The 119,310-nt window shown below is 51.1% G+C and overlaps 9 protein-coding genes and 1 long non-coding RNA gene across 10 annotated transcripts; 7 read left to right on the top strand and 3 right to left on the bottom strand.

Annotated features, from left to right (window-relative positions):
- The first annotated feature begins 7,267 nt into the window (after positions 1-7,267).
- On the top strand, positions 7,268-8,941 carry EFCAB8 (EF-hand calcium binding domain 8). The gene is made up of 2 exons (XM_084538510.1): positions 7,268-7,502; positions 8,789-8,941. The coding sequence occupies exons 1-2, from the start codon at positions 7,369-7,371 to the stop codon at positions 8,916-8,918; spliced, it is 264 nt and encodes an 87-aa protein (XP_084394636.1). The 5' UTR covers positions 7,268-7,368; the 3' UTR covers positions 8,919-8,941.
- A 7,962-nt stretch (positions 8,942-16,903) lies between these two features.
- LOC311445693 lies at positions 16,904-19,248 on the top strand. The gene is made up of 3 exons (XR_014698585.1): positions 16,904-17,030; positions 17,630-17,741; positions 18,893-19,248. It is a non-coding gene; the product is annotated as an uncharacterized lncRNA (long non-coding RNA).
- An 11,207-nt stretch (positions 19,249-30,455) lies between these two features.
- LOC311445854 (BPI fold-containing family B member 4-like) lies at positions 30,456-46,210 on the top strand. Its single transcript, XM_084538377.1, has 17 exons — positions 30,456-30,575; positions 31,038-31,240; positions 36,223-36,348; positions 37,047-37,161; positions 37,680-37,784; positions 38,048-38,203; positions 39,505-39,568; positions 39,919-39,982; positions 40,304-40,395; positions 41,387-41,560; positions 42,092-42,145; positions 42,358-42,525; positions 42,606-42,673; positions 43,975-44,017; positions 44,658-44,721; positions 45,029-45,105; positions 45,693-46,210. Exons 3-17 carry the CDS (start codon positions 36,237-36,239, stop codon positions 45,714-45,716), a joined length of 1,380 nt encoding a protein of 459 aa, XP_084394503.1. The 5' UTR covers positions 30,456-30,575; positions 31,038-31,240; positions 36,223-36,236; the 3' UTR covers positions 45,717-46,210.
- Positions 46,211-47,584: 1,374 nt separating this feature from the next.
- On the bottom strand, positions 47,585-53,041 carry LOC311445692 (protein TENP-like; the record flags this gene model as incomplete). Its single annotated transcript, XM_084538046.1, has 15 exons — positions 47,585-47,913; positions 48,202-48,278; positions 48,373-48,436; positions 48,766-48,811; positions 49,277-49,344; positions 49,546-49,710; positions 49,791-49,832; positions 50,201-50,377; positions 50,523-50,614; positions 50,999-51,059; positions 51,332-51,377; positions 51,876-52,010; positions 52,089-52,193; positions 52,511-52,601; positions 52,828-53,041. The coding sequence occupies 15 exons, from the start codon at positions 53,039-53,041 to the stop codon at positions 47,845-47,847; spliced, it is 1,452 nt and encodes a 483-aa protein (XP_084394172.1). The 3' UTR covers positions 47,585-47,844.
- Positions 53,042-56,209: 3,168 nt separating this feature from the next.
- BPIFB6 (BPI fold containing family B member 6) lies at positions 56,210-63,422 on the top strand (the record flags this gene model as incomplete). Its single annotated transcript, XM_084538509.1, has 15 exons — positions 56,210-56,336; positions 56,939-57,038; positions 57,644-57,748; positions 57,862-58,008; positions 58,543-58,606; positions 58,986-59,046; positions 59,180-59,271; positions 59,831-60,007; positions 60,570-60,623; positions 60,937-61,107; positions 61,313-61,380; positions 61,707-61,752; positions 62,479-62,542; positions 63,215-63,291; positions 63,384-63,422. The coding sequence occupies 15 exons, from the start codon at positions 56,210-56,212 to the stop codon at positions 63,420-63,422; spliced, it is 1,392 nt and encodes a 463-aa protein (XP_084394635.1).
- Positions 63,423-67,864: 4,442 nt separating this feature from the next.
- On the top strand, positions 67,865-74,104 carry LOC311445918 (BPI fold-containing family B member 3-like; the record flags this gene model as incomplete). The annotated part of the gene is made up of 16 exons (XM_084538508.1): positions 67,865-67,976; positions 68,275-68,802; positions 69,013-69,133; positions 69,468-69,572; positions 69,682-69,822; positions 70,171-70,234; positions 70,606-70,666; positions 71,049-71,140; positions 71,723-71,905; positions 71,997-72,050; positions 72,169-72,339; positions 72,708-72,775; positions 73,037-73,079; positions 73,324-73,387; positions 73,501-73,577; positions 73,746-74,104. 16 exons carry the CDS (start codon positions 67,865-67,867, stop codon positions 73,782-73,784), a joined length of 1,923 nt encoding a protein of 640 aa, XP_084394634.1. The 3' UTR covers positions 73,785-74,104.
- Positions 74,105-76,532: 2,428 nt separating this feature from the next.
- LOC311445917 (BPI fold-containing family B member 4-like) lies at positions 76,533-83,667 on the top strand (the record flags this gene model as incomplete). Its single annotated transcript, XM_084538507.1, has 16 exons — positions 76,533-76,641; positions 77,089-77,343; positions 77,455-77,671; positions 78,227-78,331; positions 78,433-78,576; positions 79,208-79,268; positions 79,881-79,941; positions 80,351-80,442; positions 80,786-80,998; positions 81,244-81,297; positions 81,745-81,915; positions 82,016-82,083; positions 82,220-82,262; positions 82,989-83,052; positions 83,385-83,461; positions 83,536-83,667. The coding sequence occupies 16 exons, from the start codon at positions 76,533-76,535 to the stop codon at positions 83,557-83,559; spliced, it is 1,758 nt and encodes a 585-aa protein (XP_084394633.1). The 3' UTR covers positions 83,560-83,667.
- A 3,832-nt stretch (positions 83,668-87,499) lies between these two features.
- Positions 87,500-93,404, top strand: LOC311445869 (BPI fold-containing family B member 4-like). Its single transcript, XM_084538402.1, has 9 exons — positions 87,500-87,968; positions 88,612-88,716; positions 89,266-89,412; positions 90,140-90,203; positions 90,731-90,791; positions 91,441-91,532; positions 91,796-91,838; positions 92,365-92,419; positions 92,616-93,404. Exons 2-8 carry the CDS (start codon positions 88,619-88,621, stop codon positions 92,394-92,396), a joined length of 537 nt encoding a protein of 178 aa, XP_084394528.1. The 5' UTR covers positions 87,500-87,968; positions 88,612-88,618; the 3' UTR covers positions 92,397-92,419; positions 92,616-93,404.
- A 7,651-nt stretch (positions 93,405-101,055) lies between these two features.
- Positions 101,056-108,213, bottom strand: CDK5RAP1 (CDK5RAP1 mitochondrial tRNA methylthiotransferase). Its single transcript, XM_084537871.1, has 13 exons — positions 107,925-108,213; positions 107,389-107,492; positions 106,920-106,954; positions 106,066-106,166; positions 105,670-105,880; positions 104,721-104,841; positions 104,204-104,434; positions 103,852-103,949; positions 103,684-103,739; positions 103,437-103,567; positions 103,170-103,319; positions 102,344-102,484; positions 101,056-102,195 (listed from the first exon to the last, which is right to left on the bottom strand). The coding sequence occupies exons 1-13, from the start codon at positions 108,145-108,147 to the stop codon at positions 102,121-102,123; spliced, it is 1,677 nt and encodes a 558-aa protein (XP_084393997.1). The 5' UTR covers positions 108,148-108,213; the 3' UTR covers positions 101,056-102,120.
- Positions 108,214-108,469: 256 nt separating this feature from the next.
- On the bottom strand, positions 108,470-117,365 carry LOC311445586 (bactericidal permeability-increasing protein-like). Its single transcript, XM_084537870.1, has 15 exons — positions 117,208-117,365; positions 116,197-116,311; positions 115,611-115,739; positions 115,121-115,276; positions 114,713-114,776; positions 112,719-112,782; positions 112,208-112,299; positions 111,884-112,060; positions 111,638-111,697; positions 111,247-111,414; positions 110,781-110,848; positions 110,606-110,654; positions 110,214-110,277; positions 109,600-109,676; positions 108,470-109,086 (listed from the first exon to the last, which is right to left on the bottom strand). The coding sequence occupies exons 1-15, from the start codon at positions 117,320-117,322 to the stop codon at positions 109,033-109,035; spliced, it is 1,452 nt and encodes a 483-aa protein (XP_084393996.1). The 5' UTR covers positions 117,323-117,365; the 3' UTR covers positions 108,470-109,032.
- Positions 117,366-119,310: the final 1,945 nt, after the last annotated feature.

Genomic DNA, 119,310 nt, shown 5'->3' with positions numbered 1-119,310 from the left:
GGAAGTGCAGACATAGAACAGGGTGTTTGATGCACATAAAATCTTCTTTACCATTACTTGTTTGCTTTGAGGTCAGAAGCATGCTTTTATCAACTCCAAATACTCTGTTATGCCAGCAGCTCAAAGCAAAAGATGGTGATAGCATGTGACTGAATTTGGAGGTGGCTTCTGGGGTGTCTGCGTTCTTGCAGTCCAGTTGCACACTGGAACATGGTTTCTTAAAGTCTCTTTTTAATGAGATTGCGTGTTTGGGGCTATGAGGCAACCAGGTCATCAGATGGGATGCATTAGGTCAGTTTTGAACTCTGCTGTTGCAAGCAATTGCTGCTAAAAGCAAGCAAATATTCTTTTATGCTGAGAGAAAGATGAGTCAGAAAAACTGTCAGTGCGCTTTGTGAGACAATGTGTGGACCTGTTGGATGTGCATTGTGAAACTAAATTAACATTGCAGTCTTGTAAGTAAAATGTTGGTAAGATTTAAAATTGCTTAAATAAGTTCTGTGCTACCAAGATGAGTTAGAATGGGGCCAAGCTTGTGGTCAACTTAAATGACTGCATCACAGATATCTTGGCATAATCTGTTTTTAGTGTCCTTTTTGGGAAGCAAATGACAATGAAACCAACTCAAACCCATAGATTTAATATAGCTACTCTGTTACACTGGTACAGTATATGCTGTTAAATAGTAAATGCTCACCTACTGGAACAATTCAGATAGCATCCAACCTTTCTTAGTATCTTGGTTTTATCAGATATTTGAAAAATGAACAGAATGGAAGAACCAAAAGCTCACATCTCCTTTCTGTATGTCTTACTTGCAGGTGGGCTTGTGAATATTTTTTAACTCTTATTGTTCAATTTTTTCAATCTTCCTGGTTTGCAATGACAATTCTTACTGTAACTGTTAAAAGCCTTCAAATAAAGGCCAAAAACTTACTCACTGTTGTATCATATCACTGTTTAGCGTGACTGTTGGAGCACTTGGTGATCTTGTAGTCTGTCTAGTCAAATGTCCATTCTCAAGAACATCCATGTTCTTCAGGAGTGGGATTTTTTCTTAAAATACCCTTCCAAGGGTAAGGCTGGAATCTACTTCTCACGAGGTATTTTTAGCAAGTCAGTTTGTAAACCTAGTGGAAGACATACAGGGGATAGTAGCATGGGCTTAGCAGCATTGCTGGGATAACTTGTGTGTCGAGAACTAAATCAAGGGTAGTGGCTTCTTGGCAAAGCATGGGTTGAGCTAAAAGACTTCATGCTTGAGTGTTAGGTCAAGTAAATCTCTTTCAGAGTTGAGCAAGTATAAAATAGTGTAAACTGATTTAAGATGGAAAAAGAATATAGCTCTAAAGTAAAACTTCCCCTTTGTAGGGCAGCAAATAAGTGGGGGTTTGGTGTCTGCAACCTCGTGAATAACTGGAAGAATGTACTAAACTATTACAGGGGCTGCAAGCTACTCAGGCTGCTGGTGGATGTAAGAGAATGCATTAGGGAACCTGTGTGTTGTTGGCAGGACAGCTGAAGAACTTTCTGGTCTTTTGATGCAGAGAAAACAAGGAGATAAAGTTGTTGTGTATCTAGTTCTGGCTAACTGGAATATGAAACTGCAAACTGTTTGGATGAGAGCGTACAGTGGCGTAGCTGACAATGCTTAGAACACAGGGATACAACCATGGTTTGGCAGAAAAGGGATCTCAGTGAACTCGGTAAGTAAGAGCTCCTGGGATGAGATTTTGTGACTTGGTTGTCAATTCCTTGCAGAAAGTGTATTTGGGTAGTTAATAAGCTTAGAATTAGAGGAAGGAAGTGTGCTAAACTAATGTGACTAGAGAACATTGAGGGGTATGTATGGAAGTAGAAATTAGAGAAGGTTGCATTTGTAAAAGGACCAAGAGTGAATAAAATCATGCCATGAAATGGTAGGAAAAAAATGGGAAGGAATCTGATGTGGGAGAACACCTTTAAGGAAAGAGTAGTGGAATATTCTGGGGTTAAAGAGGAATAATCAGTACACAAATACTGGACTGTCAGTACGTGGTTAGGAAGCAGTACTGCAGGAGAGGGGCTAGAGTTTTAATACAAGCAATGCTCATCCAAAGACACAAAACAAGTATTTTCTTTTTTGAGTAACGCCTGTTAAACTGAATGATTTGACCATCAGAAAGGAAATGGTATTTCTGAAAATACGCATGCTTAAACCCTCATTAAGACAGACAATCTGTCTTCTAAGAAACTGTCTTTCTCTTCAGTTTTGTTCCTTCTCTATTAAACTTCAACCTGAACATTTTCTAAGGTAAAAATAAAAGTTTACAGAAGGCAATTCCAGCTTTGAAGGCACAAAGGCCAATCTCTGTTTAAAAAAAAATAAAATAAAATAAATTCTTTCTCCGCACAGCTGGCTAGCTTTTTGAACTGCAGCCTTTATATACATACTTCAGGAAAATTACATATAAGTGTATATATAAACATGCAAAACATGTATGTATACGTCAATTAAAATTTTTTGGCTAACCTATCAGATCTTTGGGAAACAAGACCTGATGTGGTTCTTGTTTTTTCTTCTGAGAGATGTTTTGCAGACATTTTTCTCTTGAAAGTAATTTTGTAAAATGGTTGTCTGCCAATCTTCTGATAGTGCTCTGACTCTGATCTTGTCCCCAGGGGACGCATAAGGCTGAATGGACGTTCAGAAAGCATTAAATCTCATGGGGCTGCCTGGATATAAATCTCAATGTATTCAAAGCTCTGCAGGTTGATATTTATGAAGTGATAAGCGGATGAAGTTAAAAGGGGGGGGGGGACGGACAGTGAAGGCGGGTGCATTTTCAAAACCTGAATACAAAACCATATTTATTGGCTTTTCTCCAAAAAGGGCTTTCTGAGAGAAGGAGGAGGGGGAAAATGGAGAGGTTTGAGACAGTTGCTGTGTGGCTCTGCAGCAGCCCTACGTAAAGGTAGAGCAGGGTGAAGAGGTGGAGCAGTCACCCTGGGGACTGTCCCCGTGACCCCAGGAGCAGTGACACATCCCATGACTACTTAGCATTACGTGAAAGTGCTTTTACAGAACAGCTGGAGAGGAATCACTTCATCCGTCAGGACCAGATGGGGCAAGGTTGGTGCATCCTTGACAAATAGGTCCTGAGACATTCCCCCTTTCTTGCTGTTCTCTTGCATCCTTTGTTTTTTGTCTATTATGAAATAAGAGACCTCGCTGATGGCTTCACAGGCAGGTTCCCAGTGGATGTGGGAGCAAATGAAATAAACGTGTGCTGCTACAAGGGTGAGTAGCACCAGGAGAAGTGACAACTTTCTCTGATACAGTGCTGAGAGATGAGACAAGCACCCGGTGGCAGATCGTTTTCTCCTTTCTCAGATAAGGCTGTTCTTCTGGAGCCTCCTCAAAGTCCCAGTCACAGCAGATCCTTACTAAATACTTGGGTGGGTAGGCAGAGCTTGGCTCTCGGTGTAACAAAGGAATGAGATCTTCCCTCTTACTGCAGTTTTATTAAGGTTAGTTCAAGTCCTGGGGGCCTGGGAGGCTGGGTGGGGGTGATTAGCACGTGTGGGGCTTGGTGCTGCCATGGCTACCTTGATAGTATTATTTGAGCTGGCTAATCTTAAACTAGCATGGGTGTGAGCTGCAATAAAGGCATTGTCATGGAGAGCGTGTTCATAAAGGTTATTTCCATTCATCCACGCACGTTTGCTCCTGTTTAATGATCACTTTGTCTTCAAAACCAGCACAATGTGAATGAGCAGCCGTGGTGCAGATAAATAGAGGGCAGAAAGCCTGAAAACGTAATTCTGATGGGCTAAGTGAAAAAACTGCAGCAGGTCACTTGGTGCTTTGAAGACACTTTGGAACTTTTGATCACTGCTTTGGGTATTTTATATAACTACTTACCCATAATATTAATAAACATTAATATTTTAAGTTATATTTTTATAACTATAAAAATTGTGCGAAATATATTGAAATCAATGAAATCAATATTTTGTAATATCTTCCAGCCTAATCTCCAGGAAAAGGGGATGCTTTCAGGGTCCTGAAGAGAGACAGTGGAGATAAGTTTTCTTCTGTACTGGGAGTTTCCTGCAGTTCTCTCTGCTCTGAAATATGTGCATCCAGCTACCCCTACCTTTGAAACTGTTCTGAGCGGAAAATATCCAAGTTTACATAATATTTCTGCAGAGGAGACTTTATTTTCAGTACTGAGCAAATCTATGCTTTTACTATTTTCACTCTGCTGTTTGGGCAAACGAGCCACAAGATGCCACTGTTTCAGCTGCTGCAGCAGGGTGGCTGGACAGCCACCTACGTCAGCTGTGCCCACAAGGGCTGGGAGCTCTCTCTGTCTTGATAACTTTGTCAGCTCCACCACAGCTATGGATTGAAGCCTGTGCTACTAAAGATGGATTAGAATTTGTTATAAAGCATTGTCAAAATTAAATCATAACACTCGCATTATCCTAAATGTCTCCTAGCTAGCCCTGATCTCACAGTGCTGTTATCTTCACAGTCTGCTTACACTAGCAAGAGGTGTAAGCTTGGTTAACTTGGGCGGTAAAGGTTTTGAAGCAGAGAGTTTCTTATAGCTCTAGATAATACGCCAGAACTAGTAATCTTGTAAGAGTGTTCCAGTGTATTTGCTCTGCTCCAGCTTTTCCTCCCTTTCTGCAGGACACGGTTATCAGAATCTCTGTGCAGAATAGATGCGTGCATCTCTGTGCATGTATTAATGATCCAACTTAAAAAGGATGCATACTAGACATGTCTGGGTGCATGAAAGTTTTAAACTATTTGCAAAGTTTAGACTTCTAGTAAATATATTTGCTGATTTGGAAGCTAGAAATCTGCTGCAGGGTTCTTTTTGGGATCACCTTTAATACAGTGTTTTTATAGCATGCTCTCCTTGTGATCTTTTTGCTCAGAAATGAATTATCTGATTTAGTCCAGGTTGTCAATCTGTGATGCTTATTTCCACAGGTTTGGATATGAATGAGTTCTGCACTGCAATGAAAGAAATTATCTATAATATGAACAATAAAGACTTTGATATGTTATGAAGACTGACATTGATTGTGATGCTTCATAGCCTGGGTAATGACACTGTCCTCTGTGATGAAAGATGAGGGTTAAGGAATAGCAGATGCAAAAGTAATTTCCTGATTTATTTAAAAGAAAAATCGAACATCATTTATTACTGGTGGTAGGGTAGTGTTTATTTTCATAGTTATCTACTGTAATTCTCACTCTGTCAACACCACAGAACCTGAGATAATTAATTCTGCTCTTCTTTTGTTGCTGTGCAAATTAGATCAGTGTCTGTCTTGTAGGAAGAGTATCTGGACTATGTGCTACAGGAATTCAGAAGCAATGCTACCATGTTGGAAAACAAATCACACCTGCTTTCTAAGATGCCCAGCAACGTAATCCCATTGTAAGATATTTTTGAGGAGCAATCCTACATTAAGAGCTGCTTGTATTTATCTTCCACTTAATGGCTCTCCTGTGAAGCCATGAAAAATGTCTACTACTTAAGCATTCATTTTACATCAAATGGAAAACGTGAACATCTTCCCAGATGAAATTGGCCTAATAAACCAGTCCCTCATTTAAGAACAGTGTCTATTATAAGATAATAGATTTGCTGATGAATGACTCCTGGAGATGGGTTCTCTTGGGTTTAATCAGTCTGGTTTGGCTACTGTATGTAAAACTATGAATTTAGTAGGTTGTGCAAGATTGTGCCTGTTACCAAGACAAACCAGGATATAAGATATTGCAGCTATTCTCCTTCATGAGGTTTAGATTTACAAAGGTGAAATGGCCTATTTAGGAAGATTAAAAGAACTGAGGTCGATCTAACCTAGAGAGAAGACTGCACTGGGGATGGAGGAAGAGACTTAAGCCTGTATGCATAAGGCTGTTGCAAAGAAAAGAATCTGATTTTGTCCGTGGTGAAAAAGGACAAATTCATGGAATTAAACTTAAAGTATTCATATTTAACAGACCTTTATTTCCTGTTCTAATACCAAAGGCCGAGCAGAATGTGACCTAAGAAGAGTGGAAAGGTTTCACAAACGTTTAGCTGAGAGGTAAAGATCCTGATTCCACTGCAGGCAGGGGCTGGGTTAGGTCCCCCCGGCCCTGAGGTTTTTCTACTTCTCTTGAATCTATGACTCAAAAGACAATTGGTTCTGATTTTTTAGGAGTTGTAGAGGTCTTCACTGAGGTGAAGTACATGTATGATGTGCTTCTTGTGTATGCTTGCCTGTTAATCTAAGCAGAGTATCCTTTTTCCTGCTCCATTTCAAAGCCATCTTTCTTCTTAGCCTTGCAACTTTCCATCCAGAGAGAGCTTTTGGGGTGAAACCCTGGAGATCTGAAAGTTAGCAAATTTGGGTTCTCTTTTGGGTTTAATCAATCTGGTTTGACTGCTGTACATAAACCCCTGAATTTAGTAGATTATGCCCAGCAATGGGGAGGTTTTCTGCTCCCCCCCCTCCAGAGTGCTGCGAGGTGGTGGAAGTGTGCAGGACTTGATGGTTGAAGATATCTGTGAAAATTACTTTTTCTCCATATTGCTGCTTCTCTCCTGAAAAATTTTTAGGGAGCCTAAGAGGGGAAACAATCAAATTTAGTATAAGGAATATTTTAAATTGGTTTCCCAGGAGAGTCTGTTTAAACAGAAGCATCTGGTCTTGGCTCAAATTGCTGCCTGCTAAGTCAACTTCTAGATTGAGTGCAAGTTAATGAATCAGGGCTGAGCGCTGGAGAGGTGCAATTAGACCCTTGATTCCTGTTTCTTTCCATCTTGTCATTAGTGAGCTTCAAATGAACGTTCTTGTAGAGTTTTCTTGAACTTCTTAGTTTTCTCTAAAGGCTGTTGCAGATGAAAAGTATCTGACTTGCAGCTTCTCTGGGGTGGAGTTCATCCTGGAGCAGAGGCGCAAGGAAGCCCATTTGTCCCTTGGAGTGACAATGAAGGTGACAGAGCAGCAGGCAGTGGCACTGGGTTTGCCTGTGTTCTGGAACTGCTTTCTTTGCAGCTTGGCTACACTCACCAGGGAGTGCATTGTGCGGGGGTCACTGGTGTGGTGGGTCTGAGCAATGCCAGCCTGCTGGCGATAGGAGCTATTGATGAAACCATTGGTAAAGTACAAAAATTACTATGGGTTCTGGGATTGTGCACACTGTCTTCACCTTGGAAGTCAAAGGAAATTAATCCTTTGTTTGTGGTGAGGATGTTGCCAGCATATTTAGTACTGTGCATGCTTGTGAATCGCTGTCTGCATGGCTGTGCATGCCTTCGGTTAGAAGCATGCGAAGACACGGTACCACCAGCGTGTCATTAGCCCTGTGACATGGGATCTCCCCACAGATCTGGCACAGAATTCCTCGGTATCAGTGGCAACAAATGTGATGGGATCTTTCGCCTTGTTGAAGGGGACAGCTGTGCCACGGCCTTGGATTACTGGCAGGATGCTTCTCCAGGCGGGTGAATGACTTATTTACAGCAGGACTTCGGATCAGAGGCCTGTGCCTCCCTTCTGCAAGAGAGGTTCCTGAGGGGAAAAAAGCACTGCTCATGAGCTCTGGTTGCATTCCTTGGGGTGTAAAGTGACGCTTGCTGCCTGTGGGATCTCTGCTCCTAGAGATGATGCTGCTCAGTGCCAGAGGTGGGAGCTGTCAGTGCGTGGGCTCTGAGCTCCGTGCTGGCCTGAGTGGCTGCAGTGTGCAGCAGCCTCCCCGTGCCAAACCCCAGGTAATCACCAGTGTGTTCCTTGTGGGCTACTTCAGGTTCTTGTTGCTTGTTCATCTTTTGCAAGAATAAGGCATTTTTATTCCCGCTACTAAAACGTATTGAGGCAAAAAGTGACGTTTGATTGTCACTTCAGGTATATATTTTTCAACCGTTTGTAACTTTCCTTTAGGCCTTCAAGCAATGTGTTTATTGGGTGTTTCTGTTAAGTGTAACCCTGCCAGGAGACCTGACACATCTCTCCAAGATCTCTGTACTTGGAAGAGACAAACCCAGACTCTTTTCTTGTAAGGCAGTGCAGTAAATTGTTGTTGTCGCTGCGTGTCTCAAAGGGGCAGTGAATCTTAGGTATAAAATTGTTCTCGAGTATTTTTATTGCTCGTAAGCCACCAGCGTAACATAAATATTAATAACCGTGGGTCAGTGGCACTCCAACTTCTCTCCCTCCTTCCTCCTTCCCATATGAAACGGGAGAGGTACTTTTGCTGCTGCCTCCACACCTTGCGGTCACTGGGACCAGGTGGGTGCCCTGAGCATCTCTGCTGGCAGCCCCCTGGGGCCGTCTGCTCCCAGAGCTGTGACTTTGGCATGATCCCGCTGTGCACAGCACCCTCTGCTCACTGGATTGCAGAGGGAGGAATCCCTTGGGGGGAATGTTACTGCTCTTGTTGCAGTTAAGCTGCTCTTGTGAATTTTATGTGGTGTAAATGATGAACACCTGGTTTTCTCTTCATCCTGGACTACTATTATGTGTGGAAATGCTGTGTCTCCACCATTCCCTTCTGGCTTTCTTTTGTGGCATTCTCTTTTCTCCACCTTCTGCGGCTGGTCCCCTCTACTCTCTTCTGTTTTCTGCTTGCCCTCAGACTTGCAATTTGCCTTCTATATTCCACTTGGCTCCTTTTTTGAAGAACCAGAAACAGGGACTAGACTAATCCGATGCCCCTATCCCTTCTCTCATAAAAGCAAGGCATTTGCTCAGAAACACACTGAGGCTCAAAGCACAATGTCATCGCCTGAAATCTTTCTCTATTCCAGGCACTTCTGGGGAACTGGTGCCACCAGATAAAGTTCATTCCTGAGCTCAAGCTTGTTGCCTCCTGCTCAGCGGCTGATAAGAGACACGATGCTTACTTGGCTTCCATGAAATAACAGAGGCAAACTCCAGTAAGACAGGTCTCTGTCTGTTCTGTAACTCATCCATTGCACAATGGTATCAGGCAATGCTGCTGCCATTCCAGCATTGCCTTCCCTCCAGGTAAAACCTACTAGTACCAAAACGTCAGGTTGTGGGAAATGTGAATTGCTGAGAAAATGTGGAAGAGGCTCACTTTTATTCTATTTTTTGTCCTGTCAATAAATGAAGCTTTTGAAAGTTGTTTTAGGTTGTGTGAGTTTAGTTCCTGTGGTGGGAGAGCGACTCAGTGACTGGGTACAGGATCAGTGCCCCTAGGAAGCGTTGCCCACTTCCCTTGAATTGGAAGGGGATCGCTTGGAGGCAGAGCGGATTGGGCTGAGCTGGTGTGTTCCTAGAGGACAGGAGCCATCCAGAATGGGTATGGCTGGGCTCTCTCTGCCTGGGTGAGTGGAGTGGGAAGGAGCCCAGGCAAGGGGCAGCCAGTTTAGCAGCTGGAGGTCTCGTTGCATGCTTGCGTGAGTTGGGTATCTTCTTCCCAAGTCGTTCATTTCCCACAATTTTTCAGTTTCTTTTCTTGCAAATATTCCTCAAGCCCCTTCCCCCCCACTTGAATTTCCCTTTTTTTTTTTTCCCCCATCTCCCCTGTTTTGTTTACACTCACTGACTGTGTCTCTTTATATCCCTCTCGCTCATATGCCTGTTTCTCACTTTTTCCCTGCATTCTCCCATCCCCCTTCTCTGCTTTCATACTGCATTAAGTCTGGCAGCAATCCACCATCTCCTGAAAGCTAATGGGGTACAACAGAAAGCCCCATAGTTGCTATTTAGCATGCTGGCAATTGTCCAAACGCGTTTCTGTATCTGATGTGCTATAAAGTCGGGAGACATCTGACAATGTTTTTTATCTACAGCTGTATGACTTATGTGATTTTCCTTGGCCTCGGTAATCGCTCTTTCCTCTCTGTTTTACCTATACAGGTTACTCTCTGCTCTTCTACAAAGCAAGCTCAATAAACGTCTGCTTGGAAACCGAGGGGCTCTGTAACCGTGGTTTCGCCTGTCCAAGCAACTCAGCAATAACAAAAGATGTGAATGTTAAATTACCACTTTCAGGGGTCTAAAATCCCAGTTGCTGGCACCCGAACTTTTAAACTTCTCTGCTTTTTGTGCTGGTGGGTATGATAACATTGGGTCTTCTGTGACTGTCACGATTTATCAAAATGTAAGTTTAGCTGTGTCTTACTGAAGAAAATAGATCTTTCTCTCACATGTTCTCTTGCATTTGGATAGATGAACTTGAAGGACATGATGCAGTGATTTGCCCCTCATTTGGGCTTGTTTCTTTCTAGAAAATGTAATTTCTCTGTGCTTTTAACAAACTCGCACTCTTTAAACTCAGAGTTTCTGGTTGTCCCTCCCGGTGTACAGGAGTCACTTCTGATGGTGGTGTGACATTCTGCCACTGTTTAAAAAAAAAGCTGGTTTTAATACGTTAAATGGTTTTAATATTTTTTCTGCTTCTGGGTGTAGCAGAAGAGGACTACCGCCAGGTGGTACTGTTGGGCTTTCGTTTGTGTTGTAAACAGCCTAGGCTTTTGTGTACAGTTTTCACTGAAGATTTATACGGCAGGATTAACCTGGGTCATCTCTGCGGATTTTTTTTTTTTTTGTTTCGTTATTCACACACAAGCTTTGTATACGAAGGAATTTCGCCCTGTGAGTGGCTTGCAAATTTTTGACTACTTCCCAAATACTCAGAATTTGGCATACTGTTGATTTAATTTGTTTCTTTTGAGGCTTGCTGCTCCTGTTAATCCATATATCTGCTTCTCTTCAAACTAATTTATTTATTTATTTATTTATTAAAGCAACTGACCAAGCCTGGGTCATGCTGCAGGGCCAGAACTGCTCCTCAGATCCCTCCCTCATGTGCGTTTCATGGCAAAGGGATGGAGAAGGCCAGTCCAAGAGAGGCTCCTTCTAGAAATGCCTGTTCTGCTTGCAAAGCAGCTTTCTGTAGTGCAAGGAGATAACTTCTTTCCAATAATTCCACCCTGGAATTCTCCTCCTTTGCGTAGATTCTTTCAGACAGACATACAGACTGTCCTACGCAGCCTTTGCTAGGAATCTGCAATGTGTTTCAAATGACCTGCTGTAATTTTCATGCATGGCTGTGTATTTGCACTGCTCGTACACCATCAGTGATTGCTTTAGAGAAAGGCATCCCCTGTTCTAATGGTTCTCCAGAGATGAATGTTATAGGCAAGATAGTAAAATTTTTTTTCACCATTCTGTAGCTGAAATTATGCATGCTTACAATGTCTATTATTTCTCATACTTGCTGTTTTATTGGTAATATGGAGACTTGTGTCTTAATCAGCCAGTTGATGCTGGTCTGCATTAATGGCACAGCAGTTCTAGTAGTAGGCTAAAATTGTGACATTTGATAGAAATTTCTGAAGACTGATATATAAAGCCTATATTATGTCAGAGTCCTCTTGTAACCTTCAAAATAATTAAGTAGCATTCATGCAATTAGAAATTTTCTGCCTTTTGCTTCCTCACCCCTCCCCACCCCCGATGTTTATTGCATGTTAATACAATTTTGCTGTGCTGTACTTGATAGATCACTTTGCAAACCATTCTTGGTAGGAATATATTGACGGACTCTTCTGTTTGTGATGCCTGTTACAGCACAGTAAGAGGCTTCTTCATGTGCATTGCCTTCCCAGTGAAAGAGGGGCATTGGTGGGAGGAGAGGGACACTTCTCAATGTACCCGCAAGGAGATGATAATTTAGAAAGATTGCATGATAAAGTATTTCAGTATATGCTAGGCTTTAATAGCAGCCTCATTACTAATACAGCACTGCAGATTTCCTTAAGGCATTGTTTCCTTTCTCCTTTAAAGTTGTCACAGAGCTTCCAATTCCAACAAACGACATTTAGGGATCTCCTAATCCAGTTATCTTGCCACTACATTTGTCTGACAGCTATCAGATCCTGTTTTCATCAAGAGCTAGTAGTGAGTTTGTTCTTGTTTATACATTTGTGTAATGAATAGTTCTGAAGTCACAGATTATGATGAGTTGGTGCATAACTGATAAGATCTCACAGTGATGGAGTGCTCACTGTCTTCTTGAGGACAGCTTGTGCAAGTCCTAGCCTCACAATCCATCTGGGATGCAAATGCATTCCTTTAAACATGCCTGAAACTGTGCAAGTTGCATGTCTTTTGGTGTTGGAAAGATGAGCTCATCTCAGGAGAAATCATTGCATTTCTAATGGCATAGGCATATCTGAGACCTGATCATATGCAGGTAGCTGCTCCCTCTCTCTGTGCACAATGACATTATGAACTTGCTCTGAGTGGTTCGTTTGGTTATTACAGGCACAGAAATTATCTGTTGTCTGGGTCATAAATTATGCTTTTGTTTACATTAAAAAAAAAAAAACTGGAAAAAAGGGGGATGGAAAAAGAAATTCTGTTTGTTTCTCATCAGTGCTAGTAATTGTCACATGGATCTGGACTTTGTTATGTTGTACTTCATTACTGCTCTGCAGGCTTGTCTCCCTTGAGGTTTTCCTGAACTGGGACCCTGACGAATATTTGCAGGGTGGGGTATAATGGCTTTGGAGAAGTGCCCACTAGAACCTAGTTGAAGAGTGGTGGAGAAGTTATCCGAATAAAAACAATATGCACGTTAACAGTACTCCAGCAGCAGAGGGGGAAAAAAAAAGTGGAATTAGCTGGACCATGTTTCTAAGAATTGGTTTCTAGTAGACTGGAACATGAACTAAATCTACTGACTTGCACGTCATAGCATAAGCAGTTTGATGCGGAACAAATCTTTTGACACATTAATGGAAGAAATTTAGCAGATTAAAACTCTGACTTGCTCGCTGCTCTGATTTGCCTGCTGGTACACAGAACCTCTTCCAGCTTCCAGATGGCACCGCCAGCGCCTGACCAGGATGGCTGTATACTTTACAAATGCATAAAATGTTATTTACCACAGGTTTCTCAAAGAAGTATTATTATTATCATTATTAATATTATTATTTTTGGGTGGGTGGGGGGAGATTTCATGTACTTGGTATTCTAATGAATATTGTTTGGATGTGGAGCTGATCCTGTGCTAAGCTGATGACTTTGTCCTGTTCTCAGTGGAGCTGTTACAAGTTGTCTCTAGTGGAAACTGCATTAGCCATCCTGCCAGGCGTGTCTCTAAACGAGTCATTTGGCTTTTCCAAGTGCTTCTAGCAGTGGATACTGCTGTGCCCTTGGTGCTTATTATTGGAGCCAACGGATTGTATTCAATGCAGCATGATGTAAGAAAGATGGTAGGAAGCATCAATAGAGGCTTTCATGGTGAAACGTGACTTGCTTCCAGTGGCCAGACATTTATGGAGGATCAAGAGGAATTCGTGAAAAGTATGCAAAGGGAACAGAAAGTTTTTGTGCAAGCTATGAGTGAGGTTGATGAGAGGAAAACATGCTGGGTGGGCTCATACAGCTGATCAGTAATGGTGCCTCAGAGTGCTAAAGAGACTTCTGCTCCCTGCGTTTAGTTTTGCAAGGACTTGGCATCTGTGTCACTTGTAATGAAACAAAGGAGAAGAGACTGCTCAAGCAAAAGGGCATCAGCAATCATCTGTACATCGTCTCGTAGCTTTCTTGCTTCTCTCTCTGCCTCTCTTGGTCAGCAGCATAGCTTTCTCATTTGGGCCATTTTATACCTCAGTAAAGTTGCTGTAGAGTCTGTCTTCACAAGACATTTTCTTATGCTTAATCTTGAAAGAAATAATGCCCTTCAAAAAGTGCTGTCAGAGAGTTCAAACATGCAGAATGTACTTCAGATACAAGTGGACTGTAATGGTCTGTGGGATATGATTTGAAGTACAAGAGCTTTGGGCATGTGATGGCGCTTCTGACATTTGCAGACAGCCCAACCAGCACAAGAAGGTGAACATTTCAAGATGTGTCCCCATTATCCCAGAACCAGGGAGCTGCTGCTAAATCTGAAGTTTTAGTAAAAACTAAATGAGCAAAACTGTCAGGAAGATCTCCGGGATGAAGCAGCAGCTGTACAAATGGTTGGAAGTGTCAGGCCTGCTCTGCAGCCTCCCCACTGCTCAGAGGAGGGAGAGCAGGCAGTGTGCAGGTTGCTCTCTGTCCTTCCTCTCTTCCAGGTGATTTTGCTAAAGAAACATGAGAAAAACCTTGCCACAACTTTCCTGATCATCAGTTCTGAGGATGGCTGCATTTGTGCTTCATCAGTGGGTAAGGAAGGAGGGATGCTGTGTGAACCCTGAGCAGCGTGCTGTGTCTGCAGGTGCCAGTGCTTGGGATCCTGTTGGCTGGGCAATGCTCTCATCTCACCCACTCATTAAGGTGACTGAGCATCTCTCCATGAAGAACTAAGCTAAAATGAACCAAACTAGCCACCTGTGCTGTGTGCAGAAACATGGCCCAGCAGGGTCCTGGCCCTGCACCAGGTGATCCAAACAAGGCTGCTCTCAGCTGACGCACACCACGTCTGAGAGGTGTAGATTTTGGTCTAACAGTTGCTGTGAACTATTGAACCTTACAAGTTGTTTACTGTTATTGCTGTCCATTACCCCCTAAGGTATGAAAGTCCTTTTCTTTTGATCACTTTCTTGGAGTTCCTTAAAGTCACAGTGACAGTTCCTACAGAAATAATTTAGGTAGTGGAGAAGATGTAAAGGTTAAGCTGACAAGAACCTCCATAAATTGTTGAGCTCATCCTCAGTGAGAATCTCGGTGAATTAATTTTATTTTCTCTGTTCAGCAGATTGTGAATGGTTGGATTTCATCCCTGGTCCCTTCAGAGCTTCTGAGCAATTGGAGGGTCATTTGAAGAGCATTTCTCACATCCTGTATATAAAAAATAAGGCCTATGGTTACTTCAGCAGCAACTGCAGAGTAGGATGGCGAGGTCTGTCAGGGAGATGCACAGGTACAGCCACATGGGACAGTCACCGCTAATATCAGCTGGATGTTTGTGCAGTGGGACCTTGGTTCTGTGGCAGAACGATCTCATCCGTCTGCCACACCTAGTGTTTTGTTAGCTGCTGCAGCTGGTTTTGTAGGTAACTTGTGATTTTGTTATGCTCCATGTGCTCCTATCTGAAAGCGTGAGAGGATGCCCAGCCTGTACAAAAGAGATTCATTCTTGGAAGCATTTCTAGTCTGTGGTCAGCTGTGGGCGAGCAGGGAGAAGGACCTGACTTCAGGTGCAGCCCCAGCAATGCCCAGGGAGCTCACACAGTGCCAGCAGCAGCAGGGCTGAAATGGGGCAACTGCAGGATCAGCCCCTGGCTTGGGCAGCTCCCTGACATGCCTTACGGTAGGTTCCTACTCGTGTAGATCTTCAAAATAAATAAACACACATGCACACAAAAAACCCTGTTTGTTTATTTTTAAATCCCATTGTTCCTCAAAGTGCTTCTTATTTTAATCTCTGGTTTTTCTCTCCTAAGACATAGGCCTGTTGCTTTCTGATCTGGTGCAGATGGGTCCAGCCACATTTTAGGGTCAGACTCTTAAATTTTTAGAGTTATCACAGCTACAAATTAATTTCAGCCTGGCCAAAATACAATTAAAAGTGTATAAAAATAATTAAAAGGGCTTATGTGCAGGTGGAGCAGGGTCCATAGGGATGTCCTTGCTGGTGCCAAAGTGGGTGTGCATGCTGCAGCATCATTAGAGCCACCGCAGCCTTCCCCTGCCTTGCCTGGGTTTTCGGATGCCCGGTGTGGGTGTGATGGCCTCCCAGAAGCCTGTGAAAGCAGAGGGGTTCCTTGAAATAGACTATTTAAAAATGGAAACAATGGAAACAAAGCTCATAGCAACCTGCTGAGGCAGTTCTCTAAGCTGACAAACAGTGTAGGCGTGTTGCAGCCTCCTTTTTCCATGAATGAAATCTGTTGGCAGGTACAGGACTGCTGGAAAGAGCAGGGATGTGACAGCAAGAAAAAGACTCAAAAGCTTTATTTTTATCAACGGCTGAAATATCTCCTTTGCAGTCCTCTCTCTGGCCCTGGTCTTCCTTTTTGGTCTGCCATGGCTCCATCCTCTGCCCCTGACTGGGGAGCAGAATGGGGCCACAAGCTCTGAGAGATGAGAGCCACGGGGGGGGGCTTGGTGAAATGGGAGGGAACTGGGCACACCAGCTTATGCAGGGGAGCTGCTGGTGGAGCACAAATGCATCATTCATACAGGCTCAGAGTCCTTCCTCTGAACACTCGGTCCTGAAAGCCCTGTCTGGAGGGAAATGGAGCTGTTGCTCCACTAAAATGTGCACGATGAGAGGTAATAAGGGTGGTTGGGCAGACCCCTGGCAGGAGGGACAGCTGAGAGGCTGATATCCCTTCTGTGGCAGCACCCTGGCTGCCAGGGATGCCTTCACGTTCATGCACATTATTTGGTAATTATGCTTAGTAGACCATGGGGGACAGTTAGGAAAGCTTAAACATGTGGCAGCTTCCACGACATCATCACCGTGAGCACCAGCAAGGCTGGGATTGCAGCCCTGGGAAGAGTTAGCACAGAGCAGTTGCAAGCAGCCTCCCCAGGGCAGAGAGCTGGGAGCTAGCAAAGAAGAGGGTCCCCTCCTGCGGCAGGAGAAGCTTTGTGCTGAGGGTGATCCTGCAGGCCACCTTTTCTCTCATGTTTTCAGGAGACTGGAGCACTGGTGGGGTCCCTGCGGAGCCAGCAGCTCCTGCTGTGCCTCAGGAACCCAGGGCAGAACAGTCACTAATTATTGAGGGGAGATTCCTGCGACTGGTGCAGGCTGGAGCTGGCAGGGAGGAGGAGGAAGGGCTGTGGGATGTGGTGCTACACCAGCTGCATGGGATGTGTGTGAAGAGTTCATGCTGCTGACTGGAGCGTGCTTGTTTTCACATTTTATTTAGGAAGGGAAGGGGGAAGGTAGGCAGCGTGGGGCTGCTGGCTTGGGCTTTGGTTTGCTGGTGCAGCCAGAGGGGTTTGAGGGGAGCTCGGCGGGGGTGTGTGTGGCTGGAGGGGCTCTGAGACATCAGTGATGAGGCTGCCTCTGAGCATCCCAGCATGGAGAACCGAGCATGTTTTGCTGATCATTACAGGTGAGTGTAAAGCAATAGGGCAAGGTCCTTATTTTTGAATGTTAGCTGTGTTTATTATGAATATTGTGTACCAAATGATCTTTACTTCATTGTTTGGGGAATTGAGAGCCGTAACAGCACACGGTGAAACATTGCACAGACGAGCTTTGCGGATTGTGTTTTCCAAGGCACACCAGAGCACTTTGTTGGATGGCTGCCCTGTGAATTGCTGTCGCCAGGGCTGTGTCTCGTGGTGGATGGCAGGGGGAAGGACCTCTGGCTGCTACCCTGTGTAAGGAAGCGTTCCCTGCGCAGAGCAGTGTGTGCAAAATAGAGATTCACATTACTTACAAGTATGCTTCAAATAGCAGCTCAAAATTGCCTTGGAAACCATTTCAGAGCCTGAAATTGCTGATGTGGGGTGGATTATTCTAGAGAAAAAGTGAAAAGAAGTTACAGTATCTTAGATATTTGTGGAGTTTTCTCCTTACTTCTCTGGGTAGCCGGGTATGCTTGTCCTTCTGTCTGAACTGTTAGTGATATGTGACCTGCAAGCTTTGCATTTAGAAAAGGTAGCAAAGGGAAAATTCTGTCTGTACTGATGTGAGTGTTGCTGGCAGGGTAAGACTGAAGATGCTGAAGGTTTTAGGCTTTCTTCTATGCGGTCTGCTGATGTCACCACAAAATTCAAATGCAGAAGGCAATGTCGTCTCTCAAGAAGCATATGAGAGGGTGAGTAAAACCTCTCCAGTTTCATCCCAGCCATTCTGCACACTCTATAAGCATTTGTGTCTGTTTCCTCACTGCTGTCTGTATGTTCTGTTAAAGCCCTCAGTCATTCAAAATGCCTTCTGTTTTGGAAAACTAAGCTAGTCTTGACTGTAGCCTCCCACCTCCTGAGCCCTGCTGAGTTTTGAAAACCTCAGTTTTTCCATCTCTCCCCCAGTATCAGCTATTTCTGAGCTGGAGTCCACTTGAATTAAACCCAGAAACGTCTCCCCCCACCCCTAATAAACTGAGAAAGCTCTTTGCTCCCTTGAGTGCACCTGCATGCTTCTGGGCATCTAACTTCTACTGCAAGCAGCTTCTGCTGAACGTGCAGCACCTGCACAGTGCTTCATTTGGATGCTGCCCCAAGTGAGAGGCGAAGTGAGAAAATGACAGCTCAGATGCTCTTCCTACAGTTACAGGTCAGCATCCAGGGCACTAGCCTTATAATGGCAGCACCTTTCTTTACAGCTTGTAAAGATTCAAGGAATAGCCTTTGAAATGAGCAAATTCACATCTGCAGATTTAAAGGTGGACTCAGCACCTATCAAAGGGTTTGACAAACAGAATGAAGGCTTCTGCATGATTCTTTGTCCTGAGAGGCCCACCTGTAGACTAGGCAGTGTAAGAATTATAGCAACAACGGTGGCTGCAGGAGGAACATGGGTGGTAGCTAAAGGTGTGTGAAGTACACCCATTGCAGCTTGCCTACAGGATCAACAGGGTAACTGAGGGGGAGAGAGGCTTTTGCAAATTACTTTAAGCTGAGGCCCAATCTACAAGGGATTATCTGAAGAGAAATGACAAGACAGAATGACACCAAAAGCATTCATTTTTTTGTCTATTGTTTGACAAGAAAAGATGCAGGCTTGGACCTTGCAGAAGCCAGCCTCACTTCTCTCCATCCTCTCTCTGCATTTCACTTCCTGCCAGGCCTACTTAAGGACAGTTCCTCCTATTCTGCGCATTTAACTGTTTTTTTTTTTTTTTTTTTTTTTTTTTTTTGTATTATTGTTCATGTTTGTAAAAGCGTATAAAGAGATCTGCAGGAGATGCTTTGCTAGATGCTCTGATACTAAATTCATCTTTTCATTTTTTCTTGTCTCATTTCACAGGTTGTACATCATGGATCTTACAATTCTTCCAGTAAAGTGCATCCCTGGAGTTGGGGTCAAGGTGTTTTTCCCTGCTCTTCTCGGTATCTTTGGTACTTAGTGAGTGTTGGCTGTGAAGGCTCTTGTGGAGTGTGAATTTCTTTGAGCAGCATATGAAAAGTATAATGGAGACTTCTGCGTGGGCAAAAGGAGGGAGGGAGAAGAAATGAAAATTTTTGTAAAGAAATGTTGCAGAAATAAAATGTTATTTCCAGGTTCCTTGTTGAAATCTGTGCAGAGTCCCCAAAAATGGTAGATGATGAAGGGCCAAGAAGTGAGGGGCAGCTGCAGCGTGGTGCTGCTGGCAGACTGCTCGCCAGAGAGCAGAGCTGTTGGTGGTGGGGGCTGCAGGTGTTCCACCAGCAGTGGCTTGCACAGATGCCAGCTCACCAAGATGCTGTCCTACCACGTCTGCTTCACAGCCTTTCATTAGGTGTGAACCATTTTATATTTCAGAGTAATTTACAACCATATATTTTGCTAAGAGGCTTCAGCTATGCCCTCGTAGAGGGGGAGAGTGCCCTTACTTAGGTTAATGCAGAGCTCCCACCTGGACAGGGTGATGCAGCAGATGTGGGAGCTGGGATCTGGCAGTCGCAGTCTGTGCTGCTGCATGGAGACCTGGGCTTAATGCTCGTGCTGTCAGTGCAAAGCAGAGGCTGCCTGATGTAGCTTCTCAACTGCAGGCTGCCTGCTCCAGACCCTGCCATGGCGGGTGCTCAGGAATGAGCCTTTTGAACCAGTCTTCTGGTTGCAGACTTGGCTGGCCCAGAGACAGCTGTGAAATGAAGCCTGCTGAGGTTTGCATTGCTTCCTCTTCACACGAGAGGAACACGGTGCATTTGCTTGCTAAGACTGCCCTCTCCTGAGGCAGCAGCTTGGAGGCAGCACTTAAAAACAAGAAACTAGGTTCAAATCATCTCCTGATGATCAGCACTCTCATTTTTCTCACTGCTTTTGTCTGACAATGGTTTGTTTTGTTTCATAATAGTTTCATTTTGTTTGCAGCAATATTGACGTAAGCATAGAAGCCACAATAAGAAACAACATCCTGTTTGAGTTAAAAAAAAAAAAAGAAAGAAAGAAAAACAAAAACAAAACAACAACAAACAACCAAACAAAAACTCAACAAGGCACAGCTCATTTCTGATTATGTTCCCTAGAGCCACATGAGAGAGAGAAAAATGAGAGCTTTTCTCACTCAGCTCCTCCAGGTGTAGGCAGGGAGTGTGTATTTTGTGAGGCTCTTTTACAAAGCTGCTCTGCTGAAGCAGAGCAGAACCACGTTTTTCTCTTCCTGACCATGAGTGGAGATGTCGGCTCTCCAGGGCTGCAGCAAATGGCTCCCTGCAGGAGCAGGGAGTGAACAGTAGCTTCGTTACCCCTTCAAGCCTTCTGAGCAGTGTGCACCATCCTTCCGTGACCCATCTCCGCAGGAGGAGATCAGCTGCTCAGTTCTGCAGTGCTAACGAATAATGGCATCTCTGAAACGATGTGTGACAGCACGGGGGGATTCTGCCACCTCTAAAGGGAAAAGCAATCCAGACCTGTTTTTTCCCTGACTTATGCTTAGATCTCTGTGCCTGGAATGGAATAACTTTCTCTTGTGTTTCAGACAGCTAAAATACTTTCAAGTTGCTTTTCCATTGGATGTAGGAGATTGCTGCACTATGTAAGTGATGTTCCTGAGATACAGAGAGGGTCTGTATCTCAAGATGTGTGCAGTTTGTAAAGTATTTTATTTTTGGAGAAGCTATGTTGATTGGGAGTTGAGCCTGCTCTTTTAAATTAGACTGAGACATTCTTAAAAAAAAGAAAAAAGTATCTCATATATACCAAGCAAACTTGTTCTGACACCTTGTTAAGTTAATTTAGGTGGTTTAATACAGTTCGGCAGCAGCTTCAAATCACAGTCTTCCATCTGATCTGATACATTGATTGTACTGGTGTTTTGTTTGTAAACCTCCTTCTGTTTCTGTGCAGCTGTAATTGCATTTGAGAAAGGGAAAATTATATATGTGCCCAAACCACCCAAAGTGCATAATTGCTCTGTTGAAATACCTCTAGAGGTAAGTGCAAGCTGAGATCATTACTGAGACTGAAGTTTCTCAACTCTTTTCTTGGTGTTTTCTGGGCTGTTTTAGAGCTTCTTCCTCCTGCAATACGAATCAGAAACAACTGGCAGAAACACTGCTGTTCCGTTCAGCTGCCAGGATCCACTTGGATTCATGGAGAATGGCTCTGCTGCTCTTACTGGCATCATTTCCTCATTGAGATCTATGTAATTACAGGCTTTCTCTGATAGTAAATGTGTGGTACCATCTTTGTTTTCAGACAATATGAGGCCAGCAATGGGAAGAGGATTCCCCTTCCATCTCTGCCAGCCAGCCCTGAGGTGATGCCGGCAACGAAAGGCAAAATCGAAACCACTGGGGAGAAAACGTTTACCAGTATTCTCTCCTGAGTGGTCTCTGGGAGACCCGAGACCACCCCTTTCACCCATGATACAGTGAGTGCTGTGACTGCACAGGCTGCTTGGCTTTCCGTTGCGTGGCTCTTGACACAGGATTTTGGACCAGTGCAGAAAGCTGCTCCTAAGTACCTGCTTCTGCCTCCTGGTTTTATTGGACCAGCAGCATTCCAATGCTTATTGCTTCTCCATTAAACTTGTGTTTCCAGGCACTAAATTATTTGCATAAAGTCTCTGATTTTCTGGAGTTGCAGCTTTGAACACCTGTGCAGCTGCTGCAGAGTTCAGGGAGTATATTGCAAAGCTATCTATTCTAATTTAGGTTTCTATATATTCCTCAATTGCCTTGAAAGGGCTTGGAAGCAGCTGCTGAAAAGCCATAGAAAACCTGATTGAGGAAGAAAAACAGACTTGGTTGTATGATAAACACACAGGCTCCTTCCATCCCCACTGATAAGAACAAAAAACACTGCAAGGGGAGGTTGGTTGGGTACTGGTGGGACATCGTGGCAGTCCTGTTACCAGCATGGCCTCGAAAGCTCCACGTGGCTGTGGGAAGTGGTGTCTCCCCACCCTGCCCCTCAGAGAGGAGGCAGACTGTGTGCAAATCTTTAATCTTGGTCTCTGAGACAAGCTGGCAGTGACAGCTGACGTTTGGCTTTATGTCAAACAGCTCACAGAGGCTCATGCTGCAGAGATGGCCCTCAGCAATGCTGCTGTGTCTGAGGTGAGCCCAGCTTAAATCCATGGGGGTCGTTTCCCTGCTGCATCCCAAACCTCATCATTTAACCTACTGCCAAGCAGGCCTCGATTCCCCCAGCACCAATTCCTCTGGGGCTGGCATGGGGGACGCCCAAACAGCTTCCACACCAGTTCCTGCTAGCATGGCAGTGAAGTGCAAAACCTTCCAGTAGAGATCCACTTCCTACTTGATGACAAGGCGTAGGATTTCAGCAATGCATTTTTTTGGTTTTCTTGTGAAGTCATTTCTGCTTTTCAGATCAAACTTCAAGAACCCTTGAGAGCTTTTGTTCTGGAAGTTATAATAAATGAAATCAATTCTAAGTCCACAGGGATGTTTTCTTCCCTGATGTCTTGTTAGTCAAATCCAAAGTATATAAGCCAAGAGTAGTGTGTGTGTGTTTTTTTCCCCCTCCTTTCTGTTTGATTTATTTATTTATTTTTGTTTGTTTGTTTGTTTTTCCCTCTGGAGCAATTTAAGAGTCTGTTCTTCCCTGAATCAATTGCATATTCTACATGTGTTAATTCATAAAAGGCAAGCTGGGTCTTAGGAATCTTGTATATAAACAACCATGAGCTTGGGTCTTAGACTATGATGTTTATATGCTAAAGCAATGTGTATATATATTGTACAAAGCTGTAGGTGTCTGGGGGACTGAACAGTAAAATCCAAAAGTCCTAATGCGTGTTTCTGCATACACCTGACTTAGGTTTGTTTATCTCCAGATGCACGCACCAAATCCATCTGTTCCTTCACATCGTAATAAAATAATTATAGTAAAAATCAAGTAAAGGCTGCATGTTGTCACTGGAGAAGTTTTCCTGTATTGTAAATGAACTTAATCTTTCACAAATACAAAATATTTTTTTAAAATATCTGTGCTAAACCTCTTTGCCTCTCATCCTGGTTCTGGGCAAACCTCAATGAGGAGATCAGGCAGGCCAAGTGTGATCTCTGTGCATGTTTATTCAGCGTGCCCAAAGCTGGAAAAATTGCAGTGCTGAGGATGCCAGGCCTGGCACCCCACACAGGTGAGCCCCCTGGGATACAGGGCAAGTCTCCTCTCCCACTGGTGCCTTTCCTACTGACTCTGAGTGTGCAGAGGCTTTTCTGACCACCTTGCCTTTTAGGATACCTTTCCAGGGGAAATTGTGCAGAGCCAAAGACCTCTGAGGAGGGTCTCCTGCCCCTAAGCTGCTGCTGGCCCACTGTGCTGCCAGCAGGATTTGTGGGCAGGTGCTGCTGTCCTCGGACGTGTCCTGCATGTTGCAGCCGGGCCGTGCCTCGGGGGAGTCTCTCCTGGCTGATTTTGCCTCTGTACAGTGCGAGTGCCCTAGTGTGAGCTCTGCCACTTGTGCAAGGACCTAGAATTAAACAGGACAACACCCCTCCAAGGCTAGAAATAGTGTTTTGGAAATACCCATTTCTTGAGGGCTTTAAATCAAATTCTGGCTAGACATAGCTGCTCTGATTTAAGGCTTGCCTGGGTGTATCAGGACAAGGTGGATCCATCTGGTTGTGCTCCAGCACAGCCACCTGCCCAGACTAGACCAGCACCAGCCAGACTCAGAAGTCTTTACTTGCATTTACGTGGGCCTTGAAAGGTTTCTTAAATTCCATGAAGTTAATACAATGGAAAATGGATTTTTTCTGCCCACCTAAGCAAGCCTTTAGTGATTAATGCTGTAAAGTAAAAACAACAGCAACAAATTCAGTTTTACAATGTGCTGTGTATTCCAGGTCTATGAGGAATGCTTGCTTTGTAAAACAATTTTTTCCTCCTCCCAATGCACTTACAAAAAATATTTTATTTCCATAAAATCCCCTTGTCTCCATAAGCTGTGTGTTGATACTAATAGGATGCATAGCTTCGTAATTCTTTGTCTCTTCTTGCGTTGGTATAAGGCTAAGCCCTGTCACAGAGCAGATATGTTTTACTAGCAAAGACACTTAGCAGAAGAGAGGGTTCACCCTTTGTTTGCAAAATTAGTTGAGAATTTTTCGTCTGTTCATCTCCTAGTCCTGCATTGTGTGCTGTAACTACAGCACAAAAAAGAAAATCTGATGTACAGGATGAGTTGCTTGCTGTCGTGTCTCTCATGCTGTACAGAAGAGAGGCCATCATGAATATATTTTAATTAATGTGATTATTTATTCTAAATCTTTGATTATTTTAATTGGGGGAGTGGAGGAGGAGATCCTGCATCTACATATGAGTTACAGATATAGAAATAAGGAGATACAGATAGGAAATATGGAGGATCTAAACAGTCTCTGTGTTAAAAGAATGCATTCTACTTAGTGCTGCTTTTCCAAATCAGTGTCATCTTTGGTGATGTGCTTTGGGAAAGTCTGGAACATTAATTATTGCTCTTGCTTTCTGTTGATCGCTGGAAATAGATGCCTACACTTTACCAGCACTTTCCTTGTGGTCTTTTTTCCCAGCAGCAGGTTCATAGCTGCAACACCTCCCCATCCATCTTGCTGGGTGGGAAGGAAGAATCCCAGCTTGGCCCACTCTGTTCTGACCCCGTGGCTCTCTGGCTCGTGGTCTGTGCTCGGCGTGGATGCTGGCTGGCATGCTTGACTCAGTGCGACGGGAGTCAGCTTTCGGGATCTCATCCCTTGTTGCCGGGGCTAAATGCACAGCTAAAGGTTTTCTTTGAATGAGAAATTTCAGAGGGCCTGCTCCCAGCCACAGCAAAGCGTGCTGCTACTTGGAAATAAAGGTACACTGTGAGTCAGGATATTCTTCCTGCTCGTGAAGCTATCCAGAAACTGCAGACACGGATTATATGACTTGAATGCTATGCTATTTATGATGTGTGTTCAGTCACCTAAATCACATTGGTACTGTTTGAGCTTTGCCTGGATAATTGATTCAAATGTAAATTGAATGAATAAATCCTTTACAGCTAAAATATGCTCCCTTTTTATCTTGATTCTTTTTCTTCTTTCTGTTGAATGGCATAGAAAATAGGTAGTTATAATCTCATAAATAGATTTTTGACTACTTTTCTAGGAGGGCAGGTAAAATGAGGTCTGTATGATCTATTTTGAAATGCTTTACTCTTTTGTTTGTTGAATTGCTAACTTGCTTATATCTTGGCGTCTGTACTTCTGGTCAATAATCTGCTTGTGCAATGTTTGCGCCGCTCTTCAGTGGCAAGGCCAGGTGGTTATTTATTTCTCTAAGTGCATATTAGTCAAGGGCAAAGTATCGGAGAAATCTCTTTATTTTTGCCATGGAGTGGAATATTGTTGTGAAATGTGTGCCCTGCTGGCATCAAAGGTTTATTTGGTTTGGGAATCTACACAGAGGGACTTGAACTGGCATCAGGACAAGCCTTTGTGAGTGTTTTGTGAAAGTTTTAAGCTATTTTTTCTGTAAGGCTTCACTGATGTTGCGTTAGAGACAGGGCTAACGTTAACTACAAGCCAACAAAAGAATGTCGTTTAAGCTTCTCTCCCAGCCTGGTTATATTTAATCAGCAGTTCCACAGATGGTAATTCTTGGAGCCAGTGTCTTTTCAATAAAGTCCAGTGGGCCCCTCACTCTCTTACCCCAGCATTTCAATGATGGCATTTCTACTCCCAGATCAAGCATTTAGCTAGAGAGCAGAACCAGGCGCTTGGCATTCCTTGGGCTATAAATATTTGGGCATTTTTTTCATGTCTCGGGGCAGGAATCCTAGTGCTGCGTAGCATCCCTGTGCCCAGCTGGGCACTCGCTGCCTTGCTGGGGTTTCACTCTGCACTTGTCAGCTCTTCCCTTTGCTCTGGTCCCCACGTCAGGTATTAAAAGGATTAAAATGCCTAGGATGGATCATCTCTGCCCGTACAAGACTCGATTCCTGCTGACAGCTATCACTCACAGGCCCTTCAGAGGAAGGTACCAGCACTCTGCAGCTCAGGTGGAAAAGCCCACCGCCTGCCCTCGCCTTTCTGGGTTTGGGAAGCCTCTGGGAGCAGGAGCCTGGTGTGGAGGTGGAGCCCATCGCACTACCCTTGAAACGTGCAGCCGGTCACTGTGTGCTTCTGTCCTCTGTGTCTGTGTAAATGTCCAGGCTGCTTTTGAATCTAATTAGCTTCTTGGCTTTGGAGATGTCCTTTGGCAGAATATCCCGTATTTGAATCACCCATGTGGAAAAGCATTTCCTCCTGCCAATTCTCTAAAAGCCCCAAATCCCTGCTTTAGCTGTTTGTGCCGCAATCCTGTTTGCTGGAGGTGTTTTTTGTGTGTGATTTCTTTTTCTGAATTTTACTTCCGTCTCTTCTTCCCTCTCTCCTTTGGTGCCAGACACTGTTTGCTCTGGGGGAACTGGTGCAGCAGCCCAGTGTACTGGGGGTGAGAGTGCCCTGTCCCCCGTGTGACCGTGCTGCTGGGAGAGCTGCTGCTACCGCTTCCTAAAGCAGAGCAAGGTTCATTGGTGCCCTCCACCCTGTCCTTGCCTTCCATCCACCGGTGTACCGGAGGCCTTCAAACCCCCTGGCTTCTTGCTGGACTGAAAAGGACTGATTTGCTTCTGTGTTTGTATAACAGAGGCTTGTTTGTGCCTTGTATCATCACAGCCAGATGTTGAGTATCAATATTTATAGGCTTTGCTATACAGCTTCTTGTGTGTATGTTTATGGGGGAAAAATTGCAGATAAAATGGTTCATGCCCAAACTTGCTACTGTCCAGAAACTGAATTTCTCTCTTCCTATCTCTGCACTGAGCCAGTTATGAATAGAAGATTTTGTGACTGGCTTCAGAGCCTGGCTCTGGCTATTTAGAAAACATCCATTCAATAAATCATATGGGGAGCAGCTGCCGCTCTCTGCTGAGCCAAGACACATCAGATAAAATATTGCTCATTTATTTGGTTTGGTAGAAATAAAGTTGCTGTAGTGGAACATCATTACAGGCTGTTCTTAATTCACCTCAGGGCTATTTCTAATAGCAGCACACAATTCTCCTGTGATAGTGTGAGTGAATGAGATGGGTGTTTTGATGTCAAGCTGAATGTAAGAAAGGTTTTAGGAATCAAAGCTCTGAAAAAGAAATAACTAGTGTTTGTGCTCTGATACTGGAAGAGGTCCCTGTTTTATTATTAACACTATAGCTATTGAAAGTCCTGACACTTGCTCCTTGGAGATTTGAAGCAATTCAATACATGAAATACCGTTTCAGCTCAGCCTTTTACAAGTCACTGTGTTTTGGTAAAGCCGAAGGTGGCCTTGATAGCTAATGGAGACACCCAGGGCTGGCATTAAGTTAATAATGCCTGATTTTCAGCTGTGTGGCAACCAGAAAGTCTGCTTCTGCCCAGCTCTTGGGTTACAGCTGCCAGCTGCTTTCATCCAAGGAAAATGGTTTATGAAAGGCTGTCCAAAACATTTGAATTTAGGCTCACTGCTTTGCATAAACGTCATCAGCATAATATCCAGCAATGAGGCCATGGTGTCTGCAGACATGTTGCCCACTGATCTGACAAGATGCTAGAGGCTGTTACTTAAAAAAAACTAAAAGTGAAGGGGTAGGAAGACAATGGAGAGTGTTGCAATGTAGGGTTGGGTGCACATTTTCTTTGACAAGGAACAGGCATCTAATCAGGATCCTGCTTTTCTCCTTGGAAAATTGGTCTTCAAAATGTCTTGTCTTGTCTCCCCTTTGCGTCATTGCTTGGCTAAAACAAGTGAGAATTGTGTGGATCTGAAGACATTACCATATCGCAGGCAAGACAGACAGCTGCTGTGATTTTGTTTGTGTTAGATCTTTAAATGTCCAATCACCTGTGTAAGACACTGGCATTTTATGCTCATTTTGGGTGTGCTGTGCTGCGGCAGAGAGCCATGTATTCTGCTTTTCCACAGAGGCGTTTCTTTGCCCTTGCTTGTCTTAATTATTCTCTATAAAACAGAGGTAACTGGCGGAAAACGTATGGTTGCTCCAGCTTATGGAAAAGCAGCTCGTGTTGCTGAGAGTGATAAAGCTCACAATGCAACAGAAGCGCCTGGATTCCTCACTGCTGAATTGCGTTTTCGTTGACAAAACAGATGCTCTTTGTTGGAGCTGAGGTACAGGCACTGCCCTCGCTGCCGGCGTGATTTAGTGGAGGCAGTGCTGTGACCCTGAAGCCCTGCGTATTTAATCATGAGCCTCTTAAGCATTGGCTCTGAAGGGTGCAGTGGCGCAGGCACGCAGAGAACTCGGGGCGAGTGACAAGATGCTTGTGGTTCCTGGGCAGAAATGAGCAGCAGGCGAAAACGATTTATAATTTGCTGGTCTTATCGGAGTCCGAGCATGAACAGCATTGCTATGTTTTCCATGCAGCAGTACTGCTGATGGCTGTGGTCATATTAAACATGCTCCCTCTCCTGACAGCCCAGATAGCCTCTACTTAACAATAACTTCTGCTGCAAAAGAAAAAAGTGTATGCTGAAATAGCAAAGATCGGGGAGCGGAGCTCTCTTGCTAACTGCTAGAGATGACCTTGATTCTGTGTGTGAGGGCTGCGAAGTATCATAATTCAATGAGAGTATTTATTCTGAGCTATGCTGCACAAGCTGAAAGAATCTCAGGACCTCATTTTTGTTTGAATAATTTTATATGGCAAATAGGGGAGTCAGATTTTTTTTTCATTCAGGCACTCTGCTCCAAGTGAACCTCCAGAGTGCTCATCTCCTGTACATAAAAGTTTCCCAGAATACTGGTGATGAAGCTGTTTAGTTCAGCTCTATTTCCACGGTATCGGTGACTTTGTTAAACAGAAGTTCCCTGCAGACGGCTGTTGCTTTGATGCTAGTTGGTGTACGGCACATTAAAAAATCCTTAACTTGGTTTCTAAAGTCTCACTAAAAACCCTACTGGGACTTTGATGTTGAGAAGATTCCACTCAAAGTACCCAAACTCTCTGAAGCTCACCCGGCCTTATCTCGGAGGCAGACCAGCAAGTGGTTGCCTCAGGCAATAAAACACCAGTGGCAGCAAAAACGTATAGTGATTATTTATGGTCTGAGCATCTGCAGTCAGGAGAGGCTGCTGGAAATTACCAGAGCCTGGCGATGCCTTGAAGAATCCAGTTCTTTGTTTTGGAGACAATATTAACTGCTGCATGTTGTGGTTCAGCCATTTCATTCTCTGGTCCAGCTGAAATGTCTCAGCAGAGCACTGTGCAATTTCACTCACAAATTACAGTCGTAAGCTTTGGTGCCCCCATAGTTTAAAAAGGGTCTCTTTTGCTAAACGACGGCGTGCTAAAAGCAACCGTGGAACCCTATTAAGGTTTTAATTAGACAGCAGCAAGCTTTTAGCCACAGCACCTTTCTCACTGCCGTGCAGCTGAGCAGCACAGAGCTGCCACTCGGTGTCGTGGGGCTGCTCGTGTGCAGCTGGCAGGATGCGGCCGTGTGTCCCTGCAGGTAGGAGCACTGTGCCCTGGCTGCGGGGCTCGTTAGTGGCTGGTGTTATTGCAGCAGTCTGTGCTGCTCCAGCACTACCCAAGTCTTGCTGTTACTATGAGAGTGAGTGAAATTGGCCTGGAACCAAATTTTTTTTTTTTTTTTTTTTTAACTTCACTCAACAGTGTGAAATAAGAAGGCCTGGTGTGTGCCTCGCTCCCATGTGCTGTATTTATTTTCTAGGGCGATACTCAGTTCTTTGCAATGTCAGATACTGCATCAAATTATTTTTCGGAGTTAAGGGGGAATTAAATGTTCTCTTTTTTTTTTTTGCCTATATTGCGTTTTTGTGCACAGGAATCAATTTGACCCTACTGTGAGTTGTTTTAAGAGCTCTATCTTGTGCGTGCCTTTGAAATAATTTTCTGCATACCACTGCCAACCGCCTCCCGTCCAGTTCCAGCTCTCACAGGGTGGACATCAGGGCCTTGGGCTCCCTGCCGTGGCTCTACACTGAGCCCCTGAACCCATCTGCTCCCAAAGGGCTGGCGGGGAGGTCGCTCACAAGTGGCCCATGGGGGTCCCTGCCCTGGGTCCCCCCCCACAACAGCCACTCCCTGCTGCCAGCCCCGCTGTGAAGTGCCTGGTGCCTGGCCCCATCCTGCACCTCCCCAGCGTGCCCCAGGCTCTCACAGAATCACAGGATCATACAGTGGTTTGGGTTGGAAGGGACCTTAAAGACCATCTAATTCCAACCCCCTGCCATGTGCGGGGACCCCTCCCACCAAACTAGGTTGCCCAAAGCCCCATCCAGCCTGGCCTTGGGCACTGCCAGGGATGGGGCACCCATAGCTCCTCTGGGCAGCTTCCACCAGGGCCTCAGCACCCCCTGAGGGAAGACTTCCCTCCTCTGCGCCTCCTTGTTGCCTCCTTTCTGTCCTGAGCAGGTGTTGTGAGTCTTCTGCCCTGTGAAGAACCCATGAACCAAGTGACACTGGCCTGGCTATGCAAGGAAATATCATGCAAATTCAACCTCAGCCTTACTCAGGTAATTAACTCATCAGCAAGGCTCAGCACCAGGTTTGTTTAACATAAACTGGCTTTCCTGTTTCAGCAGCTTCTTTACAGCACTTGCTGTCTCCCTAGAAATAGGCATTTATTTACATACCACTGACTCCAAACACTTGATTAGTGGTAGGGGCTGTAATTTATCCCCAGAGGAACGTCTGGACAAAGTGTGGTGCTAATTCTGCCAACTGTGCCGAAGATGTGTCCAAACCCACCACGTCAAGTCTCTATTAAAGCTGAGAATAAGACAGAAAGCCTGAAGTCTTTACTTACAGAAGATATGTGAGTGTAATATAAGGCTGCTGCTAATTCTTCCCCAGGATTAATAGGGACCATCAAGGACAAATTCTCTCAATATTGCTTTTCTTTTTGTAAACTGAATCTTCCCCAAACCTGAGGCGAGATAGAAACATGACTTTGTGTCTGTGGTGCTCTCTTTCAGTCAAATGGAAATAGCTGTCTTTATTTAAAAACTCTCTTGGCACCACAGTGCTGACACTTTCTAAGAGAATGGAACGGACAGAAATCCATTTTCCAGGCTGGAAGGAAAGCAAAAAATAAATTGGAAGAATGAAGAGTGAGGAGGAATTGAGGTGTCCTCAGTGCTCGCAGCGTGAGTGATTGGAAGTGATGGTGGGAAGGCAGGTAAGTGTTCGTTTGTTTAAAATATAGGACTAGATTTGACTTTAAGGCGCGCTGCATCACTGAGAAAGCCGTGCTGCAGTGCTTCTGCTGGAGCCTATGGGCACGGGCAGCTCCTGTGTGTGCCCTCTGCTGGGGAGCCCTGCCCGTGGCCACGCTCATCCTGCGTGGGGCTGGGTGGAAAAGGGTGCCCGGGAGGAGCCTGCAGATGCCAGCCCTGAGGATGCTGAGATGTGAGATGTCCACCTGGAAAGGTGCTGAGGGCAGCACGTAGGCTTCAGCATGGTCTCCTCTGGTGATGGACACTGCCAAAAATTTTACAAGACTTGGTGAAATAAGGCCAGCCGTGGGTGGTGTCAGTAGCTGGGGAGGGCTCAGCTGGAGTGAGCTTGGTGCTGCCTAGCACAGCAGCCGGGCTCTGCAGTGTGGCTGTGCTCAGGGCCTCTTTGTGGATTTTTCTCCCTCATGGGGCCTGATTTGCCCCACGGGTCCTTTGGGAGGTGTTGCTGTCAGCAAGGCTCTGTGGGGCTCTGATGCCTTGTTAGGGCCTGAATGTGTGGCTGCAAAGCTGCCCATAACGCTCTGCCCCCATCAGTGTGCTGCAGCTCGTCACGTAGCACCTGGCTAATGAAGCTTGTCCCTTTTTGGTGGCTGATAACGTTCAGCCTATTTTCCTTTGGTTCACATCTTGGAAGAAGAAAGTTTCCTGTCTATAAAATTCCCTGAGACGTTGTTTTGATGTTATCTCATCTCGGTGTTTTTGCCGTGTGCCCTGCTGCTCGTGCTCAGCCTCATGGGTGCACCCAGACATCAGTGCTGCTGCTCTCGCTCCTGGCAGGCAGCTCCCAGAGCTGCTGCCTATCAGGCTCCCTTTTGTTTCTCCTGCCATGCTCTCTGCGTGGTCCTTCCCTTGGATTGTTTCTGTTTCTTGAGTTCCACATGTAGGAAACTGCAAGGGTGAGTGATCAGACATGAGTGGATCTGGAAAGGATGCTTCTGACGTCTGCCCACGCATGACATGCGGCAAGCCCCCCGTGCAGGCACTAAGCAGGGGATCGCTGCCTGTCCTGGGTCAGCGTGAGCCCAGGATTGATCTGGCAAGGCTCAGTGCCTTGTGAAGAGTGATTGGTATTAATTAGGCTGCTCTGCTCCTGTGGAGTGCCGACAATAGGAGCTGCTAAACCAAGTGTGAATCTGGCTGTGGGGCTCTGGCAGTCCTGGGCTGGAGTCCCGTCCCCTGACTGGAGGTGCCCGATCCCCTCTGCTCTTACAAGGTCTCTCCAGCTCCTTTCCAGGAGTTTTCAGTTCCTGTTCTGCCAGATCTCATTGCTAGAAATTAGCTTTTGAGCCTGCCTTTAGGAGGATCAATTCATCTCAAACCAAGCAAGAAAACAGATGAGTTCAAAAAGACAGAAGACGTCCTGTCATCCAGAATGTTTCACTAACGCAGCTGTCCCGGTTAGAGTAATCCTGTGCATTACACCGCATTGGGGAGCTCACGGAGAGGTTGTCTCCTGCTGTTCCTCTGAGCAATTTCATAAATAGGATTGGGGAAAAAAAAAATCCACTGCACAAGGCTGCTTGCAATGAGGCAGAGTGAATAAAGCATCAAATAACATTTCTGCATGAGTTCATTTCCTGGTTTCTGGACTGAACTGCCACTGACCGTTGCACTGGCCAAGGTGGTGGGCCTGCTGTGGTGCAAATCCTGCAGGATTGCCATCACTGCTGTATTCCCCTGTAAAAGTGAAAGGTGGGGAGAATGATTCATATAGGTGAACTTCAGCGATTCTGAAACCAGGCTGGAAATTCACAGCCTGGGTGCAGTCAGCGTTTAAAACTTTTTTTTTTTCCTATTCCTTTCCCAGACTTTGTTCTAGCAGCCTAATTCAGTTTGTTTGCTGTGTCATTTTCCTACCTTAGTGCTTTCTTCCTTTCTGCAGCGCTGTTCTCTTTAGCTGGCTGCTTTATTTTGTTGACATCAGAGAAGTTATTTTCCATTGACCTTTGAACTGAGCGATTTCATTAATGCTCAGAGCATCCATTTGGAAGCAGCCGCTCACTGGGAAGTGTCCCTGCAAGAGAACAGGTTGAACATTTGTTCAAGGCAGCTCTGTCATGGGGTGTAACTCTTGTTACTAGATTTTGTTTTTTCACCTCAAGAGAGAGGACTCATTTTATGTGTATTCTTAATAAGGACTTTCTATTTGCCTGTTAAAGGAGTTTTATGGGCTGAGGTCACTCTTTCTTTTTATTCACCACATAACAATAAAGAAAGTTTGTGTTCCTGTAGCCTGTAAACCTCTAGAATGCATCAAAAATACCACTTTGTCGTAAAAATGTGGTAGTGTTTTTCAAACTGTGGTGGAAATTTTTTTTTTTTTTTTAATGTTGCTCAACATTTTTATTTTGAGACGGTTTAGTGGAGGGCTGTTAGCGTTAGGTTGGAGGTTGGACTCGATGACCTTGAGGTCTCTTCCAACCTAGAAAATTCTGTGATTCTGTGATTCTGTGATGTTTGCAGTTCTCTCAATTTCTCCTTAAGCATCTGTGACTCTTAATGCTAGAGAAAACAATATCAGCAAATTTAATCACATTTAATAAAAAATATTAGTTTAATATCTCTCTGCTGAAGTACCTGCTGCTGTTTAAGCTGCTGCCTCTGAGCTGTACACTCGGGGCAGACCTGAATGCCGGAGGCTGCCCATCTTTCCATTTTGGATGTTAGATTTTCCATAAGTTACCCAACATTTGTGTTGTGATAATCTCTTTTAGCATTTCTTGCAATGCTTCATTTTAATATATATTCCCTTGTCGCTGCATATCTGAACTTAGCCTTCCTGTAAGTGATATCTAAATCACTGCTGCAAGGAAAGAATGAAATATAGGTAAGTGAGAGAGAAGCAAGGGATGTGACTGAACAAGAAAAACTTACACAGCAAGAAGGAATATCAGCGGCTGCTATAAAACGTACTGCTTCACTTACAGCTTGTGCTTGCTGCTGGTGCCACAATGTGTGTGTGTCAGACAGGATGGCAGATGTCTGCCTCTTGCTGTAGCAATAACTGCAGATTACCTGGTTTGTGCACGCGGTCACAACACACGTGTGCAGCAGTTCAGGTGCCCACGGCACACGCAGCCATGTGTTGGAGCCATTCGGATGGGCCCTGCTCAGCACCTGCATGCCAGCACCGCCGCGGCCTCCTGCACGATTCACTCGGGGTGTTTGCGGTGACCACCCTGCCTTGGAAGCCTGAACGAGGCTCTTCAAAAGGGAACAAAACCCACAGAAGCACCGATTTTTGTCCCAGGCAGTGGAAGCACGTTACGGCAGGCAGCAGAGTTGGCTGTAACGTCGGCACGCGTCTGTTCCTGCGCCAGCCTCGTGCGCAAGCCCAGGCCGCTCGCCTCCCGTCTGTGCCAGGCGATGCTATCTGCCGCCTTTGTTCCGCCGTCCCCGGGCCGTCCCGCAGCCCCTCACTGCCCGGGCCGTGTCTGGTTGTGCCTGCTGCGCACAGCCGAGCAGAGCCGAGCCGAACAAAGCGCCCCGATAAGATCTGCCTGGGCCTGCACAATGGAAACTCCCGCAGCGCCCAGCCCAGGCCCACCTCCCTCAGGCCGAAGCTTTGCTTTGAAATGCACGTTGCTGCTGCTCTCAGCTCCTTCAGCTAGCATAAGCGTTACTTGTTCAAAATGATATTTATTTTTGGCTTTATACATTTCAATACAACTTTATTTTTTTTACAGCCAATTCATGTCACTCTTTACAGAAGCAATTGAAATCAATTTGAAGCTTGGTCTTAACAAAGCCAATGTTTATCAGGTTTCTCCAAGTTACTTTTTGTGGAGAAAATCTTTGTCTAATGTTGCATTTGAAATGGGAATGAGCATTATAAATCCTGCAGCTTCTTGGGGACTGGGAGGAGCAGATTTTGTCCCACCATCAGCCTCCCCAAAGCCACGCAGCAGCAGCAGCAGCTCCCAGCCCTGCCTGGGCCAACGGCCCCGAGCAGCACTCTGCCAAACCCGGCAATTCCGTAATTCTCACGACTTCCTAAAATGTTTCCTCAAAGCATGGTGATCCCACTGGGGCCACCATTACCAGGCATCCTTTTTAAGACAGACTGGGGGGAAAAAAAGTGGCTCCCAAACAAGTGACCTGGGCCAGGAATGGAAGCAGCCGCTGGTGAAGTCAGGAGTGACGTGGTTGGGTATTAATCAACAGAGGTGGCAGCTGGGTGTTGCTTGCAAAGAGCAAGAGTTAGAGGGGTGCTTGCTCACGAGATGCAAAGGCCATGAGGAGAAGGTGTGTCTGGGAGGCTGCAAATTTTATATAAGGGCGGCTGCATCCACTGCACTTGCAGGAAAAAAGAGGAAGACCGGAGGAGCCTCGGCTGCAAGGAGAGCTGGGGCTGACCAAGCACAGCTCCTGCTCCTGGTGGTGGGTGCAGGTAGTGGGGGATGCGGGGCGTGGGGGGCACATGCTTGTGGGGCCATCACTGTCACCCAGCTCTGCTGAGGACTTTGCTGAGCACCAGGCTGCTAATCATTTGCATCACTCTGTCCTGTCATTATTAAATTGCAATTTTATAGTTATTTTTATCACTTCAGCTTTGGTTTGTTGCTTTTGAAAGTTAGAAGGAACAGGACTAATCCTCAGTTGCTTCCCTTGGCAAAGATCCTACCAAAGAGCGTGCAACTTCATCTAACGGGTGCAGGAATAATTACTGCTTGCGCAGCGGAGCAGGGAGCTACCAGGAAGAACAGTTTGGCTCCTTGTGTGAGTGCGCAGAGTATTTGGGGCAAGTCACAGGGGCAAATGAAGGGCTTTTGTTGATCCCACTGGAAATCTGCCCACATGTGAGCTCGGGCAGGTTCCTGTCGAGGAGGGAGCTCCCGCTTAGTCCTTACCCTCGTAAAGACCTTGGGTTGCTTCTTGGGGGCTTCTTCCTCACCATTTGCTCTGCTGCCTCCTGTGCCAGTAGGAGACTCTCCGGAGATGAAGTTGTTGAAGCTTTTTGGAATTGTCTTTTTCTGTGGCCTGCTCTCGCCGTCCTGGGGAGTCTTGTCCGGTTTGTCCTGCGCCGTCAGCCCAGTGGCAATGCAGAAAGGTAATCAGAACAACGTGGGTCGTGCTTGCTTTGAAAGCTGTGTGGGGCCTTAACATTTCTTAAAACCTCTCGACTGTCTTCATCATTATTTTATAGTGGCAGGCTTTGCTAGAGTCTCTGACAGCCATCACTGGGTTCGCGGGGTAGGGAAATCTTCCCTCTCCAGAACTGGGACATGTTTCTGCACCAAACGGCCATGCCGAATTTTAGGATTCTGGATTCTTTCCTCTCTTTGTTTTAGTTTCTCATTTCTCATCAGAACATATTTGTCAAATAACTGCTGTGAAGCTTAGCAACCTTCTTAATAATTGCAGTGCCCCAGCAAAAAAAAGGCAGATAGTTTCATGTTGCTTCTGTTACAAAGACAAACCAAACCAGCACCCTTCAGAAATGGGCAACAAGTGTCTGGAGCAGGGCTCCTGCTGCGTGCAGCAGCAGTCACTGCTGCTGGTGCACAGCCGTCCTGTGGTCTTAAAGTCAGGAGTGCTCCGTATTGCTACCTCTCCAGGTTAATCCACTACAGGCAGTTCTGCTTTAGTCTGTCTTATAAAATGTCTTCCCCATTGCATTGACACTGGTAATGACTTAATGAGGGTTTCTGGGGAGAGGTGGGGTGTTATGTGGTGTCTTTGCCAAGATGGAGCTGGCTGAGCGGTTGTTGCCTCAGGTGCCAGCCCTCATGCAGAGATGTTTTCCAGTGCTCTCGGATGCCGTAATTCAGAACGGGCTTCTCCAGAAGCACCTGCAGGGCCTTGTGCTCCCAAACATCATGGGTGATGGGGGTCTGCTGAACTCTCCCACCAGCATCACGGGGTAAGTGGAGAGACAAGGCTTCTCCGCGAGTACGCCTTGACCAGCCGCAATGAAGCAGCAAAAGCTGAGAGCCGTGGCTGGCATGACTGGCCCAAGCTGCTATCCTCAGTTTATTTTGATGCTGAAATTCTGGCACAACAGGATTTTTCTGTGTCACGTGAAAGTGGGTGGTGAAGTGCGGTGCAGGCTGTGCAGCCAGATGCGGGATGATGGTTCGGATGCCGCTGTTGATATCCGAGGTGCTTGACAGCACTTAGTGAGGAAGGAGGGCACCCCAGAGAGGAAAACTTGATCTCTGTCCAAAGCTGCCTTCCATCCCAGTCTGAGCCTAGGCTGCCCTCTTAAGCCTCAGCTGCACGTTGTGTCTCGTGTGGGAGAAGCAAGAGAAGCCAGCAGATCCTGGTGCCTCTGGCTGGAGGTGCCCATGGTGATGTGGGCACTGGGGTTGCTCACCATGCAGCTGCCCAGCTATTACAGGACTTTTTAAACTTTGTGACCACTTTTGTTGTTGTTTGCAGACTGCACCTTGTCCGGGTTCGGCTCCCCAAGCTGTCAGTGGCGTTGCTGCCTGGGATCGGGGTCCAGCTGGCCATCGCTGCAAGGCTTGATCTCAGCGGCAACTGGTGAGAGCGCTGCTTTGGGGTGGTGGTGGGAAAAACCTGCCCACAGGCTTCCCGGTGCTTGCCATTCTGCATCCTTTATGGATTCCTAGGGGTCTCTTACCTATAATAAAGGCACAGAGCGGAACAGGCACCAAGGGATGTCTTGTGGCCTTTGTAATGAATCGCAGGAGATGGAGGTGCAGCTTGTTGCTGCTGGCTTTGCTGAGTTTCTCTTGTTAGCTGAACAGATTTCATCTCTCAGCCTCTCATCTGCTTTTTTTCAGCTTGGTTGGCCTTCTCTCAGAACTAATTGATATCTCAGTGGATGTGACCATTACTGCAAACATTAAATGCACAAATTTCGAATTGGGCGCAGTCCAGGTCATCATTGATGACTGCTTCTGCATTCTTGGTGCTGTAAAGATCAAGCTCCTTTCTGGGTAAGTGCCTGTGGATTTATGTTTTCCACTGCCTGTACAGCCCTGCTCTTTATCCAGTGATCTGGACAGTCTGCCAGGACACAGCCAGCGCTGAGCTGACAGAGCCAGTCCTCAGGGAAGGAATTTCTTTCCCATTGCCAAAGCCAGTCGCTTCAATGGAACATACAAAGAAAATTGGTTGTTGGAAAATGAGGGTTGATATGCCCTGTTTGCCCCTGGAAATGTTAAGATCTGAAGTATGAGGCACAGAATCTCTTCCAATGCACTTTCTTTAGACCTAACTAGTGAACTGACATTGAAGAGAGAGGAAAAACCGGGCAGGGAGAGTGTTCCAGGAGAGCAGCACCATTTGCTTGTCTTGCTTTTATACTCTGCCTTTGGCTGCCATCACAGAAAGATGTTGGCCATGTGGGCCTTTGGGCTGACCTCTGCGGGTATGTGTAAGTGCAGGCAAATGCCCCATCTCCTGCTCAGTCTCATTAAATTCTTGGCAGAAGGAATTTGCTTACTTCCTGTACTGATGAATGCACTATTTAAATTGGTCGTTGGAAAATATTTTCTTTAGTTGGTTTTGGATTACTCACTTTTGAGGTTCAGTGAATTTCTCCTAATTAATTTTTGCATCATTATTTTTTGCATTATGCATTACATTTCAATCAGTGCAGCAGCTGGTTGTGCAGCAGTTGTGTAAGAGGAGCACAAACCACCCACTCCGGGGTTCATTTTTTAGGTTTTAGCAGGATTAAAGTGATGGTGTACTGGAAATGAGCTACTGTGGAGCAAGGGTGAGCATGTACACGTGCAGTTGACTTCATGACAGTTTGTCAGGTGTGTCTGTGGGCAGAACTCAGGCATAGCAGTGTGATGCATTATGAATCCTGCTGTCTGCAGCTTGCAGAGTGTGTGGCTGCGTGTTCTAACTCAGTAGTCCAGAAATATATTGATTATCACACTAAATGTCTGCACTGCCTGCAGGCAGCATGTAACCCAGAGTGTTCTATTTAGCAGCAGTGTTGAAATGTTTCACAGCAGTTTTCTCCTCTTGTTATTCCACATGTAAATTGTTTGTTTCCCATAACCAACACAGAAATATTTCACAATAACTCCACCTTCCCTTAACTACAACACTGGTTTAAATGCCAGAGGGAGACAACCAAGCTCAGGATACATTGTGAGAAACTCGCTTTCTTACAATGTTTTCTGCACACCCCAAGTGCTGAAGCCTTCACTTCTCACAAGTTAGCTCAATTCTCCCCTCTCATTCATTCTCTCTCTCTCTTTTTTTTTTTTCCCCTTTCCAGATTACTGTCCCTATCAGTAAATGACATAGTGCTGAACCAGCTGACAGCAACCCTGCCCGGTTTGGTAAGCCTGAAGACTGCCATCCTTTCACAGCTGAAATGCAGAAATATCAAGAACAACATGTTAAAAAGTCACCGCCGTGTGCTGCAGGCAGCCTGCTGCTGCTGGCGTGCTTCTGCCCGCAGCACGATGCCTGCCACGTTCCCCAGGTCGAAGCAATCTGCTTGGTGGGGCAACGCAGCTCCAGGGCTTCTCCACTCCCTGAGTCCTTCTTGACGCCCCAGCTGCCACCTCATGGCCACACAGCACAGCTTCCCTGGGGCACAGCTAAAAGCCCGGGGGTCCGTGCAGGAGGGCTGCCTGCAGGAGGCTGGCTGAGCCCTGAGCTGTCCCATTCCTGCTTTCTGTTGCAGCTGTGTCCGGTAATCGATATTATCGTCAACCTGGTGAACATCCAGTTCTTGGGCACGCTCAACGGTATGTTCCCTGTGGAGCTGTGGCTTCCTTGTGTCCTGTGTGCTATGGCCGGGGACACGTGTGTTCCCCTGCTGTTTCTGATGCACTGGGGAAGGTCAAGCTGCCCACTGCAGGCGTGATTTACCTTACTATCTTTGGTGTGCTTTTTTGTCTATTTTCTAAACTCAGGCCCCACAAAGCTGAATCTGGGGATGTTTTTCCCATTGTAGTAGCGGTGTTTTTACTGCTTGTGGGGGTGAGCTCTGCTTGGGACCTGGGGGTCGGGAGGGGTTTGTGGTGCTGCTTCTCTCCTGGTGTTTAATGATCCTTTTCTCCTTGAAGCGGTGATCCCGGTCGGCACGGTGGGAACGATTCACTACCAGTTGGCCAGCCTCCCGTTTACATCTGGCTTGTTCCTCGGGCTGGATTTAGATGTAAGTTGATGTTCGGCAACAAGACCCTGCAGGTGTGGTTGCAGCGTGGGGTCTTCCAGCACCGCACGCCCAGAGCCTGTGGGAGCTGCTGTCATCCTTCTGCACAGCCAGATGGAAGAGCTGGGCTAGTGACTTGTTCCGAGAGTGCTGGCTAAATGTTAGGCAAATGATAGGCAAACCCATCACTAAGTGACTGTGTGCTTCTCTTGGATCCCTCTTTTGCTCCCTTGGCAAACCTCCCCAGTTCTGCCCGTGTGTCTGTGGTTTGCAGCCATTTGCAGACTGGGTGCTTCTGCTTTTTGCCTTTGCTGTGTAGTCATTATGGTGGATGAATGCTAAGCCAAGCTAATGGATGTAGTTTTTACTGCTGTTTCACTGGAAAAAGACCCCCAAACCAAAGACTGCTTTCAAACAGGAGAGCTTAAATAAATGCTAGTGAGGAACACCTGGCACATACGTGGTAAGGAACAGCAAGGGCTGAATAACAAACGCTCCAGTTGGTATGACAGCAGTGCTCCTTTACTGCTTTAGTGCAGACACAGCACCGGGGTTAGTCTTGCTCCCTCAGGGATGGTCAGAGTTGGTCTCCTCAGCAAACAGTGGTGCTGGTGCGAGCTTCTTGCAGTCGGAGTGATGGCTTTCGCTTGGCTGAGCGCTGGGGGAATGCAGTGCTGTGACCGTACTGCTGGCAGTGCCTGTGCTGCACGGCTCGTGGTCGGAGATCGGAAGGATGAAATGGAGCAGCGAGCTGCGACATGGACACTTTGTGCTCATTACCAGGGGTCTCAGTTATGCACTCTGGGCTTCATCAGCTCCTTTCATGTATTAAACATTGAGAGAATGGCTCTGTGCGCGATGATCTCCAGCAGCTGCTGACAGGGGGTGTCTGTTTCAGCCTGCCCAAAGCTGCAGTCTCCTTCCTGAGGGCCTGGGCAGGCCGCGGGGCTCTGGAGGACCAGGTCAGTGTTTAACATTGGTGCCACCTCTGCAGGGTGCGGTGCAGCAGGTGGGAGGCAGCATCATCCCCCACGACTCGTCCGCCTCCGCCTTGCCCCCGCTGCTGGACAGGCTGCTGGTCCTGGGGCTGCGCCAGAGCTTTCTCAATGCCATCCTGTCCCTCCTGATCCAGGTCCAGCCGCAGACGTTCACCTGCACGCCAGAAGCCGTGAGTGCTGCAGTGCCATGTTTGTGCCAGGGGAAGGGGCTGGCAATGCGTGCCCACCTGCCCTTGGCTCTGCCTGGGGAGCAGCTGCGTGTGCCTGAGCAGGGTGTGAGGCTCTGCTGGCACTGGGCATGCAGAGTCCCAGAGCTACGACTTTGTACAGGCAATGCAATTCTCTGGGTGTACGTGTTTTCTGTACCTCCCAGCTGTGCTCCATGCGGAAATGTTAGGGGCCTGCATGCGGAAAGATGCTGAAAGCCTCCAGGCTGCATCTCCTCCTGCTGCTGGTTGTGCCACCTGCATGAGGGACTGGCAGTGCCTGGGAGCTGGGGAGGGCTGGAGGGGGCTGTGGGCAGTGGGTGCTGCTGTAGCATAGGTGTGTGTGCAACTGGGGGCCAGTGAGGGGCTGGGGGCTCGGGACTGTCCCCAGGAACATGAACAAACCATCAGGGAGCAGGGGCATGGGGCAGAGGGGTGGGCAGTGCTGGAACCCACTGGCGCCCACCTGGGCTGTGTGTGCTTCTCTTCCCACAGTTCTCAGGTGCCAAGCAACTGCAAGATGCTGTCCTGACCCTCTTTCCCTCTGGGGTGAGTGACTTAGGCTGCCATGAGTGCTTGCATAAGCCTTGCTGGGTCTGAGGCCACCTACACGATGCACCTGGGTGTGCCAGGGTGCTGCCTCAGGTCCTTTGCTCCTCATCCTGGTGGCACAGAGCATGCATGGAGCTGGGGGAAGGAGCTGGTGCTCTGCAGCACAGCTTGGTGCTGGGCAGCCACCTCCATGTGCCCCCTCCCCACAGTGCTCCATCTGCTCCGTGAACTCTCCTCTGAGCATCAGGATAGAGTTGTTTGGGAAGCCACTCATCCTCTTGGAGAACAACAAAGCCACTGTCGAGCTCTCGGTGATGATCCAGGTGTTCATTAAGCGCCTGGATGGATCCATCCTCAGCCTGCTGCTCCTGAAGGCTGTAAGTGGCGTGTGAAGAGCTGGGGCTGGTGAGATGCACAGCCGTGTCCATGGGCTGATCTTCTCGCTGTCTGCTTGCAGGACCTCGGCCTGAATGTCCACGTGTCGATCTCTGGGAGCAGCCTGATGCTGGCCTTGTCCCTGGGCAGGTAGCCTGTCCCCACCGTGGCCGTGCAGGAGGCTGGTGGCATTGCTGGCTGTGGTGCCCAGCCCAGGGCTTTTGGCCCTGCTACCAAGCTCCGGCTCTCCTTTGGGGTGGGAAGGAAGGTGCCAGATGGTGGAAGGGTTTCGGGTCCCGGGGATGTACCAGTGGTACCAGTGTGTCCTGCTGGGGCACACCAAGGGCAGATGTGATGGGAGTGTGGCACAACCACGTCTGATAAAGGCAGGCAGTGCAGCCCTGTGAAAGTCTCTCCATGGCAAAGTTAGCTCAGGAGCCACTGACTCGAGGAGTTTTCCAATGTCTGTGGGTCCTGGATTTCCCAAATCTGAGAATTTGATGGCAAGAGATGCGCAGTGCCGGCTCTCAGGAAACTTTGCAGCAGTGGGAGAGTTTGAGGAGACTGGAGGAAAAGTCTGTGGCCGTTTTATCACAAGGAGAAGTGAGGTAGCCTGAAAAACCGTGAGACTGTCAGTTTGACTTTGGTCCTGGGCAGCACTTCCAAGTGCCTGATGTTGGACATGAGTGATAAAGGAGTGAAGGAAAGTGCTATCATTAATGCCAGTCAAGGTATGATTAAAGACTGGAAAGCATTTCTTATAGCAAGAGGTTTGAAGAATTCAAGCCATTTACCTTGTCAAAGAGTTAGATTTAGAAGCAACATTGGCATAGCTTGTATGCAGTGATACAGAGAATAGAAATGCATCACAGGCTTTTAATTCAATAGACAAAGATATAACAAGATTCAATGGAAGCAGAATAGAGAAATTCAAAGTGGAAATAAAGCACAGGTTTTAGCTATGGAGATAGCTTTGTGATTGAAATGATAGATTAGGAACTCCAGCAAATTCTCCAGAGCTCATGATCTTTAAATTTGGACTGGATGCTTTTTCTAGAAGCTCTGCTCTCAGCTAAACAGGAGCTGGCTCCTCCTGTAAGGTGAATAACTGCCTGAGCACAGGAGAGAGAAGGAGAAGCCAGGAGGTAGTGTGTGCCCTCTTGCAGTGCTGCTTCATTCAGGGAAAAGAAAATTAGGTTAAGATTTTAATGTTGATTTACTGCTTTTATTTTGTTATTTTCTTTTGCTCTCTTACAAGTAAGTGCCTGTTTTTTAAGCGAGAACACTGTAATCTCTTTAGGAATGCCCTGATGATGCTCATAGGGGTCACTTGCCCATGGGCAGGGTAATGCTGCACCAGAGATTGCGGGGGTCTGGGTAGGGGTCTGGGGTCCGCGAGCTCTGGCCGGTGACCTGCTGTCTGATGTGCTGTTTGCTTTCTGCTTCCACAGCACTTCCCTCTCCTTGGAGTCCTCTGACGTTGGCATCAGTGACGTAAGTCTCTCCTACCAGCCTGCTGCTTCCCACGTGGATGCAGCACTGGGGAGGGAGGGAGGGAGGCGCGATGCCGCCGTGTCCCAGCTGCCATGGGCCTAAGCTGTTAGCTGTAGTTCTGGAGGTTGTAGCAAGTCTTCTCTCATTTTATTTTATTTTATTTTATTTTATTTTATTTTATTTTATTTTATTTTTATTTTTATTTTATTTTATTTTATTTTATTTTATTTTATTTTATTTTATTTTATTTTATTTTATTTTATTTTATTTTATTTTATTTTTATTTTTATTTTATTTTATTTTATTTTATTTTATTTTATTTTATTTTATTTTATTTTATTGTCTTCTGTCTCTTCTACTAAGGCAAATGTAGTCTGAAATCTCCATTTATTTACCTCTGCCTGGGCAAAGCTTACACTGAGCTCCAGCAGTTTTACCTGTCGAAGGTTTCCTAAGTGAGGCACCAACTACAAATTGAGGAAGAAAAGTAAATTGTTTTAATGAAAAGAGGGCCTGTACGTTCTCTTGCTGTGTTAGTGGGAAGTGATTTCCCATCCCGAGGCCTGGCTGCCTTCGTGAGCTGAGCTGTGCGTGCTGCTGCCGCGTGCGCTGCTCACGGTGCTGCCCCTCTCTGCTTCAGATCTCGAGCCTGAAGCCCCACTGCAATCAGCTGCTGGCGGAAACGTTGCTGCCTCTTATCAATGGTAAGGCAAATGGGCCAGCTGTAAATCCGGGAGTGCTTTGGCTAAGTTCTGGGGATGGGGAGAGGGGTGGTGTTCATGTGGGAAAGCTGCGGAGCAGAGCTGGCGTGGCTGCAGGTCTGCAGTCCCCAGGCTGGGGCTGTGGTTAAACCTCCCAGCCTGCTTCTACCTGCACCCAGCCCCGCTCTGGTCCTAAGGGCCCTGGCAGGCATTGCTGGTGAAGATCAGCAGCAAAACATTGCCCAGTCCTGCCCAGAGCAGTGCTGTGCCCCTGGCCAGGTGCCTGGTAAGGCTCTGTCTGTCTCCGCAGGCTGTCTGGGCGTCGGGATCCCTCTGCCAAACGTGCTGGGCATTCCGCTGATAAAAGTGGATATTCAGATACTGGTGGTGAGTGCCTGCAATGGCTCTTTCCTCTGGCGGGCACTGGTGCAGGTCACTGGGGTTTTTTCTGGCATGTGGCTCCTGCAATGGGACCCTGCCAGCAGTGTGCCAGTGTGCAAAGGCACACTGTGGGGGCAGAAAGGTTTTTTTGGTCTGACCTCCTTCAGGACAGAAAATGCTGCTGAGTGCTTCATGCCCAGGGGTGCTACCAAGCTGGGAACAACATGAGCTGTGTCCAGCCTCTCTGGGTAGATCCTGGTTCCCCAGTTTGGGCTGTCTGTCCCTTCTGGAGAGCTCTGTGTGAGCAGCTCTGATGTGGGGCACTGGGTCTGGCAAGCCCTTTGGAGCAGCACCATTCAAAGTGCCTTGGGTTGCACCAAATTCCAGCTTGGTGCATCCTGGTGACATCCCAGAGCAACTCAGGTGTTCTCTGGCACTTTCCAAAGGATGCTGAGTACTCCCTGCTACAAGTGTAACTCAAGGAGTTTTGCAGCAGGGTTTTCAATTTGCTGTGCTGCTGACAAGCTGCTGTGCGCCAGCATCCCTTGAGGTCAGGGAATAATGTGAACGTGTCGCTTCTTGCACTTCTCCAGGGCCTGCTGGTGATCCTTGTGTGAGCTGGAGAGGAGAGGGCGTGGAGAGCTCTTTCTGATTGTAGCCTTGGGCAGAAAGAGGGAGAAGGACCAGCGAGGATGAAGCTTCGAGACTGGCATTATCTTCTTTCCTTTTCTAAACGTGCTTCGAGATTCTTGGTAACATTTAAGGCACTTTATGTTTAACTGGCTCGTGTGAGTATTAAGATACTTGTATAAGCCAAAACCAGATAGGCAGCTCTGTGTAAAAATATTTATTTAGAGAAATTAATGTGACTTAGAGGTCACAGTTATACCAATTGCATGTGAAGCTGCAGTTGAATTGTTAAATTCCTTGAAAATTTGTTCTGTGAGAAAGTTGTTCTCAGTGTAATGGAAAAGTGAACTTGTTGCATGTGGCTCTCTACTTAAAAGTCACCATCCATGTGCAGAAGCGGATGAAGTGCTGAGCAGGAGCTCAGGATACATTTGTCACTGATTCTTTTAGTAATAAACATTCTGACTTCTAGTGCTCGGAAGGCGGTTCTTGTTTCTGCTGCTTCTTGGGGAGAGCACCTCTCCTGCCTCCTGCTGGGGGACTGAGCTCCTCTCTGATGACTGGTATTTCAGGTTTGGGCTTGAAAATTTCCCAGATTTTCCCAAAACTCCTGGGAAAAACACTCTTGGATTTTCAGTGGCTACTCCTGGCTGGGTTACCTATTGATCAGATGCTACTCCCCGACCCCCAGCACGACCCGGGTCTGGGGCTGAGCCTGCTGCTGCAGGTGGGACATGCGCGGCCAGGAGCGGGGCTGCAGCTCCCTTGCCCCAGCCACCACGGCCAGAGCAGTGCAGTAAATCCCCCGGCCAGAACCTCTGCTGCCAAACAAATAAATTCTTTTACTGCTGTAGCATATTCCTCTTGGGAAACTGGGTTAAGATATATTAGTCAAAGACTAATGGTTGCAGCTCTACCAGCAAACTTTTATTAGGAACTGTTCCTGCTATTGCCAACTTCAGGCGTTAAAATCATTAGTCAGGTCCCCAGGACGGGCATATAAACCTTCATTAAAAAAAATTTTTTGTTTTTTTACTCCCTTCAATAAATCAGCCTGGCTTGTTTTGTTTCCTTTCCTATTTCTAAGTCTCTGAAATATGAGATTTTCAAGTGCTTTTCAGCAGCTCCAAAGGCTAGAAATGATGGGGACGGTAGTTGCATATGAAAGCAGATGCATGTGTAATTAATACAGCTTCACGGGCTGGGTGTTAAGTGCAGTATCGCCCTCCAAGCACACTGCAAGAGCAACAGCAGAAGCCAGGAAGCTGCCCGTGGTGCCTGCAGGGGACCCCCAGCTCACTCTTGGCTTGCTGCAGGAGCTCAGTCCCCACATGCAGCTGCTTTGGGTGCTGAGGCTGTGCCAGATTTTCCTCCCTTGGGCACATTTGGGCCCTGTGGGCAGTGGGGAAAAGCTGGCACTGCCGTGGTGCTGGACCCCAACGGGCACGCTGCTGTGTGGCCATGCTTCATCCACCCGCTCTGCGACCAGCTTTGTCAGAGGCATGTTTTCAAAAATGTGACTGGCTTCAAGTCTAATATTAGAAACCTTTGTACAGATGTGATTTTTTTTCCCTTCTTTCTGGCCGAGTGAAAACTCACCAGCTGTTTTGTTCCCATAGTAACGCTGGAAATGGAGGAAAAGCCATGAAATGTCTCTTGTGGGTAGGGGCGATAGTGTTCTGCAGCTGAGAGGCTCGGGGCTGCCTCACGTCCTTATAAATTAGTGAGATTTTGATGCTCCCTTAGTTAAATGTAAGGTCTGGACATCTGTACTGGTACTCAGCAAGATGAAATTCATCTATCTTTCAGTACAAGTCATTGAGGGGAAAAAAAAGTCAATAGTCATACAGGAAAATGCAATATTAAAGAGAAATGTTTAATTAAAGCATGGAACATTGTTACAATCCATCCTCCTTGTGCAACAAAAAAATAGACTGGAAGAGAAAGCCACTAGCAAAACGCCATTATTATCCTACACTTGAGAAAATGTTGTTTCAGTAAAGAAAGAAGATTTTAAACATTTCATGCAGTGAGAAAACACGACACATCCTTTCAGAGTCAGTGGGGTGGCTTTGCCCCTGTTTTCCTCCAGGTGAAGCTAACGGCACACCAGGTTCAGGCCATGGCCCCCTGCTCACCGTGTCTCGCCTGCAGCTTGAGGTTGCACAGGAGCAAGACGTAATCCTAGACACAGGTGAGGGAGACCTCAGTGCTGCACCCAGCGCTCCCTGCAGCCTGCCCCTGATCCTTCTAACGAGCATTTTTTGCTCGTGTTAGCATGGCTAGAGAGGGATGCCTATGTAAAGCAATGAAGCTCGGTTCTGTGGGTTAGCAGGACAGGAGAAGCAGGCGCAGATTTATTTTAGTGCCAGGAGGTAAGCGTCACTCCCAGGTACCCTTTAAATCAAATGTAGCAGGGAGCAACTTAAATGTCTTGTTTCGGGGAGAAACTTGCATGTTGTGATTTCTTACCTTGTGAATCATGACGCTGACATCGGTGTAGGTGAAGGTGGATATGTGTGGCAGGTGTACGCCTTCACTCAGCACCGCTAGGAAGAGAAATGGGAAAAGGAGAAAGAGGGAAGGTTCCCAGCTGAGACACTTTGTGCCTGGTGGTGCCTGGGGGGTGTCCCCACTTCTCACCGTTCATCCAGACCGGCACCTCCTCGCGAACAGTGCCCAGGAACAGCTCTTCCAGCAATGCAGCCTGCAAAGGAGAAAGCCACAGGGTCGGCTTCTTTATGGCCTGGCTCTAAAGGGGTGGAGAGAGGCCAGGACCTGCAGCACTGGGGTCCTGGCGTGCTGCCCCTCTCCCAGCCTCTGCGGAGTGCAGCGAGCACCATGAGCACCATGAGCGTGTGCTGCCCTGCTGATGGCCTGGCTGTGGATTTTGTGGCATGAGCTCGGGGTGGTACAAGCTGTCTGGGGATGGCCAGGCTTTAGGGGACAGCACTAAAGCAAGGACTGCTGTGCTCAGCACGGTGCAGGCAGGAGCCCAGCTGTGCTCCATCACTTCAGGGTGCTGGGAGCACCTACCGGCACCGGGCCCACGTCGGAGGCAGCCAGGCTGAGCTCAGCATCTCTGCAAAACAAAGAGCAGCATGAGATTTGCTCAGCAGCCCTTTGGCTGGGTCACTGAGCAGGGTTTTCCTTGGGGACCATGCTTGGTGATAAGCAGGGGCTTGCAGGTTTTCTGAAAGCCAGGGCTGTGCCCAGGGCTCCAGCAGCTCCCCAAGCCGGGCACATGGCAGGGAGTAGGGGGCAGTGGGCACTGTCTCTGCCCCCATGCACAGCAGCAGGGAGCTGGGGGTGTCCTGGCCCTGGGACCTGTGGTGAGGGCTCGCTGTAGGCAGGGACACAGGGTGCTCAGGGTGATGGGCAGCATTTTTCTTTCTGGTCCTGCTGCCATTTCCCTTGGGCTAGAGCGACCTCCACAGTGACCAAGCCATCAGAGGTAAGAAATTTCCCAGGCTATTTGCCTCTCCCATCCCGTGCAATGACTGAACTGTGACCCCAAAAGGCTGCAGAGCACAGCCGGACTCGTTACTCTATCGCTGCTGCAGAGATCATCATCCGTGTGTCGGTGACGCTGAGGAGCAGTCCTGCAGTCACGTCCTGCGAGGAGAACAGGGAGGGCAGGATCAGAGCGAGCAAACTGTCCCATTTCAGCTCTGAACATTGAGAGGTGATGAAGCCATCTGTGCAGTGCCCCCACGACATGCTCCTTGCACCCTGCTCTCTGCGGCAGAGACCTGTGCCTGCTGCAGCAGTTGAGGGGAGCAGTGGCCGTGGCCCCGTCCTGCAGCGCTCACTCACCGCACTCACGCTCAGGAAGCTCTGGAATTCTGGTGAGCCTGCCCCGACGTGGATGGTGAGGAAGAGCTTCAGGGCTGCTCGGCCTTCCTCCAGCTCCACCCGAGGAGAGCTTCTGAGCTCGGCCCTCAGCATCACGGGCAGGTCCTCGTGGTACAGGGAGCCGACCTGCTGCAGGCAGCTGTTTGCAGCCCAGCAGCCCCCGCAGCAGGGACTGTGCCAACCGGGTGCTGGAAGCAGCCACGTACCTGGGTGATCTTCTGTGCCATGGTGGCGGTGGTCAGTGGACTCTGGAGGACAAAGCACAGAGCATCAGCTGGCTGGCGGCCCCAGGAGCTGCAATCTGGGGTCTGGCACAGCCGCTGCTGAGTGCTGCACAGCTGCCAAATGCAGGCGGCCTTCCCTGCACACCAGCACATGCCAGAAGCCGTGTTTTGGCTAGTTCTGATGGTAAATTTCCCATGCACCATTTGACCAGCAGAATTTTGCCTGCAAGGTCAAGGTAAGAGGCTGGGGGTGTTGCAGTGCGGTTCCATGGGCTCTCAGAGATGCTCTCATTTCTTTCAGGGAGCACAGCTCCCTTACGGCTTCATGGAGCAGGGGTCCAGCCATCACTGTCCATTTTATTATTCCCTCCTCGCTTGCTTGCACTACTCACCAGGATGGTCATGTTGAAGGCCCCAGCCCTCTCCAGGGCGAAGAAGAGGCTGGTGTAGAAGTGCTCAGACAAAGCCAAGGTGAGGTGGGAAGGGCTGGAGCTCACCAGTTCGGGCATGCTGAACGGCACAGGGCTGACTGGCAGGGGCACTGCCATCCCTGCTACCTGGAACGTTGTCTGCAGGGGACAGAAAAGGGGTCGGGGTGCTTGGGGTGTCCACCTCATCCTGCAGGCACTCAGCAGCTGCTCATCCAGGGCAGAGAAGTGGCAGGCAGACAAGTGCGAGGGCAGGAGCTGGGCATGGGCAGGCTGTGGTGCTTACTTGCAAGGACATGGTGATTCCCTCCTCGGAGATCACGGGGGCAGCCAGCGGCAGGTACTGGACCTGGCAACGGGGGGTGATGGGGAACTGAGCTGCAAAGTGAGCAGAGGGGCACTCAGAGAACAGAGGGGAGCAGCGACAGGAGACTGTGCCTGTGAGCAGGCTGGATTTCCCCCAGGTGGCAGGTGAGGAGGGGAAGAACAGAAGGATTAATTTCTCGTGTTTTATCGCCCTGCCCTCCCCAAGGTTTCTGGCACACCTGAAGGAGGAGGGGAGAGGCTGGGCCCTGCCCTGCCCCACCACGGAGCAGCCCCCATCCAGCTGCCATCGCCTGCTCCCTGCAGCGGGGCACAGGGAGCTCTTTTCCCAGCAGACAAAACCCACGGCCACGGAGCAGCCACTGCTGCAGGGCCCAGCCTGCACAGCTCCAGCAGGAGCCCCTAAACCCTAACGAGCCTGAGAGCCGAGCTGCCCACCTGTCAGAGACATCAGCTGCTCGTTAGGCAAAAGGAGCAGTTTGGAGACTTCCAAGCAAATCTGTGGGATAAGAGCAAAGCATGAGAGGAGGGAGATGAGTGTGGGGGCTGCTGGCATCTGCTGCAGCCTGCACGTCACCATCTGGCTGTGAGCTGTCAGATGGGGGATCGCAGACAGAGGATGCAATCCTCATCCCGTCTGGAGGGCTGTGGGGATGCCTGGCACAACCAGGTGGGTTTTGTAAGCGCCAGGTTCACCTGAGTGCTCTAATTCTTACAGAACCATGCCAATTTGTCTTCTGCTGTCTCGTGTCTGTATGGACGTTATCTTACCTTATCAGCATTAATCTCCTTGTCCAGGTCGGAACTAGAGGACTTGCTGGATGAAAACAACAGAGCAGAGGAAGTTAGGCAGCACCAGCTCAGCCAGGGGGATGTTAGTGTCTTTTGATTTGACCCAGAAAGTATCCAGAGACATTATCATCATTTTCCATCATCTATTAAGCTGTGACTGCAGTTCAGGATCCTAAAATGCTAAAGACCTGCCACTGGACTTGAATTAAAACTTTCCTGCTATACTCTTTAGGAACATTTGCTCCTTTATGAGAGGAAAAACTCTTAACATTGTGGGGGGAAAGAAAAAGAAACAACCAAACAAAAAACAAACAAATGAACAACATCAACAACAACAACAAAACAGGGCTGTAAGCAGAACAAAGTTTCTGTCATGAAGCGAAAGGATTTGCACTGACATTTGTAAGCTTTTATGCCAGTGATCAGATCTTGGTCCTATCACCTTTATGCACAAAAATACTTGTCACTCAGTTTTGTTCCCCCATTCACCCAGATCCCGTGCCAAAAAAAACCACGGGCTGACCTTCCCACCTCCTCGGCGCTCTGCACCTCCACAGTGGGTCTGCAGTAGGAGGTTATCAGCTGCAGGTCGCCGTCAGGGCTCAGGTCTATGTGGAGGTCGGCCAGGATGGACAGCCTCGCCAGCCTGGGTGCTGCACTGCACGAGGGAACGGCGCAGGTTGGAGGGTCATTGCCCCGTGCCACTGCCCCAGCCCCGCAGGCAGGCACTACTCACTCCGGGGGGGTGATGCCCAGGTCCACCTCGATGCCCAGCCGCAGCCCAGCCTCTGGGACAAGCGACAGCGACAGGTCGACCACTTGGACAGAGTTGATTTGGTCCCTGCTCGAGAGGAAATGCGGGTGTTAGGAGGCCAGCGCAGGCTGAGGTGTGAGCCCTGGCTGCTCCTGCAAAGAAACACCGATTGTCCATGGGGTCTGCAGAGACAAATCCATGCCCCGAGGGTGGCACCGGGGCTGCTGCCATCAGACCCCAAAGGAGGAGCGGGAAGCTTGCTTCTAAATGGATATTTAAGGCATCCAGGTCGATTCCCAGGAGGGTTTTTGCTTTTTGTGTTGGTGCTCACAGTGCTCCAGGAGCTCCACCAGGACCCAGAGGAGTGGTTGCAAAGCCCGGGTGAGGCAGAGCCGTGGACTCACCTGCTGGCTTTGGGGGAGCCAAGGGTCAGGTCCAGGCCCATCAGGTCCTGCCTGAGGGCCACCTCTGCGTATGGTCTTGAAACTTCAGCGACTGAAATAGGGCATAGTTATTAGAAGCCCCTGAGCCTATGATCTCACGCACAGAGGTGGACAGACTGAAATCTGTCCTGGTGCCACACATCCACCTCTTCCTAGACCCCACTGTTACTAGCTGTAGGAAGGGGATGATGAAAATGAGCCGATTCTCGGCTTAAGTTTACGAGAGGATGCCTCTGCCTGGGTGGCGAGGCACGGGGAGGTACGGGCTGTGTACTTACGGTAGCTCAGTCCTGACGGGGTGAGGATGCCCCCGCAGTCAGGAGACCTGGTGGCCTCCACAGGGACCAGGAGGCTCAGGAGGGTGCCCAGGGCGCAGAGCGGGGCCACAGCACTGCCTGCAGGAGGAGGGCGCCCAAAATACCCGGTCAGCACAGCAGGGGCCCTGCCAAGGTGTGGGACCGTGCTCGGGAGCCATGGTTTCAGCTCCTGCATTGTGTTTGTGCTCCTGGGCTTTGCAGCTTTTGTAAAATAATGACGCATAGCTCTCGTGGAGCACCTGGGCATTTAATAGTGCTGAAAAAAAGGCTCAGCCTTGAAAATCTCCTGCAAGTGTGTAAGCTAGAGTGGTGCTTGCAGCACCACCATTATGCCTGTTAAATATCCTGTAATGGCCTACAACTGATACAAAACAAAATAAACAGGAGTTAAAATTAGCTCAGGAATGAATTGAAGGTATGCAGGAGGGTAAAATCAGATACAGAGGTAATAGAGTCACCTACCTCTGAAAAACATTCTAGAATTGCTTACCATCTTTGTGATACTCTTACAGCATTAAGAAAACAAGTTATTCGGTAAGTTTAACCTGTTAAACCCAAGTTTAACAACATGCACATCTATATCAGTCCTTGCAGAGGGAGGACTTCTGATCAGGACTGATGCTTGCAGAGACACACCAAAGTACAAGCAATGCCCACATCAATCTGTTCATTTTGTAAATGCATCTTTACCTTTTCTGCCCGGTCTCCCCATTGTTCTAGTTCTGTCTGTGTCTGGCTGTGGCCACACAAGGATGTGTTCTTGCTTTATATATCTGTGTAACCAGGGCTGATGGAGGCAGAAATTGGCAGAGGGCTGAAAACCAGGAGGGTGCGCTGGGAGGGGGTGCTTTGTTTTGTATACCATTTTTTATTGTTTCCCCATAGACCTGATTACATTGGCCATCGACCCAGCAGGGTGAAATATTGAGCAGCAGGTGCTAGGGCAGCTCGCCTGCATTGTGAAGTTACTGAGGAGCACAAAGTCTCTGGAAGGAGGGTGCCAAGAAATCAAACGCTATTAGACAGCGATCATCGGTTCCACACCAAAGGGAAGCTGCTGTGGTGGGTGCTGCTCAGATCTGAAGGGATGAGACCTGACGCTGCATGGAAGGAGCCCTCGTGGACACTGTGAGGATGCTCCTGAAGGACAGACAAACCCCTTGGGCTTTCCTTCAGGCCAGTGGTAAGTCTGCTGAAGGCAGCAGGAGTGTTTCTGCAGGGTTCAGTGAGTTCTAGACCAGACAGAAGAGCAGACTTTTTGAAGGCATGATCTCTAACCTGCAGGTTGGCCAACATGCAGTAACTGCTGCCTCTCCACTTCAGTCCCAACCAAAATCCACTGGCAATACTATTGCAAACGGTATATTAAAAAAAAAAAAAAAAAAAGGTGGGTGATGCATTCAGTGGCATCTCTATGGGCATCAAAGGTCCTCACGAGGGGACTAAGGGTCCCCTCCTTCCTGGGCTTTGGGTCTATCCTGCTTTTCTGTTCCCTTTGCCCTGGAGCACAGAGCTCGGGCTGCCTGCAAGCACCAACAGGACATCCTCTGCACCCCATGCAGCTCTCCTCCCTGCTGGGTGTTCTTCCCCCTCCGTATTTGTGATCCAAACTTTGAGGCATGACCACTCTTCCAGAGAGGGTTGAACTGCCCAGTTTGGTCCAGGTCCTTTGGCAGTAGGGTTAGCTGTTCAGCACTTGTTGATTCACCTGTGCCTTAGGAGGCAGCTATTGTCCTCCGTGCACTGGCTGCGTGAGTTATTGGGCGCTGGTTCCAGGTGCATCTCGACATGTCTGGAAAGGTCCTTGGCTCTCAGCAGCACTCTGAGAAGAGTCTGCAAGAAAGAAGATTGCTGTGTTATAGAGCAGTGGCTGGAATTGCCTCCAGTTAAGCCTTGTTCCATTGCAGGTAATTCCAGCAGCTCTTTCGAAGCAGTACTTGAGATTTATCTGTGGCGCGTTATCAGCGTTTACTCAAGTACAAGAATGAAGATGAGCTGTTGGGGCAAGAGGGCACCATGGCACTCGGATGTGGATTTTCTCCTCCTGAAGAGCTGCTCTGGACCTCATGGTCCCCAGGGAGGCTTAATTAGATGTCAACTTACAGCACAGTGACTGATCAAGTTACCGGCACAAAGGCGTCTTTCTGGCATGATGGGTTCTTAAACAGGAGCTATCTATAAATCTTACACTCCTGTTAGATAAGATGTAAATCTCCCTGTCTGTGCTTAGCAGAGCCACCAAGTATATCACAGGGGGAGGTGATGACAGATTAAGCCCTCTGACACATTTTATACAGAAATGAAGAGAAGGAATAAATTTCTCGGTGCTGCAGGATCCCACCAGGGTGGGCTCTGGGTGAGACATCCCTGTGGGGCTGGTGCTGGCAGGGGCAGGTGAGTGTACAGGGATGGCTCTGGTGCTGGCTCTGGCCAGGATATGTGTGGATGGCCTGCAGGAGAGCTGGTGCAGTTTGTGCACGGTCTGGAGGATGTGCAGCCTCCCCATGGCATGCTGGGGACAGCTCAGGTTGCTGTTCCTCTCCTCGCTCAGACCTGCAGAGATCAGCACCAATATTACTGGGATTGCCACAACCTCCCCCAGGTCCTCCCCCAGCTAATCCCAGGTCCTCCCTTGGCACCTGCACAGGCTCCACGAACCTCTGGGGAGCATGGGCGATTTGTTCTGACAGTCACACTGCACATGCATCTCCAAGAGCAGAATTTACCATTCCATGGCTCAACTTTCCCCCTGCCCCCACTTCTGTCTGTACCATGTTATTAACAGATCAGTTCTACTCTTTCAGTGCAAAGCTCCCATAGTCTCTTCCAGGCTGTTGAGCAAGAGAGCTGGCCTCAGACATGCCGGGAACATCCACCTGATACCTGCAGCTCAAGGACTTACCTGGACTTTTACATTTATTAGTGAGATTACTTGTACTGGAAGATGTCAGAAACACTGAGGGATTAGTTTTACATCACAGTAATTATCCACCTCTTTAATCCGTTTATTTTTTTTCCTTTTTTTCTCAGCCAGGGCTGTGTATATATAGGCCATTTCCTGCCTCTCTCTGGAAGATCGGCGGAGTGTGGACAACCTACAGGAGCACTCCGCTGGAGGAGGTCCTGGTGAGGTGACCATCATGCTCTTCCTCGCAGAGGTTTCTGTCCCAGGGTCGTGCTGCAGCACCCATCCCCTTGGGCTGAAGTGAGCCCTGCTCACTCCTTTCTGCAGGAGTGCAGCATTTAGCCCTTGCCATGCTGTTGGGAACCGTCTCCAGCTAATTGTCTCTTTCTGTCCATTAAGCCAGTGCATCATTTAGCCACCTCTGGAGCTTTGTGGGCAATGGTACCAGGCCTGAAGATGCCAAGGATCTGGTGCCTTTTGCTCCTTGGTGGCTGGCTGGCAGTGTCACAAAGCGCCGGTGGCCCGGGGGCCGTCCTCAGGATGGATATTGGGACAATCGACCGTGGTAAGCACTCAGCCACATGGGCATGTCTGTCTGTCTGTCCGTCCATGCAGACAGGGCTGCCTCCAGCCTGTGCTATGGGCATGAGGCCAGCAGCACCACCGGCTGCCCCGGAGCTCTCCGCAGGGCTCAGCACCCGCTGCTCCCGGCCGTGCCCCTTGGGCGCAGCATGGGAAGGGCACATCTGGGTCCTGGAGCTTCTGCACCATACCTGAGCCAAGCGTTTGTGCCCAGATTTTGTCCTGCTGCCTCCCTTAGTCTGCAACAGGAGCTGCTTCCTCGTGGTCATTGCTTTGAACACGGGAAGCTGCATCGCCTGGTCTGTGATGGCCTGGTGCGGGCACCTGGGTGTCTTGGTGTCACGTCTAAAAGTGAAGTGCTCGCACAGTGTGTGACCGTGAGCCTGAACGGAGGCTGCAGAGACTGCCAGCACTCTGAATTTCCAGCACATGGAGCACCCCGGTTGTGGACTTGCTGGTTGCAGCACGGACGTGTCACCAGTGATGTTTTACAGTGCAGGATGGGGGCCGAGTTCCCTCATCCCTGGCACTGTCTCCTCCCTGGAGGTTCTGTGCTGAGCCCCTTGTCTTGTGCAAATTTTCCAGCGGTCTCCACTGCGCTGAATGAGAGCAATGTTCTTCAGAAACTGGTAGAGGAAACAACAAAAAAAAAGTCGAACATGAAACCCATCAAAGGCATCTCCAGGTGAGTGATAATCAGCAGCGTTTCAACAGGAGGCTGAGTCTGGAAATCACAAAGCAAAAGCAGAAGGTTTGTAAGTTTTAGCCTGGAGGCAGAAACAAATCACTCCTCACTAACAAGTGTGGTATTAAGGCTGGTGATTTTCCGCATGGTTGTGTCTGCAAAGACACAGAGAAACTATAACTTAAAGGCAATAAAGCACGTCCTGCTCCTGAGCTGACTGGGCTTGGCTGCTGTGGCCTTGTGGTGCTGGGGGGTTGCTCTCGGACCTGTGGGTGCCGGCTCTTGGGAATAATGTCCTGAGGAAACCCAGAAACACTGGGGGATCAGATCTGGCCCTGTGTGGCAAGTTGGCTCTGGGTGAAAACATTGTTTTGAATGCCCTAACATTTTGCTTCACTTTTTCAAAATTAAACTGCAACATTTTTGTTATGAAGAAACATCTTCCTGAACTCAGAAGTGTATTAAAATGTTAATAAAAAAGTTTGAGCAAGAAGCAGAGGACTAAAGGTGGTGACAATGATACCAATATGAAGTGGTTTGACTTACAGGTCCGGCCGTCTGCTCTGGCAGATCTTTCCCAGCGCTTTTCCTCTGTTTTCCCCCAGGCTGAAGGTAACAGACCTCCGTCCCCCAGAGATATCGCTGACACTCTCGCCAGGCGTGGGGCTGTTCATGGCTGTGCTGGTCCGGATGACGATCACTGGGAGAAGGTGGGTGGGCGAGGACGCCTGTGGGACAGCTGCTGCAGGGCTTTGCCAGGCAGCCCCGTGCTGCCAGCCGTTTCGGGAGATTAACCGTGCTAACCGTGATTCATTCTGTGCAGCTTTATAGGAGGAAACATGGAAATCAAGGTGGCAGCAAACCTGACTGCCAGCGCACGGCTGGCACAGGACTCCCAGGGCTGCCCGTGGTTCAGCACCAAGAGCTGCCGCATCGCCCTGCTCAGCGCCAAAACCAATCTGCCCAGCAAGTGAGCACTGGGTGTGCTGGGGCCCTGCTGGGGCAGCAGCAGCTGCGGGCAGATGCCAGCGGTACCCCCGGGGCAGGCAACAGCGTTGCTCAGCGGGGATTTTCAGTCTCTGGGCATGGGCTTGTACAGAACGCAGGCACTTCTCAATACAAGTGTTCATGCATCGAAGGTCCTATTTTTCCCACTAAGAAAAAACAAAATGTTTTATGGACAAATTCAGGCCGGCCCTATCTGTGTTATTGCACACAGTGCTCATTTCTGGCCTAAGTCCTCATTTGAGTGCTGTACTCCTCAGATAACTGAGCTTCTGCTAGGCGTGGAAGCTTTCAGCTTTGTTTAAAGCCAGAAGATGGAATGCATTAGAAAAGATTTGTAAAAAGGGAAAATACCTTTTATTGGACGTGAGCCATGTTTCGGCCTAATCCATCCCAGACATGTTTCTTTAGCACTTGACTGTTTACGGTTTGGTCTGTAGTAAGTAGTCACTGCTCCGTGCCTCGCGGCCGTGTTGGCTGACGTGTTCTCTCTGCCCAGCATGCTGCCCCAAGTCGTGAGCAAGTTTCTGGACAGCAGCCTTCAGAAAGTGCTGCCCAGCCTGGTAAGTGCTGCCTGGTCTGCCCCGTGCTTCCTGAGCATCCCCTCCTTGTCCTCCTGCTCCTCCTCTCCACGGCTCAGTGCCATTTTTCCCAGTTGTGCTGTATGGGGGAGCTGCAGGTAAAAGGGAGAGCTTCGAGCCATGGCTGCTGGCAGCCCGCTGCTCCCCTGCCCAGCACCAGGGTGGGCAATGCAGTTTAAAGTCAGATTTACCTGGAAATAACCTAATTAAACTAGGGACAGAGAAAACAGAGGCAAGTCCTTGTCTGGGTGCTTACAAGTGGAGGGTCCCAATGGGATTGTGCTGGCCTGGTGGCACAAAGCTGTGCTCCCATGGGAGCGGCCGTGCAAGGTGTTCTCACAGCTTTCTTCTTGCCCTCCAGCTGTGTCCGGCTGTGGACGCGGTGCTCAACCTCATGAATGCAAAATTCACCACCATGACTTGTAAGTTGTGCTCTCTCCAGCCACCCACATCTGAATCCAGCACCCACAGGTAGCACTGGTGATGTGGCCGCTGTTCCTGAGCCGTGGTGCAGGGTGGGTGCCTCTGCCTGAGCCTCCCCCTTCTTCCCCACAGCCACAATCCCTCTCGGCACTGCTGGCACCCTCCGATACGCATTGCTGAACCCACCTGTGACGAGTGAAACTTTCATACAGCTGGATTTGAGGGTGAGTGCCACTGCCGGAGCCGGAACTTGGAGGGGCAATGTTCCTGACGCCTGTTTGCTTGGAGGCGTTGTCCTTCTCAATGGCTTTAAACTAAAAGAGGAGAGATTTAAATAAGAGGTTAGGAGGAAATCCTTCACCCTGAGGGAGGCGAGGCACTGGCACAGGCTGCCCAGAGAAGCTGTGGATGCCCCATCCCTGGAAGTGTTCAAGGCCAGGTTGGATGAGGCCCTGGGCAACCTGATCTGGAGGGTGGCAAATCCCTGCCCATGGCAGGGGGTTGGAACTGGGTGAGCTTTGATCTCCCTTCCAACCCAAGCTGTTCTATGACTTCATGATACTCAGCCTTTGGCAGCAGAGGCTTTGGAAGGGGTGCGGGCATGTGCTATTTGCATTAAACCACCCAGCCACCTCCTTGGCCCATCGTTTTCTGTGGCTTTGATTGTTCTTTCATTGCTGAGGCTACAGAGAGATGCATCCAGTGCCCTGGATGTGGTCCAAATACAGATCCTGGAAATGGACTTGTACTCTCTGACGTGGTTCCTTCTACGGGTCCTTTCAGACCATCCTCCACAAAGAAGAGGGAGAGGAGGTGGACCTTCCAGCAGACCAGCCGTCTCCTACTTCTCTGCCACCAAAGAGGGAGGCTGCTACCCAGCTCATCCTGTCTGCAGGCTTCTTGGGTGCTGAGCTCTCTGTTATGCAGGCGTCCTTCAGCCTGAACATCAGCAATAACATGGTGGGTAATTTGGGCTGGAGATTTTCCTCAAAGGACCCCTAAAGAAACCTGTGCCTGCGTTCAAGGCAGATCCATGCTCTTTTCATCACTCTCTGGCACTGGTTGGTGGCTGCAGACAAGTGTATTTGGGGATCATGAAAGGGATTATCAGTAGTTTGTTTGGTCTGTGTTTTATGGAGTCCATGGTTTATAGGGATTTATGGACATCCTTCATGCATGGCCTCAGGGTGCTCCTGCAGGTCCAGCAACAGCATCCAAGATCCTGCTAGGCTCAGGCAATGACAGTGCATTTTTTTTGAGGACAGTTGTGTGTAACACCCAAAGCCTGTTGTCCTGTGGCCTGCCCCGTGCGTGGCTGCTGCAGCCGAGCACCTGCCCCCAGGACCACCGGCTGGGGAGTCACCGGCTGCAGTGGCAGTGCCCTGTGCCCTGCCTGGTGCCCGCAGTGGAGGAGCACAGTGCCTCCGGTAGCTCTGCAGCCTCTCTGCCCCTCTTCACTTTTCAGTATTGAACTCCCCCCAGCTGAGTGCTTTCAGTCCCTGCCTCTGTGCTTCCTCAACAGATCCTTGGGCTTCCCCCACTGGTGACCACGACGCTTGGAGCCCTCATCCCAGAGGTGGGTGGACTTTGCTTGATCCTAATGGTCTTTGGGTCATCTCAGGTTATTAACAGCAGCAGGTAATGCTGTTCTCCATCCACCCCCTGTGGCCAATCACAAGGACTCACTGTGAACTTATTCCTCAAGACCAAACTGGTGCTTTTTTCATTTTATTAGCAAAATTGTTATTAATAAGACTAATAAGATCTGCTTGCCTGGCTACCATTGACTTTGGTGACTGCTACTGATGCTCAGCAGCCATCAGGATGATCCCCAGAGCAGTCAACTGCAAAGGAAAAGGGTTGTCACCCTTTGGTTTGTCTCTCCCCAGCTTTCCATGGTGCTGCCTCCATCACAGCCACTGGTGATTGAAATGAGAGAAACAAATCCTCCACTGGTGACAATAACCCCAGACAAAACCATTGTGCACCTCTTCAGCACTGCCGAGTTTTGGGTTTCCAGCCCGGATTCCGATCTTGGATCCCTCTTTGTCCTGGATGTGGTGAGCTGAAGCCTTTTGCAGTGGTTGCTGGCTGGCTGTGGTCGCCCTTGCCCCGAGCCAGCAGACAGCAGAGGGGGGCGTGGGACATTGGGCAGGGGCTGCGGGGCAGTGCCTGGCCCTGGGTCAGGGCCTGGAGCAGCCACCGGGGACCTGCTCGGCTGCACACGTGTCCCGCTGGGGACCTGCACCCCTCTTCTCCCTGCAGCACTCCGACCTGAGAGCACACTTTGCTGTTGTGGAAGAGAGGCTGCAGCTCTCCCTTGCTCTGGACAGGTAACAGCTGCTGGGCTCTCTTCCCAGTGCCACCACGAGCACAGGGACAGTCCCGGGCTACCAGAGAGCCACATGTGCATTTCCATCGCTCTGCATGAGTTTATTGTAGTTTATACTAACAGTTACTTAAAGAAAGAAAAAGGTTCAGCATGACATAATGCAGCTGAACTGAAACCTAACTGGGGTCTTCACTCTGAAGAGTTGAAGTTCAGGCTCCAGCCGAACAGCTCGGGGGGATGGCGAGCTGGGTGCTGGGTGCAGGGCAGGATTGCTGTGGGTGGCAGGGGGCTGCAGGCTGTGATCCCCGGCAATTTCTCTCCCCACAGCTTGTCCCAAGTGGCCTTGGCATCTTCCTCCATTGGCACATTTGATGTGAGTTCTGCGGTGGGTGTGGGACAAAGGCAGTGTTGAGATCTCCTCCATGGGGCTTGGTGCTTGTGGGCTTGGGTAGAAATTCAGTCCTTGGAGCCTGGTCCCGTTCCTTTCATTATCAAAAACAGACTCATTAAAACACTAAAGAAGGTCAAACTGAATGCCAAGGATCAAAATTTAAAGGAAGATGTAAATGACAGAGAAACTGCCCAAACTGCTTGCCTACAAACATGAATGCTCTGGCGGGGGTCCCTGTTCGTAATGCACTATGCGAATTCCTGGGAGGGTTTGGGCCATAAATAACTGCCCGCCACCTGGTCTGCCCTCATGCCACATGTGCTCAATGTTCAAGTCTCCAAATCCCAACACAGCAGCAGAGCCATGCAGCTGGGTGAGAGCCTGAGGACCTGTGGGCAAGATTTGTCCGTCTGTCCGCAGGGCTGGGCAGCCTTTAGGCAGTGAGGAGGTGCCTGCAGCAGCAGTGGCACTGCCCTGCCTGAGTGCCCATGCTGCTGCTGGCGCGGGGGAAGGCTTTCATTTTTGGCAGCTTTCACTGAAATTTAGAATTTTTCAAATGTTCCCATTTGTCTTGGGCTAGCGGAGGGACCTGTGCAATTTTCCTGTGATTTGGGGCCGCGTCGGATGAATTAATGGAAGTGAGCCTGACAGGCATGGCTGCTGGCATGCAGAACGATGGGCTATGTACATCACCCCTCTGTGTTTCAGGAGCTGCCGCTGAACAGAGTTCTCGCAGACATTATTCATGTGGCCTACGTGCCATCCATCAACAGTAAGCACGGCTATGGCTTCATCTGAGGATTCGCTTTCTGCACAGGGAAAATAGCTCTCATTTCTTTTCCTATAGCTTGTTGTTTTTTTTTTTTTTTTCTTGGAAATGGCATTGACTGGCTGACCTTGCATACTTCTCCTGCCCTCGGTGGCAGTGAGTAACAGTGCCCAGGAAAATTGCTGGCCTGTCATTGTGCAGCTGCGGGGCATGCAGCTGGAGCTGGGGACGGGCAGTGCCTCCGGGCTGGGGGCTCGGCACGGCCCCTCCTGTGCAGATGGGAGAGCTCGGCCCCATGGGCAGCTCCAGCAGGGGCTGCAGGCTTCCTCTCTGACACCTCCCTGAGTGTTGCTGCTGTTGTGAAAATCAAAGCCACTTGTCAGGCAAAACTGGGAACAGTTCTCATAACTGTTCTGAAGTCTCCAAAAAACGACTCGTCCCTCTTTGCCATGCCAAGGTGTCATTAAAATGCCCACCCTAGAACACCAGTTTATCTGCTTAACTCATATGGAAAGCATGCCGAAGGACAAGATTTTATTCATGCTAATGTACACAGGCCGGGGTGCCAGCCCTGCCTGCTTTCCTTCTGAGTGCTCCCCAAACCTCCTGCAGAGCCCACAGCGGGCACAGGGGTGGTGGGGCTGGGACCCCCTGACACCTCTCCGCTGGTTGCAGGGGCGCTGCGAGGAGGGGTCCCGCTGCCCCCGCTGCTGGGCACCCCATACCGGTGGGCAGAGGTCGGCCAGCTGCAGGTAGGCATGAGCACCAGGGATCCCCAGTCATCCCCACCCAACAGGGTGATTCTGAATCCTGCCCCCGTGCTTTTTTCTTTTTAAATCTGCAGAATGGGCTCGTGCTGGATGTGCCTGTTGCAGAGATCTGATGCACGGGGAGGGATGGCTGCACCCGGCTGCTGCTGCGCAACTGAGCCGGAGCGGGTGGCAGAGGGAACGGCGAGGGTGGTGGCTTTCCTGGGGCGCTTCTTCCTCTTTGCTCGACTTCTCAACATTTTCCCTCCTGAGCTAAAATTAAAAGACCGGATCATGCAGTGACGGGACTCTGGCCTGCTGTGCATTCAGTGGAGCCAGCCGGGCACGTCTTCGCTGAGGTCGCATTTCTGCAAAGAGCTGGCCCCTGAATTGATCACGTCTGTAACAAAAATGGCACAGGCATCAGGGCGATGGGGGGCTGCGGAACCCACATCTCCCCTGGGAGGGTGGCAAGAAGGGTTCCCAGGGGTGTATACCCCTGCTGTGACAGGAGGGGCTCGTGTCTGCAGCTGCATGCATGGGGTTGCGCATTTTGGAACTAGTTAGGGAAGCACATTTAGATATCTCCCGGTGTTTTTTAATATTTCAGAAGTGCCTCGTATCATGGTTTATTGGCTGCATTGCAGATATTGATCCCAAGCATATAGTTCACTGATTGCTGGATAATTACATGTCATTAGTACGCCAATAAACAGATTTGATCCTCATTTCATTGAACCAACATGAATCGAACATTTTTTCCTGGTGACAGGTAGCTGATGTAGAATTAAGGTTATCTTTGAAAAGATCATTGTGTTTTTAAGAAATTGTCCTCAAGAAAATCTCACTGTGAGGCAGGCTATGAAAATCCCATTTGTTTTCTTGTGTGTGCTGCCAGACACAGCAGGCGTTTGCTCTGTACTGCTCGTAAGGAATTGTCTTTGTGAGAGGCTCTAAGCAATGAGGAGAGCAGTCATAAAGCCAGCTCCCTGTGAGGACTGGTGTTTATGATGCCTTCCCTCCTCATTGCCGTGCAAGCACTGCCAATGCCAAGCATTTTTAAAAAAGATTTTCCTCATTGTTCTTGCTTTAGCTAATAAAGAATTGAACAGTTTGGGTTGGAGCTCCTCTGAGAAGGAGAAATAAGAATCACAATATCTGTATGCAGCCCTCCTAGGAGAAACAAAAGCTGGAAATCTCAGGTGGTGCCTATTTAATTTTTCATGAAACACTTAACCACGCTGCCAAGCCGTGCTATCACATAGCTGGCATTTAACGCCCCGGGACAGCTGCTCGAGGCGCAGCCTTTGGATGTAGGGACCCCGGCCCCAGTCCCCCAACAGGGCCTTGTCTGGTCGCTGCTGTCGGTACAGGGAAGCAGAACCCGGGGGGCTCCTTCCCGAAGCAGAGCTCTCCGTTTTGCGTTGCTGATGTGGCCAGAAGGGTGAAGGTGTGAGGGGGGGGCCCTGCCTCTTGCCCTGGCAGCCAGGGGTGCCCCACACCCCCAGCTCCAATTGTTGCTCCCAGAACAGATGCAGTCCCAACAGCCAATTCACCAATAATCAATCATTATTTCACCCATGCTCAGGAATTGTCTACCCCTCTTGTTAATGCCAAGATCTCTAATCCTTCTTGGTGCTGTGTCCCTGTTACAGCCTGTCCTTACGTCTCAATCCCTTGGTGATACAACTGTCAAAGACGTAGCTGCTCTCGTTGCTCCCATTCTTCTTTTGAACAAGCCCGTTCTGATGTAGTCTGTGTGTCTTCACACGCTGATTTGGCCTCGGGTTCTTTGGGCTTTCAAAGTTGCTTTAGTGAGAGCTGGACCTTGAGCTGTGATTCTCTTTATGGGAATCTGCTTTGGTTTATCTGAAATATTTGGTTGTCAGAGACCTCTTCATTCAGTGACAGTGGGTGAGAAGCCAAGTTACAGTCATGCCTAAAAGGTCACTGCTCAGGAGCTATTCTCCACAGTGCCAAAATGCCCCGTTACTGTGTGCCGACCATCAGCAGGGCTTTCTTTATGGTCAGTCAGGTTTCGTATAGTGATTGATTGCCCAAAGTATGAAGTGGTTCAGGAGGGATGATAACATAATACCATCTTGTTAACACCCTCTTCCATCTTATCAAATGCCACGATCTAGCAGTGACAGCAAAGCTTTGTGCTCCGGGGGTGCCTGACTGATCAGGTTGCGGGAGAGTGACAACTCTGTAAGTACTTTGGCACCTTTGTCATCCCTTCCTTGGCCTTCAGCTAAGATATTTTTTAAAGCTGGAATTAATGTGTGACAAAAGCTGGCTAATCTCCTGGAAATACTTATTTCCAAGTTTGCAGAAAGTATTAACTCTGAGCAAGCATTTTTCTGGACTATTATTCCTCCGAGTTGGGGAGCAGCCCATCTACCCCTGCCATTAATCATCATGACAGCAGAGTGAATAGTTCACAGCTGCCCCCTTGGCTGGCCATCATGTCCTCTCCTCCACCAGGGACAGGTTGCGTGGTGCATGCCCACACGGGGGGCTATGCTGGGGCTGCGGCCCCAGAGGATGGCTTTCCTTTTCCTGCCCCAAAGCCTGCTGCCCTGGTGCAGGCTGAGGCAGCAGCTCCGTGCACCCATGTGGTGCTGGGACCAGGACCGATGGGAGAAGGAGAGAGCCAGTGCCTGTGGATGCACATGATGCATTGGCTCACCAGAATTTGTTCTCCTTTCCTCCTGCCTGCAGCAGTAAATTAATTGGCAGTAAATGAGGCGCGATGAGGTGGGATGCGATTTTTCAGTATGATTCCAAAAACCTTTCCAGAAATCTGAAGGCGTGCAGGCCTAGATGGAGGGTGAAGACCCCGAGCAGGTGCACGGCTGTTCCTCTCCTGCAGCACATTTGTTGCCTGGGATATTGCAGCCACAGAGACCACCTCTCTTGGTATGCCCATCCTGGATCAACATTTCCTCCAAGACTCAAAACAATTCTGAGCCCACCAGTTCCAGCTTGGGAGCTCCCTGGCTTTGCAGTCGATAGCATTACCCTTTGAGCAGTTTCTCCTGTGGCAGCACATCCCACCTTCTGACCTCCTCAATAACACAGCACCGAGAACTGCACCAGTACTTGGTGGTGGGGGTGGCTGGCATTTTGACACATTTTTCAGTCAAGGCTTTAATTTCATTCAGAAAAGACGTAGCATTTTATGAGGATATGACTTTCCAGCCATGTCTACATCTTGATGCAGGGCTCATGGGACAGAGACCAAGCCCCAACCCATAATGTATGAACCGAGGCAGCGGTTGTGTGCACATCCATGAGGACTGGCACCCAGGGCTGGGCTGACCTCTGCCGCTACACATATTAGTCATTGCTCAATAATTTACCCAACTCCTAGTATCTATAAGGAAATATTTGCAGTAGAAGTCACCAGAAACCATATATTGTTTGTTTTGCTCCCCACTAATTCTTCTGGATGTCCTCCATGACATCATTTGCCTCATTCCTGGTGAGAAGATCTCTATATAAGGATGCGTGCTGTGGGGCATCTTCAGAAGGCAGTGACATTGGATGGAAAGATCCGTACACCGAAGAGATTGATCAGGTAAGAGCAAAACTATTCCTCAAAAAGCATGTTCTTAGCTTCTGCTTCTGCAAATCTGAGTGCCTCCCAAAGGCAAAGCCTTGATGTCAGCTTGTGACTATTTTTTTTTTTTTTTTTTAAACAAAAACCATTATTCTTGCCTGCTGCCTGACTGAATTATGCTCTAACAAGCAAAATGTGAGGCAGCCTTCACTGTGAGTTTCTGAGGAACAGACATGCATGTTCATTGTATTGGCAGTCCTTGAAGCAGAAAGGGTATTTTGTGATTTTCGTAAACAATTACCAGATTAATTACTTATGGTAAAATTCTAGTGTCCAAGATAGCATTTTTACCTAAGGTGAATTACACCTTTCACATTTGTTTTGATCCTTTTTGATGTGCTATTTACATTTAAATAGATTTGGGGCAATGAAGTTCATTATGGTTCTGTAAAAATGCTTCAAGTTGTAGATCCCCCAAAATATTTCAATGGCACTGAAACTTTTAAAATGATTTCCTTCTTCATGTGCTTCTTGGAAAAGGTGCTTTTATGCAGAGGCAAGCCTCAGATACATGATGTTTGTGATAGATCCTGACACTCAGACAAGGAGATGCTTTCCTCACCAGACGTGCCGGTGCATTTGTCTGCGTGTTGCTGCTGCTTTTCTTTCTGTGACCTTCCCAGTCAGTAACAACACGCTGACCAGTGCTGGGGGCTTCAAGCAGGACCATCTGAGCAGCCTCCTTCTCTTCACTTGGCTGCCGTGATGGTCTTTGCAGCAGCTGCTGCTGGAGCTGTGGTTGCTCCTGCAGGGAAGTGCTGTCAGGACCGTTCTGTGCCCACTGGTGCGGAGGAGAGGAGGGAGAGGTGCCCGCAGCTCCCTCTCTGATTTTGTCTTCCCTGCGAGACTCTCCTTTCCTTCTTCCTCCTCCTTCCTCCAGCCACTGCCCTGTGCTCCCTGTTCCAGCATTGCACTGATGGCAATTGCTTTCCACAGTTATCAGAACCCAAGATGTTCAAGTTCTGTGTGGTTTTCCTCCTCTGCGGCCTGCTGACCCCTTCGCAAGGACTTGTTGGAAGTGCCTCGGTGTCTGCCAGGGTGGATAAAGATGTGCTAGAAAGCGGTAAGTGTTTGGAAGAGACAGGATTTTTCTGTTTTGAGACCACTTCTGCTCTTTCTGTCTCTTGACCATATTCAGAAAAACAAAAGCTGGTCCAGCAGTAGTGACGATCCTCGTAATTTGCATTTACAAAGCATTTTGCAGATGGCATGTCAGATACTTCCCAGTGACTGGAGCATCACCCTGGTGTACAAAGAGGGGAAAGGAGGCAGAGGGGAGGGAAGGAACAGCCAGGCTGACACAGCATGTTCATGTGCTTGGGTCAGCATGGCTCACAGTGACCTCTCAACCGTTTCTTCAGCCATTACAGGGTCACTAGCCAACGGCAACCTTCTCGAGGGGCTCCTGGGTGGTCTCCTTGGTGGCGGTGGTCTTGTTGGAGGTCTGCTTGGAGGCGATGGACTTGTTGGAGGTCTCCTTGGTGAAGACGGCCTTGTTGGAGGTCTCCTTGGTGAAGACGGCCTTGTTGGTGGTGTCCTTGGTGGTGATGGACTTGTTGGTGGTCTCCTTGGTGGTGATGGACTTGTTGGCAGTCTCCTTGGTGACAAAGGACCCGTTGGTGGTCTCCTTGGTGGTGATGGACTTGTTGGCGGTCTCCTTGGTGACAAAGGACCCGTTGGTGGTCTCCTTGGTGGTGATGGACTTGTTGGTGGTCTCCTTGGTGGCAAAGGGCCCGTTGGTGGTCTCCTTGGTGGTGATGGACTTGTTGGTGGTCTCCTTGGTGACAAAGGACCCGTTGGTGGTCTCCTTGGTGGTGATGGACTTGTTGGTGGTCTCCTTGGTGGCAAAGGACCCGTTGGTGGTCTCCTTGGTGGTGATGGACTTGTTGGTGGTGCCCTTGGTGGTGATGGACTTGTTGGTGGTCTCCTTGGTGGCAATGGTGGTCTTGCAGGTGGTCTCCTTGGCGATGATTCTCTTGCAGGTGGTCTCCTTGGTGGCAAAGGGCCCGTTGGTGGTCTCCTTGGTGATGATCCTCTTGCTGGTGTCCTTGGTGGTGATGGAGCAGTTGGCGGTCTCGTTGGCAGCAACGGTATTGCAGGTGGTCTCCTTGGTGGCAGTGGTCTCCTCGGTGGACGTGGTCAGCGCGGCCAAGGCACGTCTCCTGAAGGAGGGCTCCTTGGCAAGAATGGTCTGCTGGGCACCATCCAAGGGCTCACAGGGTGAGTGAGAGTGGGAGATGCGTGTCCCCCGAGCAGCCCTCTGTGCATGGTCTGGGCAATGCTGGGGAGAGAAGCTTGTGGTGCGGGCACACCGTCCCCTCCTTCCCATCCTTGGGGCAGGTTCATAAGGGTTCAGCTGTTGGGAGTTTGTGTGTGCCCCTACCACAAGGGTGCCTCGTGCCTGCTGCAGGCTGGCCCTGGCTGGAGGGGAGCCCTGCGGGCCCAGGGTGCAGAGGACCCCAAGACCATGGCTCAGTGACTGGCCACAGCACTGGGGGCCAAGGGGATCCCAGCAAAGTGTTACTGACTGACTTTTCTTGTTTCGACTCTCCAGGCTGAAAATTGTGAACATCACCCTCCCCAAAATAACCCTGAGCTTCCTGCCAGGCGTCGGGCTCCAGCTGAATATCTACACCCAGCTGCTGGTAGATGGCAATGGGTAAGTGGCATCTGTTGGGGGCACAGCTCAGGGCAGCGGTTCGCCATCTCTTCGGAAAACAGATGGATAGAAAACCCTCTGAGACGTGTGTCCTCCTTGGGCTGTGCAGCGCAGTGGGTGGACTGCTCCAGCTCCAGGTGGAAGCGAACATCACAGCAAGAGTCCGGCTGGTCCAGGACAAGTCGGGGGCTCTCAAGCTGGTCATTGAAAACTGCAAGACTCTTCTCGGAGACGTCAACATCCGTGTTGGGTAGGTCTGCATGTGAGCAAAGTACTAGTCACTGCTGCAGCTGTGAGAAACCTTTGCACTATTGACCATCAAAGAGTGCATGACACACCAGAGGCTGAAACACCTGGTTCTCTGCCTCTGAAAGGAATTGATGAAGGTTTTTTTTTTTTTTTTTTAGCTTGAGAAAGCATATTGCAAGGTTGTGCCACAGTTCTGGCAGTGGGCCTGGTTCGGGGGGGCGTGCTTTTGATGACATTTTGGCACTGACATACAGCTCTGGACAGTGCCAGGCCTCGTGTTTCTCTTGTGTGAAGTACATTTATTTTCCAGCTGCTCATCTATTTCACATTTTGTTTCCCATTTGCCCAGACCCAAAGTGCCACTTGTGGAGAAAACCTTAAAGAGCGTCCTCGGCGGTGTCCTGCCCAGGCTGGTAAGTGCACGAGCAGTGGCAGCATGCCGTGGATGGCCAGGCACCAGGACGGGGCTGTTTGCACAGCTGCAGCCTCACCAGGTCACCCACCCAGCCCTGCCACCATGGCCAAGGCTCTGTGGGCAAGTGCATTTCTGAGAAATGTGCTCTTGTAACGGGTACTCTGCCTGGATAAGTGGAGGGTCTCGCCCTGGCAGTGAAACTCAACCTGGTGCAGCAGGCGTGTGGCGATGCTGAGCCCTGCACCGGGGCCCCCCAGCAGCAGCCCAGGACAGGCAGGGAGGGAACTAATGAGCTTTTAGCCCCGGTGATGCCACACATGGAGGCTCTGCTGGGTGCCCCGGGGCCCTGACCTCTCTCTGCCTTCCCAGCTGTGCCCTGTCGTCGACACCGTGCTGGGAGTTGTGAATTCGCTGCTCGGCTCCGTGACTTGTAAGTGCTGCGGTCCCTTCCTCCTGTCCACGTGCCCCCCCTCGGGTCTGCCCTGCTCTTAGGGTTTGTTTTCCTTATATTGGGAACATACAAATGTTTTAACAACTTTTTGAAAACACAACTCTCCATTCAAGCACAGCATTCAATCTCCCTTGCCCCCAGAGCAGCAGCAGGCAATGTTTCCTGCAGAAAGCCACTTCAAGACTTCCCATAGCTTTTGGAAACAAGAGTTTTGCTGCAGAACAGTGTTTGCCAGTCCCTTGTCTGGCTGGGAGTGCTGTGAGCAGGGGCCACCCACAGCTCAGATATCTTTTGGGACCATGGTATTTGGGAGCAGTTCCTCTCCTTGCAGCTTAGAAGCTCTCCTCCCTGTGTCTCGCAGCTGTGCTCCCACTCGGGCCCCTGGGAGATCTCCGGTACACTCTGTCCTCCCTTCCCATCATCGGCGACAAGTCCATCCAGCTGGATCTAAACGTGAGTGCTGCCAAATGCCTTCGAATCAGCAGGTTTGGGTGGTTCATCCAAATGGGGTGGCTGCTTGTGCAGGACTGCCTGTTTCCAGCTGTCTGAGCACATTCACCGAGCGCTGCTGCTGCGTGGGGCCCAGCCAGGTCTGTGCCTGTGCCGCTGCCTGGTCTCTGCCTTATTCTCTACTTGCTAACCCTGGAGGACAGCATGAGTCAGACTGGCTTGACACTGGCTAATTAAGCATAATTACAACACTCACTTAGTTGTTAATCAGAAAAGCCCAACATTAGCATTTCATACAAGAGCAGTAGGTCACCATTTACAAAAAGGTTTCGTTTGTAAGTGGTTTAAAAAAGTTTGGTGTATAATTAATGGGGATTATAATCATGCCAAAAATATTGGCAACGTGTCTTACTCATCAGGAGATGTCACAGTGCTTGGAGTGGAGAGCAAACACTTCCGTTGCCTGTGCCAGGGCAGTCGAAAGCAGCTCTACAGTTAACAAAGCATCAATCGATCGCGCAGGTGGGCAGGGAGCCTGGCAGCCCCTCTGATGCCAACCTTCTGCCCCTGCTCTGTCCCCTGCAGCTCCTCCTCAGGGATGCGGCAGGCAACGTGGTGGAGCCCGTGCGCGGGCTGTCGTCGCCTGTCACCCTGCTGCCAACCACCGGCCGCGGGGTGCAGGTGGGGCTCTCGCAGGACGTGCTGGGCGCCGTGCTGGGGCTGGCCCAGAAGCAGGGAGCCTTCAACCTGGACATCACCAGCTCAGCGGTGGGTCGGGGCTCACGGGGTGAGGCTGAGCCCGGCAGTGGCTCCTGCAGAACCCTGCTGGCTGCTGACCCCACAGGTGCTGTTCCCACAGGTACCCAGTAGCATCTCGCTGTCCACCTCGGCCCTCCTCTCAGCCTTCCCTCAGGTCAGCCACCTCGTGCCGTGTAATGCAGGGGATAAAATAGATGCATTGCATGCATTTGGCTCTAATCCCCCTGGCCACACCAAGGCTGCTGGCCCTGATGGCTCCTCTCCCTGCACAGCTCTCCACTGTGGTCCCTGGGTCGCTGCCGCTGGCGCTGCGTGTGCGGCTGGCCGATGTGCCAGAGGTGTCCCTGCGGGACGGGAAAGCCACGGCCACCCTTCAAGGCACCATCGATGTCGTGACACGGCGCCCAGGCTTCCCCGTGCAGACCCTCTTCAGCCTGGACTCGGTGAGCGTGAGGCAGGGGGACGGTGTGGGGCTGCTCCCTGCGGCAGCACCCATGCCCTTGGATGCCTCACATCTTAAAAATGGCTTTTTAATGTGCTTGTAACCACACACAGGTGAAACATTTGATGAATCATTCAAAAATTAGTTGAAAAAAGTTTAAGTAAAAAATTAAATAAATTCAAAAATATGGGAATTCCAAATCCCAAGGGGACAGATCCGTGGCACCATCTGTCCAAAAAATGCTATTTCTAGACACAGATGGGTGTTTTTTCACCATCTGGGTTATTTATAAATATTCCATGTTTTATTTCCAGTCTCGGGGAGCTGTGCTGGGAAATAACTTCATTTCTTCTGTTGTTGCAATTCCAGGACATCGGTCTGAACATCACCCCCTCTGTGGCCAGCGGCAAGCTGCGCACCTCCCTGGCCATCGACAGGTAGGGCCCAGCTCGGCGGGGGGGGCTCTGCTGGTGGCTAACGGGAAGCACGAGAGAGGTGTGGGAGAAATGTGAAGCTTCTGGGGCTTCAGGGCTTCCCCCGGCACCGTCCTCAGATGAAGAGCATGCCTGAAGTATCGAGAGAGTTTTTGTCTATTTGTATGGACAGGACAAATTCTGGAGCAAAAAGGGTCTGGGCACTGCTCAGGAAGTGGTGAGGGCTGCTCTTGATGCACTCTTAATTGTTTTTATCTTTTGTAGAGTCAAACTGAGACTGGCATCCTCACAAATTGGCCCTATCAATGTAAGTGCTTGCGATGGTCATGCTGCAGCAAGTGATTTGTTGACCAGGAGCTATTTGTAGGGCAGGGACACCGACATGTGTCAGTTGGAGGGGCTTTGCTGTAGGAAGCTTCCTGGCATCCGTGTGTCCCAGCCCCAGGCATCCTGTGCCCACAGAGCTTAGCTCATAAGGCTGCTGGTGCTCAGCCTTCACCCCCAAACCGTCATTTCCCTTGGGTACTGACTTGTGCTTCCTCCCTCTGCAGGCCTCCCGGCTTGAAGGATGGGTGACGGATGCCCTCACAGCTGCATACGTGCCTGCCATTAACAGTACGGCGGGGGCCGAGCCCTCCCCTTCCACACCCAGCCTGAATCCCAGCCCCCTCCCCTGCTGGCTGCTTTGGGGGCTTTGCCCTCAGCCAGCCACTCTCTTGGTCTTGCAGGTGCCGTGAGTGCAGGGATCCCTCTGCCCAACATCCTCAACACCAATTTCGAGAACAGCCAGGTGGACATCGCTGATGTAAGGCTCTCTTTTCCCAGCATTGCTTTCCCAGGGGGGTGCAGGATGAGTGGCCCCTTCCCAAGGAGCTGCTGCTCGCTTTTAGGGGCTTACCCTGCAGGATATGGGGAAGAGCTGGAGAAAACCCAGCTGACAAAACTGAATTGTTTTTGTGCTTCTTCCTGGCAGAACACCTTTGTGATCAACCAGAAGCCTAGAGTGCTCTAAAACCAGCTTATCTCAGCAAAACCTTGCCCTTGGTCTTGGGATGAGGCAGATAATTCCCCGTGAGCCTGGAGAGCCCTGGTCGTCCCTAATTGCTTCGTCTTTATTTTCTCTTGAGTATTGTCATGTGTTATTGCCGTGGCCCATAGGGAGGGATGTTTCTGGTCCATCCGTCCTGCTATAGCCCACATGGGGGTATGGAGAAGGTGCTCAGCTGATGGATGTTAGGGGGCATTTTTTGTGGCCAATTCTAACACCCTAAGTCTGGAACCAGAGCCCCTGTTTAGGCACAAATGTTGCTCTCAAATTCCTCTATCAATAAAATCCTTCACTGCCTCAATACTTCTCTCTCTGAATGTTCTTTGGATGTGGGTTTCCAGCTGCCAGGATCCATTTGTCTCTGCAGTGCCCCTACACCATACGGCCCATGGAAAGGCCACAAAACTCAGCGAGGAGGCCGTACCCAATAATCCGATAAGCTGCTACCTAGCAGAAAGCACTTGTGCAGCTCTGGCCGTGGCTCCAGCTGTGAAGTCATGTGTGAAAAACCATGTGTGGCTGCACAGAACTACCCACCATGTCCTCCCAATCGCCACCACTAGGAACCAGCTGTGTCCCCCTCTCCCTAATTTTCCTGTTTTTCAGGAAATCTCCCTGCTTTTCAGGAGCCAGAGCCCCCGCCCCAGCCCCAGCCACACACACAGCTCCCTCCCCACACCCCAGCACCCTGGGGCTGCATTGCAGAGGCAGCTCCAGACCAGTGCAGCCTCCCTGGAGCATAGTGTGGGGACCGTCAGCAAGGCACAGGAATGGGGCTGAGCCTTCTGCTCGATAACTGAGCAGGGAGAGCCACAGCAAAGGAGCAGATGGGCCAGGAAAGAGCACCCACTGCTCAACCTGGAAGGGAGAGAGCTGATGTGCCCAGCAGTGCCTCTTGTATTAGGGTCTGTACAGAGTCAGGCACTGAACTTACACCTTCCTGCTGCCTTGTTTAGGGATGTATTTTCCCCTTGTTGTGTAAGATGCACTGGACAGTTTTATCTGGGATCTTAGCAATATATTTTATCTCACAAAGGTATTAACTGTTCAACACACCGGGACAAAGGCACCCTTATGATCTGTGGGCTGACACCTGATCTGCATTTCTCACCCTGAAGGGACTTTCCTGGGGCTGCAGGAACACAACCTGCTGGGAAGGGGCTGGCAGCTGTGGAGGCCGATAGGATAATCCTCGGGAGCTGCTTCTCAGGTTGAACACTAAAGGAGCTAAAATGTCTCCCAGGGCCTTTCTGGAGTGCTCAATGGAAAGCTGGGCAGGACCTGAAAAATCACCTGCAGGTGTGTTTGTGGATACCAGCACAGCAGTTTGCATTAATGCCTGGATGCAGGTGGTGGCTGGGATTTGCGTGGACACCTGGAGAATAAGCTGATTTTCCAGCATGCCTCCTTCGGGGTCAGCAGCAGCTCCATGTGCTCCAGCCCAACGAGGCTTGGGGATTTTCTCCTTTCCTCTGAGCTCTTGGGTAACAGCATTGCTGATAAGGGGGTATCTGGTGTCCTATTGCTCAATACTCCATCCTGTTTTACAAAGCATTATTTATACTGGGATCTATTAAAACCACAAATGCTGCTTTATGGACCCAATCCACTAGCCCAGCTTTTACAAATTAGGCATCCTTCCACTTTTCCTGTATTGGTTTTGCTATATAAGGACCCCCTGTTCCTACACAGCAGAGAAGAGCTGAGGGCTGGGTGACCATGGACAGCTGCGAGGTCTCCACTTGATCAGGAGCTGAGCCGTGGAAGACCAGAGCTGAGCTTTGCAATTTGGGATAAGGCCAGGTAAAGGTGGGCAAAACAGTGGCACGTGGTTTTCTAAGACTGGGGCATAGAGCCACCATTTTACCTGCAAGCCCTGCAATGTGCTCTGGTGAGTGAGAAAAACGTTGGGAAGATACTGAAAATGGTAGAAATGTGGCTAAATGATACTAGTTTATGTTTAGTGGCTAGCCTGAAAACTCCAAAAAGCAGATTGATAAAGAAATATGGGAACACTTCGCTGAAGGAAACTGTATTCATCTGACACACACAAAAAAAAAGGGGATATTTTTGCATTGCAGGATTTTTTAAAGGAATTGGTGTTATTTTTATTGTTGCAAGGTTAAAACATGCCATTTAAAAAAGAGCTGAAGGAATTTATTCCAGACATGAGTTGTTTGTGTGATGGCAGGATGGATTTGCACGCCTGCTTAGGGGATGGTTTTTAGCAAGGGAAGCACCGTGCAGCCTCTGGGTTATGAGTTACGATTTCACGCTGCAAGTTCAAAATCATGTCACAGCGACCGGAGGTGGAAAGGAGCATGTTGCCCGGGCTGCACGTGAATGGAAGCAAGCAAATAGGTGCTGTGGCTGTGCAGACAGTGGCTTGAAAAATCACCGACAGATGTGCATATGGATGCCTCCCTCTTTCCGTGTGTGTGTGTGTCCAAATCTGTTAGCCGAATGTGGCTCGAACACACAAACAGTTTTGCTCCTTCTAAAGCTCAGATTTGTTGTTCACCTAAAACTGTGCACCCAGCTTGAGATATCTCAGGCTTTCCTCTGCCTCCAGGGGTTGTCCACCCTGTTTCCCCTCACCCCTGTTCTCTTTCCCCAGATTGCTGCTGGCTGCCTCAGTGCCAGCGGTGTGAGCGGTGCGAGCCATCCCGTGTCCCCATCCTGCCACCACCACCAGCGGGGTCAGAGGACAGCATGCGAACGGCTCTGAGCATCGCTGTCGTGTACGCCCTGCTGACCCTGACACTGGGCCAGCCACCAACAGATGCCGTCCTGAGACTCAATAAGGGTGTTCTGAGCGACGGTGAGTTGACCTGCCCTAACCAACCTCCGAGTCTTTCTTTTTTATTGCGATTAAAATTTCAAGTAGCCAGGCTCCCAGAAGGCCTCCCCGCGTGATAGGGACTAAACAGAGGTGCTGCATGAGCCCTAATCTCGCCTCCTGGGGTGGGTCTGCCACCACGCAGCCCTTGTAACCAAGCCAGCCCACGTGCTGCCTCACCTGGGTGGGCTGCAAATTCCCCTGTGCTGCTTTGCACAGGTCCGTGCCTCCTGCCCTGGTATTTGGAAGATGTCAAAGCCCTTTTTCTGTTGTAGCACAGATGGGTAAAAAGAAGCGCAGGCAGGCAGGGGCTGGACTGGGCGGTGACTGGGATGGGGAGCTCATGCTCAGCAGGGGCTCAGCCTGCAGGCTTTGCAGGAGGGGCTCTGCCCAGGGGCTGATGGTGCTGGGGGTCTCCAGCTCTTGCAGGCTCCCTGCGGCAAGGCAGTGCCCTCCGCGGTGCCCTCGGCGAGGTGCCCCTCGGCAGCGGAGTGCCCGGCGTGGATGGCAGCGGCGGCCTGCAGGGCGGTGGCCTTGGAGGAGGTCTCCTCGGTGGCGGTGGCCTGCTGGGTGGTCTTACCGGTGGTCTGCTGGGCGGCGGTGGTGGCGGGGGACTGCTGGGGGGGCTGACTGGTGGCCTGCTGGGCGCGGGTGGTGAAGCTGGCGGTGGCTTGCTGGGCGGAGGTGGGGAGGCTGGAGGTGGTCTGCTCGGTGGCAATGCTTTTGGGGGTCTTCGTGGGGATGCTTATGGGGCGGCCCCCAGAAACAGCCTCCCTCCCAGGGGCTGGCCTGCAGCTGCTGGTGACGTCCCCAGGGGTGGCATCCCCCTGGGGGTCGCTGGAGGAGCGCTGGGTGATGGAGGTCTCCAAGGCACGGCGGGGACCCTCGGTGGCCCCGGTGGGCTTCTCGGCAGAGGAGGGCTCCTGGGCAGCGGCGGGCTGCTGGGAGGCGGCGGGCTGCTCGGCGTCCTGGGGGAAGGAGGCTTGCTCAGCACGGTCCAGGGGCTCACCGGGTAAGGAGGGCTCCGTCCGGGGTCATTGGAGGGGGGACAACCTCTGAATGCTGCTGGGGAGGGGCTGTGGCGATCCTTCAGTAGCTGCTCAGATTTGGTTGGGCGCTGACTCCTTGGCAGAAATGCTGCCTGCAAGTCCCCAGGTTTGCATTGCCGGCTGCAGAAGAACCTCCTAGCTACACAAGGGGAGGTTGAAGGAGGTGGGAGTTGAGAAGTGCTTGCCCGTAGAGGGAGCACTGAACTGTACATTAGCCCTGGGCAGCCGATGCTGTTGTTTCCAAGCCAATGCTCAGTTGTTTGCAATTTTCCTGTTTTAATTCTTATTGTCTAGCACTGAGCAGAGGCACAAGAACAAGCAATAATAAGGCAACTAGAAAAAGCTTCTGATAAAACCGGAAAATAACTGAGAAAACTTGGTGTCTTTTGTCATTTTTTTTCCTGAATTCACCCATCCCTCAATCAGTCACCTGTGTGAGTGGCAGAGCCCTGCTGGTGGGTTGCTGTGCCCAGAGCCCCCACTCGTGACTGTCCATGCCCCCCTTGCTGTCCCTGCAGGCTGAGGATTGTGGACCTGACGCTCCCCAGGGTGTCCCTACGGCTCCTGCCTGGCATCGGCGTCCACCTGAACCTCTACACCCGGGTGGCCCTCAATGGCAAAAGGTAGGTCTGGCTGGTGCCACGAGGGGTGCAGGGGGACAGAGCCTGCTCCTGCCCCAGGAAGGGGCTGCTCCTCTGGAGCTCAGCCCTGTCCCCTTGCACAGCCTCCTGGGTCTGCTCGACATCGCAGTGGAAGTGAACATCACATCGAGGGTCAGGCTGACCATGGACGGCACCGGCTATCCCAGATTGGTGATAGAGAAGTGCGACACGCTCCTCGGGGGCATTAAAGTCAGACTGCTGAGAGGGTGAGTGACTGCGATGTCCTGATCCACCAGCACATACTGACCGCTGATCGCCCCTCGCTGACCCCCTGCCCATGCCAGCAGACACCAGGGTGGGCACGGGGGCGCTTCCAGCTCTGTGGATGACAACGGCAGAGCTGGTGACAGTCACTCACTGGCCATGCCAGAGGGCTGCTGGTGGTGGCAGTCCCCCCGTGTCCTGACGCAGCTGCAGCAAACAGCAGGGTTCTCCTGTGGGGCTGCACAGCCAAGCAGGACACCCTGCAGTGGTGCAGAGGTCTCAGAGATCCCTGCCCCCTGTGCTGCATTCAGTCTTTTTACCTGACATTGCACAGGGTCTGCTAAGATGTAAGCACTTGGCATGTGAAGCACAAAACCTACTTGGGCTGAGGTTGTTTCTGCTCATTTACAGAGCCTAGTAAAAAAAGGCAGCAATAAATTTCCCACTGGCTATTTTGGGATGCAAATTAGACTTATCTCATGCAAAATCCAAGCATACACAACACACTTCACTGCTGCAATTGCCTTGCTCCAGGAGGCCTGCTCTACATGCATTTCACAGGGAATTGTTTAAAACTCATTTACTTTGCAGCTTGTTTTTTTTTTTTCCTGGTGTTCCTTTGTTTTTCCACAGCCTGCTCCCAGTTGTGGATAATTTATTGGCCAGTGTCCTGAACAGGCTTCTTCCTAATCTGGTAAGTTGGAAGAAAAAACCCCTTGTGGTGCGGCTTCATGTAAGCCGAGCCAGGGCACACCTCAGTCAGTGCAGTTGTTGCCCAAGTGACTCCAGGTGAGCAGGAGGCATAAATCCTGCCCTGGAAAGGAGCAATGAGTCCATCTGAAAGCTGTGCTGCTGCTCCTGCTTGTCCCAGGGCAGGATCAACGCCACTGCCCCAAGGGCTGCCATGGTTGGGGCTTAGGGAGGGACACGTGTCACCTCTCCATCTGTGTGGGAGAAACTGTGCCTGCCCCAGAGCCTGGCAAAGATCTGCCCAAGTGCCTGGGATCTGCTAACGATGCCCGTGTGATGGGTTGGGGTCTCTGCTCCCTCCTGAGGGTCCCAGGGTCTCTCCATCCATCTCACATGGGCTCCTGGCACCCTGTACTTGTCCTGCTTCCTCAGTGTGCTGGAGGGAGGGCAGGGTACCCCGGGCTGGACCCAGGTCTGGCCCAGCCTCAGCAGCACTGGGGGGCTACTGGAGGGGCTCCCAGCCCCAGCACCAGCACTGCAGCACCCGGGGCACAGGGGCAGGGACATGCTGGGATGTGCCTGGCTCTGAGTGTGGTCGCTCCCCGTCCCCCTGCAGCTCTGCCCAGTCCTCGATGTTGCCCTGGGCCTCGTCAGCGACCAGCTGGGGTTCGTCAACTGTAAGTGCCTGGGGTCCCCCTGCCTTCCCTTTGGGTCATCTCTGCCCTCTGTGCTGACCATGTGGGGACTGTGATGCTGCTGCCCCCAGACCCCACCTCTGTGCCACACCAGTGCCAGGACCCCGGGAGCACCCTGCTGAGACCCCCTTATCCCTGGGAGCATCCAGGGAGCAGCACCCAGCAAAGCTAAGCCATCAGCAGAGAGACCCCTGGGTGGGGGTGGTGGGGTGGCCCCTCCGTTTCCAGCAGTGGCACACACTGCTCGTTAGGGATGTGGCTTTGCATGGAGCTCTCAGAGACAGGGCAGAGCCCACAAGCACATTGGGGCTTTGCTGGAGGAACTGCAGCGGGCAGGGGGAGCTGCACCCCTGCCCCATGGGAGCTGCTGAGCCGCCTCCTCTGCCCCCAGCACTGGTGCCACTGGGTTTGCTGGGCAGTATCCAGTACACCGTGTCCAGCCTCCCCCTGGTGACCAGCCAGTTCCTTGAAGTAGACCTGAATGTAAGTCCTGCACCTTCTCTTTCTGTTTGCTACACGCACTGTGATATCTCACACGGGTTGGGGAACAGCTCCTCAGCTGAGAACACCGAGCCGAGGGCACCCAGGGTGCTGTGAGGGGGCTACAGAGGGGCTGGCTCTGCTCCTGTGCTGCTTGCTGTCACGGCAGAGCACAGCGGGGTTCGCATTTCATGAACTTCTGGAGAAGGAAATGCAATGGGATCTGCCTTGGCTTGGCTGTGCATGAAGGGATTTCACATTGACTGAACATGAAGTTAACCATAAAGGCAAATATTGCGAGCTTCTACAACACTTTTGGCCTGTGCTTTCTTCCCTGTAACTGCAGACTGTTGTTGGGCGAGTAGCAGGAGGCCTGGTTGACTACCCGCTGGGAAGAGCAGAAAGTGTCCCCGCACCTTCGAGGGTCCCCATGCCGCCCCTGCCACCGATGCCGGACACCAGCTCCTCCCAGCTGGGCCTTTCCGTCAACTTCCTCAGGTCGGTGCTGTCTGCCCTGCAGAAGGAAGGCGCCCTGGACCTGGACATCGCCAACGGCATGGTGAGCAGGGGAGATCTGCCTGGCCCCAGGAGGCCCGGGGCTGCCAGCAGTGTGGTGTGCACTGGTCTCACCTTGCAGTCCTCTAGCACCTCGCTGCCATTTACTGGGATCTGTGCTATCTTGGGCAAAAAAAAACACAAGTGAGAGGCCATGAGGTCTCAGGTGTGTTACTGAGGCAAAGTATGAGCTATCTGCTGAAGACCATCGTGCTCACGTGCAACATTTCCCCTCCTTGTCTGTGACAGTTCCCTGAGCTCCCACCGCTGACAACATCGACGCTGGGAGCCCTGGTTCCTGCGGTGAGTGCTGGTTCCTGCCCACGCTGCAGCTGGCCCAGTAAGACATGCACCTGGGGGCAGGGGAGATCCCCCTGCCTCTTCCTCTCAGAGACATCATTTCAGACATCCCATGGGCTTGGGTCTGAAGTCAGAAACCGCAGCAGGCCCAAGCCTGGTTTGCCAGACTGTCCTCTGCACATCTCCTGGGTCACAAAACCCCCTTGCAGCAGTCCCATGGACAGCAGCAGATGCTCCTGGGGGGCTCAGGGCATGCACAGTGGCTGAGCTCACACACAGTCTTGAACTGGAACAATCCAGGAGCAAATCCATCGCTGAGCACAGCAATGCCCCCGCAGGCAGCCCGTTCCCTGCTTCCCCCCGATCCTCCTCACACGCTGATCTGCCCAGGCACACGCTGGCAGTGACGGTGCCCCTGCCACCATAAGCCTCCTGCTTTGGATGTTGCAGGTTTTCAAGGCGTACCCTGAGCCACACGAATTGCTGCTGAAAATTGCAGTCCCCGAAGCACCTGTGGTGACCCTAAAGAAAAACAAAGCCACGATCCAGCTCAAGGCTACAGCAGAGGTGGTGGCCATCCACCATGACGACGTCCAGAAGTTCCTCTGCCTTCTGAATATCGTACGTATAGAGCAGCAGCTGTGCAGAAATGCCATCTCGTTGGGACTTGGCTGCTTCAGCTCTGTCTGACAGCCTGTGCTTGTCCTCTGCTTGTCTGCAGGACGCTTCCCTGCTGGCCCAGTTCTCTGTTGAGGGCAACAAACTGAAGATCAGCGCCAGCCGTGAGAAGTAGGACACTGTCTTCTTCTGCCACCACTCACTCTGGCGTTGGATGGGCCTGGGGTGGTGAGGGGTGCCCAGGCAATGAGATGCGCGGTGGGACACGGGGAACCTGAACCTCACTTGCTTCTGCTTCCTCCTGCAGGACTGATCTCTTCTTGGAGTCTTCATCTGTTGGTGACTTTGATGTAAGAACAGGAGCAGCCTCAGCCATACGCGAAATCTACTGCAGAGAGCAAAGCGCTGAGAGAGATTGGCTTGGGAGAATTAAGGGCCAAGTGCCGAGTATTGTTTATGGCATTTTTAACAGTGCCTTTCTCTCACCTCTGCAGATGGATTTGTTTTATAGGTGATCCATGAATGGTCTTCAGAAAAATTCCCATAGATCTGTGTGAAAGATAGTGATGGGAAGCGGGATCTATCCCAGTTGCTGACCCCAGTTTACACTGGGGCAAATGCGAGCAAAGCAGGACTGCCCCCGTTTGGCAGGGTGTGCACACCCGCTGCAATCACCACAGAGCCCATGCAGCCACAGCAGCCGTGGGCTTGGTACCCGAGCTCTGTGTGGGCCCAGCACAGCCTGGGGGGGCTGCATCGCTCCATCCACTTCCATCCTGGGCTGTGCTCGTGCTGTCAGGGCAGCAGGAATTCAATTTCAGGCAGCTCTTAATACTGGCTGGAACAGGCCTGTGGAGTGCCATTACTTTGGGACTAAAATTTGACTACTGAATGCTTAAAGAAAGTTCTAATTTCTGTGAAGCTGGGGATTTGCATGAAGTGGGTGTGGAGCTGGGGCAGCAGGGGTCAGGTCAGGTTCAGGTGGGACAACAGGAGCACCCCCACAGCCCCAAGGACAGGGTGAGGCCGCGCTGGCCATGGGAGCACAGCTCTGAGGGACCCTCTCCTTGTTGCAGATCTCGCTGCTGGAGATGCTCGTTGACAAGATTTTCGATGTCGCTTTCCTGCCTGCACTGAACAGTAAGGGAGCTTTGATGCCTCATCCGTGCACTCATTTGTGTTAGAGCAGACACTGCACGCGTCTCTGTGCATTGCATTGACCTTGGTTGGGTGCGGTGGTGGCGATGGGACGGCTCAGCATGGCCAGGCTCACTCCGGTGGCAGCGCTTTGTGGGGCGGCGAGCACACATCACAAAACGCCCCCACCAAGCCCCTGCTGCCCCCCACCAGTGGGTGCTGCAAACCCCAGCACACGGCACTGGGCCCCGGGGCATGAAGCCTCGTGCTGGCCGGGGGTGCAGGGATGGGGTGGCAGGGACACGCCGTGCTGACCGGGCTGCCCCGACCCACAGGCGTGCTGGGCAGGGGGGTCCCGCTCCCGCGGCTGCTGAACATCGACTTCACCAACGCCGACATCAATGTCATTGAGGTGAGTGCAGCCCCCGCTCCCCGGGGCATGGTGTAAAATGAATCCGAGTGACACCGAGCCCTCTGCCGCACCAGGATCTCCTCGTGCTGTCGGCGTGAGCCCGTGGCTGCAGCAGGACCTACGGTTTTCCACATCCACCACCCGAGAGGTGGGAAGCCCAGCCTGCTCGAAGCTGCCCCACGACGTTTCGCTGTGCCTGGAAGAGCAAAACAGCAGCTCGGTCTTTTCCACAAAAATGTTGCATCCTCCCTATGTTGCTTTGAACACAAAAGAAAGCAAGGGTGGTTTTTGCCTCTGATTGTAGCATTTTGCACTTTTCTTTTCGCTGGTGCTCAGGCACCCGTCTGCTGGCAAGAATTACATTAGAGCGAGATGCTGCACCTTCCCTCAGGGATCTGAAGCCCATGGGGTCTTCTTCTTCTCCTCATGGGGTGGGAGTGGATCTCTCCTTATATCAAAATGTGTCTCAGTTTCTGCGAGTGCCTGGTTTGGGGCTAGGCAAGGGCCCGGTAACAGCTCCTGTGTCTGTATACAACCGGAGGGTACACGAGCCCATCAGCCTTTCCATGCAAAACCCACTCACCTGAACGCAACCCCTTCCCCTGGTTTTGGGGAACCCTCTGGGCATGATGAGGCAAGCTGGCTGCCTGCCCACCGTGCTGGAGCTGTGGTGCTGGAGGAGCCCTTGCCCCATCCCCTCCCAGCACCACAGGGAGCAGGGGGCAAGCGGCTGTGCCACGGGGGGCAGGCACAGGGGCAGCTCTCTCCCTGCACCTCTGAGCGATGCCCGACCTGCACAGGCTCTTTCCTCTGGTTCAGCTGCTGTCAGAGCAATGAGGCTGCTGCTAACTTCAGGCTGTCAAGCCACCGAGCACTCCTGGGGTGAGGGGAGACCTCTGGGACTGCTTCAGTAATGCTGCCTTCGAGCCTGTGTCCTTTGTCCAACCCTGTTACACTCTGAAAACTATCTGGAGCTGAGACTTAGGCTTTTCCCATCATCTTTACTGTTCTTTTTCCCTTCCTATCAGCATTTATTTCCCTCTCTGCTTGTATTTGTTCTCTCTCAAGCCTGCTTTAAATTGCTTGGATCTTCCTTTGAGACACAAGCCATCTCCTGCTTACCTCTGGGTAATGCGTGGTTTCCACAGAGCAGCTGGCACACCATAAATCCACAAACCCTTTAGTTTGCGACTACTTTTTAAAATCAGCCTTATGCTGTTGCAGTGCGTAATTCGCTTGTTGGAGGCAGCTGTCCTCTCCCTGCACGCAGACAAAACCCTCCTAACACTGATGGAGCATCCCCCATGGCAGAGCTGCCCCAAGTCCCCCCTCAGCCACCCACTCAGCCAGGGACCGGGGACATCCCCAGACCCCACACCACAACCCTGGCCACTGTGTGGTTGTCTCAGAGGGGCTGTGATGCTCAGCACAGGGGCTGGGGTCTGCCCATCCCAGGCAAATTAATTTGGAGATACAGCCAGGAGAGAGGGAAGAGAGAGGGATGCCTGCCCTGGGACCGAGGGATGCCCTGGGATGGTTGCTCGTGCCTAGTTCTGCCTGTCCCCATCCTTGTCCCTGCACTGATACAACTGTGTGCCCCAGCTGCTTGCAGTTTTGGTAACAGCACCAGGGCTGCAGGGCAGGAGGGGGCTGCCCCCTGGCTTGGCCAGCACTCCTGCACCTCGGTCCATTGCTAGTCAGGCTGGCACAGGGCTCGTGCTTCTGAGCCCACATGGGGAAATTATTCCTATTTCATCCTTCCCTGTACTTTCCTTGTTCCTGCACTCTGCTGGGTATATAAGAGCTGCTCCCTATCAGCAGCAGATAAGAGGCTGTAGGCAGCTGCACGGCAACTTCAAAGGGCTCCAGGTAAGAGGCATAAAGGTACCGTAGCCACAGAACTCCTGTTCCCATTAGACGACCTACAGCAAAGTGTAACTCGGCTTGAAAAAGCAAGAATTTTAATGATGTTTTCCTTTGATTTCTGTAGCAGCATTTAATCATTTATGAAAATTAATTTTTAAAGCCAGTAGAGCTCTTGCTTGTCAAATTCCACATTTATTTTTGTTGTTGTTAAGTCTATTATAATGACTAAGCTAGAAGAAATGACTAGGACTCTTTAATTGTTCTTGTTGACCAGAATTCAGAACAATTTTCAGCTTATCAGATCTAATCTCAGCTGGTATGAAATAGGCACTTATCTGCAAAGCCATGCATACATTTTGCATGTACAAGATGCTCAGCTCACTTAAATGTGAGTGACCAAGGAGATGTACTGACTAGTTGAATATAGTTAATACCTGCATAGATATTTGTCTGCTTTATCACATATTCTCTCTAAGAGCTCTTTTAAAAGACCTGAAACCCATTTTGGCATCCTCTTACAATGCTACACACGTCTTGCAGAGACCCTCCAACAAATCCCACTGATTTTATTTGACACAATTCTCAATCGAAGCTGCTCAAGCCTCTATCTTTCTCTTCTGTTCAATAATCACAGCTACAGGAGCTGTGCATCATTACGTGCTGATCAAAGGGAAAATGTAAAAGACAGTCTAGTGAATTAAAGTCTAATTTAATTGTGCCAAGAACTGTCATAGAAGGATTTTTTAAAAAGTATCTGGAACAGATAAGTTGTTCAGAATGACCTAAATAACGTTATTTCCTAGTGCTGAAGTGCTGCAATATGCAGATCATATTTTGTCTTTCACAAAGGAGACAATGCCAGGCAGGCTGGGCCCACTCAGCGGGCTGTGCAGGCTATGTATGTTTTGTTGGACTCGAGACCTATAGAAATGGCTCGGCAATTGCCTTTTTCCCTTCTTTGCAAACACATTTATTGGCATAAACCAGCATGTCACAGTGCTGGTCACAACCCCAAGAAGACCAAGTGGTGTGGGAACATGAGATCCCCAAGGGTGATCTCTTGTCACTAGAGGCAGCTCAAACACAGAAAAATGGGCTCTCTTCAGAGGCTTGACTGAAGCAAAACGAGAAAAACAAACAGCCTGACCACGGGGAAGTGAATCTGATTTTGGCTGTGCTTTGAGCTTTCATAATGCAAGGTGTTCTTCACGAGGTGGAGAAGGACGTGGCTTTGACACACCATTTTTTATCCGGCTGTGCCCTTTTATCTGTTCTTATTTCAGGGCCATTTCTGAGCAGGTTGAAGCAATCCATCTCTCTCGCTACAAGGTCCTCCTGCTTCTTCTCCTCCCTCTGCTCTCTCCAAAATGCCATTTTCCTCCCCGCAGCCCCCCTGCGATGCCAGGCAGATGCTCTGCACCAGGGTGTGGGGACGGGAACTGCCCTGGAGCACGGCAGCCCCCTGCTTTGGACAAAATGCGACAGCGAGGGAGGTGGGATGGGGGCACGGGGGCCAGGGATGGTTCCTGGGGCAGGAGGGCTTTGCCCAGGGTGACACACGGGGAGGACAGGGAGTGGTGGGGGCCCAGGGCCACCATGTCCAGCTGCCTGGGCTGATGTGGGTCTCTCGGCAGGTCCTGGGATGGAGATGCTGCCCCTCTGGTGCCTCATCATCCTCGGGAGCCTCCTGCCCCCCTCCCAGGGCCTCCTCAACCTGGGGGGCATCTTGGGGTCTGGTCCAGTACAGCCCACAGATGGTGAGCTCTGAGGTTTCCCCGCGGTGTCCCCTCGGTGTCCCCTTGGTGCCAGCGCATCCCCATACCCCAGCTGCCCGCACCCCCTGGCACTGCCAAACTGGCCCCACCTGGGCAAAGATGTCCCTGGCAGGGACTCATCCAGGTGGAGGAGGCACCACAGAGGGATTTGGGCTGTTTTTTAAAAGTCTTAGCTAAAAGGGAACGACCTGCCAGCTTGCTCAGTCTGTCAGGATGAAACGTGGGCAGCAGCCAGGCAGTCCCAGCTGGCACGAAGCCTGGCGGGGACAGAGGATGCGGTGTGATGAAGCGTTTTTGTTTAGCAGTCAAGATGCACAGGGTGACCCTTTTGCTGGCAAAAAAAAATAAAAAAAAAAGATGTTCTGAACAAGGTAGATTAATAACTGGGACTTGCTTGTTGCAGGAGGTCTGATCAGCAAGAAAGGTGGGCTTCTTGGCACTGGCCTTCTCGGTGAAGGTGGGCTGCTTGGTACGGGCCTTCTCAGCAAGAAGAGTCCAAGTAGTGAAGGAAGTCAAGGTCTCCTTGGCACTGAAAATGAATCCAAGAACGCCGGTGTCCTCGGCACAGGCCTCCTTGGTGGGAAAGGGCTCCTCGGCACCGGCCTCCTCAGCAATAAAGGCCTTCTTGGAGAGGAAGGGCTGCTTGGCACGGGGCTGCTTGGAAAAGGAGGTCTTGCAGGCAATGGAAGTCTACTTAGTGGTCTTTTGGGTGAAGAAGGACTGCTGGGCCAAGGAGGAGTTGGAGGACTGCTGGGTGAAGGAGGAGTTGGAGGACTGCTGGGTGAAGGAGGAGTTGGAGGACTGCTGGGTGAAGGAGGACCGCTGGGTGCTGCAGTCCCCGACAAATCGACACAGCACTTAGCCTGGTAAGTCAGAGCAGAAGCACGGTGGTGATGCTCACTGCAGATCCATGGCCCATCCACCAGCTTCCCTGACATGGTGACAGCTTGTAAGAGCCTGGTGTTTAAAAACTTAGCTTTAAGAGTAAATAATAGCAATAGATTTAAAAAAAAAAAAAAAAAAAGGCAGTAGTAATTAATAGCAGATACTTAACTGGCATTTTTCTAACAAGTGATGCCCAGAGGTGGGGGTTCCCCTAAAGAGGTGCTCCAGGGCAGGACCAGATCCTTCCTGTTACACAGACCATGAGGGGAAATCCCAACCAGACACAGGTCCAGGAAAAGTCTTTCCCATGACAGTGATGCGACTGCGATGGGCACCCCAAGAGGTGGGGGAATCTCTGTCCTTGGCGATGGCCAGGACTCAGCTGGACACAGCCCTGGGCAACCTGGTCCTGCTTTGAAGCTCTCTCCTCTTGGAGCAGGGCTTGACCCTTCCCCACCTACACCTTTTGACCAGGGCTATCCACGTGGGTAACAAGCCCAATGACTGGCAGAAGGGATGAGGCTGTAGGGCTTGCTCCTGCCACCTGCTGTGCAGCAAGCTCAGCTCGCAGCAGTCTGGCTTGCTCCCATCTCAGCTCGGGTTGGCTTTGGTTTCAACCTACAGGTTGAAGATGCTGAGCCTGGACAAAGCCCGAGCATCGTGGAAGGTCCTTCCTGGGGGTGAGCTGGTGCTGAACCTGTACTCGAAGCTGACGTTCAACTTGCCAGGGTGAGCAGGGCTGGTGGGAGAGCAAAGTGTGGTGGGGTTCCAGGGTCCCAGGGAGTGGGGGAGCTGGGGCGGTTCAGGGGGCTGGAGAAGCATCCTCAAATGTTTGGTTCTTAGGGGAGCTTGTGCATTGCATGCAGCTCTGGAGCTGCTGTGAATATGCATTTGCAATGCATTTTAGAAATCTTGTTCTCCTTAAGAGAAGCTCTTGACTTCACCAAGGCCCAGATCTCAACCCCAAGATGCTGGCAGAGGCGATGATCCTGCTGCGAACAAGGTGTTGGAAGCAAAGTGCCAAGAAGGCTTTGTGCTCTTTCATGTAGATGAGTCCTTCCTTCCTCTGAAGTCCAAGCTACCCTGGAACCCCCCGTGCCTGTTAGCACTCAGGGGCTTGATGACCTGCTAACCCGAACAGGAGCCTGATGAAAGTCCTGAGATGAAAACAGCCACAGCCGAGCCCCAGCTTGTGTCTCAGCCACAGAGACTGCTGTTCTGTGCTTTCATCTTCTCCATAGCCCTCCAAGCCACAACAGTTATTGCCTTACTTTTCAGAATATTTCTCTTTCTGAGCGGATCTTCGGTGGAAACGAACATCACATCCCACATTGCGTTGACACAAGACACCCCTGGTGACCTCAAGTTGGTCATTAAGGATTGCCGCAACCTGTACGGTGGCATTAAAGTCAACCTGCGAAAGGGGTGAGTGTGGGCAAACTTCACCAGCCCCATACTAATTTGACACGCTGTGCAGCTTCTCATTCGGAAGACCTGGGGTGATTTGCAAGGACACAGCCACAGCACACAGTATCCGAATCCAACCCGGGCTTATGTGGGGCTTGGCCCTGGCCCTCAGCACAGCTGTGCATTTTGCCCCTGGGCAGGTTTCTCCCTCCCTCTCCTCTCAGGGCTCAGCCCCCCGAGCTGCCCAGATGGGCTCTGGTCCCCAGGCTGTGGACCCCCAGCACTGCAGAGGGCAGGTTAGCACCAGGAAAGCCTCAGTGGCAACATACAGACTAAATTTTTCTCATATAAAAGCCATTTTTTGAGAACCCTTTAAAGGAATGGGAAGTTGGTTTGTGCATCTGGAAATGGTTAAAATAATGTGCAGGACTAGCCGCAGGTCAGCTTTTTGCATGTTTGCAGTGAGGCAAAATTTCAGTCTCAAATCTGGGCACAGATTTACCGTTAACAATCAGATTTCTCTAAGCAGATAACTAAAAGTCCTGAGCACCTATAATTCCTGCTAAAGCCTGGGGGAGCTGTGGGCTTGCTGCATCTTTTAACATCGGAGAGAAAAGAAGAGAATGTGTGTTCATCCTCGGTGCTCACAGCATCGCAACCCAGCGTTGCACTTCAGATTTGTCTTGATTCTGCGACCTGGGTTTTGTCAGCCTCCTCAGTAATTCCTGACTTTTTTCCTTTCCAGCTTCTTCACCAATTTGGTGAGCGGTTTGCTGAACTCTTCTCTTCGGTCTCTCCTACCCGCACTGGTAAGTGCAAGAAATTCTGCCATGTCAGAAGGTTTGACTGAAATCAGTGTTTTTCCCATAAGCATGAAGCAGATTTACATATCCATATCCAGATATGTGTGCGTGTACAGACACACACCCACGTTCTATAACTGAATTCTGCAAACTTCCTTGATCTTTCTTACAGTCAGGATTTATTTGTTAGAAGCAATTCAAATTCCATCATGCAATGTTACGGGATAATTTGTAACCAATTGCTTTGTGAAATGCCTTTTCGTACGGAGAAGGTATGGTAAACAGAAGTGACAGCCTCACTTAGAAAAAAGGTGCTTGTTAGAAAATCTTTTATTCTGTTAAAGAGAAGCTGTGCTGTTTTGAGAAGTAGGCTGAACAATTTATATTGCTCTTTTTCCGTGGAGGAAACTATGCTCTAGGAGCTGATTGCTCCATCTTGATTTAAAGTCTGTGAGACTCAAAAGATGTTAGTGAAATGTGTTGCTACAACTGCGATATTCTCACCAAGGCTGTTCCACTTATTACCGTTGCAGTTTTGCCCATTAGTGAATATTTGGTTCAGCATCATCAATATCAAACTACAATTTCTCAACCGTAAGTTGCGAACTTTTCTATATAATTTTTGTAGCAACACGTGGCTTTTCTGTGTCTGGTGTTTCTGCCAACAGAGGATGCCCTCAGCAGAGCATGGGACGTGGGGAAGGAGTCGCTCTGCTCGCGGCAGGGGCAGCTCTGGTCCCCCCACACCAAGCAGTGTGCTGGGGGCATGGACACGGCTCTGCTCCCACTGCTCGCTGTGGTGAGAGCACCGTGCATGGACCCTGCTGCCCTTACTGCAGGGTTTATAATTAGGGTTATAATTAGGGTTTATAATTAGCAGACCCAGACTGCTGCAGCGAGGCAGCCCCAGCGTGTGGCCCCCAGAGCCACATGTCTGTCCCTCCCCAGCTCTCAAGCCAGGCAGAGACGCAGTTGCTGCTTCACTCCACAGAAAGTTTTCAGGATGTCATCCAAACATTTCATACACCAGATAACTCCAGAACAACAGCTTTCACCACCTGTGAACCCAGGGGGTTTGAGCCCCACAGGAAAATGAGAGTTGGGAACACCTGGGGGCAGGGGCAGCATTTCCCAGGCACTGCACCAGCCCTGGGGGCTCCGGGCAGGACAGGGCACTGCAGGCAGCTCTGCAAACCTGGCGGCCTCTGCCCCTGCCTCTCCTTCTCCTTCTCTCTCTCCACAGGCATCGTCTTTTTTGGACTCCTTGGGAAAATCCAGTCTGCCCTCTCCAGTTTCCCGATGACCTTGGAGAACTCTGTGGAGCTGGACTTGCAGGTGCTGCCAGCGCCGGGCGTAGCCCCAGGACCTGGCTTTAGGGATGGTTCTGGATGGAGGCTCCCACGCTCCCCAGCCTTCTCCTATGCCCCTATCCTCCTATGGCCGTGTCCCCACCGATAATAGAGCAATGGGACCTGCCCTACCCGCACACTGTGCCGGGTCTGGCCCCGACCCATCCCTTGCCTTTCCTCACCTTCCTGCCTTCCCACAGCCGCAGCGCCTGCACTCACACCCGTTAACGTCTCCTCCTTTTTTTGCAGAACTACCCCTTTCCAGCTGTCTTCATCGACTGGCTCCTGCAGAGTAAGTGCAGCCCCAGGGGCAGCCCTGGACTCCGCAGGGTGCCAGGAGCGGGGTGGCAGTGGGGGCAGCGGGTGGGATGGGGACACGGTGCTGGCACAGGTACAGCCGGGAGCAGGTCCTGCGGCTACGGGCGGATGCAGTTACACCATAAAACGAGGTCTGTGTGCTCCTGCTCATGCTCTGTACAGCCCTGGAAAAGTCACTTCACCTCTCATAAAAGGATTTAATAATATTTACTTAGTAGGAGTGAATAATGGTTCTCAGGATGCTGTGAGGATTAATTAATATTTGCAGAGGTGATTGTAAGAGCTTTGAGCTTCATATGCATGCAAACTTAATATATAGAGGAGGGAAGAAAGAGTTGGAAGCCATCCCAGCTTCCCCAGAGGTGAATTCCTCAGGGCACTAAATCATCTCTGCCCATAACACCAGGGCTCCCCGGCACAGGCGGTGCACAGCAGGGCCCCGGGCAGGACCGCGGGGCTCTGCTGGGCTGGGGGCTCTCATGAGGCTCCGTCTCTCCCAGTTGCAGGCATCGATGCCAGGAGCACGCAGTAGGCACAGGGCCAGCAGTGCCTCAGGTAAGGGTTTGCTCACCGGGGACGGGGCTTGGAGCTGGGTGTGCTGGTCCTGGTGCTGGTGCCGGTGCCAGGCAAGGTGAGCCCAACGGGGTGAGCCTGGTGCCATTGTTGGGAGGCAGCAGGGGGCTGCTGCACCAAGCTGAGCTGCTCCCGCGATGCCCCTGCACTGCCTGAGCCTCATCTCCAGCATCCCCAGGTGCCCCCCGGACCATTCCCACCACTACACCAAGAGGAGGAGGAGCAAAGAGAGGAGGATGATACGATGCACAGAGAACAGACACAAAAACGGGAGCAATACAACCAAGAAAATATGCTATTTCTTCTACCTTACATTTCAGCCTCACCAGGATTTGGTGGCTCTGCCAGCTGAGCCGTGCTGACTGCAGTGCTGCCGTGGTGCCAGTGGCAGGAGCTGCGGGTCCTGCCCATGTGCTGTCCTGGCTGTCGTGGCTGTACGGTCACCGACAAAGACAGTGGCCTGATCCACAAGTCCTCCCCAGGCAACTGAGGCTGGGTTCAGGGCCAGTGATGGCCATGGCACGGGGACACGTCCCCATTGTGTAACTGAGGCAGCCGGCAGCTAGCAGAAAGTCCTTCCACACACACTGGTCCCACGTGAATGTTGTGAGCGTGCACCACGTGCACCAAATCCACAGAAAGGGAAGAAAGAAAAGGGACAAACACTGATGAAATGTAAGTCTTTGTCTTTGCTCTCCTCCTGCTTTGTGATTAGTTGACCACTTGAAAAGGAAATTTTTCTCTTTCCAGTGATTTCATATTGTTAAGAAGTAGGAAGAAAGGCCTACAATCTAATCTAAATATGTACGTAGCTGATTTGTTCACAGTTCTGCTTTGAACTGATCAGAGTACATGCTATCCTGTCTTGTAATCTCCAAGTGGGTTTGGATGTGCTGCATTGTGGGTGAGGCCGATCCACGTCCCTTCTGTTACTCCTCGCAATAAAAAGGACTTTTCTTCATCTGCATTCAGCACGTGATTTGGTTTCTTTCCAAACTGCCAAAGGAGTTTTGCATTTGCAAGGGTTTTGTTATTTATCTCCCCTATCAGCTACAGGAGTAACTTGCCTGCAAAGAATATTTAATAGGCAAACCTGCTGGAAAGGCGGGGAGCCACGACGAGCCGCAGCACCAGAGTTGGGCCTAAACCCTGCCCAGCTCTGCAGGACCATGCCTCCCTCGCAATTTAAAGTAGCTGCAGAAATGTGGTCAGCGAGAGGAATAAATATTCACCTCATTTGTATTTATGCAGATTTATTCTGCCCTTGTCCCTGAGCTGCTGGTTCTTTTATTCCCTTTTCCTGCTCCCCGCTTGTTCCCAGCGAACCGGCAGCTGTTTTGACACGAACAAACGCATTCCTCGCACGCTGACAGGGTCGGGGCTGGGACCCCTGGGACCCCCCGGGCGTGTGGCCGCAGAGTGCGGGGGCTCAGGAGGGGCTCCCTGTGGCTGAGGCGGTTTCCCGGCTGCTGGCTGTGCCAAAAGGCTTCGTGTCCCTGCCCCAATGCGCCTGGTGCCAGAGGATGTCACCATGTGCGACGAGCAGGTGGTCCTTCCCCTGAGAGGGCCTGCTGCAGTAAGTGCTGAAGTGCTGGGGGCTTGCACTTCGTGCCAGTGATGTGTGTGTTCAGCAGCAGGATGAGGCTGTGGGGCTGGCTGCCCCGTGACAGCCCCGTGAGGAGGCTGCAGAGCTCCGTGGCACAAAGGAGAGACAGAGCTCACTGCCACGGCCAAACTGCCCAATATGCAACGCCTCGCCAGGTACATTTGGCTTCCAATTCCTAAGGAAACGGGAGGAACAGGAGGAAAGAAACTGCCAATTCTCAATTCAAGCTCACCGTCTGTGAATAATTTCAGAGACAGGTGTAAAGATCTCCTCCGTAATCCTGGAAAGAAAATGCCAAAAAGCAAATCCGCCCAGCTGGCCTGGCACAGCCCAGGCTGCTGCTCTCCCCGCTGCTGCAGGGACAGGGCGAGGGCTGTGGGGGCCCTGCGAGGTGCATGGGGCCAGGGCTGGGGCTGGGTGGGCACCTGGAGCTGCAGCAGCAACCCAAAAAAAGGGCAGGAGGGCAGCTTTGTGTGGAACTGCCCCGCCGGCCCCGAGCAGCAGTGATGGAGGCATGGGGAGGCTTCATCTCACTGCTGTGGCTGGGCTGTGCTGCAGATGACACTGCAGAAGACACACTGTAGATGATATACTGCAGAAGACACTGCAGGTGACACGCTGCAGGTGACACTGCCATTTGCAGCTGCTGCTGGAGCAGTGCTGCTGCCACATCCCTGTCCCTGGCCGGTGTGTCCGGAGTCCTCGGTGCTGGCTGTGTCTGGCTGGAGCACGGCTCAGACCTTGCCAGCTCTTCTTGTCCAGCAGCACCTCGGATGTGTCTGTGTTTGCAGGCTTTGCTCTGACAGCGTGCCACCCAGCCTCCATCCGGCTTCTGTTGACACAACAGCGAGACACGAGGTCTGGGGCTGCGGGTAAAGGTTTACTTTGGCGCACAGACCTGCAGAGCCAAAACACCGAGGGCAAACAGAGGCCTCAGCTTCCATTGTGTCTCCACTTTCCTGGTTCACAGGCTGGTGTCATTGCGCAAGAGCATCCAGTCCCACCGCAGCCAGCCAGGTCTGGGTGCCAGGGGGGCTCCCCCACTGACAAGGCGAGGGGAGGTTCGTGGGAGGGATATGGGCAAAGCCCTCACCTGTGGCCAGGGCAGGGCAGGGGGCTGCAAAGAGAGGAGTTGGCGTGGGGAGGGGAGCCCACAGACCCTCAGTTTGTGCCCCCAGAGACTGGAAAGACTCAGGGTGCAGGGGGGGCTGGGGGCACCCCAGGGGGCGAGTAGCTTGGCTTTCATGTTCGGGGACATCAAGCTGTGTTCGTTCCATTCAGTGGGTGCCACCTCCTCGACTGAGCACCCCCTGTCCCTCCTGAGGAGCCGCCAGCTCTGGGAGCTCCTTGCCTTGTCCCAGCCCTGGAGATCCCCCTGCTTCCCCGGGCAGTGCTGTGCCGAGCTGTGCCGTGCTTCCTTCCGAGCTCCGCACGGGGACAGTTTTCCCACAATCAGCACAAGGACTTTTCTGATGGAGCTCTGATCAAATAGTCATGGGAAAGTGTTTTTAATAATGTCAGAAAAATTCCCCTTTTTAAAGAGAAACTGGTTTTGGAAATGGCTGATGTTTTGTTCTGGTAGCTTCAAAGAAAATATTTTACTACTCTTTTTTAAACATCCTGTAATTAAATAATGGAAGGAAAGAAAAAGAAAGAAAGAAACAGGTTAAAAGATGAGGCTAAACAACCTGAAGAGAATGGAATGTTTTGTTGTAGCTCAAAAAAAAACCAAAAAACCTGTATCAGCTTGACCGAAAGTGAATCTTGTTTTTGTTTCCTTGCTTCAGCCATTACCCTTGGCATCTTCATGGATGCAGAAAGGGGAGGAGGACAATTCTGTCTGGCTTTTCATTTTCACAGCAGTGCGCTGAATATTAATCAGCCTAAAAACAGTGCTGTAGGCACTGCTGCAAATTACAGATTCTGCACTGGGTACTAGTTTGCTGTGTAATTTTTGCATGCAAGTCAACAGCAGGGGTTGGGCAAGCTAATTCTCCTTTGTGACCTGACTTTGCAGATAGCAGACATAACACTGAACTTGAGTGTCCCTGAAGCACCCTGATATCTTTATTAGAAATGCCACTGTGCATCAGTTTGTTTTCGTGCCGGGGGTTCCTGTCAAGGAACCAGGCACCCTTCTCCTCCTCATTAATGTGAGGACTGCAGGCAGGGAAGCAGGGCTTTCCCCACAGCGTCTGGCCCAGCCCGGTGTCCTGCCCCTGCCCTGCCCTGCACCTTGCCTGTGGGACCTGGGAATGAAACCCAGGCATGGATGTCGCTGTTCTTACAGAGGCTACGGACCAGGTACTGTGGTCCGTGGGCTTTGGCAGGTGAGGGGATGCTCAGGGAAAGCTCAGCCGTCACTTACAGCAATCTAGGCAGAAAACAGTAACTCTTCTGTTTTAATTTCCATCAAACTTTAATCAGGTGAAAGGAGGAGAAAAGTCCTTACAGGTGTCCAGCTGCCTGATGTAAGTACAAAGTTGTCATTAATTCGGGTGCTCGTTAGTGCCACTCTCAGGGCTGGTAGCAGCCCCGCACGCAGCCAGCCCCTGCCATGACCCACACGGATACAGCTCGGGTGTGAAAGCTGTGAACAGGCACCTGGCTGCACCAGCAAGCACGAAGGAGATGCTTTCTGACACCAGAGTGCCACAGCTGCTCTATGGGCGTGCTCCCATCTCCTCACACAAGGACAGGATTTATCTTTGGCTCCACCGAAGGCACAGTGAGGACATCCCAGTAGGCCAAGGTGCTGGGCATTGTGTGCAGGAGCAGCTCCTGCCAGCCTGGCTGCGGTGGGGTGGTTTGGGTCCCTGCTCACACACGGCCTTGGAATAATGTGTAAGAATTCCCCTTCACTTCCAGTTTTCTAGGGGAAGCCTTTCTAGCAGGGAAGGGAACCTGTCAGGCACGTGAGGCACCGCGGAGCCTCCCTGCAGCCGGCACGTCGCTGTAACACAGCACCACGTGCAGTCATTCCTTGTGCAGTTCTCAGACCAAGAGCGGCTGCTGCCAGAGGAAGATGGCAATGGCTTTGGCCATGCTGTGATTTCCCCTCTGCAGGCAAGCAGCTGACGTTGTTTCAGTTAAACGATCATCTGCAATGTTGTCCTTTCACTGCACTTTTGTCTTTCCCCCAGTGAAAACAAGTTCCCAGATTTCCCCATTTCCCAGTGACGTTCGCAGTGTGGGGAAGAAGCTGCAGTGTCTCCAGCACAGGAAATGTTTGTCAATGCTCTTTGTGTTTCAAAATGCCCCTCTGCTCTGCTGTGCTGACATTTTAGGCAAAATGCTGGTTTGAATCCCACTTAATTGTTTGCTCTTGCAAGTTTTCCAGGTAAAACATCAAATTGCTGTTGGTCTGTGTGCTGGAATCAAGGGGCACGAGGCAGTGTTTTTCCCTCCAGCAGCTTTGTGGCTCAGTCTGTGCTCCTGCTCTTATCGGCTGCTCCAGCTTTCCCCAGACCCCTGAGCTGTGAGTCCATGCTCCAGGTCCTGACCCCTCAACTGCAAAACAAGACCTCGAATCACACATGCACACATTTTCTTTCCAAACCAGCTTTCCAAAAGCTTGTGAGTGTTCCAGACCTGCTTGCCACAGCCCATGCCAGCAGCGTATTTACTGCAGGGGAGCTTGGTTCTTCTGCAGCTGTGTCTGTGAGAGCTGCTGGGCATCCTCCTGGCTCCATGCAGGGCTTGGTTGCAGGAACAAAGTGGGTAGGGAGAGTGCAATGTGGTTATCCAAATGAATTGCACCATCATGCCTCACAGGAGGCATTTTAATTACCCTATTGATTCATGTTCTTGAGAGCAACCACCACGGCACAGCTCAGCCTGGGATCAAAGGGATGCAGCGAGAGCAGGAGCGAGGCAGCCCGTGGCCATCCCGCTTCACCTCCAGCCCTCCCCTCCGCACACATCGGGCTGGCAGGCCTGGGGGTGCTCCATGCACATCCCCTAACCATGCCTGATGGCTAAATAATGCAGCCAGTGGGGGAAAAACAACTGAAAATGTATGTGGAAGATACAGAGCCATTAATGAAAAACATCAGAAAACAGATATCAAGTAATGACACCATGACAAGAGCTTATTAATAGGAAAGTCTAAAGATAAAACTAATTTAAGCCTGATGAGACAGGACACCTCATCTTCACGAGAATGAGAAGTCAATAGTGAGCTGTCAGTAAAGGAAATAAATTGCTCACAAGGGAGAAGGAGAAGCCACAGGACGCCCAGGCCCCAGAGGACGGCAGGCGCTCTGACAGGCTTGTGAGATACGCTGAATCCACAGATCCCTGCAAAATCCGATATGCCACTCCGCAGCAGCCCCTCTGTCATTGAAATGCAGCCCACAGCTCCAGGAAGGCTCCTGCAGCGGGGAGGGACTGGCAGCGGGCAGAAAGCAGGCGGGGGGCTCCCGGTGTGGGTGGGCTGAGCAGTCGGAGGAGCGGATGGACAGATTGACGGCCGCGCTGCGACGTGAGGGACAGACGGCGCTGGGGGTCCCGGAGCAGCCAGCCGTCCCCTGTGCTTGGGGACCACACGGGACTCCTGCTGCTGGCATCCACAGCAGCCAGTTTAAGAAACAAGTGAACGACATGTACGGCTGGTTTCAGAGACGGAAGACACTTCAGAAGTATTGTTGATGTTGTGCTAAATCCCTAGGGCCTACCCACAAAGCAGGCTCCAGAGGCGGTGGTGAAAAGCCAGCAAAGGCAAGCCCACGGGCCTCTAGCCCCCAGCAGCAGCCCACGGTGGAGGAGAAGGTCCAGGGACACGGCAGAGCTGCCCCAAGGCCATCACTCGAGCAGCCAGCAGAGGTGTGAGACCCCTGAAAAGGGAAGGAAAAGCCTCACCCTCAGCATGGCCCGGCAGATTGTCACCGGGAGGCAATGCCTCTCGTCACCTGCCACTTTTAGCTAACCTGAAGCAAACTGTGCCTACAAGCTGCCACTGGGGAAAGCGTTGATTTTTCCCTTCAGCTTCATTGTTATCCAGGGTGAGAGCGGATTGCAGCCTGCCGGCATCCCGGGGCAAGCCACGGCACCACAGCCAGCTCTGGCAGGGGGAGAAACCCAACTGGCAGCTTCAGCTGCTGGGGAATTCTTGGAGAAGGGGGCAAGGCTGGGTAGGGAGGGTATAGATGGTGATGGGAATGTAGTGAGATTGTCTTCAGGCTAATAAACTGCAGTGGTGAGCAGACGAGCACTGCCTCAACACACTCACTTCGGTCTGTCCCTCCTCCCTGTAAACAGGTTTGTGCCTTTGGGCTGTGGAGATGTGAGTTCGGAGAACAAGGGTCCTTTGTTCACTGTGACAGTGACCTTCCTACCAGTCCGTAACATTGCGTCTGTGTCCACACCCAGCCTCACTCAACTGCAAGGCACACTGCAAGCAGAAAGAGGGCAGTCTGCATGTGGCATGAGTGCCAGGAGATGCCTCAGGGCACGGCTAAAGCTTGAAAGCAAACATTGTCCCAGCACCTCAGGTCTGGGCTTGGAAAACTCGTCTGTCAGATGCCTCGTGAGGTGTTTGCCAGCTGATGACTCCAGGGCCTCATCAGAACCAAAGAAAGGATTGCAGGTGTACCTGGGGCACAACCGGCCCCTTGGAAGCACGAAAAGGTCCAGAGGGACCCTAGGACAGTTGCTGAGGTCCCATGAAAGGATGAGCTGTTGGAAACCCCGACTGGGCAGGCCACTGCTTTGGTTTGGAACTACAGCTGTGTGATCCCAGCAAAACAAATCTTTTTGATCACTGAGATATACTGAAATACCAAAACACTCCAACTTCCAGTTCTAGAGGGCACAAGTCTAAATGAGCACGGGAGATTTAAATTCCTGTGGAGTTCAGGACTCTTGTCCCTGTGCAGGCTGGGAAAAGGAACATACAACAAGGAGCATGAGGCAGAATGACATGAGACAATTCAGCTCTCCCAACAGCCAAACGCAAGGACATCTTCTGACATGCAATACAGAAACTGCAGAACACCTCTAGTCCCTGAGAGGAAAACAAAAACAAAAGTCCTGCTTCCAAGCAGTGTCAAATGATTAACAGCCTCCAAGGTCATTGTAAGCGCTTCCTAATGGATGCTTTGGTGCCTTAAAGCCTCAGCCTTCATTCCTGAGGCCTATAAAAACTAAGGAGGCAAGGTAAATGGTAAGCACTATGGCTCCTTGGGGAGTCTGTGCAGTGAGCATTATCACCTTCTCATCAAAATGTAAAACCCAGCTTTCCTCCTCGTTAGTCTCTCGCTCTTAAAATAATGACTGTAAAAAGACCACAGCTGGCTTCAAAGCTGGATGGAGCAGGGAGGGCACACTGAGGTCTGCATTTCTCACTTGGCAATAGGTGCTTGTGGGGAACAGGCCAAAACAAGCAGGGAAAGGCACTCGTCAGCCCTTTTCACAGGGTTCTGGCTTGGGCCATGGTTTCAAGATGCATGGGAAAGCGTGAGCTGAAGGAGATGCTACAGGGCTGTGAAAACTGGGCCACTTACTGAAGCAAACACAGGTTGGCTTCAGTACCCGTCACTGCTGAGAGATGATGCTTATACATCCTGCCCCTTCCTTTGGTATTTCAAACCCAACAGCTTCTTGCTGCCTCTTTAAGAGCCTGCTGGCCGAAGGCTTACACTCACCAGACAGCAGAGGTCTAAGACTTGGTTTGTGAATTTGGGCCTAAGACACTTTCCCATGTGGAGGCAGGATAGCAGAAGGACATTTATCACCACCTCAAAACCCACACTGATCCGTGCTGACCGTGCAGATTCACTTCCATGAGAAGAGGATCAACTCTGAGATAATCAGCAAAATGTATTTGTTTCTTAAACTAAGGTCTAACAGATGTTCAGTGAACCACACTGTTTTCAGAGATTATATCTAGATAGAGCTGAACAGGAGAGACTTTCTACAAAAATGCCTAGATGCTTATTTAAAAATTCTGCAAATTCATGCAGTGACTGCTCTCCTGAGTTGATCAGCTGCTCCTTCAAAATCTCTCTGGACAGTCTTTTACAATAATTTCTTTTAGTTGCATGATAATCAACATTAAAAGTTGTGATTCTGTCTCACATCTCAGAGGAGAGAGTTGGCTTACAAGTGTAGGTTGCACACACACGCTTTAATTTAGCGGTCCAAGCTGGAATATGACACAATGCAGCCACAGTTAACTGCAGGCTCTGATAAAAATAAGGAACTGTAAGATGCACTTATGAAGCTATTGTCCTTTTAAAATGGCACAATTTCTTCCCTCTTGTGAACCAAAGGGAAGGACGTACCACAGGAAAGAAGTACAATGCCGTAGCTAAAGATTTAACAGGCTAGAGAGAGAATGCTAAGGTGGAAGCTAGTTCTTCCAGTGTATTCTCTAAGGCCTGGAGACAGGGAAAACTTAGAATCAAATAACACCAGAGCGAGGGCAAGGCTGCATTCCTTCAGCCTCAGATACAACAGATTAACCAGCACTCACACTCATTAAACATCATTTTATATTCCACAGTTTGGTGTTACATTCCATCATAAAGGCACAGTGCAAGTTCTTACTTCCCCCTTCCAAACATCTTGCAGCTGAGGAAGTTATTATTTGGAAAGAATTCATCACAATCTTCTCAACAATCTTGTTCTTCAAGTTGTTCATCCCTTTGGCAGTTCTCCTGCGACTCTCCAGCAGTTACTAGAGCTGTGTTTTCTAGGTTCTCCCAGTTTTTGCAGCTCCTAAATTCAGTGGAGCTATTAGGAATGATCTGCCCTGCAGACATAAATTTCTCAGGCTGGGCTGCGTTAGAGGACAGGCCTGCAGCACAAGGGTGGGCTGAGCCTGACAGCAAGTGAAGACACCAGAGCACAAAGTGCTTGGGTTTGGCACATCCATGCACAGCTTCCCTCCCTTTTGTCTACAAACTTGCACAGATCTGTAGGGGGCAGGCTGTAGCCAAAATGTAGATATACCTAACGTATAGATAAAATACAACACATCGCTGTTTCTGCCCCTTCTCCACCTGTCCAAACTTCGTTGTTTCTTCCTGGGGAGAATGTGCTACTTTTGAGTTATCCCTGCTGCCAGTGGACGATGTCAAGCTGTAGAGCAGGCAAGGGTGGTACGACAAAGCGGAACTCCCTTCAAGGTCTGAGAACTGGCAGAGGTTACCTGAAAGAAACAGCACAGCATTCCTCAGGAACAAAAAGGCTGAGGAGGATCCATTCTAATTTTAGGCTCCCTGGGCAGCAGCTCTTGTAGGAAACAGCACTGCGCAGAAAAAAAGAGCCCAAGGAAACAAGAATTATAGGCACGTCACCTTCACCAAAACATAGTCCCCTGGCTGGGCTCTGACCAGAGCCTTGCAGCCTGCAGCATCCTTTATCTCAGCATCAGGGAAGATCACTTTGATGTTGCCATCGTTCCTCCCACACAACTCTGAGGCAGAGCGCTTGCTGGGCTGGAAGGAAGACAGGGAACATTACCTGCATGGCAATAGCTCTGATTCACTGCTGTGTTTTATTGTATCAGAAATTAATTGAGCACTATTGTCAGTATTAAAAGCCACGTTCCACACTTAACCATGACATGTAAAAAGTCCTATGGGCTGAGCTGTTGCTAAGAGCCACACAAAGACAAGGTTTGAAAGCCTACACTAATTCCATGTTTGGCCAGAGACGTGTCCCTAACCTATCCCATCCCTTCCCAGGACTGCCAGTCCTTCAGAAAGGAGCCTCAACTTCACAAACGCCTGAAAGACCCACAATGTTGTGCGTAGCTATCAAGCAGCAATTAGTCAGTCTCATCCAGTTACCTCTTTAGAGCCTGTGCTATACAACATTCCAACTCTGGTGAGTTCCCCAATGCCTGTCTCTGTATTTGGACCAATGATTTTAGAAGCAAAGTGGCTGAAGTCCTAAACCAAAGGGATTACGAATTTACTTAGCACCACTTTTTGCTCAGGTCAGTGCTCTGGAAAACCAGGCTGACCACTTGAGTGTGTGCAGTGTGTGCACGTGGTCTTGGAGTCTCAGGATCGTGTGGGGGAAAGATGAGAAGTGAAGGCAGAAGTGATGACTGTGGTCTGTAGCCTTGGCTCTTGTACAACAAGAGGGGAGAAAGACAACTGTTTCAGGCATGCTCACCCCTTCCACCAGCACCAGCTGAGACTGGCCCACCATCGCCTCATTTGCTCTTGCAGCCTCCTCTCGGAAGACAGCAATGAGCTCCTGCAGACGCCTCTGCTTTACATCCGCAGGGACGTCGTCCTGCAGCCGGTGATACGCCCGGGTTTTCTGCAAACAGACAAAGCGAGTGCAGCTTCTCAACAAGCAGACAATCTGAGATCAGAGCCACATCTAACTAGTAGATGGACAGAGAAAAGACTCTTCTTCGTCAGGTCTTGCACTCACCTGTCTCATGCTGTAAGCGAACAGGAAGCCTACATTGTAGCGGACTTTCCGCAGCAAGGACACGGTCTGCTGGTGATCTTCTTCTGTCTCCCCACAGAAACCCGCAATGAAATCACTGCTTAAACTCACTCCTGTCCCAAAGACACAGACTTACAACTCACTAGAGGAAGAGAGGAACATTTCACTCCAGAAAGGACAGTAAGATACAGCCCTGCTGAGCTCAGATCAACCCAAAGGGAGTCCCTACCTGGAATGGAGTCACGCACATGGTGCACAAGCTCTAAATATGCTTCCCTTGTGTATCTACAATGAACAACACATGGATTTGCTGATCAGAAACCCAGATGTTGGTGAGGAGAAACCAGCACCCTAAACCAGGGATCAGCTCACAGGGTTCCCCGTGGCCATCACTCACCCTCGTCGCATGGCCTCCAGGACTCGTGTGCTTCCACTCTGGGCTGGGAGATGAAGCTGTTTGCAGATGTTGTGTCGCTCCTGGATAAGCTGCAGGACCTGCGATGGGCATTCAGGAGACAACATCATAGACAGCTCAACTCTACCAGAACGCCAAAGCAAAGAGTCTCCCGCAGGTAAAATTCAGCAAATTGAAAACCTGCCAGCTTTAGCACACACAACCCCCTTGCCAGGAGCTGCCGTTACCATTCTGTGACTCCCTGGTTCCCTTTGGGAAAGAGGCACAGCCCACATCCAACAGATCACAGATGCCTGCCTGCCAGCAGAGGTCCAGGTATTTATTTCACACTTGCCTCGTCAGGAAAATCCTTGGGGTGTGGAGAAGTGAAACGGATCCTCATTTCTGGATCAATTCTGGAAACCTGGTCCAGAAGATGTGCAAAACGCAATCCTCCTGGCTTAGCTTTGTAGACAGTGCTAAAGCCACGACTGAGGACAGGGGCAGCTGCTGACTGGAACTGCACCTCAGACGTATCTCGAAAGCTGTTGACATTCTGACCCAAAAGAGTCACTTCTTTCACCCCCTACAAAGATAAACAGAGAGGAAAAAATACAACCATACAGGACGTCCAAGCTGCAATGGCAGCTGTGGTTCTACTCTTACTTGGGGAAGAGTCCCCAGGGGGAACCCTCCCCTGCCCTGTCTGTCTCAGAGCATTGCAGTGGAAATCAAACACAACTGGAGGAGCCCTACTGCAACGTTACCTCCAGAGGTGAAGGCTGTGTCATCACCCAGAGGTATCTCTGAAAATACTTTCATGGAGAACCTGCCTGTGATTTGGGGCAGGTGGGAAGCGAGCTCTGCCTCACCTGATCCGAGAGCATCTTCACTTCCTGCAGAATGGAAGCAATGGGGCGGCTCCTCTCACGGCCACGGGTGAAGGGCACAATGCAATAGCTGCACATGTTGTCACAGCCCCGCATGATAGATCTGCCAGGAGGTGAAGCACAGGTCACAACACGATCTCTCTGGAAGAATCATCCACGTTGCAGCCTGCCCTGCTTTGACCTGGCCCAGCATTGCTGCCCTCAGCCAACTTCTTTGTCTGCAGCATACACAGCACCAACTCTGAACGCAGCTTTGCAGCTTTCCCTGACACACCACTCCAATCAGAGCTGACTTCTACTTGCCCCCTAGCTAACACCTCCTAATTTTCCACACACATTTCCAAGAAACTCAGAAAGCAACTTACGGGATGCAGACTTGCACTGCAATCTGGCAGTGATGAAAGATCCTTCTGCACTCTGCTCCTACAGAGGGTGACAACTGTCCCTCTGTACACTACAGACACACTGAGCAGAATCTGACTTCATTGTTTGGGAATCTTATCAAATCCAGACAAATGCAAATAAACCCCACAAAAATTACAACACATGGAGCATTAGAAGAGTTATATATAACCTGGGACAGCACATAGCAGAAGGCAGGGGATGAGAGAGGCACGAGCTTAGAAAGGGACAAATGTCAGTGGAACAGAAATCACTCGGTGCAGCAACAGGCTTAGACAACCAACATTCTCCAAGGACACTAAGAGAAGCCTGCAGCCAGCCAGAGCACAGGGCAGTCTCTCCAGGGCTCAGTCAGACAGCAAAGAGACAGCAAACAGAGTCTAGAAAACTGGTGCCTCTGGGCTGCCGGGAGTGAGTGTGGCCAGGCATTGCCTGTTTCGGGTAGCTGCTGTCACTGGCATGTCTGTTCTGGGCAGCAATATTTCCAAACAAAAACCACAGAAACGTGCACAGAAAATAAGGTACTTACACAAATGCTGTTGTGCCACCTGCGCTAGTCTGGACAGGCAGAATATCTGCGTAAGTCTCATCTAGTGACAGCAGGACATTAGCAGCTTGCTGGCCAGACTCAGCCACGGCCAGCAGCCGAGGAAGGTCACGGTACGCATCGGGGCCTGCCACAATATCGACTAGCTTCTCCCTGTGCAGAATCTCCTCCTTAAGCCTCTCAGCCATGCATCCTGCCACCAAAGGAGAAGGGTCCTTGTGAGGAAGTGCCCACCCGCAGTCAGCCTGCTGTACCCCTTCCCTAGCTGTGTTCACCCTGCAGAAAAGGCTTGACGCCACCAGAGGGGAAAAAAAAGGAACATAATGGGATGTGGCACATCAGCATGTGCTCCCCACTGCCGCACAGCCCAGCTGGTACCTAGAATCCCGATGCGGAGGGGCAGGCGATCCTGCTGCCGCCGGGCTTTCAGTGCCTTGAGGTGCTGCAGGCGATTCCAGATAGCCTGCTCAGCCTTCTCCCTGGGAAAGCAGGAAAAGAGGGGTTATTCCCATCGCTGCACTTTAACAGTCCTCCAGCTCAAAGCAGCTCAAGTGCCTTCAGAGAACTGAGCTAAAGACAGAGAACCAAGAATCCTCCTGATGGATCTGACGGTACATGGAAGTGCTTTCTGTAGCGTGTAGATTATGTCTTGACTCATTTGCTACCATTTTGCTTGCTTAGGAACATCACCACTTCAGAAACAACTCCCAGACTAAGCTCTTGCAGAGAAAAAGTCTGCCTTAGCCAGCAAATATCAGCTACCTTGCAAGAGACAGTGCATGTTCAACATCTGCATGCAGGAAAAAAAAAAAAAAAACAAAAAACAAACAAGCAAAGTTCCCTATATATTTATATCCCAAATATACCCTAGATGGATCTCCCAGTTTTTCGTAGTACAGACCTTGTACTAAAGAGATAGGCACTTCAACCAAAGACAAGAGTCAAAAAGTTAAAAAAATAAAAATCATACAAGCACAAATGCCTGTGAGTCTCTCACTGCCCATGAGATATATACACAGCGTACACTACCAAGGAGCTTTTTCTCACCATACAGTAACTAATTACACAATTAGTGTTATGTATCATAACATCAACTAGCTCTAGCCGAAGCTAAATGGGCAGTTTCACATCTGCCTGCTGTTTTCAATACACAATGTATTTATCGCCTCAGTTTTCAAATTGCAATTCCTTTAAAACCACCCAAAAAGCAGCAGTGACAAAAGGTTCCTTACCTCACAGAACAGGTAACAAGCAGAATCACATCTGCCTAGATTGAGAAGGAAGGAGAAATTGTAAAAACAGCACACATAACCTGAACAGGTAGACTATAAAACTCACTTAACTTAGCAAAAAGGATCTGCCTAAAACCACTTTGGGTTTCAATGACCAGATTTGCAAGAAAACTTAGCAGAAGACATGCAAAGCCTTCCACAAAACAGCAGAAGTAAACTCAGATAAAGATAAATCAGGAGCATCCCACCGTGTCCAATCCCCTGCCCCAGCTGAGAGGGAACCCAGCAGTTTAAATGAGGGGAAAAAAAAAGACTGCTTTCTAGCATGCTTGTTAGGTAGTTTCCTTTACTGCACCTACTCATGCTGCACAAATCCCACCACCCCGTGGGACGGCACTACTCAAGACAAGTCCTAGGACTTGGTGGTGTGCAGCTCTCCCAGGCCTGCTTTCCAGAGGAGCTGCCTCACCTCATCCACCTCCTTTGTCCTCGTGTAGCCGTTCTTCTGCAGGATCGCCCAAGCGATCTCTGTATCATTGACGTTCATCTGGCAGCCATAGGTCTCCAGGTACACTGCAACAAAGGCAGAGACGGGGGTGACACAGATATCCGCCTTGAATTGATCTCTCATTTACAAGCTCTTTCTATGATCCCCTCCACAGGAAGCAAGCAGCAGTCCCATAAGAGGCGAGCTGCACTAAAGGTACTTTCCCTTCCAGCCGATACAGACAAGGCAAGCCAAAATTAAAGGCAGGCTCTGCTGGTGGCACCGGGAAACCCGAGTGCCTCTGAGCACATCACTCCAACACCAGAGGCCTGGACGGTGGCTAGCGGAGGGGCTGAAGCTCCTGCCCTGCTGAGACACGGAACTCATTGCAATTAATGCCCCTCTCCCCTGGGCACTGCAGCCCACAGCCCCGCAGCTCTCCCACCACGACCCCCACCGGGGCTTCAGCCTGGCCTCGGCCCGGCAGACAAGGCAGGGCAGGGCCCGGCGGCACAGACCTGTGCCAGGCCCGGCGGCAGCGCCCCGCTCCGGCCCGGGGGGCGGTGGCGGCCCGGGGGGAGCCCTCAGGAAATGCCTCAGGTCCGGCCCCGGGGGCAGCGCGGCCCCGCGGCCCCCCGGCCGCTCGCCGGGCCCGCAGCTCGCTCCGCGGGAGGCCCCGGGGCTGGCAGCCACCGAGCCGAGGCGCCCGGCCGCCCGCAGCACGCGGCCGCAGCCCTGCATGGCCGGGACCGGGGACAGGACCGGGACCGGGGACGGGGACCGGGGCGGAGGCGGCGCGGCCCCGGTGTGCGCCGCCAGCAGCGGCCCCGCCGCGGCCCCGCCCCGCGTCCCCGCGTTCCGCTCCGGCACCGTTCCGCCGGGGCTGGCCCGGTCCCTGCAGCGTCCCCGTCCTCCCCCCCCCCAAAAAAATAAATAAATAAAGGGAAAAGCGCGATCGTGCCCGGTGTTTTTTGACATAAAGGTGTCCTAAAAGGCCCTCCCGACCCCCTCTCCGCCCCGGTGAATGTGCACGAAGGGCGATGTAATGAGGCAGTAACAGGAGTGATTTCCATGTGGTGTTTTTATATAAAAGGTTCAGAGCGCGGCGCAGCCCCCCCACAGGGCGCTGGAAGCCCCCCTGGCTGAGCAGGGCTTCGTACGGCACCGCGGGGAAGCGCTCGCTGGAGGTGAAGTGCATGCAGGAGGGGAAAACGCCGCCAGGCCTCGTCCCGAGCCTCGGCTCTGTCAGCCCCAGCCTGGTGGTGGTCGGTGGCTCCTCGGGGCCAGGGCAGGAGAGGGCCCAGGACCCGCAGCAGCAGCGATTTGGGGTGGGCAGGGACCTCCCGGGGTCCCCTCAGCCCAGCCCGGGCCGTGGGGCTCGGCCCCTGGGGTGGTTCTGGCCCCCGCCCGCGCGTCTGCGGTTTGTCCTCTGGCTGCTCGGGCTGGGGCGGCCGATGAGTCAGGGTCTGGCAGAGCCGCTTGTTTGCTGTCTCAGCGGCGGGGACGGCGGCGGGGAGCTGGGGTTGGGAGCCAGGGGTGCGGGATGGGAACCGGGAACCCTCGGAGGGGCAGCACGGGGCAGGCGAGAGGGGGACGTAGTCGGCGCTGAAGGTCGCTGCGGTCGTCTTATCTGCCTTGCCTGGGCTGGTAGTGAACGTTGGCTCCAAACAGCAGGAAATTCTAGGAGAAGGGGAGAGGAAGTCTGTGATGCGTCCTTGCAGCTGCTTTGCTGTTAGAGCCAGCCCTGCTCATCACCCGACGCTCTGGGGAGGGAGCGTGGGCACTGTGGTTCTGCCATCCTTGGCTAATTTTAGCTCCGGAAGGGCTCTGAAGATGTTCCACAGCCACACCCCGCTGTAAACAACCAGCACCCAGCCTGTGGCACTCCTCCGGGGCCTCCCCGGGCCTCCCCAAGCGCAGGATTCCTCCCTCCTGCCTGGGTCTGGGGCTGCAGCTGCTCGGCCGCCACGCACAGAGCCCCACCAGGCTCGGGGCTGAGCTGCCGCGGAGCTCCACTTACTATAAAAAGTGTCATGGGAAATTCGGGCCCTGGTTTTAAAATCTGCAGAACACGGCCCTGCCTGAGTCACTGCTGCGTGTGAAATTTGCTTCATTCCCCCTTCTCCAGGCACCTTGCCTGGCCCCCGCCTCTCGGGGACGAGTGGCAGGACCAGCTCCAGACCCTCCACTCACCTCATGAAACTGCACGATGGGGTCGGAGAGCTGTACTTGGGCTGGCAGCGGCAGAGGGAAGCCCTTACCTAATCTCTCTGGAAAAGAAAACACAAACAGCTGTGTTGGAACGAGAAGCGAGAGGGAGCAAGGGGCCATGTAAAGCAGGCAGCCGCTTCCTACCCCTGGCCCTTCCTTTGTCCCCCCTGCCCTGGGAAGGCAGAGGGAGCTCCTCCAGGCTACGCTAAGGCCTGGGGGCTTCACGTTGTGCTGTGCCCCTGGGGCCCCTGGCAGCCTCCAGCCCCGCTCTGGCCTGATTTGTTCAGCTGTAATGAGAAGCAGCGAGCGGGGGAGAGGGTCTGGAAAGCATTAGGATGTGTGTCAGGCTCATTTTTTCCATTGCGTTCACTTCTGGATGTGTGTCACAGTGCAGAGAGGCTCCCGCACTCAGTTACCCACAGCCCTCCTCTGCCAACCCCAAACACGCCGGGTGCTGCTGCTGCCTCCTCTCTGCAGGTTTTACCTCCCGAGCAGGCCTGGCAACTGGGGCTTAGTTAACAAACTGGACCTGCCCGGGTAGAGTGACCTGAGTGGTGTCTGTTCTGGCAGCCCCATTCCCCCCAGCAGGTTATTACCATTAAGACGTGGGAGCAGGATACTGGAGGCAACTATGTTTGTTATTGACTGCACCGTTTTCACCTGGATATACGGAGAGAGGGAGAAGGAAAAGAGCTTTAGTCCGTGGGAGAGCAGGTGACCAGATCCCGGAGGATAATTAGGAAGAGTAAAATAAAGCAGAAGCTGGGATGGGTGCATGCTTCACCAGAGACCTACAATTTTGTCTCGGCCATGCTGGCGGAGTAGGAAGCATAGGGGTGAAAAAGGGGATAGTGGCCAGCTCTGCTCCCTCGCACAGGCTCACAGGGAGGTGCTCGTGGGGTCAGCATCCCTTGGTGGTGGGGGTGAGGGGGTGAGTCCCTTCCTCAGCACCTGGCAGGCTCCCACCTCCATGTCAGGGACAGCTTACCTTGAAAGTGCCGGTGCCGACATTTGAATGCTTCAGCGTGAGGTTCATCCTGTGCGGAGGGAAGCAGAGCTTTGCAGTGCCCATGGCCGTCCCACTCTATCCAGCCCCAGCTCATCCCCTCTGCCCCATCCCCAGCACCCTCCTCAGCAGCGGTTCACCAGGACCTGCAGCTCACCTGCCCAGGGCCAGGCTCCCAACCATGCGGCCAGACTGCACGTCCGCGGTGGCAGACACGTTGCCTGTCTGGGGAAAGAGGCAGAGCTCTGGCAGTGCTCCCGCAGCAACCCCCAAAACAGGCAAAAGGGGCTCAGAGCAGCCCAAAGGCAGCCAGACCGCCCTCCCATCAGGGCCCTGTTCACACCCAGTGTGAAAACCAGCATTTGTTAGCTCGGGTATTTCTGCTGGGGTCACCCCATGTGCCCGACTGGGCTGGTTGCAGGAGGCAGCTCTCAGCAGGAGCACAGCACGGATGGCACAGGATCGCCAAACACGATGGGAAGGTGCTGCACAGCTCGGGAGCTCCCACCTTTGCTCACCGAGGTGCAGGCAGTGCTCACGGGGCACCACAGCAGACTGGGGCTGTGCGAGGGGCTCCCCAGCTGGGCCCAGTGACCCCACCGCAGCCCTGGACCCCAACTCACCAATCTGAGGAGGAAGAGGGGGGCCAGGTTGCCGTTGGGATAGATGGCATAAGCCTGGATGTCCACAACAGGCTGGAGCGAGACCCCGTTTGTTCCGATGTTCAGGAACGGGGCGGAGGGAGCAGACAGCCTGAACTTCATCGGCATGTTGGGGTACATCTCGTCCAGCTGCAAAGGAGCAGGGAGAGGGGAGGAACTGCAGCACAAAACCTCCTGTAGCTCTACAGCCTGCTGCTGCCAAGCTCCTTCCCGTGCCAGCAGCTCATGGAGTGCAGGGATGCAGCACACAGAGCACGGCCCCGCTGCGAACCCCCCTCACTGGAAACCTGGGGCTGGGCTCTCTGGAGGGCCACCTCGCACAGAGCCTGTGCTGGGCAGGGCCGGGGCTCACCTGGGGAAGGAAGGCCGCGAAGGTGGAGGTGTTCAAACGGAATTCGATGTCCTTTGGGATCTGCGGGAGGAAGACGGTTACTGCCCGGCACTGCAGCGTGGCGCTGGGGCAGGATCAGCCCCTCGTGCATCTCAGCCCCTGCCCAGTGCCCAGAGCAGCTCCACGGGGAAGCGTGGAGGAGACCGTGGTGCAGAGGAGCCCTGCGAATCTGCCAGCTGCTGACCCCACACCACCTCCCCTCCTTACCATGGCGTCCGTGATTTCGAAGATGAGTGCCCCAGCCTTGTGGTAGGCGAAGCTGGCGGTGTTGAAGAAGTAGCTGGAGACCCCGAAGTAAACCATGCGTCTGTGTTCAGGAGGAATGGCCAGCGCTGGCGGAGTGAAGGGGACGGGGGTGTGCTGTGCCAGGGAGAAGCATTCGCCCTGGAAGGACAGAAGTGGGTGAAGCAGTGCTGGTGGGGCTCAGCCAGGCTGGGGAATGGCATTTGCAGGTGGTGACTGACCCGCGCCTCCCTCCTGCCCCCTGCAACAGCATCAGCCACACCGAGCTTCCTGAGGGCAGCCTCTCACCTTCAGGTCCACGTTGAGGAACTGGGCAGTGGCAACTGGGGCTGCTGTCAAGGAGTAATCGATCCCAGCCACGGCATCTATTTTGGCTGTGACTGCAAGACACAGGGCAGAGGATGAGCGAGAGCCAGGAGCAGCTTCCCTCCGCTGACACCTGGGCAGAGCCTTGCCCCAGCTTCCTGGTGCAACAGCAAAATAGCAGTTTCACACGTGTTCGCTTCTGTTTAGAAATAAAAATTGCATTTTCCTCTTCACTCTGTTTCTCAGCCATGCAAACTAACTCCTGGACCTGAGACACCATCCGGGTCCCCTGTGCCCGGTCTCAGCACAGTCTCTCCCCGTGGGAGGACTGAGTGCATGGTGACAGCTCTGCTGTGTGGTGCTCCACAGCTCCCAGCACGTGTGCGGAAATACAAAGAAATGGAGAGTGGGCACAAGGTAAAACACCATCCCCGTGGCCAGGAAATGCTAGGAAGAAATGCTCCCCAAGCCCCATGCAGTGCTCACGCAGTACCTGGTACGGTCTGGAGGTACGGCTGGAGGTATCTTCTGGCAGAGCTACGCAGGGTTTCACAGAGCTGGGGAAACAAAGGCAACAGAGCTCAGCAGCCTGGCTCTGCTGGGACACACAGCCCTGGGTGGGAGCCTCGGGCATGTGCTCTGCTGCCCGGTGCTGTTTGTATTCTTTGCAAAAGCCTGCTTAGATAAAAGAGCACACAGTGACATTCTTCTCTATTTATCAGATGGTACTTAATTAAGTATCTGAGAGACAGGCAGCATTTATACCTGCAAATATCTGCTTACGGCAGGTTCCCCACACAGTTTAGCTGCATTGGGGCCCTTTGAAGGATTCTCAGCTGTGCCCTCAGACTTCCTACAGTGTCTGCGGGAATGCTTTGTGCTGAGCAGGTTACTACTCAGCAGAAGCAGAGCAACTGAAAGAGTTAATCTGCCCCTGAAGGGGCAGGAGCGCTCCTACCTGTGCACCCACAAAGCACAGCTGTGGAGCTGGGGCAGCTTTGTGCTGCCAGGGGAGAGGACCAAATCCCTCTGCCGCTGTCATCCACAGGCAAAGCCTCAGCATTAGTGGAGGATTTAAATGCAGCCTAAAAGCTGGCTCAGGAATTTACTGCAGGAAGCAGTCCTGTAGATGGCCGAGATAATCTGCACAATCTCTCTTCCAATGCCATCCTGGCACAAGAACCCCCGTGCAGGATGAGGCCATCATCTGCCCAACCAGGCAGCCAGCTGGCAGCGCTGACAGCGAGACGCAGAGCTCGGGGGGAGCAGCGGCCGCGCTGGCAATTCCTGGTGGCTGGCTGCACTGCTGGGAGGAAGAGGAGGGATGGGGCCGTGGGCATGATTTTATCAGCAGAGGCTTGCTGGTAAGCTGCCTGTCCCCCTGCCTAGTAGAATAGAATCATAGAACAGAACAGAACAGTTCACTTGGAAGGGACCTGCAGAGATCATCAAGTCCGAATTTGTCTGCAGGTGCTGGACCCCCAGGTCCCTCCTGGCCCCTGGGCACTGCCCAGCCCCGCAGCAAGAGCTGCAGGTGCCCACAGGTTGCTGGAGCAAAACTGGGACAGGGACGGGGCTGAGCAGGGTCCTGCAGCACTCCCAGCCCTGCCCTCTCCTCTGCTCCATCTCAAGCAGGGAGAAAGCCCCTGGAGAAACGCGTGTCTGGCAAAGGGGCTGGGCTGCTGGGGCAGATTCCCCAGCTGCCTCCTTCCAGGAGATACCACAGCCTGAAAGCCTTTCTGCCTGGCCCCAGCCTTGCTCCTGCTGCCAGCCCATCTGCTGCCAGGGCTCCAGGTGGCCCCCAGGCAGCAGGAGATGGCATCGGCCAGAGCCAAATGCGCCCCGGCCCGGACCCGACCTGCAGCAGGGTGGGATTTGCCTGCTCTCCAACTGCCTCCTTCCTGAGCAAGGTTCACGGCCAGGGAGGTTGTAGCTCCTGCCAGCGAGCCTTGTAGTAATTATTGCAAACAGCTTGTTTCCATGTCTTGATGCGAGTCTCCTGCATGTAGGCTTTTGTACGGGGCTGAAGGTAGCAGGGCTTCCCTGGTGCACCCCGTTACAAGATGGCAAGCAGCTGAAATCCAGAGATGAGGATTTCTAACCTATTGCTCCCAAAAGCACGTGTGAGTGTGGGCCATTTAAAGGGCAGCTCTGAGCGGGTTTCCTCTGTTACAATGAGTTTGGCCAAGGCCTAAGATCTAATTAACTGACCACATGGAAAGAGAAGTATTTGTTAATTGGGAACCAATTATACTGGGCTTTGGCAAACGCTGCATGTTTAGAATCCAGCCCGAGCCACGTGATGCTGTGGGGACTGCACTTAGCATGTGCCCATTCCTCACAGTTTCCACCAAATCAGAACTGTGCCCGAACGCTCTGGCCCTGCTTAAATCTGTAGGTGTGACCTGAGCCCTTGAAACGTCTGTTACAAGGGAGGGCTACAGAGCACCAGAAAGCCTAGAGCTCTACCGAGCTTCTTTCACGTACCTTGCCCTCCAAGCTTTTCTTGAATTTGGACTCAATGGTTTTACGGAAGAGGTTGTAAAGCCAACTGCAGAGAAAAGGAGAGAGGGAGTCATTTTTGCTCTAGCTCAGAGGATGCTGCAGAAGTATTGGTGCAGGAAAGGGAGACACCGGAGCTGTGGGACACTGGGGAGTGCCATTCCCATGCCAGCCTGAGGTCAAGCTTTGCCTCGGGGTTTACATTTGCAAACAAACCTGCTTGTAAACAACATGCATACAAGTCTCGTGACTGCCCCGAAACTTCTCCCTTAAATGTGCAACCACAGCAGGACAAACTCAGAGCAGATTCAGGCACATACTGTGCCTGGCAGCCACCTTCCTATCCCAGCTGGGCTAACACGCAGGATTTCTAGGCCTTCACGGTGACGTTACCTCAATTTGCCTGAAAAGCGTATGCGGACATTGGAGATACTGGTGCTGCAGGCAGAGATATCAACCGTCGGCTTCCCAGAGGCATCTCTGCCCAGCTTCAGGATGGTCTTGATGTAGACATGCGACAACTTCAGGTTGAATGACCCACGGTGCCGGCTGCAGGGAGAGGGAGGACAAGAAAGGGGACAAGAGAGGAGATGGCACTCACATTATCTCCCTGATCATTGCCTGGCCAGCCATGGGTGCCCTGGCGTGGGGAGAGGGACTTTGCGGTGATTCCCCGGGGCTGAGGGATCACAGGTGGCAGGACAAAAGCAGCTGCAGCCCAGCCGGGGGAATCAGGACATCCGCAGATAACAAAGCAAGGGCTACACAAACCACAAAGGAGGCAGAGGAGGGAAAAAAGCCTGTCCGGATTCAGAGAGGGAAATGCAGAGTGAGATGCCTGTGCCAGGGAAGGGGCTGCGCGCAGGGACAGCCGAGTACCCACAGGATGCGCAGCTTCACACGCCAGTTCCCGTCCAGCTCAGCAAAGGCGTTGGAGATGGAGACTTGCAGGCCCTCATTGGGGACCAGGGAAATCTGCGAGTGTGGCAACTGGAAATTGCGAAGTTTCAATCTAAAATAAAATAAAATAAAAGCATGTGAGAGGGGGTGCCTCACACTGGGTGCCCAGCTGGGGAGGGCAGGAGCGAAGGCACCATGCCGGCAGCATCCCCAGCTCCCATCCTGCCAAGGAACAGCACTGCGTGAGCAGAGCAGTGCCTTCGGGAGCACGGTCCCTGCAGCACCGTGAGAGCAGCTCCTCAGTGCTGGAAACCCAAGGCAGCAGTGGGAGAAGAGCTACAAGGGGGTGGCAAGGAGCTGTGACCCCAGGACCCCGCAGTCTGGGTTCATGCTAGGTGGGTTCCTGAGGTGAGGCATCCCTTCCCTGAGTACAGGGTTATAATTTTGGGAGCTGCAGGGGAGAGGACAGCCCTCACTGCTCCAGGCCCCTGTGCTCCTCAGAGGTCCTCCAGGCTCCCCGTGGGGGCTGGGAGGGCAGCAAGTCGCTCCAAGCCACTGGCAGGGCTCACCTGGAGATCTCGTAGCGCACCTTCCCCAAGATCCGGATTCGGGATTCACCCGAGATGTCTTGCAGCTTCAGCTGGGCGAGCTCCTTCTCCAAGATAGCAACCCCGTGCTGCTTGGCTGCAGGAAAAAAGGGACAACGTCATGGTCATGCACACCCAAGGGAGCCAGGAGCATGCACCAGGTGCATGGTAAAAGGGTTAAAGGAGACACCAGTGGCCTGGCTGCTCTCCACTGTGCAAGCTGTTGCTGGAGCTAATCTTTGTGCAGCACAGAGCCCTGCAAGTTTGCAGGCACTGCCTGGTGTCTGCTTGCTTGCAAGCCCTGGGGAAGGTGGCAGCCAGGCAGCCCAGGCGGCAGGAGAAAGGAGGAGCCGGTCCCTGGCAGGAGGTGCCCAGCTCCGTGCTGCTCCATGCCCCATGCCAGCAGGCAAAGCCAGGCAGAGCCCCCGTCCTGGGGTATGGGCAAGTGCTGCAGCCCTGCACCCATCTGGGAAGGGGAGCCACGTCCTCCCCCGACAGCTAGCAAAGCTGCTGGGTAAATGAGCTGTTTCTCACACAGTGTATTTCAATCCATAACAGCGCTCCGCTGGAGCCAGGGCCCTGCCTGCCTCAATAAACCCAGCACAGAGCCCATCCATCTCCGTCACCGCCTTCCTGGCACCTCCCCACCGCCTCCCTCCACCGCAGCTCGCTCCTCTGGGGCTCGGGCTCGGCTGCCTGGATGCGTGCCATGAGCGGGGGGCCCTCCTGCCCCGCCAGCCCTGTGCCTCCTCGAGCCGGGGTCTCCCCCATTGCCACCTGGGTGCAGCCCCCAGCTCCCTGGAGGGCCTGGGTGCTCTGCATGGACTCGGTGGAGACAGCGGCTGGGGAAGATGGGGACATCAGGGCGATGCTGCCTTTGGCACACATGGCTGAGGCTGTCTTTGTCTTGTCCCAGAACTGCACGAACACCTGGCTCTGCGCCTCGGCCGCCAGCACCTGCAAGAGAGGAGGGAGATCAGGAGCCAAACCCACCATAGTCCAAGCCAGCCTGGGTGATCCTGACCACAAAGCCAGGGTTGGTGGCCCCACTGAGCGCCAGTCCCAAAGCCAGCACGGTGCTGGCCGCCAAAAGGCTCCGCACTCCCATCCCGGCTGCCCGACGGTGCCGTGCTGCTGCCTGGCTCTCTCTGCCCGCAGAGCCTTTATATCCACACCAAAAGGGGAACTGCGGACGAAGCAGGATGCAGATCCGCTTCTGCAGCCCACACGGGGCATCCCCTCAGCCCGGTGCTTCCTGCTTGGCTGCTGCCCCGCTCCCAAAGCGGTGGGGAAGGCAGATGAGGACCGGGAGCTAACGGCCCCAGCCCCGTGCCAGGGGCTCACAGCTCCTCCCCACAGCAGCAGCCGCCCGGGCACAGAGGAGCCGCTGGCCTCAGCTCCCTGCTGCTGGCTGAGTTTATGGGGCACTTGTTTGCCTTTTGCCCTGCCCGGTTGCTTTGTCCTCTGCCCAGCAAAGGCTGCCCCTGTCCTGCCCCGCGGGGCCCCTGCTGTGCCCTGACAGCTGCCACCACCACAACCCAGACCTGTCCAAGGCGCTGGTTGTAGTGTTACCAGTGGAACAGCCTTGGGGCAGAACAAGAGCTAAAGTTAACATCTTTTTGCCTCCTGCAAGTAAATCCCAAGCCACCTCACACCCAAGGACTGGCCAAGAGGCCCCCAGCTCAGGCTGAGTGGCTACAATGGGGCCGAGGGAGGCCAGAATTGAGGATCGAGGGGTGCCTGCGCACCTCCCCGTGCCAGCCCCAGAGCTCTGCCCAGGAGACATCTGTTGTACTGCAGATGAGCACCAGATGCAAAACTTCTGGGGTCCCAAGTGCCGCAGCTCATGGGTGCACGAGGGGGTGCAGCGAGGCGGGGAGGCAGCAGTCCGTGGGGCAGGGCTGGGCCTCCCCGCTGCCTCAGGCTTCCTGCAGGGCCCAGCAGCCACCAGCTCCCCGGCCATCACTACGAGAGCTGATGGAAGATGAAGTGATTTAGAAGTGATGTGCTTTTATTTTCCTTTCTGGAAGCAGCAAAGGAAGTCCTCAGCAGCTGATGCGGGCAGATCTCTCCCCGTATCCAGGGAAGTCCTAGTTGCCAGAGGCAACCTCCTTGCGCTAAGCGCTTGTGAAATCCTGAAACCCGGCTGTTGCTCAAGCACAGCAGCCTGGCATGACTGCGCCACGGGGCCTGGAGAGCAGCTGCCTGCCCAGTGCAGCCCAGGCAGGGCCGTGGAGCCTGGGCTGGCTTTGCTGGGGGCTTCAGCACACGGAGGCTCAGTGCTGGTGGGACCTGAGACCTCAGCTCCTTTTGTCTTTCTTCCCCACAGTTGCAGGCTGCCTCACTAGCACGCGACAAGTGCACACCAGAGTTGCAGATGAGGCTCTGGGGAGCAGGACCGCAGTCCCCATGTCCCCGAGCTGCCCATTTGATGAGCGTGATGGGTCAGCCCTGCCCCTTTGGGTCTGGCTGCTGGGGCTGTGCCACAAGGCAGCAGCAGGAGCCCACGCGGGATGCAGAGGCCCAGCAGGCCGGGTGGTGACAGTGCCTGCCAGCGCAAGGAACATGGCCCAGGGGAGAGCCGCGTCCCATGGGATGCTCCATGGGCTGCCCGGAGCCATCAGCACTGACCCCAACACATCCCTGGTGCCCAGGAGCCCCAGGGCAGAACTCGATGTACACAGGAAGAGGAAGCCCAGAGCAGAGGAGAAGGTTCAAAAGCCAAAGCCCCATTTCAGCTTTTTGCTGAGTCTTGCTTGCAGTGAAGGAGGAACTCCCCAGAGCCGCACGTTTGTGGCACGGCATCTCTGCGGGGCAGTTTCAAAATGATGTTTAAGACACTCAGGATGAGCATTAAGGAACCGGAACGTCTCCCGTGAGGAGAAATGAAATTTCTTGGGGGACAGCATGCTGAGGAAGCACAAACACAACGTTTTCCTTCTGGCTTTGAACAAATTTTAAAGCTGAACTGAAAAAACACCGCGCGAAGCCTGACCAAACAATCCCGTGTTTGTCAAGGAACAGTTGGAACCACTTCTAACACCCAACACCGAGGGCTAGTCCCAGCAGTGCTTCCTGCTGGGGGTGACAGCGATG

The sequence above is a fragment of the Aythya ferina genome, assembly GCF_964211825.1.
Source record: "Aythya ferina genome assembly, chromosome: 16".
In the NCBI taxonomy this organism is placed as follows: domain Eukaryota; kingdom Metazoa; phylum Chordata; class Aves; order Anseriformes; family Anatidae; genus Aythya; species Aythya ferina.
The sequence above is the reverse complement of the archived record's forward strand: the minus strand, read 5'-3'. Positions and strand labels throughout refer to the sequence as shown.

Excerpts from the sequence above, each read along its gene's own strand:
- EFCAB8 (XM_084538510.1), top strand. The coding sequence starts at position 7,369 with ATGGGATCTCCCCACAGATCTGGCACAGAATTCCTCGGTATCAGTGGC. Across the intron at positions 7,503-8,788 it reads CAGGATGCTTCTCCAGGCGG|TCTTTCTCTATTCCAGGCAC; the intron begins GTGAATGACTTA and ends CATCGCCTGAAA.
- LOC311445854 (XM_084538377.1), top strand. The coding sequence starts at position 36,237 with ATGAAGTTGTTGAAGCTTTTTGGAATTGTCTTTTTCTGTGGCCTGCTC. Across the intron at positions 39,983-40,303 it reads GTTCTTGGGCACGCTCAACG|CGGTGATCCCGGTCGGCACG; the intron begins GTATGTTCCCTG and ends TTCTCCTTGAAG. Across the intron at positions 40,396-41,386 it reads TCCTCGGGCTGGATTTAGAT|GGTGCGGTGCAGCAGGTGGG; the intron begins GTAAGTTGATGT and ends CCACCTCTGCAG.
- LOC311445869 (XM_084538402.1), top strand. The coding sequence starts at position 88,619 with ATGCTGAGCCTGGACAAAGCCCGAGCATCGTGGAAGGTCCTTCCTGGG. Across the intron at positions 88,717-89,265 it reads CTGACGTTCAACTTGCCAGG|AATATTTCTCTTTCTGAGCG; the intron begins GTGAGCAGGGCT and ends CTTACTTTTCAG. Across the intron at positions 90,204-90,730 it reads GGTCTCTCCTACCCGCACTG|TTTTGCCCATTAGTGAATAT; the intron begins GTAAGTGCAAGA and ends TTACCGTTGCAG.
- CDK5RAP1 (XM_084537871.1), bottom strand. The coding sequence starts at position 108,147 with ATGCAGGGCTGCGGCCGCGTGCTGCGGGCGGCCGGGCGCCTCGGCTCG. Across the intron at positions 105,881-106,065 it reads CCTCCGCATCGGGATTCTAG|GATGCATGGCTGAGAGGCTT; the intron begins GTACCAGCTGGG and ends CTTTGGTGGCAG. Across the intron at positions 102,196-102,343 it reads GGGACTATGTTTTGGTGAAG|GTAACCTCTGCCAGTTCTCA; the intron begins GTGACGTGCCTA and ends TGTTTCTTTCAG.
- LOC311445586 (XM_084537870.1), bottom strand. The coding sequence starts at position 117,322 with ATGGGAGTGCGGAGCCTTTTGGCGGCCAGCACCGTGCTGGCTTTGGGA. Across the intron at positions 112,061-112,207 it reads TCCTCAACGTGGACCTGAAG|GGCGAATGCTTCTCCCTGGC; the intron begins GTGAGAGGCTGC and ends CTGTCCTTCCAG. Across the intron at positions 111,698-111,883 it reads TCGAAATCACGGACGCCATG|ATCCCAAAGGACATCGAATT; the intron begins GTAAGGAGGGGA and ends TTCCTCCCGCAG.